At 50.8% G+C, this 141,036-nt stretch overlaps 2 protein-coding genes and 1 long non-coding RNA gene across 50 annotated transcripts; 2 read left to right on the top strand and 1 right to left on the bottom strand.

The window, feature by feature from the left end:
• Positions 1-14,547: 14,547 nt before the first annotated feature.
• LOC102164258 (uncharacterized) lies at positions 14,548-27,397 on the bottom strand. Its single transcript, XM_085000861.1, has 5 exons — positions 27,374-27,397; positions 25,213-27,321; positions 20,235-20,443; positions 15,939-16,064; positions 14,548-14,926 (listed from the first exon to the last, which is right to left on the bottom strand). The coding sequence occupies exons 1-2, from the start codon at positions 27,395-27,397 to the stop codon at positions 26,443-26,445; spliced, it is 903 nt and encodes a 300-aa protein (XP_084856987.1). The 3' UTR covers positions 14,548-14,926; positions 15,939-16,064; positions 20,235-20,443; positions 25,213-26,442.
• On the top strand, positions 25,886-76,389 carry BIN1 (bridging integrator 1). Of its 47 annotated transcripts, none has more exons than XR_014828654.1 (20): positions 25,917-26,123; positions 50,301-50,381; positions 55,818-55,872; positions 56,053-56,147; positions 56,593-56,688; positions 57,647-57,754; positions 58,520-58,612; positions 62,476-62,561; positions 62,710-62,785; positions 64,291-64,373; positions 65,510-65,554; positions 67,142-67,289; positions 68,430-68,558; positions 71,097-71,204; positions 71,706-71,729; positions 72,585-72,692; positions 73,277-73,496; positions 73,709-73,819; positions 74,044-74,145; positions 75,752-76,389. XR_014828654.1 is itself a non-coding variant. In XM_021074455.2 (20 exons), the coding sequence occupies exons 1-20, from the start codon at positions 26,040-26,042 to the stop codon at positions 75,857-75,859; spliced, it is 1,812 nt and encodes a 603-aa protein (XP_020930114.1). In that variant the 5' UTR covers positions 25,917-26,039; the 3' UTR covers positions 75,860-76,389.
• Positions 76,390-76,441: 52 nt separating this feature from the next.
• LOC146395799 (uncharacterized) lies at positions 76,442-80,406 on the top strand. Of its 2 annotated transcripts, XR_014829319.1 has the most exons (3): positions 76,442-76,534; positions 78,555-78,698; positions 80,007-80,406. It is a non-coding gene; the product is annotated as an uncharacterized LOC146395799 (long non-coding RNA). The 2 variants fall into 2 exon arrangements; XR_014829318.1 differs by lacking the exon at positions 76,442-76,534 and having other exon boundaries at positions 78,459-78,698.
• The last annotated feature ends 60,630 nt before the right edge of the window (positions 80,407-141,036 follow it).

The following is a 141,036-nucleotide window of genomic DNA, read 5'->3' on the forward strand; positions in this document are numbered from 1 at the left end:
GTGGAGTTGGAAGAAAGAAACCACTGGCCAAAATGTGTGTAGGAGAGATTTGCCAAAGAAGGTGAGACATAGCTTTGAAGGTTCTTCAAGCTTGAAGACCGTGGATGGAGATGGTGGTATCTGGTAGGGTAATGGCTTAAGATGTTGCTGTAGGAACAACCAAGACAATCACCTACCTACTTCTCCCAGCCCACCTTCCTGCTTAGTCAAATAGCAGCAGCAGCAGAAATATCTGCCTCCATCATGTAAATGAGGGCACTTAAGCCAGAGAGGCAAGGCAGCACCCAGGAAGAATGGGCACTGGATTGGCACCCCTTTTCCATCAGATTTTTTCTTACCCACTGTCTTACCTCTCACATAGTGACTGGAGACATTATCTGTAGGTTAGGTTAAAAAATAATCTCACATCCAAGGGTCATAAAACACTGAGGAAGAACACTACCATGAAAGAGGCACAGAGCACAATGAATGAGAACAGAGCAGGCAGAGTAAACATTTAGAATAAGCATAAACATCCTCAAAAAGTTATGAGAAGAAACAGTCTGAGATCTCAGAAATAAAAATGAAGTCTCAAAAGCAGAGTTCCTATTGTGGCTCCTTGGTTTAAGAACCTGACGTTGTCTCTGTGAGGATGCAGTTTCGATCCCTGGCCTTGCACAGCAGGTTAAGGATCTGGCATTGCCACAAGTGGTTGCTTAGTCTGCAGATGCGGCTCAGATCCCATGTTGCTGCAGCTGTGGTGTAGGCCTGCAGCTGTAGCTCTGATTTGACCCCTAGCCTGGGAACTTTCATATGCTGCAGGTGCAGCCATAAAAAGGAAAACAAAACAAAACAAAAACAACCCCCCCAAAAACTAAGATTCAGAGCATACTCAATAGATGATTTATGAACATCTATATGCCATGTGAATAATGATGTATAAGTGAGCTGGAAAATCAAGTTGAGAACTTCTAGAATGCAGTGGGAAAAGAGAGAGAGGTACAAGTTAGGATTAGGATATATGAAGAATAGATTTAGAAATTTCAATATCCATTCCATAGAAGTTTCAGGAAGAAGGAATAAAGAGAGTGGACATGAAGAATACTGTAATAAAATACATGAGGAAATTTCTCATGTCAGGGAAAGACACAAGTCCTCATAGTGAAAGGGCCCATCACAGACCATGCAGAACAGAAAATAAGATGATGAATAGACATGTTTTGATGAAATTTAGAACATGAAGGATAAAGAAAAGCAAATGAGATCACTCATAAAGGAAAGCAGATTCACATCAGATTCAACTGCAGCATTGCATGCTAGACTGTCTTCAGAAAGCCCAGGGAAAATTATTTGAACCAGGCCAACTATCATTCAAGCATGAGGGTAAAATATATAAAGACAATTCCAGGCATCCAATGATGATAAAATAAATCACTTTGAGTCTCACCTGCGAGAGGATGTTCTCTAACTCACTGAAAATAAATCCAAGAGAAAGCTACTGAATTTAATACAAAAATTAACTCAAAATGAATTAAAACAGAGTTCCTATTGTGACTCAGTAGGTTAAGAACCTCAGTATCTGAGGATGTGGTTTCAATCCCTGGCCCAACTCAGTGGGTTAAGGATCTGGCATTGCCATGAGCTGCAGTGTAGGTCTCAGACAAGGCTCGGATTTCCCCATTGCTGTGGCCGTAGCATAGGCTGGCAGCTACAGCTCTGATTTGACACTAGCCTGGGAACTGCCATATGCCACAGGAATGGCCCTAAAAAGAGGGGGGGAGTTCCTGTCGTGGTGCAGTGGAAACGAATCTGACTAGGAACCATGAGGTTGCAGGTTTAATTCCTGGCTTCACTTAGTGGGTTAAGGATCTGGCATTGCTGTGAGCTGTGGTGTAGGTTGCAGACGTGGGTCAGATCTGATGTTGCTATAACTGTGGTGTAAGCCAGCAGCTGGACCCCTAGCATGGGAACCTCCATATGCTGTGGGTGCAGCCCTGAAAAGCAAAAAAAAAAAAAAAAAAAAAAAAAAAAAAGCATTAAAATCCCAAGTGTTAGAGCTAATACAATAAAACTTTTAGAAGAAAACATAGAGAAAAAGCCTCTTGACGTGGATTTGGCAATGATTTCTTGCACTCCAAAAGCACAAGCAACAAAAATAAAAATAGATAAGTTGGATTACATCAGACTTAAAAACATTTTTGAATCAAAGGGCACAATCATCAGAGTGACTATTCAATCTACAGAATAGGGGAAAATATTTGAAAATTATTCATCTGAAAATAGGCTAATATCTAGAAGATATAACACCTGCAATTAAACAACAACAAAACAAACAACCTGATTAAAAAATGTGCGAAGGGCTTGAATAGACATTCAACAAAGAAGACATGGCCAGTAAGCACCAAAAATGTGTTCAACATCAGTAATCACTAGAGGAAGGCAAATCAAAGTGACAGTGAGATGCCATTTCACACCTATTAGATGGCTACTGTTAGAATAAACAACAAAGAGAATAACAAAGAGTGATGAGGAAGGAGAGGAATTTGAACCTTTGTACACTGTTGTCGGGAATGCAAAATTGTGCATTCACTATGGAAAATAGCACGGTGGTTTGCAAAAAATTTGAAAAACAGAAATACCATTTTATCCAGCAATGCCATGTCTGAATATATACTGCAAAGAATTGAAAGCAGGGTCTCAAAGAGATATCTGGACACCCATGTTCATAGCAGCATTATTCACAATAGCCAAAAGTTGGAAGCAACCTCAGTGCCTATCAGCTAATGAACAGAGAACCAAAATATGGTACATATGCACAATGGAATACTGCTCAGCGTTAAAAAGAATGGAAATCCTGACACCTACTACAACATGGATAAATCTTGAGGGCTTTATGCTAAGTGAAATAAGCCAACTACAAAAAGACAAATACCGTATGATTTCAATTTCATGATGTCAAGTTCACAGAACAGAAAGTAAAGGGGGTTGGCAGGGGCTGGGAAAGAAGGGGATGGGGTGTAGTTTAACAGGTACAGAGTTTCAGTTTTGCAAGATGATGAGTTCTGGAGAGGGGTTGCACAACAGTAGAAATGAACTTAGTGCTACTGAACTTAAATTCTTAAAAACAGTTAAGATGGCAAATTGTATGTCATGTGTATTTTATCACAACTAAAAACAAAATAAAGAATAAAGAACTTTTTCACCTACCATGTTGATAAGAATAAAAAAAATCCAACAACACACTGGTTTGGACACAACATGGGGAAATATTAACTCGAATTGCTGTTGGGGATATACCCTGGGGCAGCCTTGGGGTGCATCTACCGAACAATTCCCCTCCAGATACACTTGCAGGCCTGTGGTTGAGGGTCTGCATAGTCCTACTGTTGTGACAGCAGAGTCTGGAAATCAGCCGGGTTCATAGCAGCGACTGATTCAACAAAGTAAGGTACCTTCTTGTAAGAGACTACTGTGCAGCTGTAAAAAAGAATAAGGAAGCCTTCTATCAACTTTATACAAACGTATGTACAAAAGCTTGCCAAGATATAATACATAAAAAACAAGACAATGTACATAATAATGTGGTAATATTGGAGTTCCTGTCATGGCTTAGCGGAAATGAACCTGACTAGCATCCATGTGGGTATGGGTTCAATCCCTGGCCCTGCTCAGTGGGTTAAGTATCCAGCGTTAGCATCCTGTGGTGTAGGTTGCAGACACGGCTCAGATCTGGCTTGCTGTGGCTGTGGTGTAGGCTGGCAGCTACAGTTTCAATTTGACCCCTAGCCTGGGAACCTCCATATGCTGCAGGTTCGGCCCTAACAAACAAGGAAAATAAAAGGTGGTAATATTATTCCTCTGGTAGTTTGAACATATAGCCACACATTCTTTGACACTCCTCGCATGGCGGGGGTGTGTGCGCCCCACTCCTTGAGACCTGGCAGAGCTTTGTGATCATCTTGACAGCAGTGATTTTATGTGATTTCTGAAGGCAGGTCATAAGTGTTCGTGCACATCTGCCTTCCTCAGCATCAGTTCTTGAAGACCGGACCTCGACAATGTGAGGAAATCCAAGCCACCCCGAGGGACCACATGCAGGATATCTGTTCAACAGGCTGGGCGGAGCACGGGAGCTGGACAGGTGAAAGAAGAAGCCCCCAGTTGACTCCAACACCCAGCTGTTTGAGTCTTTCCTGTTGAGATCCCCACATGGTTGGAGCAGAGGTAAACAACCCCCAGAATTCTGAAAAACTCCTCACCCAGAATCTGTAGCATTAGCAATGGCTGTCATTTATGCAGCTAATTCAAAGTGTTTTGTTAGCCAGGGAGACTGCTTCCTGGGGAGAACACAGAGGTGTTTGTAGACCCACAGACTCTGTGGAAGTGTTCCCTGGTCATAGGGACTCCTCCCAGGGAAGAGCCCCCGGGGATTGGGAGGGGGAGGAGAGACACTACCTTTCCACTTTGGTGTCTCTTACAATGGACATTCCTTTGACCAAAAAAGGAAATAAAAAGCATACATTCTGGAAAGGAAAAAACGAAACCCTTCTTGTTGGCAGATAGTATAACCTTCTACCTAGGTAACCCAAGAGAGTCATTTGGCAAATGGTTAAAATGAATTAGAGAATTCAGCATGTGCTAATATCATGAAGCGAACAAGGCCTTTCCTGTGTCCCAGGAATAAGCAAGTTGAAAATGTACCAGCACCACTGCAACAAGCCATCATTAGTGACTTTTATTTTCTTCACCATGCAGTCCTTTAACAAGCAAACTGGCGCAGTGGAAACCAATCTGATAAGTATTTGTGAGGTTGTGGGTTTGATCTCTGGCCTCGCTCAGTGGGTTAAGGATCCGGTGTTGCCGTGAGCTGTGGAGTAGGTCACAGATGTGGCTCGGACCCTGTGTGGCTGTGGCTATGCTGTAGGCCAGCAGCTGTAGCTCCAATTTGACTCCTAGCCTGAGAACTTCCATATGCCACAGGTGTGGCCCTAAAAAGCAAAATAAAATAAAATAAACAAATAAAATAAAATAAACAAATAAAAAGCAAACCCTCCAGAAAAAAAAAGCAAACTTAACCTCTTAGGTCAATTGTCTTTTCTCCAGAGTGAAGGGGCAGATGGGAAGATGGGTGCAGACAGCAAAGGTAGTTTAAACCTCCTCTTCAGCCTGGAAGAGCTGCTATTCCAGGAGGACCAGAGCTGGCAGCACCAAGGGGAACTGGGACAGCAGTGAGAGGGCTGGGAGGCCAGAGACAGAGAGGAAGTTAAATAATGACCGTGGGCCTGCAGCCAAGGGCCGGTTCTTCCTGGTGGGGAGCCCCTCTCCTCTTGACCTCACCTTCCAGACCTCAGGCTCTCCAGAAGCCACAGTCCAGCGTTGGGCAAAGTCCGAGGAGCAGAAGGGTTAATGCCTAAGCTGGTGGCTCTCAACCTTTGATATCCCCAGAGCCACCACAGGCAGATGCCAGGACATCCTGCTCTCACAAGCCCACCTCAGGAACTCTGGCGGGGTCCAGCGCACAGCTGAGTAGGGAAACCCTGCCCTGAACTCATGCACTGGCAGGTGTGGGCCTTCAGCAGAGGACTGGAAGCTGCCCTGCCCACAGCAGGTCCAGCCCGAGTTGGGACGAGGAAATGAGGGATGTGGTCTCCCCACTCCTTGGGGCCCCATCATCCCACTCCCTCTGCTCATCTCCCAACTTCTTTGTTTTATCATCATCCTCTTATCATTTCCAACTTTAATGAGGGTAACAACAATTTAAAAAAATCCAAATGCTCAGGCCATTACCCTAGACTAATTAAATCAACATCTCCCTGGCAGGGCAGGGGCTCATGTCTTCTGGAAGCTCCTGGATGGTCTGACGTGCAGCATAGGCAGCCAGTCCCAAGGGCGACCTCAGCGGCCTGGCTGCTAATTGGTTCAGGGATGGGCACATGACCTAGTCCTCCCCAATGAGATGGAGGAGAAGTTGGGGTGAAGCTTTTGAAATTCTGTCAGTTCTGGAAAATTATTCAGTCACAGCAAGGGTGGAATACTGATCCAAGCTGCCATGTGGATGCACCTCAGAAACATGGTGCAGAGTTTAAAAAGACAGTTAAAAAGACGACCCATTGTATTATTCTACTCACATGAAGTGTCCAGAATTGGCAAATCTATAGAAACAAAGCAGATGCGCGGGTGAGGCTGGGAGAGGAAGAGGAGGAGGGTGATGCTTGGTGACTCTGGGTCTCCTCCTGGGCTGATGAAATTTTCTGGGGCCGGACACAGTGGTGGCTGCACAACACTGTGAGTGTGCCTGGTTTTGTTGTGTCTTCTACCACGCACACACGCACCAGGTATAGCTGTTCTGCAGGAGAGTGGGCGGGAGAGCTGGGTGCTGGAGGAGAAACCCCAGGTCCCCAAGCAGCCTGTGGTGGAAGCCAACACTGGGGAAGCATCACAGAGCCTGGGGTACACCTGGGTCACAAGTGTTGTGGCTAAGCCTTGAATCCGTGCCCTGGGGTCTATCCTGCTCCAGGCGCGCTGTGATGTTGACAATACCTGCCTTCTGGTTTAAGTCTGTTGGATCAGGGTTTAGGATCAAACATTTTAGGTTTTCTCCTCATTTGTAGTTATTGCTGCCTCCTGCCTGAGCCAGGGTGCCCACAGGTGGGCAGCACGGTGGGACCTGGCTGGAGAAATCGTGCGTCGTCAGAGAGGTGGTCAGAAAAGGGGAATCAGCCCAAAAGACTCCTGTTCTGGCCTTGCTGGGGGAGAGTGGGGGTGGAATGGGGAGGGTACAGAGCTTGGTCCACAAGTCTGCCGTCCTGGTCCTCATGACAGAGCCACACTTAAGATGGGCATCAAGGTGACATAGTTCCAGGATGGGGCCTTGAGCTGGGCCAAGCATTTCCCTTTGCACTGAGCCAGCCTCACCCAGAGCTTCTGAGAAGAACTTGGGCTTCCAGTGGCATGCCCCCCCCCCCCACCCAGTAAGAGGACGTGCCAGGCTGGGGAGGGGTGGGGGGACCTAGGCCCTTGGCAGTGAATTTTCACTGTTGGTTCAAGCCTTGTGCCTGTGATGAGACCACTGGCCTGTCCCCAGTGTGACTGAAAGAAACCTACAACACAAAAGTTGTGAGTTTGAGTTGTCTTTGGGGAACTTACTGAGGGCTACGGTCTGGGAGGCAACCTCTCAGTACCTCTGAGGAGCTGCCCTGAAAAGGTGGGAGAGGGGCCAGAAGAAAGGAGCTTTTTTGCTGGAAAAACATGTCGTCGAGCAACAAAAGATGACTGCTAATCATGGAAAGCAGGCAGCTCAAGTTGGTAAGTTTAGTGCTTTTCTGTGGGGAAGATGCAAGACCTGGGGTCATCTGAAATTCTTCCCGAGGTCTGCATCTTAACTATCTAAGGGTCAATATAACTAAGTCAGGAATGTTCTTTTTTTCCTCCATCCTGAGTCCCCCTCAGGGCATGCTATCTAGGGGCAACTGAGGTGGCTGGAGGCCTGATCCCTGTAGAACTGGAAAGATAGGCAGCATTTTTTTCTTTCTACCTGGGACTGGGTGACACCAGGTGGCCTGTAGGCCTGCCAGGCTGAGCCCACCTCCATGTGGAGTGTCCACCAGCCCCCAGGGCCTCTCTCCTGAGCCAGGGCTCTGTCCAGAGGGGCTCTGCCAGAGGAGACCCTTGAGTGGAAGGGCAGGGGCCTCCTAAAGATGCCTCGTGTTTTTCTGGAAGGGGAGCAGCTTCTATCTGATTCTGCACATTCAGCAGCAAGAGATTATTAGTATGTCAGGAACTCCCAAGCTTGCCGGGAAAATCACCACTAGCCTCATGGGCAGCTTCCTCTCAGCCTGGGCCTTGTGAGGGAACCGCGTGTGGGAGGATGCAAGTGGTGGGGGGAGGACTTCCAGGCACTGCCTACAGCTCTCAGACTAGGAGGCATCCAGGCTTATCCTGGGGCAGCCACGCCCGCCCCTGCCTCCTCCTCCCCACCCACACTGAGTAAGCAGTGTCCAAACCCTGTGGGGCTCCTGTTTCCCTCCCCAGCGTGTAATATGCACCCCTCATCAGAGCTCCTATTCTGTTGCTGAAAGGTGCCTGCATCATTAATATTGGGGTCAACCTCCGTCCCTCATTCACACCGTGGATGGACACAGACACTCGTGCACAAGCTTCCCCTGAGCCCCTGGCTCATCTCCCATACCCCATTCCCTGTGGAGGGGGGCTGCTCCTGACCCCCAGAGCACCCTCATTTATCCCCTCACCCGCCTCCTCCACTTCTCCTCCTTTCCCAAGGCCCCACCCTCTCTCAGTCAACCAGCTCCGAGGCCTTCTTTGTTCACTGATGCCTCAGTCTCTCCATTTAAATCTGGGCCAGTGATGGGGCCAGCGGACATCTACTCACATGCCCAGCTCCCCCCTCACCAGTCCCTGGCTTCCCACCTGCGGTGCCCAACTTGCACTGGGCACTGGGCGGGGCTAGGCACTTGCCTGCCTCACCTCATCTCAGCCTCACAACAGACTCAGGAGTAGGTGTAGTCTGTGTGATAGCACAGCTGGATGAATGAATGAATATCTGCCTTCCTGCACATGTGGGCTTCTCTAGGGCATCTGCCTGTGCTCTGACACATGGCCAGGGATGGCTGAATTCAGGGTGAACCATTATGTGGTACTGGGGACTCTCAGTGCCTGGATCTCAGGCACGAGGAATGAGAAGCCAGGCTGACTTGTCAGGACAGACATCCTGGACTGGGGGAGGTGGCTGACAGGATGCTGGTCTATTGTCCTTAGATACTTCCTGGACAGGCAGCTGAGATGGCTTCCTTTCTATCCATCTGTCCATCCATCTGTCCATTTATTTGTCCATCCATCCGTCTATCTATTTGTCCATCCATCCATCCATCAGCCATCTGTCCATCCACATGGCTTGGAGTGGCCATCCATGGAATGTGTGGGTCAATAGACAGATGAGGAGGAGGACCAGTGGACTGTGATGAGGACCATGAGAAAACAGGGAACAGGGTCTGACTCAAAGGGGTCAGCTCAGCCAATTACTGCCAAGAAAAAATGTGAGCCCAGTGGGGTCTGCTACCTTGATTTTTCTAGAGAATCCAGTAATGTGAGTTTTTACGTAAACTCTCCTAATTGCTGTATTTGACAACTAGTCACATTGTGTGGGTCGAGCAATGTGTACAGGCTGGAATCACCAGGGCTTTCTGTGTGCGGTGTCTGGTGTGGGGTCCAAAACTCAGGCTTTGGAGTCAGAGGTGGAGCCTGCTCTTCTCGCTAACTGAGAGATGTGCAAAAGGCACTCAACCACTCTGAAACTCAGTCTCCTCCTCTGTGTACTGGGGTGAGATCTACCCACCTCACAGGGCTGAAACGAGGGTTAAACAAATAAGGCAGGACAAGCATCAGCCCAGCGCCTCCTTGGAGCCCTGCTGGAGATGCTGGCTGTTACTTTTCCAGCACAGCGATGAGCAGCTGCTCTGGCCCTGGCCCCGAGGTGGACTCCCAGCCAGCACGGAGACTCCCTCTCTCCTTCCACCTTCCTCTTGCACCCTTCCCCAGTCCTCTTCCCTTACTTCTCTCGAAAGTGAAAAGGGGAAAAGGGAATTTTTAAAAAGCAGAACAGAGGTTTGGTTTATATATATATTTTTTCTTATTTGGCCATCCTGTGGCATATGGAGTTCCTGGGCCAGGGATTGAATCAAAATCCTAGCCAGAGCTGCTGCAACAACAGATCCTTAACCCCCTTTGCTGGCCGGGATCGTACCTGTGTTCCTGCCGCTGTAGAGACACTGTAGATCCCAGTGCACCACAGGGGGAACTCATGGGTCCTATTTTTGTCTGTTTGCTTTTTAAGGCTATTTGAAGTCTCAGTTTCCAGAAGAGCCAGCATTCAGTGGGGGTCACGGGGTAAGTGCTGGAGTGTGCATGGTCTGTGCTGTGGTCAGGGCCTGGGGTACTAGGGACGAGGAACCCTACTCTCAGGAGCTCTCCTCCTGGGGGTCTGTGCTCGGTGAGTGTCCTGGGGGAAGGGGCTGCAGTGTGGGGTAGAGTGGTGTGGGGAGGTGGGCACAGGGACAGGAGGGCCCTTGATTTACAGCTGCATGTGTCACAGATTCTGCTAGTTGCCCTCAGTTAGTGTCTGTCATTTAAATACCAGGTGAAGCTGCTTTGGTTTCAGGGAGCAGTGCCTGGCCCACATTCTTACAGGCTGAGGATGGGTTTGCTCTGGTCCACGGTGTCTCTGCTCCTGGTCTGGGCCCGAAAGGCCCCCTCTTGCTTCTTATGATGTCATTACAGCTTCTGTCTTTCCTGGGACTGCTGTCAGTCCAGCCAGCTGCCCCTCACTTTGGCCTGGCGCGGCTCTGCTCTTGCATTCCGTGTGCACTGTGCTTCCCTCCCCTCCCCCGCTTTCCACTCAATCTTTCTCTAAGTGTCTCAGTATCTTAGTCTCTCTGCTTAGTCTCTCCACGTGTGTTATCTCACTCCTGAGTGTTTCCACCTCAGGCCTCTCATGTTAGCATCCGTTGCTGACCAGAGTTTCCCAGAACCCTAGGGAAGGGGCCAGTGAAGGCTTCTGGTCCCTTGGGTTCACCATCATTGTCCATCAGGTCTTTGGTTGCTGGTCTGCACGCTCATGGATTGACTGCCCTGTATGGGTCAGGTGTGAGTTCCAAGTACTGTGTGGCCTTGAGCAAATTCCTTCAGCCTCTCTGATCCTTTGCTTAACCCACCTGCTGCTTGAGGACATTAATATTTATCTTACAGAATCTATAACGTTTTATATTTGATATATTATTATATAGAATCTGTAACATTTATTTTATAGAATTATTTTATAAAATGCAAAGAACAAAAATACAATCTCAGTGCTGTGAATTCCCTGAGGTCAGGAACAATGTCTTACTCATATTTAGATCCTTAGATTTGGATTCATGATTGTGCTCAGTAAATACCTTTTTTTTTTTTTGTCTTTTTGCCTTTTCTAGGGTCGCTCCCTCGGCATATGGAGGTTCCCAGGCCAGGGGTCTAATCAGAGCTGTAGCCACTGGCCTACGCCAGAGCCACAGCAACTAGGGATCCGAGCCGAGTCTGTGACCTACACCATGGTTCACGGAAACGCCAGATCCTTAACCCACTGAGCAAGGCCAGGGATCAAACCTGCAACCTCATGGTTCCCAGTCAAATTCGTTAACCACTGCACCACGATGGGAACTCCAGTAAATGCCTATTAAATTAAGTTGTTTGTAAGTGGTTTGTGTATGTATGAATTAAGAATGCTTTTTTGGAGTTCCCGTCGCAGCTCAGCTGTAAAGAACCTGAATAGTATCCATAAGGATGCCGGTTTGATCCCTGGCTTTGCTCAATGGTTTAAGGATCCAGCATTGTCATGAGCTTCGGTGTAGGTTACAGATGCAGCTAGGACCTGGTGTTGCTGTGGCTGTGGTGTAAGCTGGCAGTTGCAGCTCTGATTCGATTCCTAGCCTGGGAACTTCCATATGCCCAAGGTACAGCCCTAAAAAGACAAAAAGAGCCAAAAAATAAAAAAAGCTTTCTGCTATAAAGAACAGAAAAATCCTCTTTATAGAGGCCTAGAGCAAATTCCTCACGTTAGGTAACTGCTTGCATTGGTTCAGCAACTCATGATATCAGTGCAAGCTTATCTGCAAGTCTCTTGCTTATTGTCTTATGATCACGAAATAGCTGCTGTGGCACCAGACATTTTATTGGCATTCAAGGCAGCATGAAGAAGGAAAAGCTGCACATTTCCCTTTAATCAAGAAAAGTAGAAACCTTCCCAATCCCAGATAATTTTCACTTAAGTCCCAATTCTGTGCCAAATGTCTACTTGGTTCTGGGGGAGACTGGTGAAGTAAGTATTTAAGAGCCTCTCCCAGGCTCTTAAAGGGAAGCAGCAGGGAACAAGGGAGAGAAATCCTGTTGGTTTAGCCAACTGCTGTCAGCCCCAGCCCTGTTCCTCCTGCTCTCCCTTCTGGTGGGATTGTGGAATAGAGCATTTGTAAGGATACAGAAAGTAAAAGTTCAGTTCAGGATTCAGGCCTGGGGGCAGGAGGTTTGTGTGACTAGAAGTGTGGCCACCAGCTAGTCCACTTCCGTCTCTGGACTGGGGCTTCCAGGATCCTTAGTGAGAATCCTGGACAGGATGTTATCTGAGGGCTTTCCAGCTCTCATGGTCTAACTTCGTGACATCACCATGTAAAGCCAGGAAGGAAGAGAAGGGTGGGAAGCAAAGACTTAGAAACAAGTGTGTATAGACATGTGCATAGCTGTGGATGCGTTTTAGGTACCAGGAACTGAGATGCTGGGTTGAAGCATCCTTTGCAAGGGGCCAACCAAGACAAAAGTGAGAAAGCTGTGAGTGATTGAGTACAACTTGGGCAGGCAGGAACCTCAGGAGGGCAGGACCCTAAGCTATACTGAGCTCCCAGGGTGGGCATGTTCAGCATGCCTATACATGTAAGGACAAAGGAACTGAAAACAATTCCTTTTCTTTTGCTTTTTAGGGCTGCACCTGCATGTAGAGGTTCCCAGGCCAGGGGTCGAACTGGAGCTACAGCTGCTGGCCTATACCACAGCCACAGCAACATTAGATACGAGCCTCATCTATGACCTACACCACAGCTCACAGCAACGCCAGATCCTTAACCCACTGAGCAAGGCCAGGGATTGAACCTGTGTCCTCATGGGTGCTAGTCAGATTTGTTTCCACTGAGCCACTATGAGAACTCCAGAAAATAATTCTTAAACTCTCTTTAATAGTTTAGTCCAATATATAGGGAGTTTCTGTTGTGGCTCAGTGGTAATGAACCCTAGAATCCGCAGGCTCCCTGACGCCCCACGCTATGCGAAGGCGCCTGGCCTCGGCCATCCTACTGGTGGTGACACTCAGTTTGATTGCTTGGCTGAGGAGTGACAACCTACTCTTCCCACTGTGAAGGAACGTTTTATCTCACAATTAGCATGTGAGAGAGGACAGCGGTTTGGCCCCATTGAAGATCCCTGCTCCCTAGCACGCTCTCAGCTGGAGGAGGTTTAGCATCAATTGAGGACCCACAGCCAGAGCCATTCTTTCACTGGTGACTGCAAAATCATTGCTTTCTACCATTCTTGCTATTTTTCCTGCTAAAAAGATAGTACAAATGCTTAATACTTTCTCTTCATGTCCAGAATAAGGAGGTGGTATAATAGCCACAAATGGTAGTAAGTGAAGTGGGTTTTTCCTTTTTCCTCTCTTCTTTTTTAAACGTTGCTATGGACTCATGAGAAAAAATGTAGTTCTTATTTTTTTGACGCTCAAATTGTCCCAAATTTGGGGCCCTTTAGCTGGCTCCTCATCCCTCTGATATTTCCCTATTAGGTTATGGATTGAACTCCCATGTGCCCTGAGTGAGGTCCTAAAAAGACCAAAAAAGAAGAAGAGGAAGAGGGAGAGGGAGATGGAGAGGGAGGGGGAGGGGGAGAGGGAGGAGAAGAAGGAGAAGAAGGAGAAGAAGGAGAAGAAGGAGAAGAAGGAGAAGAAGAAAAGACAGGATGGTCCCCGAGACAACTGAGCTGGTTTCTTCAAAAGGCAACATCACACCCCCCCCAAAAGGTGGAGCCTTGTAGGGTACTGCTGGTCCCCTTCCAGGCTGAGGGTTCCTGTGGGCAGGGACCTGCCTGATTCTCCTGTGTGTGTGTCCTTGTGTCCAAAGCTCTATGCTGGCTGAATGCTGGCCCAAGATCTCCCTGCCTGGGAGGCTGAACTTAACTCTCCCCAGCCTTTGTCTGCACTTGGAGGCAGGCTGTGCTAGGGCCTTAGTCCACTGTAAAACACCCAAAACTCTGTGTGTGTGTATACTTGGAATGCTAATCACTGCTTCTCCCCTTAGCGATTTCTGCTACTCCCTACCCTCCTTGGTTCAAACAGGAGTCTCTGCTTCCATGGTCTCCAGGAATGAATTTTTATCTCTTAAGAGCCTGGGACTGTTTAGAAGCCAGTAGGCTGGAGATGCTACCTGGCCAGTCTCAAGCAGGTGTTCTTCTTGACAGGTCAGAAAGCTGTTCTGATGGTGGGATCATGGAGAATCAGAGAAGACAATGTGGATGCTTCCCCAGGCTGCCTCCAGGACCAGTCCCTGGGGACAAGGAGAGAGACAGCAATCCAGGCATGGGAGGGTCTGCGATCAGTCACCCTGTCCAGAGCCCCCAGCCATGACACGTAAGGCATGCTGGGCAGTGGGCCGGGGAGCTTCAAAAGGGACCTGTGGCTCCAACAGGAGGGAGAAGCAAAGTGATGCCTTATGCCTGTCCAGAGGGGATGCCGTCACAAGAGGAAGCTGTGTGGGTGACACGGGGACCCCAGACTGGAGAGAAGGGGGAGCATGAAGTGAGGTACATGAGTTTCTAGGAGCCCACACATGAGGATGAGGGCTTTTGAGCCTGGAGGGCTGGGAACTGGGTTGGGGGGAGTTGAGGTGGGAAAAAGATTGAAAGAGGAAGAGGGGAAGGCAGTTCCTTCTTGCATGGCCAGGACCGCAGATTGAGATCTGTCCTCATTACCTTTGAATGCACATCTTTTCAGCCATTTTTTATTTAAGGAAGCATTGTTGTATTTTAGGGGCGGAACCCACTGAATTGGACATTGTCAGATGTTTACTTAGAATGAACAAAAACTATTATTATGTTCCATGTCCTACTCTGTAAGATATAAAATGTGAGAAACATGATTTCATCGCAAGGGTGATGCTGGCCACCTGCACCCTGTGAATGCATTACTGTCTGCTCACCACACCACTTCACCCAGTATCTGTCCCCCATACCCCTTCACCCAGGGTATGCCTGCCACACCCCTTACCCAGGGTCCACCAGTTAGAGCTTGGCTGAGTCCTCAGGGCCTCTGGCAGCTCCTGGGGGCTGGGAACGAGGTTGGTCTGGTAGAAGCTGGCATTAGAAGCTGTACAGGTCAGGAGGAAGTAAGTGTGTTATGCATGGTCAGTGACATAACCATAAGCAAATGCAGAATAATTACTACAGCAAATATCACTAAGACAGAGAAGGTGACAAGGGTGGGACATAGGGGCATATGTGAAAAGACAAAAAAGCATGTGACTTTGTTTTTAACGACTGCACCAGTGACATATAGAAGTTCCCAGGCCAGGGTTTGAATCCGAGCCTCCCCTGCAACTCTGGATCCTTTAACCCACAGCGCTGGATCAGGGATCAAACCACTGCAGTCAGATTCTTAACCACAGTGCCACAGCGGGAACTCCTAAGCAGGTGACTCTGAATGAATGCAGCCTATTCACCCATGAGCCATCTGTTTCAGGTAGGTCCCTGCCCTTGGGTGTTGAGCACCTTCCGTGAACTTGGGGGCTTGTCCAGGGCCAGGGGGAGTGGTAATGTCTTGGGTATATCTGCTGAGTGACTGCTCTGTGCTTAGGTGGAGGGTGTCAGGGGTCAGGACTAATCAGACCCAGTCGCTGCCCCCCAGGAGCCTCAGGTGGAAGCCGTGGTTCTTAAACTGCATGTCATGTCCCCTCAAAAGTGACCACAATTCCATGCAGGGGTTGTCACTGATCAACTCGGAGTCTGAGCAAGAAATGATTCTTCCCCCTAAAGGGACATAGCCTCCTCTCCCAGCTCTTGTTGTTGCCATGCCAGGAGGGGTGTAGAGGGTGAAGTGCTGGGTCCCAGAGTGCCTGCCCCTCATGATGGCAGAATGGCTGTTGGGGGGTTGCTAGGTGTGTGCAAAAGGCCAGCCAGCATTCTGGGAGCACAGAGGAGGGTCACCTAACCTGCCCAAGCTCCATGAATGGAAGGGGCTCCCTGGAGGAGGTGGCCCATGAGCTGGGTCTGAAGGGTAAGGAGGGGTTGCAGGAGTCCAGGTGAGGAGATGAAGGCAGGAATGTTGGGTATGTGTGCATATGTCCTCAGGAAGGACATATTCAAAACCCCAGGGCCCTTACCTGTATGGGCACAGGTGGGATGAGCTGGGCAGCACTGCTCCATCCAGGTGTGTGTCTGCAGCCACAGGACCTTCAGGGTGAAACGCAGCTGGGCCCACAGTTAGCTTTCAGGCATGTAAAATGAACCTGGGTAGAAGAAGAGGCACAGGTGGGTGGGGCGGGTAGAAAGAAAAGGAAATACTGGTCACGAGGAAAGGAGGAGGAATCTGATACAATGGAAGAAAGAGGTGGTTCTGGGCAGAGTTCCAGTTGCTCCACATCTTCATCAACATTTTGTGTTATCAGTCTTTTAAATTTTAGCCATTTTTGGGAGTGTGTAGTGTTAGTTGTGGTTTTAATTTGCATTTCCCTAAAGATTTTTTTTTTTTTTGTCTTTTTGCTATTTCTTGGGCCGCTCCCGCAGCATATGGGGGTTCCCAGGCTAGGGGTCCAATCGGAGCTGTAGCCACTGGCCTACGCCAGAGCCACGGCAACGCGAGATCCGAGCCGCGTCTGCAACCTACACCACAGTTCACGGCAACGCCGGATCATTAACCCACTGAGCAAGCGCAGGGACCGAACCCGCAACCTCATGGTTCCCAGTCAGATTCGTTAACCACTGTGCCACGACGGGAACTCCCCCTAAAGATTATTAATGTTTAGGATCTTCTCATGTGCTCACTGCCACCATCTTTGGCCAAGGGTTTCTTTAAATCATTTGCCTTTTTTTTTAAATGGATTGTTTGCCTTCTTGTTATTGAGTTACAACAATTGTTTATATATTCTGGATCTAAGTCTTTTGTTAGACATCTACATCATGATTAGTTTTTATCTGAGGGGATTACTCCATCATTTTCATAATGGTATCTTTAGCATAAATTTTTAAATTTTGAAGAAGTCCTATTTATCATGTTTTTTAAAATTAAAAAATTTTTATTATAGTTGATTTACATTGTTCTGTCAATTTCTGCTGTACTATTTATCAATTTTTAATGGGAGCTTAATATTCAAAACATACCAAAATTTAGAAATTAACTTACCTATCCCATGCTTGGACATTTAAACTGTTTTCAACTTTCCTTTTTTTTTTTTTTTTTTGGCTTTTTCAGGGCCATACCCACAGCATATGGAGGTTCCCAGGTTAGGGCTTAATTGGAGCTATAGCCACTGGCCTACATCACAGCCATAGCAACGCCAAGTCCAAGCTTAATCTGCAGCTCACACCACATCTTATGGCAACGCTTGATCTTTGACTGAGTGAGGCCAGGGATCGAACTTGTGCCCTCATGGATACTAATCAGATTTGCTTCTGCTGATCCATGACGGAAACTCCTATTTCCAACTTTTCACTATTTTTCCTGTAAGGAATGTCATTGTACTTACAATTGTTTCAAGGATATTCTTGTTGTTGTTGTTGTTGTTGCTATTTCTTGGGCCGCTCCCGCGGCATATGGAGGTTCCCAGGCTAGGGGTTGAATCGGAGCTGTAGCCATCGGCCTACGCCAGAGGCACAGCAACGCAGGATCCGAGCCGCGTCTGCAACCTACACCACAGCTCACGGCAACGCCGGATCGTTAACCCACTGAGCAAGGGCAGGGACCGAACCCGCAACCTCATGGTTCCTAGTCGGATTCGTTAACCACTGCGCCACGACGGGAACTCCTGTTTCAAGGATATTCTTCAGTGAATCTTGGGATGTCAGTGTTTGTAAGGCTTTTGTTACACACTTGAAAATGCTTTCCTAAAGGGTCCCTTATATACTGTAAATGAAGCCCAGTTTCAAAGAACTGGTCAACCCCCTTAGTGTCCCTTCCCATAACTTACTTACTAGTTTTTGTAGATAAATGAAACTTTAGAAGTGCTTGAAAATGTGCATGTGCAATCTTCTCAAGACATTTTATTTAGTAAACCACTTTTTCCCTAGATAATACAAAGACAGTTATAATAAATCTTCAGCGAGCATTTCCAAAGGCAGGACTCTTATTCCTAAAGGAACTAAGGGAGTTCCCACTGTGGTGCAGTGTGTTAAGAATCAAATTACAGTAGTTTGGGTCAATGTGGAGGGATGAGTTTGATTCCTGGTCCAGGAACTTACATATGCTTCAGGTTTAGCCCTAGGAAAAGAAAAATAAAAGAACTCAGCCATGATTTATGGAAGAAGGGCTGGGCAAAGTGCTGTTTGCTTTCCTGCACCTCTGCTTACCCATCTGTAAACCTGGCAAAGGTCAGCCTACTCGGTTTTACCAGCAAGGAGGGCCACAAACCAGATGAACGAAGAGACACTAATCCTGACTTCAGGACAGCAACTACCCTTTGCCGAGGCCACCAAGCTGTGGGCAGGGACAGCAGGTTACCCTCCATCCTCAGCAACGGCCTTTTCATGGTGTGATTATTGCCTCTTTTGAAAGGGGCAGGCACTGACTGGCCCAAGGTCAAGGACTAAGAAGGACAAAGCTGGCTCTGGAGCCTATGTATTGTTACCCTCTGTTACCTCTCAGCCACGCCACAGACCACACGCAGGTCAACAAAGGATTAAAGACACAGGGGAGGAGCAAGGAAGTTGATTACCTTACACACTTGTTTTGCCCTTGAAGACTCCATTTGCTGGTGGCCCAAAGGAGTAGCTGGTTTTGGCTGGAGGCCTTGAAGATGTCCTGGGGCTGGTTGGTGGCCTGGTGACTGGCCTGCACCCCAGGCCCTCCACGGGCCCCCATTAAACTGGTGAGCATCTGAGTGGGCAAGACTAGAAACCAGGAGGCGAAGCTTGGGGCCAGCTGTCCTTTCAAAAGTTGCCCTGGAGGCCACCCTCCCGTCTCTGCAAGGGTGCCCTCCAGGAAGCTGCCAGGCCTGCACGAACAGATGTATCATCGCCAAGGACCAACTTGAGTACAGGCTGTGAATGGCACGTCCTGAACCTCTTTCCACCTGTACTCTGATCACCCACCCGTTAACGAGGTACTTAGACGTCCCAATTTGCCCAGACAGTCCTAGTTTGGGCCTAATATGCCAGTGTAATTATTTTTTCCCCACTTTTCCTAAAAACTATCCAAGTTTGGACATTTCTTCTCACTTCAGATGGACTGGGTAAAGGTGCTCAAGAAACTCTAACTTGAAGATGCTTGTAGCATTAGGGGCTCAGCAGTGTTGTGTCTCAAAAAGACATTATTTTGGCAATATCATCTTAATCATGACAATTCAAGGTGACCTCAACTTGGCTTTAGCAAGAGAAAATTATGGATGGGTTTGGTTGGCTTGTGCGAGGTGGGAGTGGGCAGGGTTCAGGCGTGACTGGAACCAGGTTCTCAAACAATATTGTCAGGTCTGTCTCTCCGCCCCCCACCTTGCCAGCTCTCAGTTCTTGTTGGCTGCCTTTTTCAGGCAGGATCTTTCACATGTGACCAAGCTGGCTTCACACCCTCCATCTTACCAGCCCCAGTGGGAAGAGGGACTGCCGTGTCCTAAGCATACGTTCCTGCAAGCCCCAGAAAGACTGGCTCTGCTGGGGTGTTGCGCACATCCCTGAGCCTGCTGTCAGAGCCTGGGTGAATGGTTCACTGGGGCCTGAGCACGTTGTGGTCCAGGGACAGGGCGGCAGCAAAGCACAGGCAGCAAAGCACAGCAAGCAAGGAAGCAGGGGTTCCTCAAGGCAGCAGGATGGCTGGCCGGGCAGACTAAGCTTATAGCATCTGCTGCTCACTGTAGAGTCACCATTTACAGTCACTTCTAGTATGCCAGGGGCTTTATATATATCACGCTCTGTTTCCACAAAGATAATAGTCTAAAGTCTGTAACATATCCCACTATAGCAGATGACACTTGGGCAGTTTAAATAATGTTCCCAATAATGTGGACAAGTAGTAAACTGAGGCAGTGACAGCTGACTCCAGATCTGCTGGCCCTCCCACAATATCATAGTGACATTGTACATGTGAGAGGGAGTGAGAGCCCTTCCGGGATCCCATAACACACGTATACTGTCCTGACATAGTGCTTCTAGAAAGATACATCCTCTCTGGTTCTGCCCGCAGTTCCTTCTGCATCCTCCCTGTCTCAGAGTGAAGCCCACGGTCCCAGGAGGAAGTTCCGAAGATGTTCTAGTCCTAACCCTGGACATGGCCAGGCGCCAGGCCATCCCAGCACAGGATGCAGCAGCCAGGTGCCTTAGGGGACACCTGTTCTCCAGGTCTCCATTGGTAAGAGAATGGCAGCAAGTCCCACTGCTGTCAAACACAGGGTCACCCGACAGTTAGAGGAGGATGACAACACATCTTGCTTTGTGTGAGAATGAGGATGGTGATGGCAGCTCCAAGCCCCTACCTTAGTTCTTGGACAGAAGGAAAGCATCGTGTGGTGCTCTTTTCTCTTCAAGGGGCAGGAGGACTGCCCTTGGCTTGTCTGAGTTCTTCATGGTTTAAAAGAATCACTTCCCCTGAACTTGCAGTGAGATACAGGCCAGCAGGCATGGCACATGATCCACCACACTGTGGGTCCCAACCAGCATACCTGGAACAGTTTCCTCATTTCAACTTGTCAGTATGAAATTTTGCAAAATCAAAAAGGAAGAAGAGAAAAAAAAGATCAAACCCATGTAGAACTGCTCCACCCAGAGCTATTAACCACGCTGCAATATCAGTTGGCACTTTACTGTTGTGCAGTTTAATGTCCTGCATTATTCTATTAACACATCATAACATTTTCCCATCACATTATTGTTTTCATGTTTGGCTATATTATTGCTTAATCACAGCTGGTAATAGACCTTTGTGCAGAGGCCTGGGGGTGGGCTGGACAGGCAGGCTGGAGGTCTCCACTGTGGAGAGCTGGGGGGCCAGGAGGACTGGCACTGAGGGGATGGAGGAAACGTAGACCAAGAGTCTGTCAGATATTTGCCTGTCTGCTCACTTATTCCTGCCTCGCTATTGAGGGCTCTGTTAGGCACCAGGCTCCCCTCCCAGTTCTCCTGTCGACACCTGCTGCAGGTGGTCACCATCACTCCCTCAAAACCTTCCAGCACTCCAGACCCCATCCAGTGCACCCCACATCAACTCCAGAGGAAGGGGCTCCATTGCACCCCAACTGGTAGAGCCAAGCCCAAGACTGGTACTGGTAGGAGCTTGGAAGTGTTTGAAGATTGAGGGAGTGAGTGAACACAAATAGTAACAAGAACAATTAGCAAACATCCTGTCCTCAGTTTTGTACAATTAGAATGTGATGAACATCTATGTATTAGAGCTTTGCTACAATTTTAAGTTATTTCCTGTACTTGGGATTCTATGGCTGAAGAATGTGAGCATTTTGATGATTCTTTTTTAAAAAAATTTTTTTTTTTTTGGTCTTTTTGCCTTTTCTAGGGCCGCTCCCGCGGCATATGGAGATTCCCAGGCTAGGGGTTGAATCGGAGCTGTAGCCACCGGCCTACACCACAGCCATAGCAACACAGGGCCTGAGCTGCGTCTGCAACCTACACCACAGCTCACAGCAATGCTGGATCCTTAACCCACTGAGCAAGGGCAGGGATCGAACCTGCAACCTCATGGTTCCTAGTCAGATTCGTCAACCACTGCGCCACGACAGGAAGTCCTTTTTTAAAAAAAATTTTTTTTTGACACACCCACAGCATGTGGAAGTTCGCAGGCTGGGGACTGAACCCATACCACAGCAGCAACCCAAGTCATGGCAGTGACCACACCAGATCCTTAACCTGCTGAGCTACCAGGTAACTCCGTCGATGATTCTTAATGTATATTAGATAACTGCTTTCCAGAAATTCTGTATCTGTTATATTCTTAGACGAAGTCTGTGAGAACATCTGTTGGTTTGTTTTTTTGTTTGTTTGTTTGTTTTATCCTCTTTTTACTGCAGTACCTGTGGCACACAGAAGTTCCTGGGCTAGGGGTTGAATTGGAGCTGCCAGCCTACACCACAGTCACAACAACGTGGTCCTTAACCCACTGAGTGAGGCCAGGGATCAAACCTGCATCCTCATGGATACTAATCAGCTTCTTAACCCACTGAGCACAATGGGAGCTCCCTGGTCTGGTTTTAAGTAACATCATTTAAAACACAGTTTTCTGATTGACAAAAGTGAGGGCGGGGAATAGTATTTCATCGATTTAACAAATGCTTTTTTTTTCCTTCTGGGAAGAAACATTTCATATCTATGTATTGATCATTTGAATCTCCAATTTTGTGAGTTGTCCATTTGTGCCATTTGCCCATTTATTTTTGGGAATCTTAGTGTTTTTCTTATAAATTGTGAAAGTTCAATTTTATTTTCAAAAAGGTTTCCCGGAGTTCCCATCATGGCTCAGTGGTTAACGAATCCGACTGGGAACCATGAGGTTGCCAGTTCGATCCCTGGCCTTGCTCAGTGAGTTAGGGGTACGGCGTTGCCGTGAGCTGTGGTGTAGGTTGCAGATGCGGCTCGGGTCCTGCGCGTTGCTGTGGCTCTGGCTTAGGCCGGTGGCTACAGCTCCGATTGGACGCCTAGCCTGGGAACCTCCACATGCCGCGGGAGCAGCCCAAGAAATGGCAAGAAGACAAAAAAAAAAAAAAAAAAAAAAGATTTCCCTAGTTTCTTACACTTTAATTTGCTATTTCAACTTGCTTTTCAAAATGGAAATTAGTTTATTTTTTTCCTGAGAGTAAGAAAAATGGATTATTCTTGGAATCAAACACCGTAGAAGACCATAAAGAAGTAAAAATCTCCTACATTCCTACCCTTTGGAATGTAGGAGATTCTTTTCACACTTTTATCCTATGTATAGATGGTATTTCTTGAGGTTTAAAAAAAATTTGAATTTTTGGAGTTCCCTTTGTGGTGCAGTGGGTTAAGAATCCAACTGCGGTGGCCTGCATTGCTGTGGAGGCAAGGGTTCAATCCCTGGCCTGGAATAATGGGTTAAGGATCAGGTGTTGCTGCAGCTGTGGCTTGGATTCAGTTCCCTGGCCTGGAACCTTCCATATGCCTCAGGTGCAGCCATTAAAAAAAAAAAAAAACAAACTGAATTTTTATGTACCTCAAACTAGCATTTTGTTGTTGTTGTTATTGTTTTTTTAGCACCACACCCTAAAAAGCATATGGAAGTTCCCATGCGAGGGGTCTAATTGGAACTAGAGCTGCCAGCCTACACCACAGCTATAGCAACACAGGATCCAAGCCATGCCTGCTACCTACATCACAGCTCATGGCAATGCCAGATCCTTAACCTACTGAAAAAGGCCAGGGATCAAAATTGCATCCTCATGGATCCTAGTTGGGTTTGATAACCACTGAGTCAAAAAGGGAGCTCCCAAATTAGCATTTTTTTGTTTCAGTAATTCCTCCAATGGAGTTCCCTTGTGGCGCATTGGAAACAAATCCGACTAGGAACCATGAGGTTGTGGGTTTGATCCCTGGCCTCAGTCAGTGGGTTAAGGATCTGGCATTGCTGTGAGCTGTGGGGTAGGTTGCAGATGTGGCTTGGATCCTGCATTGCTATGGCTGTGGTGTAGGCTGGCAGCTGTAGCTCCGATTCAACCACTAGCCTGGGAACCTCCATATACCTCCTAAAAAGCAAAAAAAAAAAAAAAAAAAAAAAAAAAAAAAAAATCCTCCAATGAATGGTTTCATGCTTTAAAAAGCCTTTCCAATCTAGAGGTCAGATAAATAATTACCTTCTTTAAAGATAAGAGATACATTTTTTTTTTTTTTGGTCTTTTTAGGACGGCACCTGCAGCATATGGAGGTTCCCAGGCTAGGGGTCGAATCAGAGCTGTAGCCTCTGACCTCACCAGAGCCACAGCAATGCAGGATTCAAGCTGCATCTTCAATCTTCACCAAAGCTCATGGCAACGCCGGATCCTTAACCCACTGAGTGAAGCCAGGGATTGAACCTGCAACCTCATGGTTCCTAGTTGGATTTGTTAACTACTGCGCCTATGAAGGCAACATAGCATATTAGAGAATATTTAGGAAATTAAAGGGGAAAAACAGCCATAATACCTTGACCTTAACACAACTATTTCCTTGTGTGTGGTTCTTTCGAATCTTTGATCATGAGTATTTACGTTTATTTTTATGTGGTTTCAATGGTAGTGCACACAAAATTTCTCATCTTTTTTTCACTCATAATTATACCTAAGCCTTATTTTCATTTTGCTACACTATTTCTCTAATTGTTTAAAATGATCCCCTAATGGCCTTTCCGGTTGCTGCTCTGTCTAGCTCCTCCATTTAAGTTGCTTCCAATTTTTCTGTCAAGGGATATTTTGAAACACCAAAGTCCAGCGAAGCAGAATCTGCCACTGTTCCTTTGGGGCTGACGGTAATACAATTTGACTCCTGCTCATTTCCTGCTTTCCTCAGAGGAGGGCTGGAAGAAATTGCTCTCAGAGAATGGTTAGAAAAATGTCAAACATAAAATTAGGAGGAGAGGGACCATGAGGAGAAAGCTTGATGCACTTTCAGGAGTAATCTGCTTTAGAAACTGCACTGTTTAGGTTTTGTTTTTGTAACTCAGGAATCGGGCATGAATTTAAACTAATAATTTTGATAAAATGCTTTCCGTGAATGCAGTGCTTTGGAACTTTTCCTGGGAAGTGGTTCCATCTGTCAGCTGAGGGCTTTAATGTGGGAGGGCCCGAGTCTGAATCTCCACTTATCTTTGACTTTCAGCAGCTGTAGAGCCTCAGTCTGTCTTTCTGCAAAATAGGCATAATAATAACCCCAGAGAGTGCTGAGCCTTCTAGGGAAAAACTGGGGTAGTGGCCAGAGAGAGGGCAGAGGAGCCCTGCCAGGGAACCCAGGCCGATCTTTTTATTCCTGGGCCTCAGTTTCTCCACATGTTGGGGGCTTGGCATATGGTCTGCTAGAGCCTCCCAGGGACCCCTGCCCTGGCTCCTGCCAGGTGCTGCTTGAGTCTGGACCTCCTCTGCAGGGCCCTAGAGCTCTCCACTCACCTCAGTCCACACCCTGGGGACCTGCCCTGACCTCCAGGGTAGCAAAGTGCTTGGCACCCTTCAAGACCCCGACCTGATTTGGGGGAGGGGCGTAGGTGGGGTCAGTGGACCCAATATATATTTATTCATTTTGACGACATGTCATTGGTGTGTTGGCAAAGTTGTCATTGGTTGGCTACCAATAACTATCTTCCCTTTGAATACTGACCATTAATCACTTTTCTTCCAGCATGGTGTAGAAGACAACCCAGGCTACGCTGTGGGGTAGTTGAAAGCCTGAGGCGGGGAGTCAGAGGTCCAGTTCCAGGCCTCTGCCTTGCCTCACTTGTAAAATGGGAGAAATAATAGTACCTACCTTAGGGGCTGCGTGGAGACTGACCGAGACAATGCCTGTCGGGGGACACCCAGCAGAGTGCCAGGCTCACAATAAGCGCTCCCTGCTGTCAGGCTGTTTTTATTACAATTACAGTGATCTGCAAATTAGAAGACCGAGAGCCTGGTTGGCAAGGGACTAGGCACGGGGGACAGAGAACGCTGGAGCCCGAGAATCCGGGTCGAGAAGGTGGCTCCTAGAGGCCAGGAGGAGGACGAGCGTCCGGAGCGGGGCCAGAGGTCAGCCCCGGACCAAGAGGCTGCTCCGGCCGCGCGCTCCAACTTCAGACTCCGGGGGCGAGCAGCCACCGCCGCACTTGAGCTTTGGTTTCTGAAAGCGCCTTTGGCCTCCTTCTGGCCTGCTTTCCTGGGCTGCGGGAGGTGACTTCTGGGTGAAAGCCGGGCCCGCAGCGGCGCCGGACTCAGGGCGGCCGTATTAGTCCCCGCCCCGGGGCGGTGTCAGCGGAGGGTCCCTGGAGTCTCGCTCACCACCGCCGCCGCCACGGCGGTGTGCGCCTCTCCCTCCTCGCCAGCCGAGCGGGTCGGGCGCCCGGGGTGGCCCTTTAAAAGGCAGTGTCTCGTCCAGAGGGGGTGGGCGGGGGGCACTGACCGCCATCCGAGGCCAGGCCCCTCCCCCTCCCTCCCTTCGTCCGTCCCTCCCTCGGTCCCCGCGTCGCTCGCTCGCTCGCCGGGCGGACGCTCCGCCTCCGCCAGTCGGCTCGGCGCTCTGCTGCGCGGCGTGGAGCAGAGCCGGGGCCCGGGGCTGGGGGCTGGGAGGTCGCCGCCCGCCACGGGCAAGCTTGAGCCGCAATGGCTGAGATGGGTAGCAAGGGGGTGACCGCGGGGAAGATCGCCAGCAATGTGCAGAAGAAGCTCACTCGCGCGCAGGAGAAGGTGAGCGAGCCCCAGCCGCAGCCTCCGCGCGGTCCGAACACCTGTCCTCCGCCCCGCTCCAGAGGCCGGTCCTCACCCGGGGCCGGGAGCTGTCACCTCCCAGCGAGCGCTGCCCAGGGCCTTCGGGATACACAGGCTGCGCCCCCCGGCGCTCTGGGTGCCCTCTCCCGTCCTCGTCCTCTGTCTTCTCGCCCGGGCGGGGGCAGGGGAGGGCGCAGCTGTCCCCTCACCCCCACCCCCACCCCGGTCGCTCTGTATCTTGGTCGCGCGTCTGCAGAGGAGCGGCGGCCCACGCTCTAATCCCCGAGCGAGGTCCAGGCTAACCCTGCCCTGGGCGCCGAGGCCCGGAGGCTGGGAGGCGAGGTGGCGCCCCTAGCCCTCTGGAACCACGCGGGCCCTGCAGGTGGGGCCAGCACTGGGGAAGGGGCTGCTCCTTATTCCAGGGGTCGCTGAGTTCCGGGAATCCCGAGGCTGCCCCTCCGCTCGCGGGTGCCGGCGCTCTTGCTCCAGGCCTCCGGACGCTTCCTGCGCCCGCCGTTCCCTCCTCTTCACCCCCCTCTCCACCTTCTGTCCCCGCGGGCCATAGGAGGGTCAGGTTTCCTTTCCCGAGAGGTGCCGCGGCCTGGAAGCTCCGGCCGGATCCCCGGGGAGCAGAGCTCTGTGCACTCTTTCGAAGGGGCCCTGGCCAAAGCAGGGGCTTCGCGTTTCCGGGGGCGAGGGAGAGGGAGGCGGCTCTGGCTTTGGGAGCCCGGGTGGCGAGCTGGGCCGGAGGAGGGGCGGCAGACTGCGGGGGACGTGGAGGGCACCGCAGGAAACCTGACTCCTCAGCCGCCGGCCTTAGGCGGGGGGGGGCAGGGAGCCGGGGCTTCCCATGGCACCCTGACTGTGCAGGAAATGCAGGATTGGGAGGCGGGGGTCCGCGCCCGCCCGGCTTTCTATCCCTAGCCACCTCTGGTTTATTGAATTGGATCACGCCAGCTGCTGACGCCACTTCCCCTGCCGACTCCGACTCTGAAATCTGAGATTGCAGAATATGTGCTTCTGCCCGGGTGGCCCCTCTGTGCCCCCTGGCCGGGTCTGTCCCCTCTGCCGCCTGACTCACAGCCGGGCGGGAACCCAGAGACAGGCCGGCCTTCCCCCCGCTAGGCTTGTGGCTGTTTATAAACAATGACTTTTGCAGCTGAGACCTGCGGGCTCCCTAAGGATGCAGCCACGTGATGGGAGGGAGGGGGCTAGAGCTTCCCCCGCACCTCCCTCTGAGTCCTGCTGCTCATCCTTGTGGTCCTGGCTAAGAAGGTGGGTGGGTATGTGTGGAGGGAAGGGCCCTCAGCCAAACTCCAGAGCCGGCCCGCCCCAGTTGTCCTCCTCCCCAGGGTGGAGAGAGGGATTAGAGCCCCACAGATAGCTGGCTGGGGGCTGGGAAGGCCTCAGTCGCAGAGGGAGGGGGGTAAGATGCTGCTTCTCTTGCTTCCCCCCCTCCCTTTCCCATGACTGGGTAATCCATTTAGGTGCCTGGAGCAGGCAGCTCTGGGTCAAAGCCTGCTTCCTGCCCCTGCATGGCCTAGGAAGATGAATGGAAGCAGAGGGAAGCTGAGACAGTCTCCCTGCCCTCACACCAGTGAGGTTTTAACTCTCCCTGGCTCCCCTTTGCCCCACATGCCTTGTTTCTGCAGCAGCATCTTTCTGTAATTTTGGGGGCAGTAGGCATGGGCTATATTCCCTCCCTGTCATTGCTGACCCCACTGAGCTGCCACCTTCACTCTTTAGCCCCTGTTCTGTGGCCACGGGACAGTTGGCTGACAGCTGGTCAGCTATGGATGCTGGCCTTGGCCAAGGGCTGGTCCTGCCTGAGCCCGGGCCTCAGGGGGCTAGAGATGCTTAGTGCTGTTGCTGTTCTCCACTCTGTGGGCTCCAGTTGAGACCTCCCCCCAACCCTGAATTAGAAGCCAGAGCAGCCCCAAAGGAACCCTGGCTAAGCTGAGTCCCTTGGCTCAGCTGTGGTACTGTCTCCCAGGAAACCTGATGCCCTGGCCCACACAAGTCTCTGCCCTCTGCCCTCCCGAGGTTCAGAGTCTGTGTCACCCTGGGTGCCGGTGACCGGCTGTCACTTCAGCATCTTCCGTTGGTGATCAGGGCCAGGTCTAACCAAGCAGTGGTATTGTCAGTGGTCTTATGGCAGCCGCCCCCTAGCCTTGGTCACATCTCTGAGCAGTGGAGCAGTTGCATCTGTCTTGCTACCCTAGCAGGATTATTTCCTGACCAGGGACAGGCAGCACTTTGGTGGAGGGCCTGAGCAGCATCCGCTTAGGAAGCAGGAAGCAGGTCCCAATCTCTCTTTTCCGCTCCCTCAGTTTCCGTACATCTCTCAGCTCAGGTGTCACCAGGATTCAGAGAGTGATAGTGGTGGAGGGAAGTGTGCCTGCTGGTATCTGCAGCTATCTGTCCTATCCCCAGCTCAGTAAGTCCTCCGTGGGCCAGGCTTGGCACTGCCCATCCAGCTGCCAGCCACCCCATGAGTCTGGGTGCCCTCTGGGGGCTGGGCAGATCAGCGCATGCACCCAGCTTTCACCTGGTCCAGGTGGACCAGAGTGACTGTTGATGAACAAATGAGGGTGTTTGGGGGCTGGGCTTGGGAGGCCCGACGTGGGCCACGGTGGGCTGCTTTGTCCCTGTGCCTCTCTGCCTTCCCTCGTTCAGCAGACCCCGTGGGGGCAGGGTGGTTGTGGCCAGTGTGGAGCTTATCATTGCGAGGTCCTATGGCTTCTGGCCCAGGTGTGACGGGGGCTTAGAACACAAGGGAGGGTTCCCTGGGTCCCCCAGCACACCACTGGCATGGCTTACTTCTCAGCTCAGCTGCCCTGGGTACTGGGGGCAGAGGGTGTGCCTGGAGTTCAGACCTGGGCACCGCAAGGCCATCTTCCCTTCGTGTTTGGCTTGTTGGACCCTCTATAAATGACTCTGTCCATTTTTGGGCCTCAGTAGGTGACTGGGCAGAGCCAAGCTGGGGTGGAGCCTGGGTCAGATGACAGAGGATTAGAGAGATTGGCGGGCTGGGTCCTCTGGGGGATGGGATGGTTGGGAAGGAGGGACAGCTGGGGTGGGGGTAGAATCTGGTCTGCTGGCCCCTGAGCTCGGCTGCCCAGAAGTGTTCCTGGGGCCTGTGAGGAAGGCCAGCCTGTGCTGGCAGAGCCGGACCCCTGAGGGGCGCAGGGAAGGCCGTCTGCCTCCTGCCCCGGTCCCCCGCCCCGCTGGCTCTGAGCCTGCCGGGAGTGGGGAGGCCTGGCTCCGGGGGAGCAGGGCCCAGGGCTCTCCATGGACAGGACAGCACTGGCATGTCAGAGCAGATGTCATTGGAGGGCAGGTGCAGTGGCAGTTATTTATAGGACCCTGACCCGTGGCCATGATGGCGCCACACTCATCTGTGTGGTCAAGGTCTCCCACGCTGTAGTCATGGAGGTTGCTCAGTAGGAGCCAGGCTTTTGAGCCTAGACCTTATGCTGGCAGCAGCCTTGAGAGTAGCCATGCCACATGGAAGGGCAGGGAGTGGGGAGCCCACCAGCTCTTCGGGGGCTCTGAGACCAGATTCTGCCCTGCTCTTCCCACTGGGGGACCCTCATCCACCCATGTTGGCTTGACCCCATCTCTCTGTACCTCCCTGACCTATGTCTGTTTCCTCTGATCCTGCATAAGGTTTTCTGCAGGCTCCCATCAGCTTCTCCCTGAACTGAGTTATTTGTGTAGACGGCCCGTCTTGCCAGCACTGGAGAGAAGGCTCTCCAGCCAGGCGTCATCTCTGGGTGGGGTGCTGGTGGGGGCTCAGTGGACATCTGGCTAAGGCCTGTGGGTGTGGGGAGCTTGCAAAGCTGTCTCCAGACATCCCTGGGCCCCAGTGGGCGGGGTGGGCTGCGGGCTGGGTGTAAGCTGTTGGCTGGAGGCAAGGCCCAAGGCAGGCAGAGGCTGTTTAGCCCAGGGGCCCGTGGAGGAAGGTGGGCTCACAGGGCTGCCTGGGGCCTGGAGAGGGTGACCCAGGGGACAGGTGTGGGCCGGGGTATGGGTGGGAGTGGGGAGTGAGCTGCTGTCACCAAGGTGTTGGGATCAGTGAGGGGCGGCTGGGTGGTGGGTTTGGGCTTGGTTTGGTCAATCGTGATTGCCATGAGAGCTGTGGATCCAACAGGCAGAGAAGCTAAGGCCTGAACTCTTCCTTCCTTCCTCAAGCGTGATCCCGCGGGTCCCCTCCTCACCATCTCTCTCTGGCATCACCCAGGCTCTTGCCCCGACTCGCCCCTCACAAGTGGTGTGAATTGGACAATGGAGGAGACTAGTCCGACCTTGCCTGGTGCTTTTTTCCATGAGGATCTAGATCCCTGGGTCCTATTTGGGTGTTCCACCTTCTATTTTGTTTTGGGGAAGAGGCTGAAGGGTGTGTCAGAGACTGAGCACTATGTGGGCTTGATGCTCAGGCGGGTGTCCTGGGTTTCCCTGACCAGCCCAGACCTTGGGCAAACTGCTGGACTGTCCTGAGCCCAGCTTCTTTACATGCAAAAATAGGGATAATGGTGATTTTCCTTCATATGCCCTTTGGGGAGAATCAAGCCTCAGAAAAGAGCTCTGTGTGCAGAGCAAATTTCATGACCTGGAGGCCTCCCTCTGGCCAGCCCCTCTCCCTGGGAGTGTCCATGACCGGCCTCTACAGACAGCTAATCCCCACTGAGCCGTCGGATCAGGAAGCATGTTGTCCTAGTCCAGGTGGTGTGGTGCACGTGTGTGCATGTGTGTGTGTGTGTGTGCATGTGTGTGTGTGTGTGCGCATGCGTGCAAGTGTGCCGGGTGTGTGCAGAGGGGCAGCGTGTGCGGGGAGGGAAGTGCACAGTTCCGGGGGAATCTGGCGTCACCTGCACAGAAGTCCTCCAGCCCTGGCTGGTTCCACCCTCTCTGGGCTTCAAGCTTGCCATTGGTACAGTGATCACAGGGTTTATTCATTCTTTTACTCACAGAGTAAATATTGAGCGTGCACTGTGTGCTGGGACAGGGGTACAAGGGCTGAACAAAATCAAGTCCCCACCCACTTGGAACTGACATCTAGTTGATGTCTAGGACACTGGCAAGAAATGGAAAGTATGGTTGCAGGTGGTTATGAGAGCAGGAAGCTTTCCCTCAGTGGAAACTGACTGTTCAGATCAGCCTTTCCTGAGCAGCCTAGGGCCGGGCTGAGGTATCAGGTGTGGATATGAGTCTGGGCACTCACTCCTGGTCTACAGGTGGGCGGGCACCTGGGTAGGAGGGCTTTCTCTCAGATGCCACCCTGTTATGTGTTTTTCTAAAGGACCATTTTTGTCAAGTCTACTTCTGGGATTGAAAATGCAAAGAGAAGGACACCAATGCTGAAAGGCCTCAGCAGGGCACTGAGAGTGCAGCCAGGCAGCTTGTGGTTGGGGCTTTGGGGGGACAATAAAACAGGAGAGGGGAGGTCCCAGGAAAGCCCCAGACTAGGGAGAATCACTAACAATTGATTTTCATTTCACATCAAGCAGCAACTTGGGCCATGGAAACCACTCAGTCTCCAGGGAGCTGGCTTTGAACCCCCCACATTTATGCCCTTGGGCACCTCACCTGGACTTCTCTGAGCCTTAGTTTCCTCGCCTGAAGTTGATGGTCATGCCTCAGAGGATGTGGTGCAGACTAGATGGATGCAAGCAAAGGGCAGGGCTGTGGTCTTGAGCTGTGTACGAGGCACATTTCGTGGGAACTGGATGGCACCTGGGGTCCTGGGGCCTCCCCAAAGGGCTTGCCACCTCCGAATGAAGTCATGTGATTCTGGATGGCGGAGCTGGCCTAGTGCCCAGGGCTGGCAGGGGTCAGGACTGAGGATGCAAAAGAGAAAGCAGGCTCTTCCTGCCCCAAGGGGAGCCTTTGTCAAATATTAACTTAAAAACAGCCTCCTTTGTTGCATACCTGTTGAGTGCCAGGTGCTGGTGAAGATTTCAGTCTCGTGGCAACCAGGGGAGATCACTATGATACCCATCCAGTGGGTGAAGAAACTGAAGTGCTGACCTGTGTGAGACTTGCCCTGAGCTGTCCTGGGTCAGCTGGCGGGGTGCCCCTCCTTTGCTGAACAGGCCTCAGGCCAGGGGGTCCTGTCTGGGGGGTGTCATTTGGCAGATTTAGGTCTCAGGATCTCCCTCACTGAGTAAGATCCGGGCTGCTTGCCTCCCCTCCTGGACACCCACTTGGGGTCTAAGCATGGACTTTGGGGTGTGGCCTTTCTGTTTTGGGCGTGTTTGGTAGGCTCCAGGGTGAGAGGGCAGCTTGGGGTTTCCTGATGCTGGTCCAGGCTTGGGAGTTCCTGCCTATGGGTGAGGATGAAAGAGACAGTGTATGAGCATCTTCCCAAATACGAAAGCTGTCCTGCTTACTCAGTATAAAGGAATACCTTTTATTCTGCAGTTACATCTACTTTTGTTTATATTGTTGCAACAGTGTTTCTTTTATGAAATGATGGTAATACTGGTTGTTTCTTAATGTTCTTGAGGAAATAGTCATGCCACTGGTCCCGCCCCTCAGCCCCCACCCCACGGGAAGGTTTTCCTGGTGTGGGATCTGAAAGCTGGGGCCCAGGGCTCTGGGAGCTTGCTGCCTACTCCGTGGGGCTAGGAGGGACAGAGGACTTGGCTCAGGCCTCCAGAGAGCACAGGAGGCATCAGAACCCAAGGTCCCAAGAGCTCCGCAACCAAATGAGATCTGCACTGCTTGTCTTGTGAGGTCAGGTGGAGGGGGCTCCCCGTCCCTGCATAGGCTGTTCTGAGGGACCCAGGCTTCACTGCATAGGACCTCTTCTCCAGGAAGGTGATTCAGGACTGTGGTGGTCTTACCTGAACCAGGGCTGCGGTGCCTGACCCAGAAGCTGCAGTTCTCAGGAGTGGGCTGGGGCCGGGCCCCGCTTGGCTTTAGGCCAGATGCCCAAATAGCCTGGGCCATCTGCAGGAGTCCCCTTCTGACCTGAGAAAGCTTGAGATGACAGGTTACTGGGGATCACTGGCCTGGGGGGCCCTGTGATTTGCTGCACCCAACACTCACTGCCTCCCTCAGGCCCATTCGGCTTGGCCGGGCCTCTTTCCTCTGGCTCCTTGCCTTCACCCTTGGGCTCGGTCCCTGACCTATGTCCCCCTGACCCAGTACCACAGCAGAGGGGCTGGGATGGGGGCAGAGAGTGGGGTTGGGGCCTGGGGGTGGCATTGGCCTTAGGTGCTGAGAACTGTCCATGGTGCCCCTGGTGCTGTGCCTGAGCCTGGGTGATCGCGGGTCTGGTGCTGCATCTGTGCTGTGGCAGGGCCACCGGGTTGCAGATGCCTCTGCCTCTGCAGTGTGAGGGCTGCAGCTGGTGGGGGCAGAGCCCCGCCGCCTGCCTGCTGGGCTGGGGAGTGAGTGGGTGGCAGCAGGCAGCAGCCACCACAGGCTAGGGGGAGGGACTTGTCACTTTTGTCACTACTGGGGCTGGGCTGGGGCTCTCAGGCCCGAGTCCCTGCCAGCCTCCCCCTCCTCAGCCCCCAGCGCCCCTTTGTAGGGGTATCTACATGAGCTCCTTGCTGCAGAGGCCTCACCTTCTCATGCTGGGTTAACTCCTGGAGGCTGTGATGACCTGTGTCTTCCCTTGTTACTCTCTGCTTGTGACCTACCCATCGTGGACCGGGATGCTGAGGTCTGAGGGTGAGGGAGCAGAACTGGCCCCTGCCCTCAGGGAGCTCCCACCCCACACAGTGCCTGTCACAGCCCTGGGAGGCTAGGGGGAGGGGGCTGGGCCCCTGAGGAGCCTCTCACCAGCCCAGGCATTCAGGGAGGACTCCTTGGAGGAAGTGGGGTGACCTCAGCCAGGTTGGATTCCAGCTGTGCTCAGGAAGGCACATGGGGGTCTGGGCAGGTCTGCTGTCCTGGAGTCCTCTCCATCAGGTCTGGGGTCACAGGCTGGTGAATATCCTGTACCTCTTCCCATGGCGCGCACACCTGCTTCTCTATGTCTGTTTCAAGGCCACAGCTGAGGAGGGCATGACTGTGCTAAGCCTGTGGAGCTGGACAGCCAGTGGGCGGGGCCAAGGGACTGTCCATGGGTCACCTCACCCCTGTTCAAGGCACCTCAGTGTGCCCTGCCCTTTGAGCAGACCACATGGCTCCTGGATCAGAATGGGGCAGGGTCCTCAGAGGACGAGGGGTTATGCCGGCTGGTGGGGACCTGGGCTCTAGTGCAGATGGTGGGGAGGAGTGGGCAACAGCAGAGTCAGGCTGTGTGGATGAGGCTCAGGATGGCTGGTGAGGGGTTGGGTGTCCACTCAGGCCTGTGTTGGGGGAGCTGTGCAGAGGCTGCTGGGCCGGGATGGCCTTGCCAGCCCTTTTTCCGACAGCTGCTGCTGCTTTCTTTGGACCCTTTGCTCAACTTGGCCTTTCCCCGGGACTACCGCCAACAGGCCTGAGCCCTGGACAGGCTCAGGCCTGGCACTGGGCACTGAGGACAGACTGGGCCCAAGGATACCACCCCCCAGGACCCCTGCTGCCCCCAACCCAGCCTGGTGCGGCCCCCACTTCTCTCCTCTGAGATGGCCTCACTTCTCTCAAGATGTGTCCTCCAGCTCATTAATAAGGGTCTTAGGGCAGATATGGGTGATGGGGTGGCTGAGGGTACCTGCCTGGGGCTGGACCCCTGGCACGTGTGCAGGAGTTGAGGAGAAATTGGATGGGGGAAAAAGGGGAGGAAGAGGGTTAGGGGGTGTAGGGGGGAAGACAGGTCTGGACGAAGGGAGAGGAGAGTGACCCCATGACCAAGCAGCTGCTCTGGGCTCCTGGGAAAGTCATACCCTCTCTGAGCCCCCATTTCTGCCTCTGCAAATGGGGATGAGGGTCCCCATCTGTGGGCTCATGGAGAGGATCCAGGAGCAAGTGAGAGTGGTCAGTGCCAGGTCCCTGGTGGGTGGGTAGGGGACATGAGGTGGTTGGTGCCCGGTGGGGGCAGACACACAAGTTCTCTTCCAGAAAGGATCTGGGGGACCCCCAGGAACCCACAGGTAGAGACAAGTCTGGCTTTTTTGTTTTGAGCTCTTTATCTTTGGTAATGACAGGATTCTTGAAATTGAACTTCAGTGCCTTTTTGTTTCCTTTTTTTTTCCTGTAGAGGTTGGAAATGCTAAACTGGGAGGGGTGGTGCTGCCTCCCCCAGGAGGGAAGCCAGAGTCCCCCTGAGCCAGGGCTTGATTGAATGGAGTGGGGAAGGGCAAATGGGTCCTGGTGGGCTGGATTGAGGGACTTAATGAGGAGGGGGACCTGGGGACAGAGGTGAGGGGTCGCCCATCATTCATTCATTCATTCATTCGAGGAGCTGTGTAGCAGAAAGAGCCTTGGCCGGAGAAGCCTGGGTTTAACCCTGCCTCGGCCACCCTGGGAACAGGAGGCATGAGGTTCCCCTCTCAGTGGAACTCCTGAGAACTGAGTTCTGCTGAGTCCTGCTGGCTCTGGATAATTCTGGAGACAGGACAGTGTAAGCATTGCCATGCATTTTGTGATTGACTGAGAACCCTCCCACCTGCCATTTCTCATTTGTTATCTCAGTGACCCAAGATGGGGAGGGCTGGATTGTGGTTCCACTTGGCAGTGAGAACACTGGAGCTCACTGGAAACTGGGGTTTCCTCCTCCCTTCATTGGCTCTCCCCAGCTGCCACCCCCATCCCTGAATCTGGTTGGGGGATGCTTAGAAGAAACAATTGTAGTGCAAGTGTGAAAGCTTAGTGTCTTCAAATGAAAATGGTGTGTGGGTGTGTGGGGGCTGCTGGTATGGGGCAAACCCCTGGGGAGGGGTGTGTATGTGTGTGTGCGCGTGCGTGCGTGCGTGCGTGCGTGCGTGTGTGTGTGTATGGGTGGGGAGTCTGCCACTCTAGAGGAGAAGGTGACTCTACAGAGCCACATTGGGCTTTCCACAAGGCCTTAGGATCTCCCACAAGCCACCTGGGAGATGGGGGAACCTGTCTTCCTGCAGGAGTTATAAGACCCCAGAGGGTGGGTTTGAATGTGAGGGGGGCTGGCCTGACCCCGCACTCCACAGGGAGCCTCAGGTAGAGAAAGACTTGGGCATGGACACCTTAGCTCCCACCCCACGTGAAAACAGCATTGGGAGGGTTGGGATCCCAGGGCAGGGAAGGGGAGACTTGAGGAGGAAGTGATGGCCAGGAATACAAGCTGAGTCTTGATCTAAGAATCCACAATTAATTGGGCATATTTGCTGAACCTGGGACGGGGTGAAAGTGTTGTTTTCCTGAAATATAAACTAAGCTGGGAGCATGTGTGTGTGTGTGTGTGTGTGTGTGTGTGTGTGTGTGTGTGTGTCTGTGTGTGTCTGTGTGTGTGTGTGTGTGTCTGTGTGTATCCTCTCCAGGGTCTTAGGAGTGCAGTCTCTTCTGAAAGTGGGCCTGGCTGAGCTGGACTGTCACCACCTTCCCCACGTTGATCCACCCGGGCCTCTGGGTTGGGTGGACTATAGGCCTGGAGGGGTCTTGACTGAGGGGGGTCCTGGGCCCTTCCTGTGGACATAAGGGGTGGTGCTGCCCTGGATCTGGGGGATAGGTGGGAACATCATGGTGCTGTGTGGGGAAAGCTGCTCTGAGGCGGGGGTGCAGGGCTGCAGGCTGAGTGCTGAGTCAGCACTGAGGGAAAACCACCAGTCAGCAGTAGGACAGAACCTGGGGCCTGTGTCTTGACTTTGAGTCACTGTACTTGGGTCACCCTGACCCGCAGTGCACAGCGAGCTGTGAGAGATCGGGAGGATGCTCCCATGGCCTGCAAGTGAACAGCACAGTGGGAGGCTGGCCAGTGCTGTCTGGCTCACCCCCTCCATCTGGGACCCAGGCTGGTACTAGATCCCATCCCATTCGCTCCTCCATGAAATGGGGTGACCATCCTTCCTGCTCAACCCCAGGCTTGGGCGGAGGCTGGTCCCCCCTGTGTGGCTGTGATCCTGGCACCTGCGCAGAGCAGGCACTGCCGCCACGTGAGCTGGGAGTGAGGCTCCCCAGCAGGAGGGACAGAAGGGCTATGAGAAGCCTCTCATCCATTGCGGCGAGGGGGCCCCTTGTTCACTTCCCAGCTCTGGGGGAGGGAGGGGGCCTGGCGGGGGTCGGGGGACACCATGGGCCACTTCCCACCACTTCCAGACCTCCCAGCCTGACCCCTCTCCCTGTAACAGCAGGAATCCCTGCCAGCTGTTTTTATTTATTCATGTTTTTATTTATTTATTTATTTATTGGCCATGCCTGCATCATGCAGAAGTTCCAGGGCCCAGGATTGGCCACAGCAGTGACAACACTGGATCCTTTAATGGCTAGGCCACCAGAGAACTCCCCCTGCCACCTTTTAGATGCTCCAGAAGTGTCCAGGTCTGTGGCATGGGGCTGGCCAGGGGCCGGCCTCCTGGGAATCTGGGGCTGGGCGCCCACCCCAGGCCATGCCTTGTGCTGCCTTTTCCTGCTTTTCTCCTTTGGCAAGTCCCTGTGATTTTATCTTTTAAAAAAAGAGAAATCGGTGACCCCGTCTGGCTCTCAGCTTCCCCTGGCTGTTGAACTCTGGGAAAGACGCCCTGGAGGGATGGGGGGGTGCATGGGGGAGGCAGCACGAGGCACCCCCCCACACACACACAGCGTAAGGGGTGAGCTGTTTGTTGTGATTCTTGCGGGCAAGTGCCCTCTTCTGTGGGAGGTGTGTGTGTGTGTGTGGGGGAGCTCTGGCACCCCTCCCCCTCCCGTCCCCATCCCCTCCCCTTCTACACTGCCTCCTTGGCTTTTCTCAGGCAGGCTATGCCAGACCCTGGGAACCTCCTCAGACAGCGAGACATACTCCAGGGCTGGTGTTCACCTGGACCTCCTCCCTCACTGCCCCCCACCCTGTCTTTGATTGTAGAGAAGGGACGTTGGGTGGTGACCTGCCCAGGCCTCTGCACTGTGGCCCTTGCATCACCCCTGTGGTCTCCCGGCTGGGAGTTTGGGGCCCCGGTCCTGTCCACCCTCTGCTGATGTCCTACATCTGCTGGGGTGGGAGGACATGGCCTTCCATCAGGCCCCTCCCTGCCCTCCCATGTTCCCCAGCACAGGCCTAGATATCAGGATTAGCAGGAGGGAGCCTGGAAGAGCCTCTCTGTCCCCTGAACATCACTGTCACTGCATCTGCAGGGGTGGGGGCCATCTAACTCCCTGATTGTTCTCAGCACCCCACCCCGATTCCCCCCCCTCCTCTGCTCTACCTGTGATTCCTCTTCCTCAGCCCCCTCCCAGCCTACCCACCTCTGCTCTGGTGGAAATCTCTGGAACTAACCCTGGACTGGGAACAGGACCTGCTGCCCATTCTGCTCTGGGTCCTGAGCCAGTGAGTCCTCACCATTCAATTCTGCACCTGCAAAGTGGGGTGTCCTCACTGGTACCAGGAGCTTGGAGTCAGTCTGGGGCTTAAGTCGGGAAGGCCTGGGCGGGAGGGCCTGATAGTGACTGTGAGGCTGGGGTGGCCTCCCCACTGCTGTGCCCTGTGCCACATGAACCTCGCCAGGTTGCCCTGGGTGGAGCTATTTCAAGCTGACTCCGGGCATCAGCTCTTTTGAATAACACAAATAACCACAAGAGCCACAATAATAGCAACAACGTGTTGGGAAAAAACCGCTATGTCTTGTGCCCTTTAGGTGCTGTTGAATAGTCCATGTTCACAGATGTCGATACACAGGATTCAAGTATAAAACAGAGGAATAGCCTGGTTGCACATTTAGGTTGAACAGACATAGGACAGAAGGCATCCAGAGGGACCAGAGAGCCCTTGTTGGGTCAGGGAAGGCTGCCCAGAGGAAGTGTGTGAAGGGGCTGCTTGGTCTGGTTTCCTGATGAAGACTGGAGGGTGTCTGTGTTCTCTGGGGGTTCAGACCTTTGCTTGGCCCCAGGTGGGGATGGGGGTGGGCCCTTCACTTCCTTGCCCCCGCTCTGTACTCTGCTGAGCTGTGGGCCAGGTGCCTGCTCTGTGGCTCCTCCACACAGGCTGTTCCCCCCTGAGCCCAGGGAGCAGCTGAGGAAGCGCTGGTGGGAGGTGGCCAGGCTGGAGGGCAGGTCCCTCCCCTCTGTTGATGCCGAAGTCCTGGAGCCTGGGCTGAGAATAGCACCCACACTTGCATGGAGGGGACAGGTGGATGGGCAGTGGCTCTGGGGGTGATGGTGCTGACATCTTGGAGCAGGTGGCCTGGGTGGGGCTGTCCTGTCCTCCGCAGGCCCCGCCGAACACCAATACTACAGCCAGCGGGTGGCCTGGGGCCACTCACGTTTGGGGCACCCTGCCAGGAAGACCTCCCTGACCTGTCTGTAGGGGGCTGCCTCTGGGCCAGGCGGTGGGGCTGCTCATGGTGGCTGGTCTCCAGAGGCCAGTGCTTTCAGCTGCTGTTTGGGCTGCAGGGGTCTTTATTGTATGATTCCTTTGTTGAAGGGCAGGGTGAAGGTGGTGGGCTGTCAGGGTCTGTGCACAGCCAGAGGGAGGAGGCTGCCAAGGGCAGGTGGGTGGGGGTGGGAGGCGGGCAGCCGCTGTTTGCTGCCCAGTGCCCTGTTAAGCCCGAGTGAGTCATGGGGAGCAGGTGCAAGGGTGGCGGGCACCAGGCACAGGAGAGGCATGCGGGGCTGGGTGGGTGTGGGGTGGGGAAGAGGCTTCCTGGCTTGGGTGGGAGGAATCTCAGGTTAAGGCAGGAGTAAAGGGGAAGGAGGGACCCCACCCTCTGTGCAGGACCCTTCTATCCTCACACCCCCCACCTCCATCCTCATGGCCCCTGGAGGGAGACGCCTTGGTTCTGTTTACTTGGCTTAGGGCTCAGAAAGGTGAAGTTTCTGCCCAGAGTTGCACAGCCTGGGCCTCTTGCCCCAAGGCCTCCCCATTTAAAGGCGCTGGACGTGCCCTCCCCCTCTTCCCTACTTTTCGTAGCTGCACAGTGCACAGCGCAGACCCTAGCAGGCTACCACCCTGCCCTGGGAGCCACTGAGGGGCAGGTGGGTGGGGAGTGGGAGCAGTACCAGGTCTCTGCTCTCATGTCCCCACCTTCCTTCCCGACCTCTCTGGGTGCTCCCAGCTCTCCGTGGCCCCCCAGTGTGCATCTCCAGTCTGCAGCCTCCTTCCCTCCTGCAGCTCAAACCTGGAGTCCCACTTGCTTCTCCCCTGTCACCCATTCTGCACCACTTGTCATATCTCCCGTCCTTGTCCTCAACCATCATTGCCTCTCACCTAGGTCACTGCAGAGCCTTACCTGCCCCAACCTGCTCTATGGTCTGTCCCCCACAGCAGCCTGGGGGTTTACACAGTCGGTCCAGTTACCACTCTCCAGAGCTTCCTACTCTGCCAGGGCTTCAAAGCCAGAGCCTCTGAGAGAGGCTGCCCAGGTGGTCTGTGCCAAGGTTAGAGCACGTAGCCTCTGGAGCCAGGCCTGGAGCTGGATCCTAGCCACCCTGCAGCTGGCAGTGTGCCCCCAGAGTTTTTGGGGGAGTGCTTTGGTTTCCACATCTGCACAGTGGGGATGATGATAACATTTCCTGGGAGAGGTTCTAGAGGTTTGATTGATGAACCCAGGGAAGGAGGACTCAACGCCTGTGACTCAGAGCATTTTCCTCCTGCACCCTCCCTCTGGCTTCTTTTAACTCTGGCCTTGCTCTTCCCACCCCAGGGCCTTTGCACTTGCTGAGACCTTCCTCAGGTCTCAGTTAGTTCCCTGAGCCCCACCCTCTTGGTGCCCTGCTGTGTTTTTGCTCAGAGACTTCCATGGCCTCCCCCTTGGACTACTGGCCCATCGGGGCAGGATCCTTGTTCTGCTTTCTGTAGGGTAGAGCCAGGCTGGCTGGGGGAGGGAGGGCGTCTAAGCCAGCCAAGCCCAGGTCTTAGCTGCAGGGGCCACGTCCCAGAGTTCAGGGCTTGGGACTGTGCACTGTGGAGGGAAGATGCCTCTGGGCTGTGGGGCCCCGGAGGAAGGAGCAAGCCCACCCTGAGAAGTGGTGAGAAATCTCTTTCTTCCATTGGAGTGTGGGCTGGATGGGGTGAGGGCTAGAGGGGCTGGGAGTGGGTGGGGCTTGATTGTGGAAGAGGGTGGCCAGCTTCTGTCGGGTGGTCCTGGCCCTTCCAGAAGCCCTCCCACCCACAGGGAGGCCTGCTTCTGGTGGTTCTGTGGATGTCTAGGAGTGGGCTCAATCTGGAGGGTGGTCCCTCAGGGGAGGGGAGCAGGTCTTGAACAACCCTGGGCCCCCTTCTGCACCCCCTTGAGCCTCCAGGGCACCTCATCTGGCCCCCCACACTGCCCGCGTGGAAGGGGCTCCTTCAGAGAACTTGGGTTCAGATGCTTCTTGCGTACTGAGCCCTGAAAGCTGGGTGCTGAGCCTTGGTTTCCTTACCTGTGCGCCCCCCCTCCCCCATGGGGTAGATAGAGCACTTGTAAAGCTTTGGGACACTTTTGGGTTGACCGCCTCTGCTCTGTGGCTACTTCCCCAGCAACCCCCCCCAGCCCCCCAACCCCTTCCCCATCCTGACTCTGGCCCCTGTGCTCTATTCTGGGCTGTCCAGCCTCCCTGACCCACCCCAGCCCACCCTAGTTTCCTCCTGGTCTGGGTGGCCTGCTCTGGCTGCTGGCCACTGGCTTATCTGCTGAACCGACTGGAATTTCAGGCTTCCTGGGGGAGGGGGAAGGGGGGAGAAGAGAAGGGAGGGGGAGGGCTTTCTGGCTGGAATTATCTGGAAACTCCTTACCTGGGGTCAGAGCCCTTCCCTCCACCTGGCAGTGGGGGTGGGTGTGCAGGAGGGGAGATCTGCAGCCCTGACCCTTCCCAGTGGCCAGGAAAGGGGTTGGCAGGGAGGGCTGGGTACTTTCACCAGCCAGTCGTTATGTCAAGGCGCTGCTGTGGGGCTGACACATGTGGATGCCAAGTTTTTAGGTACAAGTTAAGGATATAAAAAAGAAAACCAAACATCACTTCTCACTCTCGCCAGTATCTCAAAAAGAAAGGGAAAATCTCTAAAAAAGAGGAAGGAGGTAATTTTAGAGCCAGAGTCTTCTGAGAAAGGCCAGTTGGTTTCTTCGGTCAGGCAGCCTTCTGGCCAGGGCCCTCAGGAAATAATGAGTCTCTGTGGACAGCCCGGAGGCGGGTGGGGGGCGGGCAGCAGCTTCCAGAACATGAGGACATGTGAATAAAATACATCACCAAGGGGGTGAGGCCCTGGAGCTACAGGGCAGAAAGGGGCGATGGGCCTGGAAATGGTTTTTTGTTTTGTATTTCATTGGAAAAATCACGTCAATCTGTACATTCCTTATGTCACAAAAGTGTTTTTTTTTTTTTAATTTTTAAAAAATTGAAGCATAGCTCATTTACAATATTGTGTTAGTGTCAGGTTTACAGCAGAGTTATTCAAGTATCCATATATGTAAATCTATTCTTTTCAGATTCCTTTCCCTTATAGGTTATTACAGAGTATTGAGTAGTTTCTTGTGCTGATAAAAGTGGCTTTTTTACCAGTGACATCTTCGGAAGGCAGCAAGGTGCAGCAGGAAGCTTTTGCAGGGAACAGACATGTTGCCTGTTACCCCCAGGCATCTACGCAGCTCCGTTTCAGAACCACAAGTTGGATTTGGGCTTTGAAGTCCATTGGGTTTGGGGTCCTGGCACTGCAGCTCATGAGCTGAGGGACCTGAGCCTGCTCCTGGATCTATAAAATGAGACGAGTGTCACACCTTGGGGTCCTGCAGATATGAGCCCACCTGTAAGGGGTGTCCAGTGTGGTGGGCCCCTCCTGGGGTCATGCCTTGAACTGTGATCTGTGAGGCTCTTTGAAGGAGAGGTGGGTGCATGCCGACTGCTGGGGGTGCGGGGAGCCCAGCCAGATGGGCCGGTGTGGCTGAGATGATGGGTGGTGAGGGGTCCTGTCTGGAGTGTGGGGTCCTATGGCACTTCCCCAGAGAGGGACGCAGGGTGCAGCTTCTCCTGTCACCACTCTCAAGCCACCTGGGGAAACGGGGTTGCGAGCAAGGACTAGGTGCAGCGTGCGGGGTGCTGTCTCTTGGGGGCATCCCTGTGGGTTGGGGTACTGAGGAGAGGCCCTCTCTCCTCTCTGAGGCCTGCCTGCCCCCTGGGAGACTCGCTTGCCCTTTTCTAGTTTCCTCTCCCCACCCTTCTGCATTCTGGGTTCTTCTCCCATTTCTTGCCTTCGTGCTGCTTCTTGTCTGGCTCTGGGTCCTCCCTGTGGATCCTTGCCTCCCCCTTCTGAGCCAGGAGGTGACTGAGAATTGTGGGCAGGACCTGTCGGGGAGTGTAGCTGTGTGTGTGTGTGCGTGCAGACACACAGGCAAGCCCAGCACGTGCACATGCGGTGGGGACCCTGCATTGGGGGGTTGGTTTCTGGGCTCCTGGGCTTATAGTGCTCCTACCCAAGGCTGGTGTTTTAACATTTCTTTTTCTTCAGGCTGAGCCTGAGCGGTGGCCAGCCTGGCACGGCAGGAGGGCTGAGGGGCCTCTCGCCTTTGCTCTGGGCCTTCTCTTGGCCTGGCTCCGCTTCTCCCCACCACTGGCCACAGGGGCCCAGGCCCCACCCCCAGCGTGGTCCCCTCCCAGCACCAGGGCCTGGGGCAGGGTGTGCTGGGCCTGGCGCCTTCCTCACAGTGTCAGGAAGCAAGGGAGTGCTCAGGGGCCCCCACTGGCTGATGTCAGGACAGTTTGAGCATCGATGATGGTAATGGATGTAACCGAATGCAAGATGGGCGCCAGAGTCTGCAAGGCACGACCAGGGCAGGGCTCCTGTCCAAAAGGCCAGGTCATGGAGAGGAGGTGACAAGGCCCTAGACAGCGGGTGCTTCAGGCAAAGATGGAGGGCCGAGCTCCTCAGGCATCAATGTGCGGCGTGTGCGGCATGTGCGGCATGTGGACCACCAGGGGGCATGTTAAAATGGAGTCAAACCCAGCAGGTATCGGGTGAAGACTGAAATTCTGTGTTTCTTTCTTTTTTATTTTTATTCATTTATTTATTTTTTAGGAGCCACACCTGTGACATATGGAAGTTCCCAGGATAGGGGTCAAATTGGAGCTGCAGCTGCTGGCCTGTGCTACAGCCATAGGAATGCAGGATCCAAGCCACATCTGTGACCTGCACCGCAGCTTGTGGCAACATTGGATCCTTAACCCACTGATCGAGGCAAGGGATTGAATCCACAACCTCATGGGTACTAGTCAGGTTCATTACCACTGAGCCACAATGGGAACTCCTAAAATTTTGTGTTTCTACCAGCATCCTAGGTGGCTCGGAGCTGCTGGTCCCTGGACCCCACTCTGAGTAGTAAAGTGTTATGTGGGTGTAAAGGCGTCGGGGTGGAACGTTATTGGCTGTGGACGTTACACAGTGACAAGGCATCACCCCTCATGATGTGTTAGTTATTGGCAGAAAAGTCACCTTTACAGCGGAGGTCTGGCAAATGACCCCAAACAAGTGGTCAGGCTCGTCACGTGGAGCAGGGGCCACCCCAGCAGATGCTGTTGAAGGGCCAAGGTCACACCACCTTGCAGTGCGCTTGCCAAAGCTGCGTTTAACCTGTGCTCAGTGACGAGACAAGGAGCAGACTAGAGTTCAGGGCACTCTCAAGGGAAAAAATATCAGCATTGGGAGAGAAATAAGTGCAGTGATAGATGTGTGTGGGAATATTCTGGATTAAAGGGCACAGGAGACACAGCAATCAAGGCAATGTGTGGACCATGTTCGGATCCCAGATCAAAATCAAACAACCCAGGGAGTTCCCGATGTAGCTTAGCGGTAATGAATCTGACTGCTACCCATGAGGACTCAGGTTCAACCCCTGGCCTTGCTCAACGTGTCGGGGATCTGGCATTGCTGTGGCTGTGGTGTAGGCTGGCAGCTGCAGCTCCGATTCAACCCCTAGCCTGGGAACTTCTATATACTGCAGGAGCAGCCATAGAAAGCAAAAACCAAACCAAACCAAGGAAGACTTGGAGGACAAGGAAGGACACTTGAGTGTGGATGGACACCGGGTCATAGTAGTAAGGAAAGCATAAGCTATCAGAGATTTAGGAGAACATTCTTGCTCTTAGGAGGTGTGTGGAAGTAGTTGGGGTGAGGGGCTGGGGTGAAGGGTCATGATGTCTGCAGCCTGCTTTCCAGTTGTTGGGCTGACACACAAACAGACCAACCAAACTGTTTAAATAGAAAGAAAGGTTGCCTTGGGGTCACAGTTGGTGAGCTGGGGAAGGGCAGGTGGCAGTCAGCAGGACTGTTCTCTCAACTTGCTCTGTAGAGTGATTTCCAAGCAGAAGAGGGGAAGGGGCGCATGCAAAGAGTCCACGGGCTGGGGCTTGCCTCCCCACCCCCTGCCCTGTGGAAGCCCTGCCCAAGGGGCTCCCAGGTTCCCAGGGGGTCAGGAGGAGTGTGGGGATGGGCTCAGGCCCCTGTGACATCCATCACAGGGGGCCAAGGGCTGGAGGACCATGACCGCCATGACCGGCTGTGTGGGGGAGGGAGGATGAAGCAGGTGGCAGAGATGGGGACACCTCAGGGGGTTGGGGGGTGAGCCAGAAACCCCGAGGCCCTGGGTTTGGGCAGGATATCCTACCCTGGCATGTCTGCCTGGGGAAGGGCAGCTCCAGCCACCAGGTGGTCTTTGGCCCAATTCTGGTGTCTCCCTCTTTACTTCTGCCTCTTGGGGTGCCTCCATTAGGACAGGTCTTGGCTGTGGGTGCTGAAAGACCTGTGGGAAAGCCTGGCCTCCACTGCCCTTGTATCTTGTGCCCGCCTGCCAGGAGCCTCTTTGAGGCTGCGAGGACATGCATCCTGTTGCTGTGGTCCCCTGACCGCAGGCCCTGCTGAAGGAGGAAGTGCGATGGTAACGCCCAGCACCAGTCGAAGTTAGTTCTGTGACCAACCTGACTGAGGCTGTGGCCCTGGAGACGACAGAGGGATGATGAGAAAGGTGCAGGCCTGCGGGGGTCTCAGCAGCTGGGTGGTGGGTGCCAGGGGCTGGACAAGGCCCCAGTGTGTGAGTGTGGGCTCTGGGGGTTGCGGCACTCTGGGGTGGGGGGTGGTCTCTGTCTCTGCTGGTGGTTAGGAGAGCTTCTGCCTGGCTCAGGGCTGGGGGCTGGGGGACCAGTGTTCCCCTGAGCCTTGGCTTCTCGAAGTGTTTATTCCTGCCTGGGGCCAGGCTGTTCTGATGGGTGGGTGTCCCTACAAAGCAGGGGCCCAGCCACTCTCTGGGCAGAGGGCTGAGATGAGGGCCTGTGTTTGGCCAGGCTGGGGGTTTTGGGGGAGCAGGTCTGCTGGGTATCCCTCCTTCACTTTGGAGCTTGGGAGCAGCCCTGTGCTGTGTCCTGATTTACCTGCCATCTGTCGCATGGAGGTGAAGACACTTAACCTTGGAGGAGGGGGGAGGGGACCGTGTGCTCTGCTCTGGGTTTGGTGGCCGAGCCTACAGCGGGGCTGTGCGGAGGCATGTGTGCACCGTGGGCTGGACTGTCCCCCAGGCTGATGGCCGGCCAGGCGGAGAGGAGAGGGCTTGGCAAGATGGCCAGGATGGTGGGTGGGGGCTGGTGCCGGCTTCTGGAGGCTCTGGGTTGTGAGAGGCTGGGGAAGGCCCCCTCCCCCACAGCCCCCCGGCACAGGAAGCTGTCGCTAAGGCCCTGGCGATGTGAGGCACTGGGCTGTGTCCTGGGGAACCTCCTGCCCTGCCCAGGGAGGGGTCACAGCCCAGCCCCAGAGGCTGACCTGGGGATGTTGTCAGGAGGTTCGTTCTGCACCACCCCCCACTGGATTGGTCCTCCCAGACACTTCAGCCTCTTTCCTATCTGGCCAAGCTGAGGATGTGGTGAGAGCAGACACAGTGGCACTGATAAGGCTGGGCTTGGGCTCTGAACTGCGAATTTGTTGTGGTGGGCTGTGGCCTGTCCTCTGTCACATCATCTGAAAGGCTCCCCTGTGTTTACAACAAGTGTGGATAAGTGTGACACGGCATGTCTGGGGCTCCCTGGACAGGGAGGGAATGCTACCTGCCATTGCTGCTGTTCATTCTTCCAAAGCCAGTTAGTGGCCTGCGTCCCCTAAGCCCCTGAGGGCCAGGCCCCTCTTGATACGCTGGGTCCCTGGCTGCTCCCTGCAGCTGTCTGAGCTCCACACTGGGTGCCCTGCTAACCATGTGTTGGATGGATAGAGAGTCTGGGTCCCCAAGGCCCAAGGCCAGGCTTCCCTCTCGGTGAGCGGGGGGAGCTCTGAGCATGTGTCCCAGGTGAGGGCTCTGGCGGAGTCTGGATAGAGCAGCCTTAAGGCATCCGTGGGCCTGGGGACAGATGGCACAAGGCCGAGAAGCTCTCAGGTGGCAGGTGGGATGGGGTGTGGTCTGGGCAGTGGTGGGGATGGGGGCGCAGCTGAAGCCCAGGTGTGGAGGGTGGGAGATGGAAGTTGGTAGCCTTGATGCTGTGGGGTTTACTGCACTGAATTTTGTTCCTATCCATGTGCCTGGTCAGGCACCTAGCTTGCCTTTTCACTGTGGCCACACCCAGAGCTCCCTGGGGACAGGGGTCCTTCCCTGGTCTGTATCGTGGGGTGAGTAGAGTAGGTCCTCACGGGCTGCCCTGAGCCTCAGTGCCATGGCTTCAGTAATGGCTCCTTGCTGCCTGGGCACTGAGGTGTGGCCACTTTTGGAGCTGAGCAGTCAGCTCGAGGTCACCCCCCCGCCCCCGCTACAATGGCCCTTGCAGGGCTGGGCCCCACTGGGAGGCAACACGGGTCCCCCACAATCAGACCTCAGATTAGTATGAATCCTGACAGCACCTTTCATGGCGAGCTTTCAGCACAGGCTGTGTACTTTCCATAACCAACCCTCCCATTTTAAGTAATGGGAGTCGGAGGCTGAGAGATGGGCTGTTTTGTTCAAGGGCATGACAGCCTTCAAAGTTCACAGCTCAGATGAGAATATGTTGCATGTCTGCCCTGTGCCCAGTGCTGTTAGGGAGCTGGGGTCACAGAGAGGCCTGGACCTTGTCCTCGACCTCAGGCTGTTCAGGCTTGGGCAGGCCCAAGGCAGACACTCCGCCAGTGAAGAGACTTGGTCCCGGGCCCTATGTGGTACAGAGTACTGTGGAGGAGGGAGGGGGCAGAGGCAGCTTCATAGAGGAGGTGTTGCCTGAGCAAGGTTTTGAAGGATGAATAGGAGTTTGCTGTGTGCACATGCATGCCCATACAATCAAGGATGGAGTCTGTGCCTGTGACTTCTGTCTGGCATCTTGGGAGGCCATCAGTGTGGACTGGGAGGGTGGGTTCATGTCAGGCCCAGCCCCTGGCTGTGTGAAGCCTTTCAGAGAACCCTCAGTACTTCAGTACCTGTTACGGGCCAGGTACAGACCTGAGCCTTAATGTTCTCTATTTCCAACGAGGCTGCTTTCTTGAGGCTTCAGGACCTCCCTGGTGGCTTCAGCTGCTGGATGAATCACACAGCTGTGTTTGATGACTGGGGCCACATATGCGTGTCTATGTGCACATCTGGGGCCTCGGTGCCCTCAGGAGTTGCTGATGGTGGGGCAAGGGCTGGCAGTGCTGCTGACTGAGTGCACCTCCTTGGGGAGAAGGAAAAATGAGGGGGCGGACAGAGTTACCTGCCCAGGGCTCCTGCCTGAGCAGGTGACCCTGCCACCTGCCAGGAACTTCTGCTCTAGCCCTGGTGGCCCCTGCTGACTTCCAGAAGTTCTTTCCCGGCTGATGGTCCTTTCCCCTGGTTGTGGGGTGGGGGAATGTGGCTGGGGCAGGATGGATGGGGTCGGTCACCTACCCATACTCCGTGTCCAGTGGGCCAGGCTCCTCTGCAGCTTGCAGGCACGGCTGCCAGGGGAGTAGGGAGCCTGTGGGTTGGGGGAAATGCCCATTTTCTTGCGTGTGTGGTTTGGTTTTGCTTTTTTGTCAGCTCTGTGTCAGTACTTGACGTACAGCTGCACTTGCCTGACGCACAGCGTCTGAGTGTTGTAGCACCGAGTTGTTGGCGGGCTGCTCTCAGGGTCCACCCCTGCCTATCCCCTCAGCCCTCACTTTTCCTCTTCTTCCTCTGTGACCTATGGTCACCTTCAGTAACTTGAAATTCCCTGGTAATGGACCTCATTCTTGTTGGTTTGGCTGTTGTCCCTGATGGCCATCTCATGTCCTTTCTGCTTCCTGTGGGGACGCCAGCCCAGGCTGTGGAGGGGAGTCCCTGCCTCCGTCTCCCCACAAAGTCCACTTCCTCTGGGGCCAGTGTCCTTTCTGCACCTGCTCTCTTGTTCCCCTGCTCTCCCTGCTGCCCGCCCTTCCCCTCCCATGTCTTTACTTTCTGCCTGACCACAGAGAAGGGATGGGGGGGATTGTATGGGAGCTGAGGGGGGACCTGGGAGGCGCTGGCGGGTCTGGTCAGGGTTTCTTCCCAGGCTCCTGGTCCAACTCCCTCTTCTAGATCTTCCCCTCACTCCTGGTCTTGAGTTCTCCGTCTCTGCCTTTACCTACCCCTGCCCATCTGTGCCCTCTGTGTCCTTTCCCTGATATGGCAGAGATGGGCAGCTATGACTCACTGAGGGGTGGGAGGGTCTGAAGTTCTGGGAGAGAGGAAGTGGCCATGCCCTGTGTGCCCTTGGGTGCCTGTGTGCGTGCTGGGGTGGGGCTCTAGAAATGGGACAGTCTGCTGACTCCAGCCAGCCTTCTGGCCTCCTGGTCCCCTGCTCAGAGGCCAGCACCTCCCTGCCTCTCACCTAGGGCATGCACAGGCCTTGGGGGGGGTGCAGCCGCCCCTACTGGCCCCTCATGCCCACTTTCAACCACCAGGGTGGGGTGGGGGTGGAGCACCTCGGGGTGCAGTGTGAGACCAGCTAGGAGGGGCGCCTGCCCTCTCCTATGGCTTTGAAGCCCTCCTCCTGGTTTCTCCAAACTCCTCCTCTGGACTGATGGTGAGGTGAGGGGTCCCAAGACCTGGTGTCCTGGGGGTCCCAGCATCTGCAGGACATCAGACAGCTCCAGGGCCCTGGGTTGGGTGATACTGGCTGTGGGCCTCCCGGCCCCTGACTGTGGGGGAGGGTCTGCGATGTTGGTGACTCTTGGTGCAGCCACTTCCCTTCTCTTCTCTAATGCTCTTTCTGTCCCCTCTGCTTTGGCAGGTCCTCCAGAAACTGGGGAAGGCAGATGAGACCAAGGATGAACAGTTTGAACAGTGTGTCCAGAATTTCAACAAGCAGCTGGTGAGTGTGGGTGGCCCTTGGCCTTAGGGAGCTCATGAAAATGAACTGTGCCTGCCAGGTTGGAAATGTCAGCAGCTGAATTTGTGAGTAGGGGGCTTGAGAAGGGGGATCAACAAGGGTGGGCGAGGTCATGGAAGACTTCTTGGAGGAGAGAGCACTGGTACTGGGTGTGGACTGTGGGAATGAGAAGGATATGCTTTAGGTCCTTGATAAGGCTGAAGGGGTGGGCATGGGAGTTGGCAATAGACTGTGGCCAGACTCTGGAAAACCTTGGACTTCAAAGCAAGTGAGAACCCTGTAGAAGCTTCTCACATGGAGAGTGGTATCTGCAGGGTTTAATACAGGAGCAGAGCAGACTGGATTTGGGCACTGGCTGAGTGGCAGGCTCCAGCCATGTATAGGTGGCTTTTGGATGCCTCCTGACAGCCCTGTATGGCGGCTTGTGTCACTGTTCCCCTTTTGTAGATGAAGTGGTTGAGGCTCAGAGAAGTTGGGTACTTTGTCCAGGGTCATCCAGCTTTGGGAGTGGACCAGACCTAGATTTATCTGGCTGCAAAGACTGTTAGGGGCTTAAAGGGCATCCTTAGCAATTCCTCCTTGGGGTGCAGTGGGAGGTCAGGGGCTGGTGACAGAAAGGCCTTAATTCTGATGGTAGTCTGGTGGCAGTGGCTAGATACAGGGTGGGACATCCTGATCAAAGGGCTCTAAACACCCTGACTGGGTTGTACCTGAACCTTCCCCTGCAGCTCTGCCACATCTAGAAGAAGCCGGTTTGGTGGCTGTGTCAGAGGGCAGTAGAAGAGGGAAGGGAGATGACCCTGGTGATTCCGCTTCCTGGGGAGGGCCACAGAAGCAGGGAGAGCAAGCTGGGCCATGGCTCTGTGGCTTCTGCAGACCAGCCCCAGGGAGTGACAGGTGGGGATGGAGGTCGGAAGAGGCCACAGGAATGCGCAAGGGTATGGGGGTGGGGCAGGGTCCAAGCTGTGCTAGGAAAGGGGCCCAGACTCGGGGCTGGGAGGGTCCTGGCATCTTCACACTCCTTGTCCACATCAGAGGCCTCAGAAAGCACTGAAAGTGTCCACCAACACTTCTGCAGCTGGAATGGACCCCCCCACCTGCCCCTGGCAGAAGAGTCTTCCTTTGGAGAACTCTGACAGCCCACTGCCCAGGGGCTGGGAACAGCTGGGAGGGGGCAGGGGCCCAGGGCCCAGTCCACTCTCCCTGCAGAGAAGCTCTCTGAGGGTCCCCAGAGCAGACTGGGAGCCCCATGGCTACCTGTTCCCCAGCCAGTGACTGGAGGTGTTTCAAGGCCCATAACTGAGACATCCATTTCTTATGTGGCTCCTGTGAGCCCTTGACCCTGAGGTCTCAGTTTTCTCACCTGTAAATGGAGGCTTGAACAGGAACTTCTGATTCTGTCTCCTGGAAGCCCCAGGCCGCGTCTTGTGTTCATCTGCTCTCCCCGGGTTGTTGGCTGCTCTGAGAACCTTTTAGAGAGGTGCTGTTTCTTGTTTCTTGGGGACCTACTACAGATGAGGCAGTGCTCTGTTTTACACAGATGTGAACCTTGCAGCCTGGAGGTGGATGCTCATATAACTTTGTTACAGATGGGGGACCCGAGGCTTAGAGAGGTTAAGCAAGTCTTCCAAGGCCACATAGCTGCTGTGGGGTGTGGGGGTTAAATCCAGATCTGTTCCCTGTCAGGTTCCCTCTCTGGTCTTGAGGAAGTGTTAGGGCAGCTCCTGAGCTGCAGCCCTGGTATGTGCGGTGGCCTCGGTGAGGACAGCACAGGTCTGCCGCCTGGCTCCAGAGCTGTGACTGGAACATTGCTCCCTCCTCTGGCCTTTCAGAGTCACCCTCCTGGTCCCTGGCTCTAGACGAGGCATCACTCACTGATCCTTGCACAGAGGGGCTGGGGAGTGAGGCCAGGGCTAAAGAGAGCCAGTGCTAGGGGCTTCCCATGGCTCCCTGGTTGTAGGTAGGGTGGTCATTCGATCTGATGCCCTGTCTGCCCTTGCATTGGGTATGGTGGTTGGCTTCTTAGGGGCCCAGGGTGGAGGCAGGGTGGGGGTGTTTGAGGTCTTGTTGGAGGTGTGGGGTAAGCCTCCTGGAGGAGTTAGGGCAGCTGGGCAGTTGTAGGTTTGACTGGTGTGTGGGAGTGACTGGGGGTGGGGGTCAGGGTTTAGGGAAGTGTGAGGTCACTGTTCTCAGGGAGCTGTTGGGCTTGGGGGGCCCTAGGAAAGGCCAGGTGCAGCTTGAGCTTGGGGAGCCTGCTCTTCATCAGGGACTACCCGATGTGGTGGGCCAGTGCTGGGCGGGGCTGAGGACCGCAGGGAATATGAGCTTCAGGGAAGTGCGTGTCCTACCCTCCTTGTGGAGGTGGCCCTGGGAGAGGGTGTAGGGCCCCTCTACACTGAACCAGTGCAAGCTGCCACACCCCTGCCCTCTATTCCTGCACTGAAACCCTTCAGGGCCACTAGCACCTCCACTCACCTGAGTGCTCCACCAGCATGGCCTCCTGGAAGCATCTTGGGTCCTCCAGGCACTTCCTCCTTGGGGCCACTGGACCTTGCACCCCAGGGTTCATCATTGCTGTTTGTGTCGCCAAGGTGGGCAGGTTTGATTCCTTCTTGTGCCCCAGGGCCCTCCCAGGACTTTGCTGTAAGTGGACTTCCTCGAATCGTGTATAGACCCTCTGGTGCTGACTGCAGGGTCAGAGTCACCTGGAGCTGGTGGTCCATGCAGGAGTGCACTTCCCTGTCCCCTAGCTTCACTGGAAGGGTGGGGGCTGATGTTAGGGGAGTGGGCATAGCCTCTGGAGGGAGGTCTGGGGGGAAGTGGGTGCCTGCCAGGCATGCTGTGGAGCCACATCTGATGTTGGTCCTGGGCTGTGGTGCCCCTTCCAGACCCTGAGTCTGGAGCCAGGAGAGGGGCAGTGGCTCCAGAACATCCTCAGTTGCTCTGTGAATGTGTGTTGGAGCCCAGGAACCTCCAGTAGGCTGTTTCTCAGAGCCATTGTGGAGGGCAGCCAGGCTGGGTTCTGTTCAGCGGGAGGAGCTGGCTGGGGACTGGGGGGGGTGCTGATGCTTGGGGACCAGCTGCAGTTGGCACAGGGGAGGCAGGGCTCCGGGTGCCCTGTGCATCTGTGCCCAGCCTGCCTGTTCACAGCGTGGCCTTGTTTGGAAAGCACAAGGGGCCCTGGTACGGCCTGAAGCCCAGGCCAGCGTGGCAACCCGCCCTGTGGCGACCCTTTCCTCGGGGTGCAATGTAGACAAGATGGGGCTGGTGGGGAGGGGCGAGATGATGGAGGCTTGGTGGGAAGAGAAGGTGGGCCTGAAAGTTTCTGTGACATTGGAAGAATCCAGTAGCATCACCTCGCAGACACTTTAATCCTCATCTCTACCAGCCCAGCATTTAATAGTGAAGGTGAGGGAGGCTGTGATGAGAGTGGGTGGACCTTTGCCTTGCTCCTGAGTCCACGGGGTCCACTTGTGATTCCATTCCACATTCTGGATGGAATTCTGGAGAGGTTTGAATGTTTATGGAGTGGCCTTTGGTTTTGTCCTTTAATCTTTAATCAGCACGCCTCAAACCTGGGTGTTCTTAAGAATTATGTGTGGCCAGGAGTTCCTGTCGTGGCTCAGCAGAAACGAATCCCACTAGGAACCATGAGGTTGCGGGTTCGATCCCTGGCCTTGCTCAGGAGGTTAAGGATCCGGTGTTGCTGTGAGCTGTGGCGTAGGTCACAGACGTGGCTTGGAACTGGCATTGCTGTGGCTCTGGCGTAGGCCGGCAGCTATAGCTTTGATTAGACCCCTAGCCTGGGAACCTCCATATGCCGCGAGGCATAAAAAGACAAAAGACCAAAAAAAAAAAAAAAAAAAAAAGGGATTATGTGTGGCCAGGGTCCTGTGCTCTATGAGGACTGAAGGAATATTTGGAGAGGTTTCCTTTTTTTTTTTTTTTTCATGTGGAAGTTTCCAGGCCAGGAATCAAACTCGAACCACAGCAGTAACCTGAGCCGCTGACCAGAGCTGCTACAGTGACAACCCCAGGTCCTTTACCTGCTGAGCTACATGGGAACTCCAAGATTCCCTTTTTTAATGCAGTGATCTGAAACCCTCCCTGCACCCACCATCCTGTGGAAGCAGCATCATAACAAATAGGCAGCTGTGTGACTTCTCCGCCCTTGTGACCCATTCAGCGAACTGTGGCCAAGTGCCCAGGCCTTGGAGGGTCTCGCTGGCTGTGTAGCCTTGGGCAAGTCAGGTGGGTCAGTAGGTGTCAGCGTGTGGAAAGTGCTGGCCCCAGTCTGCCGCTGCTGCCCAGAGTTCTGAGGACACCAGAACAGGAGGAGCAGGCGGTGGCCATGAGGAGGGCGTCCTGTTCATGGGTACACAGGAGGGCTTTGGGGGTTCTGGGGGTGAGCCTGTGCAGGGTGGCTGCATCCTGCCTGCCCTTGGCTGGATCACTGACCTGCAGAAGTTCCAGGCTGGCCCAACTGGAGCTCTGCAAGGGTGCCGGTCTCCCAGGACTGTGGCTAGCTGCTGTGATCTAGCCCTCTGCCAGGGAGAAGGGCTTGAAAACAAGGCGGGGGGGGTCACTGAGACAGGGGCTGGCCTGCGGGCAGGGAGAGCCTGGGAGGTCAGCCTCAGGTTCACGCGCTGCAGGGCACCCTCTCCTGTACCCTTCCGCCCCCATCATTGTCCTCCGTGGCACTGCCCTGCCCCCTATGGAACTGATGGCCAGAGGGCGCTGAGGCTTCACTGTGCATCCTGCTCTTGGGAACCCTGGGGGCTGCCCTCCCGGCTTGGGGGCCCCGCTCCCTGGCCCACTCCCCCTTCAGCCTTGCCTCCTTCATCTTCCCTCTCAACTGGGCCAGTGTCCCAAAAGGCCTGGACGTGACCCCTCTCTTCTCTGCGCCCCTTCCAGACCTCTCCTCTCTCCGCGGGCTGGCCTTTGTCCACAGGGCCTCCTTCCGTGTGGGATGCAGGGGCGCCCACTGGCCTCAGGCACTGCCTGAGCCTTCAGAGCAAGGTGCTCCCTGGTCCCTTGGGCCCTGGTCCTCCTCCTGCTCCTAGTGCTCCTGGGCTGCCTGGATCACAGGTGCCCGAGGGCAGGCCTGCAGTGTGGGCCATATCATACATGCAGGTCATGTGTGTGTCTTGTCCAGGGTGTGGGGGGGTCTCTGCCTGCCGTGCGGGTTGAGAAGAGTGCCTGGGAGGGAAGATGATGACAGATGCAGGATGAATGTCCCTTTGGGCACAGGGCTCCCAAGGGGTTGCATAGCCTGGGTGTTTGCACATCTGCTGTCCGGGAGCTCAGCTGCCTTAATTCGGATGGCTAATGGGTGGGGTAGTCCACAGGGGTGTAGGAGGCCGAGGGCAGATGTGGGCTGTGCCCCTGGCCCTCACCCTCTTGTCTTTGTCTGCGTAGAGTGAGGGCACCCGGCTGCAGAAGGATCTCCGAACCTACCTGGCCTCAGTCAAAGGTGAGGGCCGACCTGGCCTGGGTGGATGGGTTCCCTGGGAGGCAGAGGGGTGCCTTCCCCAGGGCAGCTGATGGGCGAGGAGTGGGAGATGGGTAAGGAGCAGTGTTTGGAGGAGGCAGGGGCTGTTTGGGGGTGGGGGTGGGGCTGCCCCCTGGCTGCAGCTGGCTCTTCTGCCCGCAGCCATGCATGAGGCCTCCAAGAAGCTGAATGAGTGTCTGCAGGAGGTGTACGAGCCTGACTGGCCGGGCAGGGACGAAGCCAACAAGATCGCAGAGGTGAGTATGGCCGGGGTCTTGGCTGGTCCCTGAGAGCCCTCCTGACCTCCGTGGGCAGCCTCTCACCTGCCGGGCCTTCTGGAACCAGCTCTTCTAGTTCTCAGGGCAGGCCCCCTCCCCCTCTGGGGGTCCTTTTCTCCTCTGATATGGCTGCAGGCAGAGGCGGGTTTCCCATGATATCCCAAGGCATCTCTGCCTCTACCTCATGTCTCCTGACTCTGGAAGCCTCCCTCCCAGCCCCACCAGCCTGGGCTTATCAGCCCCACAGTCACTTTGTGCTCAGGCAGGAGTCCCACTCCGCATTTTGTAGACGAGGGAGTGGAGGCTCTGAGGAGCTGCAAGTGGTGCAGTGATTGGGAGTGCTGACCCTGGTCCCTGGGGAATGAGGGTGGGGTGGCCCAGGGCCAGGCACTGTGTCCACCCCCTGCTTGCTCTTGCCCTGCAGAACAATGACCTGCTCTGGATGGATTACCACCAGAAACTGGTGGACCAGGCGCTGCTGACCATGGACACGTACCTGGGCCAGTTCCCGGACATCAAGGTGAGAGGCGCTCTGTGGATCTGCCCTGCTCCAGGCCCTGCTCCAGGCTGGAGAGCGAGAGAGGCCTGGGGGTGGGGTGGGGGGCTGAAAGCGGGCATCCCCCTTGCCGGGCATTTCGTCCCTCTAGGGATGCTCCCCCTGAGGCTGCCCTCTTGCCCCCTCACCCAGGCCACTGAGCCAGAAGCCCTGTAACTTTAGGTCTCTGGCTGTGGAGAGAGACCTCATAGGGCTGTGTCTCAGAAAGCGACTGTAGGGTTGTCTAAGCAGAATTAGTGGGGGTAGGAGGCCTGGGTGTGTGTGCTTAGAAGGGATGGTGCACCCAGTGGCGCCGCCTCTTACCTGTGTATTCGTGTGATTGCACTGCTCAAAAGCTGACTGCCTTTGCTGGCCCAGGTGAGGCAGGAGGTACCAGTGTGCCAGAACCTCCCTGAGGCCGGTGGGACCCCAGGTGCCTTGGGCAATGCAAGCAGGGTTGTCTGGGGCTCAAGTGGTGGCCATAGTGCTGACCCAACCCTCTAGGGGCATGGCCCATGCTGGCCCCCTTGGCCACCAGATCAGACGCCTCAGGCTCCTGAAGGTGCCCTGTGGGGAGTAGACGGAGGCTGGTGGCAGTGGCTCAGGGGGATTCAGGCCTGAGGCCCATGAGGGTCTTTCAGCAGCTGAAGGTCTGGGAGGAGGCTCACGGGCATGGCTGGCAGGACCTGACAAAACTGGGTACTGTCACAAGGGTCTGCGTATAAGAAAGGGCAGCAGAGGGCATGGGCTGCCCTGCAGGTGACGGTGATGGTGCCTCAGGCATGTGTCAGAGTGCCTGGTGCAGCCTGGGGTCTGCGGCCCTGAACCCCTGGTTCATCCAGATCCCCACGCCAACCACCCATTTTCCCTAGGGCAGCAGCTCAACATGGGGGTGAGGGGTGGGGTCCAGGCCCTGTTCAGCCCCTTCCTTCTCTGTCCCCAGTCACGCATTGCCAAGCGTGGGCGGAAGCTGGTGGACTATGACAGTGCCCGGCACCATTATGAGTCCCTCCAGACTGCCAAAAAGAAGGATGAAGCCAAAATAGCTAAGGTAAGGCTGGGGATACTGGGGGTGGGGTTTGGGGGGCTTCAGGGCATCCCAGCAGCAGGGGCTGAGGGTGCCCAAGCCCCAGGGCCTTCCCCCTGCACTGTGTACCCCGGCCGGCTGGCAGGATGCTCAACCCCCTTCATGGAAGGGCTTACAGCTGGTGACTAGTTCCTGGTCCTAGAGCTGGGTAGGGGGTGGTGCTGGGCCCTGGGGCCCCAGCCCAGCCCGTCCTGTGGTGCCGCCTGGCCCCAGGCCCCTCCAAGTCCCTCTGCCTGTTCTCAGGCTGCTGTCCAGAATGAGAACAGGCCTGGCTTGGGTTTCACCAGCCCGGCTACCCCCCTCCTACAGCTGGCGTGCACTGAGTGGAATTCCGTCATGGGATCTGATGTGGCCCATCTCAGCTGGAACAAGCGTGGGTGGCAGGGGTGGGATCTGAGGGCGGGCCCCTAACTGGAGGGGCAGGACCCAGTTTGCTGAGCCCCTCTGCTAACAATTCTCACACTTTGCTTTGCAGTTTGGAGTTCACCCCTTTCCAGCCCTGCTGAGGGCCCCCTAATTCTCACAGCCTGGGGGCCTTTATCTGTTGGGAGCGCCCCCTAATTCTTGCAGCCTGGGGGGAGCCTTTATCTGCTGGGGGGACCTGCGTGGCAGCTGTCACTGCACTGGAGACGTGTGGGCGTGGTGTTTAATGTCTCTGTCTGTTTCTCTCTTCCCATCTCCCTCCTGTTTCTCTACTCTCCTTGGCCTTAACCCCCGCCCCTCCCCCAGCCTGTCTCGCTGCTTGAGAAGGCCGCCCCCCAGTGGTGCCAAGGCAAACTGCAGGCTCATCTGGTAGCTCAAACTAACCTGCTCCGAAATCAGGTGACACTGGCTTCTAACCTTGCATGTGCTGGCGCCTTCTGGTCTGCTGTCCTGTCCTTGGTGCCGGGCACCCATCTACCTGACCACCCGGGTGGGGGAGGACTCGTCCCCTTTCTGAATTGGGAGGCAGGGCTGTTTACAGAAGTCCCCGTGGGGACAGCTCCTGTGAAGAGAGGTGCGGGTCAGTAGAGGTGGTGGGGATGCGAGGGGTTGTTGCTGGCGGGCCTGTGCAGTGTGTAGGGCTCTGTAGTACAGGAGCCTCGGAGCTTCTGTCCTCGGTGAGGGCTCCTGCAGTGAGGGCAGTGGTGTCCTTCATGACTCACGGGAGCTGTGAGGTCATCCTGAGCTTCCTGAGGACACAACTGCCCAGAGAGGCCAGGTCTCCTGCCCAAGGTCCCAGGGGTGCTTCCTGGATGAGCTGAGCTCCCTGACTCAAGCCCCCACTCGTTATCCTAGCTCTCTGACCAGGGCTCCACATGGAAGTCCTGCCACCCTGGCCAGACCTGAGGTGACCCTAGGCCCTCTAGGTCCCATGGTGTCCCTGGTAGGGACACTGGGAAGGCTTCAGTCTGGCTGGGATGCTGAGTCCTGGGGCCTGGAGGACTGGTTCTTGAGGAGTTTCACGGAGGGCAAACAGTCCACATCACAGTGGGCTTCCTGGAGGAGGCTCCTTGCACAGGCTCCTGAGTGATGCTACCACCCTGCCAATACTTTGCTCTTCTCAGCCCCCAGCTCTGGGGATGGATGCATCCTGGGTGAGCACAGTGTGGCCAGGGACTGAGATGCAGTGTCTTGGGAAGAGTGGCCTTGTGGCTCTCAATCCAGCGAAAGCAGCATGACTGTAGCACCCCATCCTGGTCCTGGGTTGGGGGCAGGCACGGAGGCCTTCCTCAGCAGGCTGGTTTCTCTCTGGGCAGCTGTGCCATTTTTTCTGGGCCACCTTCTGATTCTCGCCCACTGGTATTTTATGACTATGATATGCGAGCTCTGGGCTCGTGGCCCAATTTCTTACCTGACCTGCTGCCTGGCTGTTTTTTTTTTTTTTTTTTTTTTGCTATTTTTTTTTTTAGGGCTGCACCCATGGCATATGGAGGTTCCCCGGCTGTGGGCTGAATTGGAGCTCTAGCCACTGGCCTACGTCACAGCCACAGCAACACCAGATCTGAGCCGCGTCTTTGACCTACATCATAGCTCACAGCAGTGCCAGATCCTTAACCCACTGAGCAAGGCCAGGGATTGAACCCATGTCCTCGTGGATCCTAGTTGGGTTTGTTAACCACTGAGCCACGAAGAGAACTCCTGCCTGCTTGCTTTTAGGCCAAAGCTGTGGACTGATGTTGGAGGCCCTGAGCCATGACCAGCCTCACCTGTCCAAGGTCAGGAAGGTGGCCTGGGGAGTCTTAGACCGGCTGTGTCCTCTTCTGCTTCAGGAGGAAGGCCTGTCCTGCTTGTGGAGCTCAGGACTTCTGGCTGGAGGGGGAATGGGCCCCTGACCCAGAGCCAGGATTTCTGCATAGTTTTTCCTCAAGCGGGTTTGGCAAGAGGCCAGATGAACATTTTTTCTGGTGGGAGAAGCCCCTGGGAGATTGTGGGGCCTGGGGTGGTGGCTGTGGCTGCTTTGGGCTCCTGGAATGGGTGTGGCTGGGGAATCCCGCTGGGAGGGCCCCACAGCCCCTCCTGGGGTTGAAGGGGAGGCCAAGGCATAGGGTCTGCTGGCTGGATATTGGACGATAAATGTCCCACACTCAGCCAGACTGACCTTCCCACCTGGAACTGGTTTTTATTGAGCCTGTCCTCCTTCTGCAGGTTAGGCAGCCTTCAGGAAGCTGGCTGGCAGGAAGCTGGGCACTTGGGGTCCTGGGGCTGCCCTGCTGGCCAACGTGACTTTGGGGAGACTGTGCTGCCTCCTGGGGCTATGGGTTCCCGAGTCGGCCGGCCCCAGGTGTCCCCCCAGGCCGCTTCCAATCTGCTCTCCATGGGAGCTGCAATCCCCCTAACCTGCCTCCCTCCACTTCTGCTCCCCCAGGTGTTTCTGAAAGAGCCAGAATAGGAGAAATGTGACTCAGAGGGAATAAAAGACATAGGCCCTGACTTCTAGGAACTTTAAAATGATGCCGTCCTTTGCAGTATCACTGGGATGTGTGAGCAGATCTTGGCACGCAGCTCCGAGCTGCTGTGCCATCCTCATCATCTTGGCCACGTGTGTCCAACTGGGGAGTTAGGGCCAGCCTTGTGAGGTGGCTTCTGCAGGTACAGGAGCCAGGGTGGTCAAGGTGGTCCCCAAGGACCTGGGACTTGAACTGGCTGATCGGCACTTGGGCGGGAGGCACGCATCACACATGGCCATGTGAGGAGCTCTGGGCTGGAAGTGTGAGGGTCACTTTTGTGGTGGGTGGTAGCCCCCCTTCAGGCACTGGGGTTCTCAGAGGACTAAGGCAGGGCTGGTCTGGCCCATGGTCTGGAGGATGCTCTCAATCTGATCTATTCCAGGGGTGGCCCGAGGCATGCATGCCTAGAGACATTTCTTTTATTTCCTATTCTCCTATTTTTAAGAAGATTCTTTTTTTTTTGTCTTTTTTGTCCTTTTAGGGCCACACCCACGGCATATGGATGTTCCCAGCCTAGGGGTCTAATCGGAGCTGTAGCTGCCAGAGCCACAGCAACGCCAGATTCGAGCCTCGTCTGCGACCTACACCATAGCTCATGGCAATGCCAGATCCTTAACCCACTGAGCAAGGCCAGAGATCGAACCCCCAACCTCATGGTTCCTAGTCGGATTCATTAAGCACTGAGCCACGAAGAGAACTCCAAGAAGATTCTTAATATTTAGGCAGGGTGCTTGTGTTCACTCTAGCAACCTGGAGGTAATGTAGTCAGGAGCCACAGTGGCCCCCTCCTCCAGCACCCCCCCCAACTCACCACAGCGGGGATAGAGCCTGAGTAGGGCTGAATCTGGGGCTGAAGCTGGACGGACAGCTGGGTGTGATCTGGCAGTTTGCTGTTCTGGCCAGTTGGCCTGAAAACGTGAGGCTGTGGAGAGAGCTTCTCTCACGGGTGGGGCAGCCACGTTCCTGGGCTGTGACTCAGCCCCTGAATCCAAGTCACCCTGAGTCACTGTTTCCAGCAGCACCCTCCAGAATGAGCTAGCAGAGCTCTTCCTGGGGCCGGGGGCTGTGACTCACCCCCACCCTGGCCTTAGCTCCTGGAGCTCCCTACTTTCTCCAGCTCTGAGGTGGGGCCTTAGCGCCACCTCCTGGTTGCTGTGCCCTGGGGAAGGCACCTGGGCAGGCATGTGGGCAGCACCTGTGCCCTCTTCCCAACTTCTCTCTGCCCATCCTGCATGTGCCAGACCTGCTGCCTCCAGCCTCAGTCTGGTGGGGACAGGTCATAGGGGACAAAGGGTCAGGGAGGGAAGAAGGACCCCCAGGAAGGTGAGGTCAGGCCAGTGGGTGAGGCAGATTAGGAGTGGCCTTGGGAAAGGGGGAGGGAAGTGTCAAGGGGCAGAGAGCGGGGCTGACAGGCCGAGGGGGTCACATTTGGTTGGGTCAAGGGTCTGCCCCTTGTCTCGTGCCTTCTAGTGTCCTGTCCTCCCTCCCGCCTTCCTGGCCCACCTGTACCAGATGGGGCCCCCTTGCCATGGCTTCTCTGCCCCTCTTCCTGGAATGACCCCTGTGGGCCTGGCTGCAGGGACCCAAGGGGCTGTAGGGGCAGGTCCGCCTGGGCATCCACGTCCAGTTCAGCCTCTGTCTTGCCCAAATTCCTGGTCCCAGTGTGCTGGGGGGAGCAGGTCTCAGGGGTCTGGTCTACCTGGGCTGGCTGGGACAGAGGCCTGGCAGAGGGGAATGACCTGTCCTGCCCTCCAGGCCGAGGAAGAGCTCATCAAAGCCCAGAAGGTGTTTGAGGAGATGAATGTGGACCTGCAGGAGGAGCTGCCGTCCCTGTGGAACAGGTGAGTTGCATGCAGGCTGCGCCTGCGTGGTGGGGCTGCACCCTCCTGGGCTGGGTGGGGGGTTGGGGGTCAGAGGTGCTGTGCCCTGCTGGGCTGGTGGCTCCCCTGGGCTGGCCTGCAGCTCACTTGCCCTCCGTCCCTCCCACAGCCGGGTGGGTTTCTATGTCAACACTTTCCAGAGCATCGCGGGCTTGGAGGAGAACTTCCACAAGGAAATGAGTAAGGTAGGCCCCAGGTGCCCCACCTGTGGGGCGGGGTCAGAGGTACGGTGGGCCCAGCATCCTCCCCTGCGGGAGGTGGACACGCTGTGACCATGGCCCCCTCTGGTCCCTCCAGTAGCAGTGTCAGGGCCCCATGGGAGTGTTAGCCACCGGGGTGCAGCCCGGCCCTCTCCCTGCTCCAGTTCTGTTCTCCCACCTGAGCATAGCCAGCTCCCCTCAAACTGTAAACATTTGCAGGCCGCCTTGGCCCAGGGAGCTGGCAGAAAATGGTGGCAGTTTCCCAATTTGTAGGCAGAGAAGATGTAAATTACCAGAATTTTCCCAAGTGAAAAAAAAAATTTTTTTTTTCATGTTTCTTAAGACATTCAAACAGGTCTGCTTTATCTACCAGAATCTGGTGTGAGGAGGATCTGGTTAGCTTAAATTCCTATGCCATGTTGTTTTCTTTCTTTTTTTTAGGACCTCACCCATGGCACATGGAGGTTCCCAGGCTACAGGCTGAATGGGAGCTATTGCCTCTGGCCTATACCACAGCCACAGCAACACCAGATCTGAGCCACGTCTGCAGTCTACACCACAGCTCATGGCAACATCGGGTCCTTGATACTAGATCCTTAAGATGATGGATACTATTCAGATTTGTTTCTGCTGAGCCACGACGGGAACACCTATTATTTTCATTTTGATTTAACTGACAGTTAAACTGCAAAGCTGAGGTGGAGGAACCCACCTATGTGAAGGGAAGATCTGACTCTGAATCCTGGGCCTAGAGGGGAAAAGCCATTGTGCTGGGTCCCAGGCCCAGGGTAGGAGGGGGTGTTTGCCGGCCTGGGGCCTCTCCTGAGTGACCACCCAGAGTAGGGTTTCCTGCCTGGCAGGCCTTCCCTTTCCTTCCTGCTTTTCCTTCTTCCCTTCAAAGATTTAAGACAGCTTGGGAAAACTTAGCAAACAGAGAGGTGTTATGGGAAGAAATCCTTTGTGTAAAGTGGGAGGGGTGTTCAGCCCTGGGCTCCTGAGGGGCTAAAGCAGAGAGATGCATTCTCTCTAAGAACCATGAAGTGCGTGGGTATAAACTCCCGTCTGGCCTGTGCTTTTGGTGAAATCTCTGGCAATGGTAACATGGCCTGAAACCATCTCGGCAAATGACTTTAACAGGATCAACAGCTAACCTGCAAACACAATTGAAAAAAATCAAAAACAATACAAGCTTTCCTGGCATTTGAGGAAAAGCCTATAAATAGAAAGAAGAAAAAGATGGTCCCCAGAAAAAGTAACTGTTAGCAGGGCAGCCCACTTCCTCCTCCTCTTCCTGTGGGTTTTCTGGGGGTGGTTGCTGGTTCCCAGCCCCCACTGCAGGAGAGAGGAGCTCGCTCCTGCCTGGGCCGGGGGTGAGGGGTGGGATCGGGGAGGGCCTGGGTGGGAAGAGAAGCAGGAGTGTTACTAGGGGAGGGGGGCTGTCTGCTGGCCTCAGAGGCCCCCTCCCCATGGGCTTGCTTTTCCTACTACAGCTCAACCAGAATCTCAATGACGTGCTGGTCAGCCTGGAGAAGCAGCACGGGAGCAACACCTTCACGGTCAAGGCCCAGCCCAGGTATGTGATGCTCCCTGGGAGGGCGGTGGGGCATGTGGTCTGGGGCAGGACTCGTTCCTGTGGGCCCTGTTGGCTTGTCCTTTCAGGCTCAGCCTCCCTGTGCTCAGAGGAGCAGAGGGCTTTCAGGGCTGGGAGACATCCTCGGCAGTCTGCAGACCCCTGGCCTTCCTGGCTTCCTGTCTGTGGAGCAGCTTTGCTGGCAGGGCCCATGTCTAAATGATCAGCCGTCTGGAAGGCAGCCTCTTGGCAGAGTGGAGCGTGGCCTTTCCCAGCTCTGCTTCTGGGAAGCCCCTGTCCCTGGATGGTGGCCTCTGCCCAGAACAGAGCCCTGCTTTCTGGGGGAAAGCCTGGCCCTTGGTGGCGAGTCTGAGGCTCCCCTTCCTTTCTGTGCTATGCAGTATGGCATGCAGAGCACCGAGGTGCCTCAACTTCCTCCCCTGTAATGCAGGTGATAACACCTGGTTCTCGGGGTTACTGGGATGTACCTGCGGAGCAAGAAGGCAGTTAGTGTTCAGTGAAGGTCATTGCCCCTCTTCTCCCCTAAAAACCCAATAGTGTGACTGAGAGGGTAGGCCATGGTGCCCCGAGGACAGTAAATGCCAAAAGGCATTTCCCATGTCTCCTGGCTGGCCTGGAGGAAATGGTGGGACCTCCGCGATGGGCCATGCAGGTAGCTGGGGCCAGGCTTCCCCTGGGAAAGGGAAAGGGCTGTTCTGGGGGTGGGCAAGGGCCATGGAGGGTTGTTCGCCTCCCTTACACAAGAGGGCTCCATTACGGCCAGGTTGCCTCCTTGCCCAGGGCCCCACCCTGGCTCGCTGACCCTACTCCTTCCTGGCACTCTGGGTTCCCAGAGCTCCTGTGGCTGGATCAGCGGCTGGGTTATGCCCAGTGCTGTCCCAGCCCGAGCCTCCTGCCATTCGTAGGCCCCACTTCAGGGCACTGGCCTCTTCTGTATGGCTCAGGGCCCTGGCAGAAGGCAGAGGTCTGGGGTGGGGGGACTGGTCAGCAGGGACCATGGGCAGGCTGGGCCCCACCTCTGGGAGCTCGGGGAGCTGCTGATGAGGGAAGGGACCAGGCCAGCCCCACATCCTCATTTCCCCCAAACGAAGGCCTCCATGTCCCATCCATCCCCACAGAAAGAAAACCAAACTGTTCTCCCGGCTGCGCAGAAAGAAGGGCAGGTACCGGCAGTGTGTGCGCTGTGGGGCCTCCGAGGCCGCCAGCCTGTGCATGCGCCAGCCCTGCCCCTGGGTGCCACTAACCCCTAACCTGCCCCTGCGTGTGGTGTGCGTGGGGGGTGGTGGGGCAGACTCAGCACGTTCCCCTTGGCCTCGACCCGACCCTGAGTATAACAGCAGAGGAGGTGGCCAGGGGCTCTCAGGGAGGGCTGCTGCAGCATGGTGGTTTGCAGGAATTCTGTGTGTGTGTGTGTGTGTGTGTGTTTAAGGAGGCAAAGGCATTCCCATAGAACCCGTTAGGAAAGATATTTAGGAACCAGGGTGTCTGTTCATCCTTCCAGACCTGCCCTGTCCCACATGGTGACATGGGGGCAGGGGCGGGTGAGCATTAGGCAGTAGGAGCTGAATTTTTTTTTTTTTTGCTTTTTAGGGACACACCCATGGCATATGGAAGCTCTCAGGCTAGGAGTCAAATCAGAGCTGCAGCTGTTGGCCTATACCACAGCCACAGCAACGTGGGGTCCGAGCCATGTCTGTGACCTACAGCACAGCTCACCGCAATGACAGATTCTTGACCCATTGAGCAAGGTCAGGGATTTAACCTGCGTCCTTATGGATACTAGTCAGATTTGCTTCTGCTGCGCTGCAATGGGAAATTCCTGAATTTTTAATTTCATTTCATTTAAGCATAAATTTAAACAGCCTCCTGTAGCTGGTGGTAGTCTTGGTCAGGACTGTTTTAGAATTTCCTTATGAAGTACAGATTTTTATTTTCCCTACCTCCGTGCCCAGGTGGTGGGCTCTGCACACCAGTTGTCCTTGTTGGTACTGGACATGTCTTGGGAAGGGACCTTGCACCCTCACCTGCTGTGAAGGCCCCCCTTTATTGACTTGTCTGCCTGTGATCTCCAGCTGGTCTCCCAGGTTTCCCAGGGTAGAGTGGGGGGCCGTGGGAGCAAAGGCTCAGAGACAGTGATGGTGTGGAGTGGCCAGGAAGCGTGTTGGCTCCTTGCTGGCTTGAGGTGTGGACAGCAGACAGGCCAGCCAGGAGCCTGTGAGGTCAGGCTGAGGAGCGGGCCTACCTGAGTGTCGGGGCTGCTGTGTGACTTGGGGCTGAGACTTACTGCCTCTGGGATGATTGGCTTTCTCATGCTGTGGAGTCCCGAGGACCAACCTGGTGGAGGCCAGTGGATGCTGGCTGGCCCTGTGGCTCCAGGAATCCGCCCTGCTCCCTGGGGCCAGCAGACCTCAGCTCTGGTTCCACCCCTGCTGTCACTGTCCCCTGCCTATTCCCAGGGCCAAACCTGTCCTCCTCATTTTCTCCTGTTCTCCTGCAACACACATGTAGTTTCATAGGGGGAGGCATGGGGACACACACTCATGCACAGGTGGACATCATGTTTTCATAGTGAGTCTGGGGATACACACGTGCACCATTTCCCAGGATCCACGTGGACACACATGCGCACACACACGGTCACACAGTGTGTGCACACCTTTTCACACACGGGTCCCCAGGCCACTCACATCTGCAGGCCCCTCTCGGATGCCGCCACCTCCCTCCATCTGGCGCCCTTGTCTCCCCCACAGTGACAACGCCCCTGCAAAAGGGAACAAGAGCCCCTCGCCTCCGCCTGATGGCTCTCCTGCTGCCACTCCCGAGATCAGAGTCAACCACGAGCCTGAGCCAGCCGGGGCAGCCACACCTGGGGCAGCCCTCCCCAAGTCCCCGTCCCAGGTAGGTACACAGCTCGCGGCTTGTCCTCTCTTTCCCTCTTGGTCCAGCATCGTTCTCTCCTCCCTGGCCACTCTGTCCCTGCCTGGCCTTCAGGTGTGGAGCCAGAGCTTTTGCCCAGCGAGGGCCATGTCCTCCCTAGGGCCCTGCTAGGCGAGGCTCCTTCCAGGGCATCTGTGACTGTCAGCCCCTCAGGTGTCCCCATACCGCCCCCGCCCCTCAGCTGCAGCATCCCCTTCCTCTCTCCCTGGCTTTTGGGCTGCTTGACTCTCACTGTTTTCCTTTCTCCCACAGGCTCCAGGAGCCCCCCAAGGGGGGGGTGTCTGCCTTCTTTCTTTCTTGGGGCCATGCAGGAGGGACAGCAGAGGAAGGGCTGTGAGGGGGGAGGGGGAACTGGCTCCGACCCCACCGGGGTCTCCAGTGTCCCCTGGAGTCGGGGAGAAAGAAGGGAGGCATGGGGTCCACCATGCAGCCCCGACTGTGCCCCGCTAGGCTTTCCTGCAGCTGTTCAGCTTAGAGGGAGGGCCTGTACTGTCAAGGGCTCACTCTGGGCTGGACGTGGGTCAGCACTTTCTGTGTTTTCATTCATTGTCCTAAGACCCAGCCTGTTAGCACCCCAACTTGATGGATGAGGAGATAGGCTTGGAGGTGGCTGACTTGCCTGAGGCCCCCATGTGGGCAGGTGTGTGACCGTTTTCCCTGGCCGTCCAGGTGGGGCCCTGGCTCCACACTGGCCTGCAGGGGTCCGGAGGCTGGGCTGTAGCTTCTGGCTTTGAGGGGCAGAAGGTCTGGGTGTGCAGAGCAGAGCCGGTGGGAGGCAAGCACGGGCTCTGTCTCAGCTCCTTTTCTCTCCACAGCCTTTCCTGCAGGCATTGAGACCAGCTGCCCTTCCTTCTCTCCTCTTCTGTCCTGCTCTGTCCTCTCTGCTCCATCCCTCACCCCCACCCCTTCTCTCTGCAGCTTTGGGTCTCGGTCTGGTGGTCTTGGTGTCCTGGTAATCAGAGGCTCTTCTCGTTTCCTCCTGCTCAGTTGCCGGGTGGGGACGTGGCCGGGTGTGACTAACTGTGGCTTTGTCTCTGTCTCCCACCCCCACGCTGTGCTGTGCTTCCCCCTGCGGCCCCCTCACTCGCTGCTGACCCACAGCTCCGGAAAGGCCCACCAGTCCCTCCGCCTCCCAAACACACCCCGTCCAAGGAGGTCAAGCAGGAGCAGATCCTCAGCCTGTTTGACGACACGTTTGTCCCTGAGATCAGCGTGACCACCCCCTCCCAGGTCAGCCGCGGCGGCCGCGGCCCTGCCCTCTCCCCCTTCTCTTGTTCTTTTGGGGTGTGCATGACCAACCCCCACCCCACACCCTGGGTCTCTGCCTCAGGAGCCAGGAATCTGAGACTTCCTTGCAAAGCTCCCTCTCCCTCCACCATCCCTCGGCTCTCTCTGAGCATGTTCTGTGGCCAGCTGTGAGGACACAGGTAAAGGGTCCTAGGAGACAAAGTCAGTTCAGCAGTGGCTTCTTAGTTCCACTGACGCTATGGCCAAAAGGGGTGGGGAGCACGGAGGACCTGGGCCAATCAGGGAAGGCTTCATGGAGCAGGTGACTTCGAGCAGAGGCAGCAGCTTGTGTGTAGGTACAGAGGGAGGAGTGAGGAGCTCCCAGGAGTTCAGTGTGTTGGGAGAGGGCTGCTGTGGGAGGCGGGAAGGACAGGAACGCAGTGGGGAAATCCCTGCAAGGCACGAGATGGGCTGTGGCTGGGCTGCAGGCAGGGCCACCTCTGCATCTGCCCAAGGAGGCGTGTAAGGCCATCCCCAGGTGCAGGAAGGGAGGGCAGAGCAGAGACAGTCTCTGGTAGCAGAGCTGGGCCTTGCCTTTGTGCAGGCTGGCTAGCTCCAGGCTGAGGTGCCCTGTGTTGCAGCACTGCAATGGGCTTGCTGTGCTGGGGCCTCTCTGCTGGGCCTCTTGTAGGCTCCTTTGCTGGAGTTCAGATGCCTGGAGGGGAGGGGCAGGGCCTGAGGCTGAGTGTGGAGGGAGAGGCAGTGGAGCTGTTCTCTGCCAGGACAGGCCTTGGAACGGTAGGCTTCAAGCCCCCCTGGGGGCACTTGGGTCAGAATTAGGAACTTTCAGTACAGGCAGGCAGGTGATTCCCCCGCTCGGGACCGGGAGGGAAGCACCTCTGCTGGCCCCGAGGCTCCTGAAGCTGGGGGTAGGCATGACCTCCAGGGCAGCTTGTGGCTGGGATGCTGGCCGCCCCCAGCCTGCCTCCCCTCCAGGTGCACACGAGGGACATGAGGTGACTTGAGGGCTAGTAAACACCCACGGAACAGTGCTGGCTGCTTACCTTCACTGGCTGGTACCTTCACTGGCCCCTGGGAGGGATTGTCCCCTCTGACGGGTGAGGGGTGAGGCTCCGTGCTCCCCACATGCTTCCCCTGCTGTCCCTTTGTCTCTGGTGGGAAGCCAGTCTCTGCTTGGTGGGGTGGGGAGCATGTGCCCCAGGGGCCCTTGCTGGGGCTGGGGGCTGTGGTGGGCTCGTCCCTCCATGATGCTCTGCTGACTGGGCTTCTCTGCTGGGTGGTGGTGAGTAGCCTGTGTCCCTTCCCTGGAGGATGGTTCTGGTCCTGCATGATGGGAGGCTGGCCTGTGGGAGGTGGGGTATATGCCCTTGGAGCATGAGGGGGCAGCTGTCTGGGCTTGGCGGACTTCTGAGAGGGGATGGGTGGGGGGCCCTGTGGGGGAGAGAAGTGCCTGAAGCAGGTGGGAGAAATGCCCACAGTGCCCTGTGCACTTGTCCCTTGGAGATGGCAGTGAACTCCCCACAACCCCCCAGCTCACTGGACAGGGCTTGACTGAAAGGGAAGTCAGTGGGCAGGGGTGCATCCTCTTGGCCTGGCTCTCTGAGCTCCGTGCCTTGTCCCCTGAGCAGTGGGATGGCAGCACCATCCTTCTTAGGACTGGTCTGGGGTCTCTCATGAAAGCCTCTCCGGGGGGCTCCTTCCCACAGTCCCAGGTCTCAGGTGCCCATCTTGGAGTGGGGTGGGGTGCTCAGGAGGCTATCCAACTGGGGCTTTTGGGGTTGTGGCTGTCCCAGCCCTACCTCGGGGGAACCCTGGGCTGAGCCTGGATAGTCATGGTCCTCGCTGCCCGGGGAGCCCTCATGAGATGAGGCTACAGAGAAGCCCCCTCTTGGGCAGGCAGCCTGTCCACTGGGCACTGGTGCTGGGTGGCTTGTCCTCCAGGCCGGCTCTGTGACAGACACTTTTCTTCCATGTCTGGCTCAGCTTACTGTGGGGCCAGCTTTTTACTGTGTGCAAGGGGCCACTGTGTCCTGGTGCCCTGGGCCATACCTGCTGCAGGCAGCTCCCCGGGCTGCAGTCAGGGTTGGTGAGGGGAGGACTTCCATTGTGAACATAGGTTCTCAGGTGTTGGGGACCCCCGCCTTTAGACAGACAGTGTGTGCTGGTTTAGCTCTGAGCTGGCTGGGGGCGGGTATCACTACAGGACCACCCGTCAGCAGGGGGCATCAAGGGAGGCCAGTGCCTGTCTAGGGGTCCTCACTGTGGCTGCTGCTGGCGGGTTGGGAGGCACGGGGTCGGGGGAGCTCTTGGGTGCAGGCGCTGGGGGACCTCTTAGGTCTGCAGAATGGAGACAGAGTTGGGGGCTTGCTACTGGTCTGGCAGGTGGCCCCAGACCCTGGGAGGGTGGAGCTTGTGCCCTGTCTTGATGGTGAGTCTGGGGACAGGGTCTGCCGTGCATGCCCTTGCTGAGTGCTTGTAGCCCCTCACTAACCGCCTTCTTCCTCTACTGCTGCTGCCAAGTTTGAGGCCCCGGGGCCTTTTTCGGAGCAGGCCAGTCTGCTGGATCTGGACTTTGACCCCCTCCCACCTGTAGCAAGCCCTGTGAAGGCGCCCACGCCCTCTGGTCAGGTTGGTGTGAGCCCACCACTGCCCATGGGCCCACTGACCTCTGGGCACTGGGGCCCAGGTTCCTGTCTGCCCATCTAGGCCCAGGCCTTTGGGGTCCTGGGGTCACCAGGCTCTCCTCCCACTCACTGCCCTTCCCTGGAGCCCCAGCTCTTGTCACGACCTCTGGTCCTGACACAGTGAAAGGAAGAAGGCAGACACAGGTCAGCTTGAGGATCTCAGGAGGAGGTCAGCTGCACACCCACCTGGAACGTACAGTCCATCTTGGGTCCTGTCCCTCCCTTGGTGGCAGCCCTGAGTCCAGACACTCTCTGGCCTGGGGTCTCAGCCCTTGGAAGGTGCCTGGGACTTGGCCCCTGGAGACTGCAGAGCCTGGCTCTGTTCTGCTCTACAGGCACTGGGCTCGAGGGCCCTGAGGTGGGCGTGGGGTGGGGGCCCTCGAGGTGCTTGCTGCCCTGTCTCTAACCTCTGTGCTAACTCTCCTTCTCCCTCTGCTGCACTCAGTCAATTCCATGGGACCTCTGGGAGGTAAGCTGTGCTTGCTTGTGCCCACCCCTGCCGGCCGCCCTTGTTTGTATGCTGGGCCCACCCACCTTTTCCTGCACCTGGGCGGCTCACAGGTGCATGCATACAAACCCACGGCCGTGCACATGCACAGGGAGCTGGCTGCAGCTGTTCTGCTGCCCCTGTCCCCACCCCGGGAGACACTGTGCCTTCAGCCAGGCCCTGTGGGAAAGGGCTTCTCAATTTAGCCTTTCAAGAGTCCTGTGGTGCGGCTCAGTTGTCAGAGCTGTGAGTGGCCCCCAGACAACCAGCGGGTCTCCCAGGATGGATGGGGTGTCCCCAAGGGGGGCCAAGGCCTGTGGGGCAGTGGCACCAGGAAATTCTGGGGCAGAGCAGGGAGGAAGAGGTGATTCGAGAAGTAGGACAGGCAGAGACAGGCCAGGTACCTGTCGGACAGGTGCCATCCTGGCCTGGTGCTCAGATATGGAGGCCCACGAGGGGCAGGTGTGACAGTGCCAGCGACCTAGGCTCTGGGGCCTGCAAAGCTTCATAGTATTTCCCTGAAGGAGGCCAGAGCTGGCACAGGTAGAGCCATTCAGGCTAGGTCTTGGTAGGTGACGGGCTGAGCCACACATTTGCTTCCTATCCCGTGGGCAGGTGGGAGTAGGTGTCCCTCCTGGGGGGCTTCGTCTGTCCTCTCCAGGTCTCCTTCTGTCCAGTGCAGGGGACTCCTTCTGTCCCCCGAGGGGCTCCAGCCAGGCTCCTGGCCACAGGGCCCATCCACTCCCCTCAGCCCTCACAACCATTTCTCTTGTCTCCGGCCCCTGCCCCCTGCCCCCTGCCCCTCCTGCCCTGTCCTCCCTGGTGGCCTGTCACTAGCCCACAGAGAGTCCAGCTGGCAGCCTGCCTTCCGGGGAGCCCAGCGCTGCCGAGGGCACCTTTGCTGTGGCCTGGCCCAGCCAGACGGCCGAGCCAGGGCCTGCCCAAGTAAGTGTCCCCCCAGCCCTCCCTGCCCCCTGCCCCTGGGGGGGGGTGGTAGCATGGAGGAAGAGCCTGGAGGAGGGGGCCCAGGATGGACAAGGCCACCGAGGGACCGAGGGTGAGGTGAGGCCCTGAGCCTCTGGGACAGGGCCTATCACTAAGCCAGGGAGGCTCCCATCAGGCCAATCTCTTACTTGCTGGCCAACCCTGCCCCTGTCTCCAGCCCAAACCCCTCAGTGGGAAGGAGGAGCATTTAGAGCACTTGATTTATGGAGGGCGCTATCCAGAATTCTTCAAGCTTCAGCCTATCCCAGACAATTCCTCCTTTTACAGCTGAGGAAAGGGGCTGGGGTCGAGTGACTGCTCCTAGAGCTCGGAAATGGCTGTGTTTCAGTGCTGGCCTGGGTCAGCTGGACTGCAGCTGGCCAGAGGCGGCTGGGCCTGGCCTGGGCCCTGATCACGGGGTGCCTGTGACAGGCCAGCTGCCCCGCGGGTGGGGAAGCCCAGGCTTGGCTAGGCCTTGGGCTTAGAGGGCAGGGCCTGTGAGGGAGGCTTCCTGTGGCCTCAGGGGCCTGTCCCTGGCTTCTCAGCAGTGGCCCCTCGCCGTGCCTGCGCCTGCCCTCACGCCTTCAGCTGCACCCTGTGCGGGCAGAGGCGCTGGTTCTCCGCAGCCTCTCTTGCCCCGATCGCACGTCTGTCCTGTGTCTGACCCCGTCCGTGGCCGCGTTTATGTTGCAGCCAGCAGAGGCGTCGGAGGTGGCGGGTGGAGCCCAGGAGCCTGGGGAGCCGGCAGCAAGTGAAGCAGCCTCCGTAAGACAACGGGACGGAGCTCCGTCTCCTTTCCGCGCCGCGGCTCCCGAGCCCTGAGTCTTGCTCTGTGCTGGTCCAGGTCGTGGTTCCTGGCGAGGAACCTGGAGGCAGGCTGGTCCGGCATTGGGCACAGACACCCCCTCCTCTGCCCGCGCGGCCCCTGCCCCTTGGGGACCCCTCCCAGCCCTCTTTCTCGCTCCCCTCCCCCCCAGAGTTCTCTCCCGGCGGTGGTGGTGGAGACCTTCTCAGCAACTGTGAACGGCACCGTGGAGAGCGGCAGCGCGGCAGGGCGCCTGGACCTGCCTCCAGGGTTCATGTTCAAGGTGAGCCAGGGCTCCTGCCTGCCTGCGTGGGGCGGACCACCCCCCTTTCACGGAGGGTGACGCTGGGTCTGGCTGGCGCTCCATCGGCCCAAAGTCATCCTACCCGACTCCACGAGCTCCCCACTCGGCGAGGTGCCGTCGGGCTCCGGTCCTGCTGCTTTCCGGGGGCTGCAGGCGGACAAAGAGCTGAGTCGAAGGGCTGAGGTCTTCCCCACCCTCTGCAGGTGCAGGCCCAGCACGACTACACGGCCACTGACACAGACGAGCTGCAACTCAAGGCTGGAGACGTGGTGCTGGTGATCCCCTTCCAGAACCCGGAGGAGCAGGTGAGCCGGGGCTGCGGCGAGGCGCGGCCAACAGGGGGCAGCAGAGCCCCACCGTCGGGCCGCGGCCTCGCCCCTCCCTCCATCCGGTCTCTTCCCCCTCTCCCCCCACCCAGCCGCCAGGCCCGCCTTCCGTGCAGCGCTTTGCCGCTCTCCCTGTCTCGCCTTCCATCTCGCACTTCCTTTTCCCGGCCTCCTCCTTTCCTCGGGCTCTGCCTACAAGTTGCTTGGTCCTCTTCTCCCTTCCTGCCCTGCTGTCTCCTTCCTCCCCGGTAGGATCCCTGGCTGCCCCTCTCACTGCCCAACCCCCAGTCTGCTCTGCAACCTCCCGGTCGGCCCCATGTGCCACCCCCCCGACCCCCCCCGCACCTCCCCCCCCCGCCCCCGCCGAGGCTGGCCTTTCAGGGACTTTGTGCTTCCCTGCCCACCGTAAGGGACCCCTGAATCCCCAGCCCTGTCCCCAGCTGGTCCTCACCCCGTGCCTCCTGGACCCTCTGCCTGCAGCCTCTCCTTGTTAGTGGATGCCATCAGAGTGGGCCCCGCTGAGCTGGCCTGGTGCAGAGTGAGCTTGGACAGGACTGCCCTTAGGTCTAGACTGGCTGCTTTGCTTCCCCCTCAGCAGGAGCCTTTGCTTGTTTGGGGGTGCCCCCATGGGGAACAGGGGACCTGGTGGCACTCCCATCTGCTTGTCATCAGCAGCCCCTGTGACTTGTCAGGGGGAAAGGGGGACTGGGTGTGGAATGAGGCCAACCTGCGTCCCTGGGCTGGGACTTGAGGACTCTGGAGGGCTGCTGAGTAACAAGGAGGTTTGAGTAACAAGGCTTCTGGGACCTGGCACTGAATCAGGAAAGCCTCAGGTCTCCACTGCTCTTCCCAAGGGCCCACCTGGCTGCTTTCAAAAGCAGAATCCTGGCCCCCAGCACAGTGGGAGTCACCTGGGGAGGGTGTAAGAGGCCTGTGACAAGGAAAATGATCGTGCAAAATGAGACCAAGAGCCAGGTGGGTCCCAGGCCTGGCCTGGCTGCAGGGGCAGCAGTGGCCTTGGCCATGGGCAGGGTGTACAGTCACTGTAGGCCCAGGGTCCAGGTCTGGGGCCAGGGAGGTTGTCAGGGCTGCAGTAGGTGGTCCCTGTGAGGGATCAGTATTCAAGCAAAGGTCAAGTGGAGTTGGAGGCCTTGGTAGCATGGCCTAAGGTCATTCTGGAACCTTTTAAGTGGTCCGTGCTCAGCAGAACTTTCTGGCAGTGTTTGTGGAAGGCCAGAGAACAGCTGATGTCCTTCTAAGTGATGTGTGAGCACTGGCTGGTGGGACATGCCGAGATGGGGGACAGAGGGGGATGTTTAGAGGTGGTCAGGCAGGTTGCCTTGCCGCAGGGAAGAGGGCTCAGCAAACACAGAGTTAGATGCACCTGCACCTACTACAGGAGATGGCTCCTGGGGTGAGCTGGTTGACAGGTCGCAGGAGAATATCAGGAATGCTGCCTGGAGGAGGTGACCTGTAGGGCAGGTGTAACAGTCTGGAGGGGATGAACAGGCAGGAGGAGGCTCATCATCCCGTGCGGGAAGGTCAGCGCCCTCTTCCTGACCCTGTGACACCCGCTTCCCCTCAGGACGAAGGCTGGCTCATGGGCGTGAAGGAGAGTGACTGGAACCAGCACAAGGAGCTGGAGAAGTGCCGGGGTGTCTTCCCTGAGAACTTCACAGAGCGTGTGCAGTGAGGGTGTGGCTGGCGCAGCACCTGGGAGCGTGAAGAACACCACCTTTTCCCGAAAAATGTGTGTTTCTTTCTTTCTTTCTTTTTTTTTTTTCCTCCTGTTTTCGTTTGTAAACTTTTGAAAAGCAAAGGGAAATTGAAGGGAGAGAGCCAAGCCAAGACGTGTTCTCCCAGAGACAAGGTTGTTTCCAGAGAACCTGGTTTCAGCAAGTCCTGTGGAGTCACCGTGTTCCTGAAGCTGCTGTGTCCCCTAGTTGAGCTCCTGCCGCACCCGCCCACGCACCGCCCTCGCCGGGTGTCGCAGCCTGTGTGCCGCTGTGGGGCGGGCCTGGGGCCTGAGCCCCCATGCTTGCCTGGGCAAGGGCCCTCTTTTCCTGGCAGCTGCCGTGGGTGGGGTCTGGTGTTTCCAGAGACCTTGGGCCCAGACCATCCGGGCCTGGCCCTGCCCTGCAGACCGTCTGTGTGCTGTTTGAAAATAAATCTTAGTGTTCAAAACAAAACGAAACAAACAAAAAAAAAAACCTGACAAAAGCACTCGGGAATTGTGTGTTTATTTCTTCTCCCTCAATTGCCACGTGCTGTGCAGTGGAGCCCTGATGTCTGCGCTTTTGTCCTGAGAAAGTCCACCACTGCCCTCTGCTCCATGCTGCTGGGTGGATTCTCCAAAGCCCCACTGCTGGTGCGTGACCACTGCTTCCTTGAGTTCATTTGGGCGCAGACCTGCCAGGGCTTCAGCCCTGTCTGCTAGAGTTGAGATGCAGGCAATGGGGCCAGGTGATGGGAGGGGCAGACAGGGGGCTTGAAGAGCCAGCTCTGTGCCCACAGCCTCTGGGTGCCACCCTCAGTGACTTTATCTAGCACATGTGAGAACTCTTTAGACTGCATTTCATAGATGGGGAGTCTGAGGCTGAGGGACTTGGTGGCTTGCCGGTGAGTGGTGGGCAGGCTGGGTAGAAACTGGGTAGTTGGTCCCAGGGACTGGAAGGCCCGAGCCTGGCATGCCGCCCCCTCCCCGCCTTTCCAGCATCAAGGCTCCTGCTGCCTGCAGCCCCGCCTGGTCTCCAGCTCCGTCAGCAGATGGTGCTGCTCTGAGTGGGCTGTGGCACGGGTGGCATGTGCAGCCGTGGCCTGGAGCTGCTAGAGCTCTGGCCTTGGGCCCAGGGACCGGCCTGGACTTCTAGCTCAGGCCCTCTAAGTTGCTCTTGGCCCCCATCCCCAGGCGTCAGCTTCATCATTGGGTGGTTCCTCAATGCTGTCAGGGTGATGTCTGCGCCCTGCACCTGAGTGGTGGGGACCTCCTTCCCAGAAGCCACGGGGGAAATCTTTGTCCGGTTGGCTTGAATTGGGTCAGGTCTCCAGTGCTGAGCCTGTCCTGTGGCCAGAGCTGGAACCTCTGGATTGGCCCCAAACTTACCGTGCCTAGAGATGGAGGTGGGAAGAGTGGATACCCGAACAAAAACCTGGATACAGTTTCTGAGAAGACAAGGGATGGATTCTAGGTGCTTAAGCCAGTGATGCACCCCATAGGGGCCTCCAGAGAGGGCCCAGGGAATCACAGAACCTGCCTAGAAGTTTGTGTGTGTGTGTGTGTGTGTATGTGTGTGTGTGTGTGTGTAAGAATGTTGACATCAGGGAGACCTTGGTTTTATTCACCCCATCCAGTCTATCCAGGGCTGACCTCCAGGTCTGCGTCTGATGGTGAACACAACCCATGCAAGTCTGCTCTTTATTGTTCTAGGGGTAGGGGCCACTGTGGGCCTGTGGGGAGCTTGGGCAGGTGGTTGGCCTGGCTCTGGTTGTGCAGACAGTGATCACTGAGGAAGGCTCTGTAAAATTAAAAGGATCATTACTGGTGAGCAGGGTTTACAGAGGAGGATTCCCCACTGCTGGAGGGGAAGGGGAGAAGAGCCACTGCCCCTTCCCAGCCTGCCAAGGTCACGGCACTTTGGGCAAAGATGGACATCCAGTCTTGGAGTCCCAGGGTAGGCGGAGGCTCTGTCGCTCAACTTCACCCTGTCATGTCCCCACAGTGTGCACTGTCAGGCTGCCCACGAAGGAAGCCCAGCTCCTCCCTCGAGGCCTTGAGCCCAGGGTGGTGGAGGTTCACAAGAGGGACTGTCCCAGATCTAGGGTGGGGTTCCAGCTTTGGAAGCCTGATGCAACCCCTATTCTCATCTTAGTAGGTCTGTGGGGCAGAGCCATGGAAGGGGCTGGGAAACTTATGGAAGGTCATCCTTCATTATAAGCTGGCAACCCTGAGTTTATGGCTTCAGGCCAGGGTCTTCACCCAAGCTTCGGCCTGCCCATCTCCCCCGACGGCCTCGGCATCTCCAAGTGGGTCTTCTCAACCCTGGGGTATCCTCCCCCGCCATGTTGCTGGTGGCCCCCATGCTCATTGGCTTCTCCTCCCTGACCAAACTCTGATTTTGTTCAGGTACCAAGAACTTCACTGAGGCCACTCAGCTTTCTTGCAGTGTGGTGGCTTTGTGATATAGAGATGAGGGACAAAGAGGTGGCCTTTTGGCACAAAGATGAGGGACGGCATCCTTTCTCCCAAAAGTCAAAGCCGCCTTTTTATTTGTTTGTTTTGTCTGCACCTGCAGCATATGGAAGCTCCTAGGACAGGGATCGAATCCAAGCCACAGCTGCGACCTATACCACAGCAGCGGCAATTCAGGATTCTTAACCCACTGTTCCAGGGATCATCGAACAAGCATCTCCACAGCTCTGCAGAGACAATGCTGGATCCTTAACCTGCTGCACCACAGCAGGAACTCTCCAAAACCTTCTTAAGAGAAAGGCCTTTGCCTCCCTCCTTGCCTGGAATGAGACAAGCCTGTCAGGTTTGTGGGGTTTCTGTTACCGGAACGGTCCTGCTTGCTCTGTGCTCCTGTGTCTGTCATCAAGGCCTCTGTCCAGCCTCCTAAAGAACCCTGAATCCTTTTCTTCGTCCCACCCCCTCCCAGTTCAGCCTGTCACCCCTCCTGCAGGAAGGTGACAGTCAGGGTCCTGGCTGGTCCTGCTGCCACTGTGGGCATCTCCCTCTAAGCCATTCCAGGAGTTGACCAGGGCTGCCAGGGCGATTTTTATCAGAAACTCATGTTTAAACGCCCCAGCAGTCTCTGTTCCTCCCACAAGCCAGCATTCCTTACCCAGATCCTTAGAATCTGGCCCCTGACCACAGTCTCCTGGAACACAGACCTGCCTGGCCTCTCTAGCTGCAGGGGCACAGAAGCCCTGCCCCCTCTCCGCTGACCCCGCCCCCTTTCGGTCCACGTGCCTGGGCGTAGGCGGCCTCCTCAGAGTTCACCCCTGCTTGTCTAGCTGTTTGTCGTGTTGTTTGTCAGGGGCGTAGGAGGATTGAACTGCCAGCTGGTCCGCCCTCCGCCCAGGCTCCAGCTCACGGTGCTGGCTGCCAGCTCAGAACGCTGGGCTCCCCACGCGCTGCCAGGTCCCTGCGGAGGCTGCTACTTCTGCCTCATGCTGACTAAAACTTGCGTGAATGAGTCATACTCCCGGCACCCAGCGCGCGTAATCGGTTTCGTGTTTGCCTGTTCTGGACTGTGGTTTTTGCTTTTTATTAAAAAAAAAAATTATTATGGTTGATTTACAATGTTCTGTTACATATATATACATTCTTTTTCTCATATTGTCCTCTATCATGTTCTATTACAAGTGACTGGATATAGTTCCATGTGCTGTAGAGCAGGACCTCTTTGCTTATCTGGACTGTGGTTTTTAAAGCTCCAGGGCAGACTGGTGACTCCCTGGCCAGGTTTTCCCAATGGCTGTTACTTGTCAGCCAGCGGCCCTGGGCTCTGAGCTTGCAACAGCGACTTCCGTCAGTGTTAGCCAGTGTCAGCCAGTGTCCTACGTGGACATCGCCAGGCACTCAGGGCATGTCCTGATCTGCTGGGAGCCCTCTGGGCACTTTCCCCAGACCGCTTAGAAGCCTGGAACCCAGCCCTGCCATATTTAAGCAGGAGGCTGATGGCATAGTTGGTTGCGATAAAGACCCCAAAACCCTGACCCCTGCGGAGACCCGAGGACTCCGAGAGGACCACGCTCCTCAGATGGTCTCTTCTGGTTTTCCCCCTTTGACCCCCCCCCACCTCCTGCCATCTGCCAATCTCTCTCTATTTTGTTCACAGGGATTTCGTGAGGGCCCATGAGCTCCTAAGGCAAGGGTTGCGTTTAAAAACGTGCATCCATCATTTTTTAAGCCAACAGTTCACCAAACCAAACATTTATCTTCCAACATGGTGTGCCTGGCGGGTACCTCCTTATTCCATCAGAAGACTAGGCTGCTCCAGGCGCGCCGGGATTTCCCCTCTGGGAGCAGCTTCAGGCCTTGGTGCTGCAAGTGCAGAAGCTTCTGCACTGGAGGGTTGCCCTCTTCTATGTGAAGTCCATCCTTGTCTAAGGAAGAGAGCAGTTTCTATTGGAGACGTTTGTCTATGGTTTGAAGCTGGAACGGATTAAACTAGGAGGAAGCAAAAATTCCTCTAAATGAATAAAAAGGTCATTTGTTGAGAAAAAGAATCTCAAAAATTATGTTTGGTTCATTTGGCTCTAACCCTGATTTCTCCCCCTATTCTGCGGATGGGAGGAGACAAAGAGTGGAATTGTTCTGCAGGGAAGTGCTTTCCTGTGTCTGGGGGTGGGGCTGGGGGGGAGGAGGACCCTGGGTGGGGAGGGTGGAGGCAGAGGGGCTTGAGGATGGAGGGAGACCAGGCCCAGGAACCCAGCCTCCAGAACATCCCTGGCAGTGAACACTTGAGTCTGTGGGACACTGAAGACTAACATTCAATTTGTTCCTAATTCTATGCTGGGCTGAAAATCCCACCTTTGACCCTGAGACTTGTGTGTGTCAAACCTGCTTTGAGGAAAACAAGGAGCGGGAGGCTGGAGAGAGCAGACCGTGGAGAAAACGGCCACCTCTCCTCAGCCCTTGGCCCCGCAGAGGCCCTAGGAGACAATGGGGCAGGGTCTGAAATCTTCAAAACTCATAGGAAGGGCAGAGGGCCATTTCTCTCCAGAGCAAAGGGAAGGGTGTTTCTAGAAGGGGGCGAGTTCCAGGGCAATGGCAGGGCAGACATTTGGGTTGCATTCAGGGCCCTGGAAGCTGGTGTTCTCATGGCTCCTCAGGTTGGGGAGGCACAGGCCTTTTGCAGGCACCTTCCTCGTTGCCCATGTGGCTGGGACCGGCACATTCTCCTGTGATGCCCGTGGCATTGTTTCTGCCTGTAACGTGGCTTGTCACATCCGAGTAAATGAGAATCTTCTCCAGTAGAGCCTCCTAATGCACAGTCCAATTACACTCCAGGAAAAAGGAGGACAATTTTTCACTGAGACTATGACAATAACTACATTTCTATGGAAAGTTCAGGGAACTCTGGGGGTGGGGTGGGGGGGTGTCTGTGAGAATTAGATGAAAATATTTCTTTTCATCCCCAGCTATGAAGCATCTAGCAGCTAAAAATAATGCCATTTCCGGGAGATCCTATTGTGGTGTAGGGGAAATGAATCTGACTATTATCACTAAGGATGCGGGTTTGATCCCTGGCCTTGCTCAGTGGGTTAACAATTTGGCATTGCTGTGAGCTGTGGTATATTAGGTTGCAGATGCAGCTTGGCTCTGGCATTGCTGTGACTGTGGCATAGGCTGGCAGCTGTAGCTCTGATTCAACCCCTAGCCTGGGAACTTCAATATACTGCAAGTGCAGCCCTAAAAAAAACAAAACAACAATAATAATAATGCCATTTCCATCTGAGGTTGTTCGCTCAACACATAGGTCATCAGCTCTGTACAACATGAGGGGCATATGACGGTTTCCAGGCTAGGGGTCTAATTGGTGCTGTAGCCGCTGGCCTATGCCACAGCAACGCTGGATGCTTGACCCTCTGAGCGAGCCAGGGAGCAAACCCGCAAGCTCATGGTTCCTAGTCGGATTCATTTCTGCTGCGCCATGATGGGAACTCCTCACTCCCTGGATCCCTGGCCAACTGTCTGCTTTCAAGGAGGGTCTGCTCTGAACGTCGAGTTCTACAAGTCCAGACAATCTGGGTTTGATGGTTGTGCAGAAAGGTCTGCTCACCAGTTTGTCCCCAAGAAGTGATTCAGTGAGTCTTCAGCAGTCAGAGCAGCAGGTGCCAACTTTCACATGGCCATCAGCCTGCACTTTCCTGCTGCAGACACAGCGTCCGGCCTGTAGCTGACAGCAGAGCTTCCAGGCAAACAGCAGAGCAAACTAAAGACCCTGTGTCGACAACAAAAACTGTGGTTCCTTTCTGACAGTAACCAGCCATGCAAACATGGAAGAGAGTAAAAATCTTATTGGAAAATATCTGTTTCATAAGAGTTTGGATCTGTGTTTCCCTGAGGGTAAAATAGATTATGAACAGCAAGGGCATGGACGAAGGTGCCTGTGGTATCTGAAATACTTTCACGGATGACACTGACACCAACTCAACCTCAGGAAGGCGAGGGGTCCCCTCTGATGTGACAGCTCTGATGAACTGAAGGTGGAGCCTATTAAACATACAAGTCCTTCCAGCATGTCTCCCTCATTTCATAAGGTCAAAGAACAAATCTTTGTGAGTTTCCCTGGCCCTTTTGAGAAGATTCAAAGGCTGTTTGAATTAAAGATATCTGAAAGTTTGCTTTATTTGACTGCTTCTGTATTTAGGATCTGATGTGGGGGGCAGGGGAGAAATCAGAAGAGTTGTCAGAGAAGATAGTGGGTGTGTGATGAAAAGGTATAATGGAGCAGGACCCTGTAAGGCTTTCCCAGAGTGGATCCCAACTCATGTCTTCCACCTGCCTTTTAATCTATAGAAAAATGTTAGTCAAAGAACCAGTTTAATCAGAGAATTGGAAAAAAAAATGCAGAGAAAAAAGAGTAATAATAATTCAGCCATTCAACAAAGTCAAGGACTTTCAGTTCTTCAAGGACTGCGGGTAATATCCTGATCTTTGCCCTTGGAGCTGTTTCGTAGGTGCTAAAGCCTCCACTGGGTGGTAGAAGTCAAGTGTGTGCTGCCCACAAGCATGTAGACCCCAGACCAGTTGGAACCAGAAGGCGGATGACAATGACTCCCAATGACCTCACCATCCACCAATCAGGATAATGTCCGTGAGCTGACCACGCTCCACGCTCCACGATACTCTAAGACTCCTCACTACTCTCTCTGGGGGTGGAGGGCACTAGCCTGCTGTGTCCCCTCTTTGCCTGGCAATTAAAGCTACTTTTTCCGTTTCCTCCAACTCTGTCTCCGCATTTCTCTTTGGGATGGGTATGAAGAGGTGGCTGAGGTTTCAGCATCAGGGAGTTTTCATGGGGGCTGAGAAACATTTACTCTCCTACTATGGAGTAAGAAAACGTAAAGCCAGCACAGAAGGTGAAGTGATTCTGAAGAGCCGCATCTCTTTCCTAAGTAAGGCCTTGTATGTGTTTCGTTTCTCATAATCAGGGACAAATGAAGGTGACCTGAAGCACAGCCGTCTTTAAGGTAAGACACAGACTCTTATTTGGGCGGGTTACCCGCAGGGTAAAGAGGCATCTTTTGCAACATGGACAGAGGCGCTGGTCTGTAAGACAAGGCAGCAAGCCTGTCAACACTGAGTGAACTCAGCCAGTTCTTTAACCTGTTCCATGATTTCTTTTCAGACTCAGGTATTCTGAACCAGGGCAAATATAGTTGACTTTTCCAGTTTTGCCAGTTTCCTGTTCTGGAACAAAATGTCTCCTCACTGTGTAACAAAACAAAGGCATTAGGCAGTTGAATTTCTTTGTTGCTCTTGCATTGCAAAGCAGTGCATTAATGGTAACAGTTATTCAAAGTAACCAAGTTTGGTTTTATAGAAAAAACCAGGAGGTGGGTGGAAATCTGAGAACAAGCCTGTGAGCTCGCTAGCAGTGCACGCAAATCCCCTCCTCCTGCTTCCAGTGGAAAATGGGAATATATTTATTTTTTTGTAATTTTTATTTTAAAATTATTATTATTTTTTTGGCAGCACCTGAGGCATGAAGAAATTCCTGGGCCAGGGACTGAATTTTAGAAGAGTGTTTCACATGTGCAGGTAGCTGATATTGTCCTTATTTTATTTTATTTTATTTTTTATTTCATTTCATTTCATTTCTTATTTTATCTTATTTTTGGCTGTGCGCACAGCATGTGAAAGTTTCTGGGCCAGGAATGGAATCTGCCCCACAGCAGTGGCAATGCCGGATCCTTAACCTGCTGTACCACCAGGGAACTACAGGAATATATTTATTAACATGATCCAATACAGAGCCTTTCTGTAGCATACAGAACTAAGAAGTAAAATAACATAAATTTAAAATTAGGCTTAATAATTTTTTTTTCAGTATTCTTACACAGAAATTACCTAATTAGCCAATGATTATCCATTCATTGGCTCTGTTCAATATCAGATTAAGATTTTAAGTTATCTGAAGCTTTTGGAACTTTATTTAATCTGTTACACTGCAAAACATGTAAGTTTGTCTGAATAATAACTCAATCTTGAGTAACACTAATAATTGAAATATTGTCTACAAGTAATGTTAGTCTTTTGATCAGTAAGTTAAGTTCAATTTCTTTTTTTTGCTTTTTAGGGCTGCACCTATAGCATATGGAAGTTCCCAGGCTAGGGGTCAAATTGGAGATATAGGTGGTGGCCTATGCCACAGCCATAGCAATCTGGATCCTGGACCAACTGAGCGAGGCCAGGGATTGAACCTGAATCCTCGTGGATACTAGTCAAATTGTTTCCACTGTACTGCATTGGGAACTCCCTCAATTTACTATTCTCTTTATGAGAAATAAAACCAAATACAATGTGCCCTTGCATTATATTTAACCCTGATAAATCAAGGAGAAGATGCATCTGTTTTTTAAAAAGCAAAATCATTAAGCTAATATGATTTACTTTATTTATATGAACTTTGATTTATGAAATGTTTCTAAAACTAGCAATTATTTTATGAAGGATATTTTTATTCAAATACATTGAAAGTATTACAAATTAGGAATATTAGATTTATATACATGCTTCATTTTTATTTTACACAAACAAATCAGAACAGAGCCCCTTTAACAGTCACAATCTATTAACATATTCCATGCTCACACATCAAGAAGTCAAAGCCTTTCTCCACAAGGGACCCACAGACATAGGGATACACAGATGTACAGAGAGATTTGGCTTCAGAGCTATGACTTAAGTCATAGGCCAAAAGCAAAGACAAAATTTGACCAATCCCAGATCTCAAAGAGCTCTTCTTCCCAGTGGGCACCAAATTCTTAGCTGACTGGAGCTCAAAACAGACAAACAAACAAGAAAAGACTAACAGTGTGTTGAAGATAATGCACCCCAATGTTCATAGCAGCACTATTCACAATAGCCAAGACTTGGAAACAATTTAAATGTCCATCAATAGATGAATGGATAAAGAAAAAGTGGTACATATATACAATGGAATACTACTCAACCATAAAAAGAACGAAATAATATCATTTGCAGCAACACGGATGAACCTAGAGAGTATTGTACTGAGTGAAGTAAGTCAAACAGAGAAAAAAAAATCATATGATATCACTTATATGTGGAATTTTAAAAATACAATAAACTAGTGAATAAAATAAAAGAGAAGCAGACTCACAGATATAGAGAACAAACTAGTGGGTGCCAGTGAGAGGGAAGTGGGGAGGAGCAAGAAAGGGGTGTGGGATTAAGAAAAGGGATATTATGGGACTATATGAAATCATGTATGTGAAATTTTTGAAAATTGTAAAGCACTACAGAATTCGAAGAATCAATTTTTTAAAAGTTTGGTTTTTTATTTATTTTATTTATTTTTTTTAAAGGACTAACAAGGTGGATTTTCTGTTGTCTCTCAACAGAAGGGACTAGATCTCTATAATCCATCTACAGAGACCACCAAATGCTCAGACCATAAAACAAAATTCACAACCACTGGTGCTAAGAATGGAGAATGAATTATGTCAGGCATGAACCAGAAACAAAAACACAAACGCAAATCAATAAAGATTAAAAAAAATTGAAAGAGAGAGTTAATCAAGTCAAAATTCTACTGCTGCCTGGGACCCACCCTGGGGCCAGCATAGCCCAGGAAGTGCCCCTCCCCAGCACGCAGTTTTCCTGGCTCTGGTCACCGGACACCTCAGTGGGATCTCTGGAACTGCTGAAGGATAATTTTCAAAATCATGACTCTCACACAAATATAAAATGAATACACATCAAAAATTGTATTTAGGTACAAATTAACAGAAGGGTCAGTTCAAGTGATGATTGGATTTACATACCCCACTGGATGAAACCCATCTGCATGGCTGTGAACATCTTTGCATCACTAGCACAGAAAACATCTGCATCACCCTCAACACCCTGCAAGTTAATTTCCTCCTCTTCAGAGTTGCCAAATAGACGACCCTCCAAAAAAGGCAGCCCAAGGCATGTACCCCTCAAAATCAGACAGTTCCCAGAGGGTCTACTACCCATCAGCCAGAATTCCATTGAAAGGATACCCTGGAATTTTTTCCCATTCCAAAGTCCTTTTCCTGGCAGAAGGAACCACTGGTCAGTCCAGTGGTTCAGGAGTCACTAAGTGATATTTTTTAAGCAGGAAGTTGCATGCTATGGCCCCAGAATTCTGTACATCCTTGGGTTGGAGCTCCCCTGAGTTGGGTTCTTTCTTCCTGGGGAAGGAGATGTAAAGTGCTGCTAAAGGTGGGGTCCAGGAGGGTGTGAAAGTGGAGGCAGTGGAATTAAACAAACCTCAGCTAAAACTGAAGTCTGGACAGGTCCATAGGAGGAGCTCTCACACTGCACCTCAGCAATGCCCAGGCAGGAGAGATCTATGCCTTCTGTCTTTGGCTGAACAGGTATTGGCTTCTTCCCAGCCAGCAGGAAGAAGAAAACCCTCCACCCTACAACAGCCCAGCCAATCAGAGACTGTAGCCGCCCAACCAATGAGAAGCCTTCATCCTTTGGACTCCACTGGACTTGTTACCGAACCAAAGTGGGAGTCCTTCACGCTCACAGTAAAGCCAATCTCTTGACCCTGGTTTGTGGTAAAAGAAAGTGCAGCATTTATTGCAGGCACCAAGCAAGGAGAACAGGCAGCTCATCCTCAAAAGACCCGAACTCCCTGCTGGCTTTTAGGGAAGGAGTTTTAAAGACAGGGTGAAGGAGAGGGGATCTGTGGATCTGTGATCAGCTCGTGTATGTTCTTCTGATTGGTTGGTGGTGAATAACTGGGAGTCAGCATCATCACTTCTGGTTCCAAACCCATCTTATCTACATGCTTCCAGGCATCAATTATATAGTTAACTTCTACTGGGTGGGGGTTTCAGCTTCTGCAAAAAAAGCTCAAAGGACATGGCTCGGAATATTATCTATAGCCCTTGAAAAGGAACTAAAAATCCTTGACTTTGTTAAATGGCTAAACCATTATTATTTTGTCTTGCATGACTGTTTTCTTTCAGCATTTCCTCATTAAATGTATTCTTTGGAACTCAGAGAAGGCCTAGGAAGCTAAAGTGCTTTTTACACACAAGAGGCGGGCAGAGGACATGGGAGGGGGGTTCTGTCCTGTGAAGGTCCCACAGGGTCCTGTTCAGTTACAAACTCTTTAGTTATTACGACCCCTTCCAACTCCCCCTCTTCCCTGTAAAAGCAAGTTCCCCTTCCTTGTTCTCTGTATTTGCCTCCGGTCCATCATGTTGGCATGTCCTTACCTGAAATTCATGTGGCTATTCCAGAATAAACTGGTGACATGACTGGCTATTATATTATTAAAGTTGACAAGAGGGACATCAGCAAGCTTGCTAGGTTCCCTCAGATGTGCATTTATCACCTCTCTTCCCCCTGTTTTTCTGGAAATGTGCACAGAATGTTAAATTTTTATTTTAAATGTGTTGGAGGATTTTGCACAGAACTGCATGTTGTAAAATTAAACATGAGTATACTACTTTTTTTATTGAGAAGTAAGTTGAAAAGCTTTTAACAACCCAAATGGCAAAAACAGTAACAATTAAGCTCCTGTGCTAACCAATGAGAATGGATGTGATAGGGATGGAGTAGGCACATGTAGTTACAGAAGTCCCAATAAGGGACCATAGATAGAGAGAGAAACCTAGGGTACTTTGAGGAATCATTGTAAGTTAATAATTTCTTAAGAAAGCCATCAGAACAAGGCAGGTTTGCTTGACTAGTGCAAGCAGGAGATTTCCCTCAGGTTGTTGGGTGCAGGATGGGGTGAGTCCTGCATTCAGGTTCAGACCAAGGGCAGGAGTTTGAGGACTGCCCTTCTGCTGATTTGAATACACATCTTACCAGATGCTAGGGAGGGGCTACTAACTGAAGAAAGAGGAAGAGGCAGTCTTTTCTGACCCCCACTCCTCTCAGATGATAAAACCTTAATCCCACCAGATCTTGGGGGCAAATCCTCCTTGCCTGCCTGCTTGCATCTCTCACAAGCGTCCTATCTTAATAAATCTATTTCTTGCCTATCCCTTTGTCTATCACTGAATTTATTCTGCATGGAGGTGTGAAGAACCTGAACCTCAGTGGGTCCAGATACCAGGTGAGTAATTCTAATTTAAAACTGTGGATTTGGAGTTCCCGTCATGGCTCCAAATTGGAACCATGAGGTTAACGAATCTGACCAGGAACCATGAGGTTGCGGATTCAATCCCTGGCCTTGCTCAGTGGGTTAAGGTTTCAGTGTTGCCGTGAGTTGTGGTGTAGGTCGAAGACGAGGCTCAGATCTGGCGTTGCTGTGGCTATGGCGTAGGCTGGTGGCTACAGTTCCGATTAGACCCCTAGCTTGGAAACCTCCATATGCTGCAGGAGCGGCCCTAGAAAAGGCAAAATGACAAAACAAACAAACAAACAAACAAAAAAACACAACCCCCCAAAAAACCCTATGGATTCGAGTCCCAGTTTGGGTTCTGGCTAGGTTCAGACCATTAGGGCTGTCAGTTTCAGATGGAGCTACAAAAGCAATCGTTCCCTTTGATCAGACCAGTTGCTTCATGCTTATGACAGAAAAGTCAGAAAGGGACCCAAAGAAACCCAGCCTCAGTTAACACTTTGTGTACATACTTTGAAGTCTATTTGTCTATATTTTACTACATTTATACTTTCAAATATGGCTTAACACTATCTGTTATTTTGCAATTAAAATTAAGGATGGGAGTTCCCTGGTGATGCAGTGGGTTAAGGATCCAGCATTGTCACTTCTGTGGCTCAGATCACTGATGTGGTGTGGAGTCTACCCCTGGCCTGGGAACTTTCACATGCTGTGGTTGAAGCTGAAAATAAAATAGCATGCACTAGACTAGACTAGACTAGACTAGATGACTAAAATAAAATAAAATAAAGGGGGGGGACAATATCAGCTACCTGCACATGTGACACACCCGACTTATGTCTGATGATGGTCTGTAGCTTGTGTGGATCCATCACTCCCTAATGTCTTCTGTTGTTAGGTGTTAACTTCCCATCTGTAATTATTCTTTCTTTATATCCTTATTTATTTCCTCAGAATACATTTCTGCTCCCCCCAGCATCCCCCTTCTCCTGCTCCTGGTGCCGTTCCTCATCCTGACCTGGGGATGCTGGCAGCTCTGAGATACTTAGCATCCTGCATTTTTACTCTTGTTCTGTTCTCTGTGTGAGAGACTCTGCCCACAGGGCTGGGGTTTAAATCCTGCCGCCCATGCTGTGCCACCCAGGCCTGCCCAGCTGGTGTCGACCCTCTCTCTCCCCTTTCCTCACCCTACACCCCTCCTCCCCTGGTCCCTGCTCATTAATCTTTCCGTTCTGGCAGCTGCTGCAGAGCCCTGTGTGGCTATGTGACAGCATGACCCCATCAGACTTCGATAGCTCCCTTGCTTCCTGGCACAAGATGGCTCAATCACACTTTGTCATGTTGAGCCCTAGACCTGGGACTAGCAGTGTAAGTGAGCTCATTGTTAGTGGATGGGCATTTCTCCCAGAACTTTTCAGTGGACAGAGCTAGGAAACATTTTTTTTCTTACTCAGTGAATTTATTACGTTTATAGTTGTACAATGATCATCACAACCCAATATTATAGGATTTCCATCCCATACCAACAGTGCATCCTCCCACCCCCCAAACTGTCTCCTTTGGAAACCATAAATTTTTTCAAAGTCCATGAATCAGGATCTCTTCTGCAAAGAAGTTCATTGTGTCCCTTTTTCAGATTCCACATGTCAGTGATAGCATTTGAAGTTAGTGTCTCATTGTCTGACTGACTTCACTTAGCATGATAATTTCTAGGTCCATCCATGTTGCTAAAAAAGCCCTTATTTCATTCCTTTTAATGGCTGAGTAATATTCCATTGTGTATATGTACCACATCTTCTGGACCCACTCCTCTGTCGATGGACATTTAGGTTGTTTCCATGTCTTGGCTATTAAAAATAGTGCTGCAATGAACATTGGAGTACATGGATCTTTTTGAGTCATGGTTTTCTCAGGATAGATGCCCAGAAGTGGGATCATTGGATCAAATGGTGATTCTATTTTTAGTTTTCTGCAGAATCTCCATACTGTTTTCCACAGTGGTTGCACCAATATACAATCCCACCAACAGTGTAATAGGGTTCTTTTTCTCCATACCTTCTCCAGAACTTATTTTTTGTAGACTTTTTGATGATGGACATTCTGGCTAGTGTAAGGTGGTACCTCATAATGCTTTTGATTTGCATTTCTCTAATAATGAGTGATGTTGAACATCTTTTCATGTGTTTTGTGGCTATCCATATGTCTTCTTTGGAGAATTGTCTGTTTAGATCTTCTGCCCATTTTTTGATGGGTTGTTTGTTTTTTCGGTATTGAGTGGTAGGAGGTGTTTATATTTTGGAGATGAATCCCATGTCAGTCGATTGATTTGCAAAGATTCACTCCCATTCTGTGGGTTGTCTTTTCATTTCGTTTAGGGTTTCCTTTGCTGTGCAGAAACTTTTCAGTTTAATTAAGTCCCATTTCCTTATTTTTGTTTTTACTCTCATTACTCTAAGAGATGGATATGAGAAGATGTTACTGTAGTTTATGTTGGAGAGTGTTTGGCCTATTTTTGTTGTTGTTGTTGTTGTTGTTTTTTTTCTCTTTTTGCCTTTGCTAGGGCCACTCCCGCAGCATATGGAGGTTCCCAGGTTAGGGGTCTAATTGCAGCTGTAGCCACTGGCCTACGTCAGAGCCACAGCAACGTGGGATCTGAGCTGCATCTGCAAACTACACCACAGCTCACAGCAATGCCGAATCCTTAACCCACTGAGCAAGGTCAGGGATCAAATGCACAACCTCATGGTTCCTCATTGGATTCGTTAACCACTGAGCCACGACGGGAACTCCTGGCCTATGTTTTCCTCTAAGAGTTTTATAGTATTTGGTCTTATATCTAGGTCTTTAATCCATTTGAGTGTATTTTTGTGTATGGTGTTAGAGAGTGTTCTAATTTCATTCTTTTACATGTGGCTGTCCAGTTTTCCCAGCACCACTTCTTGAGCTGGCTGTCTTTTCTCCATTGTATATTCTTACCTCCTTTGTCATAGATTAGTTGGCTGTAGGTGCGTGGGTTTAATTGTGGGCTTTCTGTCCTGTTCCACTGATCTATATGTCTGTCTTTGTGCCAGTACCATACAGTTTTGATGATTGTTGCTTTGTAGTATAGTCTGAAGTCAGGGAGCCTGATTCCTCCAGCTCCATTTTTCTTTTTCAGCAGGTCTTTGGCTATTCTGGGTCTTTTGTGCTTCCAAACAAATTTTAAAATATTTTGTTCAAGTTCTGTGAAAAATGTCCTTGGTAATTTGATAGGATTGCTCTGAATCTATAGATTTCCTTTGGTAGTATAGTCATTTTGATAATATTGACTCTTCCAGTCCAAGAGCATGGTATGTCTTTCCATCTATTTGTATCATCTTTGTTTTCTTTCATTAGCATCTTATAGTTTTCAGACTGTAGGTCTTTTGTCTTGTTAGGTAGGTTTACTCCTAGGTATTTTATTCTTTTGGATGTGATGGTAAACGGGATTGCTTCCCTAATTTCTCTTTCTGATCTTTCATTGTTAGTATATAGAAATGCAGTTGATTTCTGTGTGTTAATTTTGTATCCTGTGACTTTGCTCTATTCATGGATGAGCTCTAACAGTTTTCTGGTAGAGTCTTTAGGATTCTCTAGGAATAGTAGCATGTCATCTGCAAATAGTGATAGTTTTACTTCTTCCTTTCCAATTTGGATTCCTTTGATCTCTTTTTCTTCTCTGATTGTTGTGGCTAGGACTTCCAGAACTATGTTGAAGAGTAGTGGCGAGAGCAGACATCCTTGTCTTGTTCCTGATCTCAGCGGGAATTCTTTCAGCTTTTCACCATTGAGAATGATGTTTGCTGTGGGTTTGTCATAGATGGCCTTTATCATGTTGAGGGAGGTTCCCGTCATGCCCACTTTCTGAAGGGTTTTTATCAGAAATGGGTGTTGGATTTTGTCAAAGGCTTTTTCCGCGTCTATTGAGAGGATCATATGGTTTTTATTCTTCAGTTGGTTAATGTGGTGTATCCCACTGATGAATTTGCGGATATTGAAGAACCCTTCCATCCCTGGGATAAGTCCCACTTGAACATGATGTACAATCCTTTTAATGTATTGTTGGATATGATTTGCTAGTATTTTGTTGAGGATTTTTGCATTCATGTTCATCAGTGAAATTGGCCTGTAGTTTTCTTTTGTTGTGATATCTTTGTCTGGTTTTGGTATCAGGGTGATGGAGGTCTCATAGAATGAATTTGGGAGTGTCTCTTCCTCTGTAATTTTTTGGAATAGTTTCAGAAGGATAGGTGTTAACTCTTCTCTAAATGTTTGATAGAATTTTCCTGTGAAGCTCTCTGGTCCTGGACTTTTGTTTGTTGGAAGTTTTTAAATCACAGTTTCAATTTCAGTTCTTGTGATTGCTCAATTCATCTTTTCTATTTCATCTTGGTTTAGTCTTGAAAGCTTGTACTTTTCTAAGAATTTGTCCATTTCTTCTAGGTTTTCCATTTTATTGACATATAGTTGCATATAGTGGTTTCTTATGATTCTTTGTATTTCTGTGATGTCCGTTGTTACGTCTCCTTTTTCATTTCTAATTTTATTGATTTGAGTCCTCTCTCTTTTTTGCTTGATAAGTCTGGCTAAGGGTTTATTATTTTTGCTGATCTTTTCAAAGAACTAGCTTTTCATTTCATTGATCTCTTCTATGGTTTTCTTTGTTTCTATTTCATTGATTTCTGCTCTCATATTTATGATTTCTTTCCTTCTACTAACTTCCGGTCTTGTCTGTTCTCTCTTGAGCTGCTTTAGCTGTAAAGTTAAGTTGTTTATTTGAGCTTTTTCTTGTTGCCTGAGGTGGGCTTGTATTGCTATAAACTTTCCTCTTAGAACAATTTTTGCTGCATTCTGTAGGTTTTGGTGTCATATCTTTGTTGTCATTTGCTTCTAGTTGTTTTTTAATTTCCTCTTTGATTTCTTCAGTGATCCATTTGTTGTTTAGTATCATGTTGTTGAGTATCCATGTGTTTGTGTTTTTTGCAGTTTTTTTCTTGTTGTTGATTTCTAGTCGTATAGCGTTGTGGTCGGAAAAAATGCTTGATATGATTTCAATTTTCTTAAAGTTACTGAGGCTTGATTTGTAGCCCAGAATGTGGTCAATCTTAGAGAATGTTCCATGTGCACTTGAGAAGAATGTGTATTCTGCTGCTTTTGGATCAAATGTCTTATAAATATCTATTAAGTCCATCTGGTCTAATGCTTCATTGAGGCCTGTGTTTCCTGATTGATTTTATGTCTGAATGATCTGTCCATTGCTGTAAGTGGGATGTTAAAGTCCCTACGATTATTGCCTTATTGTTGATTTGTCCTCTTAAGGTTGTCTGCAGTTGCCTTATATATTGTGGTGATCCTATGTTGGGTGTATAGATATTTAAAATTGTTATATCTTTCTCTTGGATAGACCCTTTGATTATTATGTAGTGACCGTCCTTCTCTCTTCAAATATTCTTCATTTTAAAGTCTATTTTGTTTGTTATAAGTATTGCTACTCCAGCTTTCTTTTGATTCCCATTTGTATGGAATATTTTCTTCCATCCTCTCACTTTCAATTTGTATGTATCCCTAGAAGTGAAGTGGGTCTTTTGAAGACAGCATATATATGGATCTTGTTTTTGTATCCATTCAGCCAGTCTATGTCTTCTGGTTGGAGTGTTTAGTTCATTAACATTTAAGGCAATTATTGATATGTATGTTCTTATTGCCATTTTATTAATTGACTTGGATTTGTTTTTGTTGCTCTTTTTTCTTCTTCTTTTGTTCTCTCCTCTTGTGCTTTGATGACTACTGTTGTATTTGAGTTGATTTTTCTTATTTGTTTGTGTATCAATTGTTGATTTTTGGTTTACTGTTATTCTGAAGTTTTTATATAAAAGTCTGTATATATACGAGATTTTTTAAAGTTGTTGATCTCTTAGTGGCAACTGCATCACGTGTCCTGCATTTGTACCCACCTCTTCTCATGATTTCTGATTTTGGTGGCATAATTGTGTGTGGATGATTTTGTATCTTCACTGTATGTGTGTGTGTGTGTGTGTGTGTGTGTGTGTGTATATATATATTTATTTATTTATTTATTTACTAGTGAGCCTTGTCATTTGCGGTATTTTTGTTTCCTGTTGAGGCCTTTTCTTTCCTGCCTAGAGAGGTTCCTTTAGTATTTGTTATAAAGCTGGTTTAGTGTTGCTGAATTCTCTTAGCTTTTTCTTATCTCTGAAAGTTTTGATTTCGCCTTCAAATCTGAATGAGAGCCTTGCTGGGTAAAGTAATCTTGGTTGGAGGTTTTTTCCTTTTATCACTTAATTATATCATGCCACTCCCTTCTGGCCTGCAGAGTTTTTGCTGAAAAAATGTGCTGATAACCTTATTGGGGTTCCCTTGTATGTCATTTGTTTCTTTTCCCTAGCTGCTTTCAAGATTTTCTCTTTGTCTTTAATTTTGGTCAGTGTGATTAATATGTGTCTCAGGGAGTTCCTCCTCGGGCTCATTTTACATGGTGCTCGTTGTACTTCCTGGATTTGAGTGAGTGGTTGCTTTCCCATGTTAGAGAAGTTTTTGGCTATTATGTCTTCAAATATTTTTTCTGTTCCTTTCTCTCTCTCTTCGCCTTCTGGCACCCCTATAATACAAATGTTGGTGCATTTAACATTGTCCCAGAGTTCTCTGAGACTCTCTTCATTTGTTTTCAATCTTTTTTCTCTTTTCTCTTCTGCATTCATAATTTCTTCTAATCTATCCTCCACCTCACTGATTCGTTCTTCTGCCTCCTGTATTCTCCTGTTGGCTGCTTCTAATGAATTTATTATTATTATTATTATTTTTGTCTTTTCTAGGCCACTTCCTGCACCATATGGAGGTTCCCAGGCTAGGAGTCTAATTGGAGCTGTAGCCACCGGCCTGTGCCACAGCCACAGCAACATGGGATCCAAGCCGCATCTGCAACCTACACCACAGCTCATGGCAATGCCAGATCCTTAACCCACTCAGCAAGGCCAGGGACCGAACCCGCAACCTCATGGTTCCTAGTCAGATTTGTTAACCCCTGTGCACGACGGGAACTCCTGCTTCTAATGAATTTTTTATTTCAGTTATTGTACTTTGCATCTCTTCTTGTTTAAGTTTTATATCTTGTATTTCTTTACTCAGTGTTTCCTGTAAATTATCCATCTTTGCCTCCAGTTTATTTCCAATGTCTTGCATCATCTTCAGCATCAAAAGTCTATAGTCTTTTTCCTGGAGGCTGAGAATCTCCTGATCACTTAGCTGTTTTTCTGTTTTTTTTTTCCTTTCTCTCTTATCTGAGTTATAGTTCTCTCTCTTTTCATTTTTATAGGTTTTTGGCATGGTGACCTTTTTAAGATATTAGGGTTGTAGCCTCTCTTACTTCTGGTGTCTGCCCCCCTTGTGGCTGAAATTGGTATAGGGGCTTGCTATAGGCTTCCTGATGGGAGGGACTGGTGGCTGCCCACCGGTAGGTGGAGGTGGAGCTGATTCCTATCCCTCTGGTGGGTGGGGCTTTACTTCTGGGTGAGATTAGAGGCAGCTGTGTGCCTGGGGGGTCTTTAGGCAGCCTGTTTACTGATGGGTGGGGCTGTGATCCTACCTGGGTTGTTTTTTGGCCTGGGGCTTCTCAGTGCTGATGGGTAGGGACAGATTTCCCCAAAATAGCCACCTCCAGAGAAAGGCATGGTGATGAATATTCCCAAGAGCTTTTCTTCCAATGTCCTTCCCCCACAACAAGCCACATTCACCCCTGCTTTCCCAGGAGGTCCTCCAAGAACTGCAGCCAGGTCTGACCCAGATTCCCATGGAGATTCTGCTTTGCCCTGGCACCCAGTGCACTTGAAAGTCTGTGTGCACCTGCCAAGAATGGGGTCTCCACTTCCCACAGTCCTGTGGAGCTTCTGCGAACAAGCCCCACTGGCCTTCGATGCCAGATGCTCAGGGGGCTCTTTTTCCCAGTTCCAGATCCCCATGCATGGGGGTTTGATATGGGGCTCAGAACTCTCATTCCTGTAGGTGAGTCTCTGTGATACACTTACTTTCCAGTCTGTGGGGCTTCTCACTGGACAGGTCTGGGGTTGCTTATATCGTGTAATCGCCCCTCCTACCTCTTGATGTGGTCTCCTCTTTGTCTTCTGGAGTAAGATATCTTTTTGAAAGTTTCTAGTCCACTTGGTTGAAGTTTGCTCAGCATTTGGTTGTAAATTTTATTGCTTTTAGGAGAGAAGTTGAGTCCCAGTCCTTCTATTCTGCCATCTTAATCCCATCTCAGGAAACATTTTTAAAGAGAACAATACTCCATGAATGCATACTGCTATTTCTAATTCATTTTTAAGATGGTGGGATTTTTGCCTAACTCCCTTGATTTTTTACTGTATCATTTTTATGCTGAAAATTATGGCTGCTAATGATGGTAACATAACCATTTAATAAAGATCAATACTAATAATATGACTACTGATTGCAGTCTCTGATTTCTTTCTTTTCTTTCTTTCTTTTTTTCTTTTCCCCAGGGCTGCACCTGTGGCATATGGAAGTTCCCAGTCTAGGAGTTGAATTGGAGTTGCAGCTGCTGGCCTACACTGCAATCACAGCCACAGCAACACCAGATCTGAGCTGTGTCTGTGACCTACACTGCAGCTTGTGGCAATGCATCCTCATGGATACTAGATGGGTTCTTAATCTGCTGACCCACGATGAAAACTCCCTGCAGTCTCTGATTCTATTTTTTTTCTTTATCTTTTTTGCTTTTTAGGGCCACACCCACAGCATAGTAAGGTTCTCAGGCCAGGGGGTGAATTGGAGCAGCAGCCACCAGCCTACTACAGCCACAGCAACACAGGATCCAAGCCTCATTTGCAACCTACACCACAAGTCACAGCAACGGCAGATCCTTAACCCACTGAGCGAGGTCAGGGATCGAACCTGCATCCTCATGGATCCTAGTCGGGTGTATTAACTGCTGAGCCACAAAGGGGAACTCTGTCTTTTCTTCTTTTTTATCTGTAGAATATCTCTTATTTGGGATGTATAGTGAAAGCACTGCTTTAAAGTCACTTCAAGTAATTGTTTTCTTTATGTGGGTAAGCTACACTTTACATGTAGTCATGCTCATTCATTTTGGTTTAATTTAAAATTTTAAGAGTTTTTTTCTTTTGTGACTGAATTTTCAAAAAATTATATAAGATTCTTAAAGTCCAAAATATAAACAATTGGAATTCCCATTGTGGCTTAGAGGTAACAAACACTCCTAGTATCCATGAGGACTCAGGTTTGATCCCTGGCCTTGCTCAGTGGGTTAAGAATTCGGCATTGCCCTGAGCTGCAGTGTAGGTCACAGACAAGGCTCGGATTTGGTGTTGCTGTTGCTGTGGCTGTGGTGTAGGCCGTCAGCTGCAGCTCTGATTCAACCCCTAACCTGGGAACTTCCATATGCTGCAGGTGTGGCCCTAAAAAGACAAACAAACAAAACAAACAAATCAAAATATAAACTATTTAACAAGTTAAATCCATATAAGCCTTGCTTCCATAGCTGGATCCTTGACTTTGTTTCTTTTTTATCCTAGTAAATATCCATTAAAACAAAAAGTTTTCATTTATTCTTTCATTGTTTCTTACGTTACTATAAGCAAATTATCTATCTATCTATCTATCTATCATCTATCACCTGTCAATTTCTATTATCTCTCTTTCCCTTCCTTAGATAAAACATTCCATATTATAAATATTCAATTGCTTGCTCCGTTCACTGATTTCCTTGCCATATCATGCAATAAAACTATTCTAATTACAGCTGCTCAGTACTTCCTTGTGTGGTTGTAACTTAGTTTATTCCATCAGTCCCCTTTATAGTGACTTTTCTCTTATGATTTCTATCTTTTGAGTTAATTTAATAATTTTTTATTAAAATTATTAGAGTGAATATTGCAAATAAATAATAAAAAATCCCCTCCCATGGTTTATCTTAAAATTTTGTTTATCTTAGTTTCTTAGTTCCTTAAATTTTTGTTTATTTTAGTTCCTTAAATGAGATATTAAAAAAAATTCTGAGATCCTGCCCTTATGAATACGCACAAGGCAGCTGAAGCTTTCCACATGAGAATGGTCACTGCTGGGCTTATTATGCATGACCCTTGTCCCCACCCAGGCACCTCTCACAGCTGTGGACCCTGTCTCCTGGCAGCCAGCCAAGATACAGCACAAATATACTGCTGAGCCAAATTAAAATCTTATATAAGGTGTAAAATTTTACAGAACAGTTAAATGTGACTTTGCAAAAATCTTATGTGCAAGAGAGGAGAACAATTTGAATATTAAAACTATGGGGCTAGGATAGTGTGTGATTGTACTGGACCAGTTCAGTATGAAGGTTAGAACATCTAATCACGTCACAATACTGTCAGCACACACTTTGTAAGAAAAATCACGCCCAACCCTCAAGCAACAATTGATGCTTTCCCTGCTGATTCTAAGAATTAAATTGAATCAAGCTTTTAGCTCTAACTTTGAGTTTATAGGCAAAAGTCAAGATTATATATAGTCAATATTATATATGAAAAGATGAGAGAGTGAACAAGGGGAAGGTTCTGGATCAGCAGTGCCCAGTAGGATTTTCTGGAATGATGGAAATGTCCTACCAAGCAGATGTGACTGTTAAGTATTGAGAGTGTGGCTGGTGACACTGAAGAGCTATATTTTTAATATTACCTCATGTTTATTATTTATGTATTTTCAATGAAATCAGATGACCTCATGTGGTCAGTGATCATTTCAGACAGTAGATAACTGGATAGCATTGCAGCTTCATGCAGTGAGCGGTTCTTGATTGGATCTTTGTAAGACATTTTGGCGAGAATTTTCTTTTTTCTTTCTTTTTTTTTTTTGCTTTTTAGCACCGCACCCATGGCGTATGGAAATTTCCAGACTAGGAGTCAATCGGAGCTATAGCTGCCAGCCTATGCCACAGCTACAGCAACCCCAGATCCAAGCCGTATCTGTGATCTACACCACACAGCTCATGGCAATGCCAGATCCTTAACCCCCTGAGAGAGGCCAGGGATTGAACACACATCCTTGTGGACACTAGTCTTATTTGTTTCCGCTGAGCCATAATGGGAAGTCCCATGGAGAATTTAAATATGTTCTGAGTATAAGTTGATTTTAGAAAATTTTTGTTGATCTTCTTAGGTGTGACAGTGGCTTTGTGTCTATGTAGGTGATGTCATTTTTTAAAGATTTACATTGAAATATCACAATAGCTGTAATTTATTTTGCTGAAAAATGTAAGTATAAAAAAAGTTAACAGGAGTTCCTATTGTGGCTCAGTGCATTAACAATCTGACTAGTTAGTATCCATGAGGATGTGGGTTCCATCCCTGGCCTTGCTCAGTGGGTTAAAGGATCCAGCATTGCCATGAGCTGTGGTTGTAGGTTGCAGACATGGCTTGGATATGGTATTGCTGTGGCTGTGGGGTAGGCCAGCAGCTGCAGCACCAATTCAACCCCTAGCCTGGGAACTTCCACATGACACAGGTACAGCCCTAAAAAGCCAACAAAAAACAAAACAAAAAAGCAATAATGATTGATCTCAGTAATGGACATACAGAGATTTGTTATACCATTCTCTACTGTTCTGCTTGAAGTTTTTCATAAAAAAGTAACAAATATCCACGGAATGGGTCATTAAAATTATAAACCAGGTTTTACTTAAGATAAGATGAAATGGTTATTTAAAAATAAATTTTAGCTTTATTTTTCAAAATGAATCTAAATAAAAGCTCTTCTGGCTAATATTTCCTCTAAATTTTAGTTTCTGCTTTAAGCAAATTCACTTTTAGGGGACTTTTTTTTTTTTTTTTTTCGGTGCCCATATTTTTGAGTAACAGGCTGAGTGCCCACAGCTTCACACGTTAGAATTCTAAAAAATTCCCTTGGAAAACAAAAGTGAAAAAATTTCTCTTGAAAGCGAAGCCAAAGCAAAGATATAAATTCGTGTTCTTGGTCACAGCCAGGAGGCCATGCTGGACAGTTTTCTTCACAATTGGCTTTCCTCTCCCTGGTGCAGGATCCAGTGTGAGCGCAGCTCCCACCTGCTGTGTTCTGGGCAGGTGCCAAGCCAGGCATCGGGCAACAGGAGGATGCCCACAGGCCCTGCATGATACAGCACTCTTTTTTTTTTTTTTTTTTTTTTTTGTTGTTGTTGTTATTGTTGTTGTTATTTCTTGGGCCGCTCCCGCGGCATATGGAGGTTCCCAGGCTAGGGGTTGAATCGGAGCTGTAGCGACCAGCCTACGCCAGAGCCACAGCAACGCGGGATCCGAGCCGCGTCTGCAACCTACACCACAGCTCAAGGCAACGCCGGATCGTTAACCCACTGAGCAAGGGCAGGGATCGAACCCGCAACCTCATGGTTCCTAGTCGGATTCGTTAACCACTGCGCCACGACGGGAACTCCATGATACAGCACTCTTAATGAGACTTGTGGCCCCCAGCTCCCCAGCTACTTCCAGCCCCTAGTTAGCTGGGAGCCCTCTGAGTACAATCCTGCTGAAGGAATTTCCAAAGGAAACTGACCAGGGCTGGAAGGGTCCGGACAGTGGGAGAAGGGCCGGAGGTGGCAACGCTATAGCCCAGAAAGACGAAGTGCTGGGAGCAAAGAAAGCATATGAAAAAGTTTGGTGGGTAAATGCATCTTTCCCTTCCAAACACTATCACAATTCTTCGGGCAGCTGTGCTGTGGTTGAAAGAATGAGCCAAACTCCAGCCTTACTCCAGCCCTACTGGAGGCCTCGAGGGAACTTGGAGGGGCTGTGAGGTGCAAGGACCACACATGAGCCATTTCTTTTCATCTCTAGCCCACACTTCTCCTCTGTGCTTTGAGCATAAGCATCCGCTGCTGTTCTGGATTTCTCAAAGGCTCCTCAGATCTGGCCCCATGCAGGAGACAAGATCATGGCCCAAGGCCCCCAAACCTGCTCCTCCTTCATCAAGAGGCATCAGTTCCACTGGCCATGGGGAGGCACTTTGACCTTCCTCCTCCTCCCCCCAGAGCCCATCCTAACCAGGTCTGATAGGTTTCTACACCACGGCTGGCTGCCTCCACTTGTGCCCCATTTCCCTCCCCTGCAATCTTCCAAAACCATGGATCTCTGCATATATTCCTCAGTGGCTGGCCACTGCCCTTGCCTTTAAAAACCACAGCCACCAACAGGGCCTTGGAGGCCGCGTGTGTTCTGACCCTCCCTCACAGAGCCTGCCCTCTCTCCTCCCAGGCTCTGCACTGGCTCTAGTGCCCCTGAGGAAAACAGGCTTAACCAAGAAGGGAGGTAATTTGTGCCAGCCTTGTGGAACATAGGCCCTGGGAGAGGACATTTTTTTTTTTTTTTTTTGCTTTGTAAGTTCCCAGGTTTGGGGTAGAATCAGAGCTACAGCTGCCAGCCTACACCACAGCTCACTGCAACATCAGATCCTTAACCCACTGAGCAAGGCCAGGGATCAAACCCACATCCTCATGGATACTAGCCTGATTCTTTTCCAATGCACCACAATGGGAACTCCGAGGAGAGTTATTCTCATTGAATGTCACAAACCTACCACTTCAGCCCAGGAGCCACATGCTTGTGGTGCTTGAGGGTGTATTTGTGTGCTGACATCTGTGACAACTCTGACCTGGTTTTGAAGTCTGTCAGCTTTAAGTTGTTATGTGAACCTGGATAGCAGTCACATGCCCTGTTGGATCAACCTTCAAATACCAGCTCTGCAGTTTAACAGCTCTATGACCTTGAGTAGGACCATAACCTCCCTGACCCTCAGTTTCTTCATCCATGAAACAGAGGGGATTCTACCTGTCCTGCTTGCCTCAAAAGGTTGCTTTGAGTCTTAAAGAACCCATGTGGCCATAGTGCATGGATAAGTGACCGCACAGGCTACTGGTCCAGGCTGGACCAGATTAGAGAGTGATGGGGTGTAATTACAGAGGGACAGTAGGTGTGAATGGAACAACACCAAGTGCACTGGGACATCTGGTTGCCCTGAGTGTGGAAGGCACCTTTTCCCTGTACTTTGGCCTTTGTTCTTCCAGGAGATCAGCAACTGGGAAGGTGAACAAATCTTCCACAGTGGTGGAAGGAGTTTGTAAATCAATTCATGCTTTAGGCCCTCGCAGAGGTGATGTCCACCCCTTGGGGAACCAGGGACAACAGTGGACTTGTTTCTGGAAGCTACTAAGTCTCTCACCATAGTCCTGCTGTAGTGCCTGGAGGAATACAAACCTTAGGCAGGATGAGGCTGTCTCTGCAGCAAGGACTCATTCACACAGGCCCCTGCATCCTGGCTCGGATGGGTCCTGGCTCGCCTCTTCAAACTTTGCGTCTTCTCCACTCCCATCTCTCTGCTTTGGTCTCTGTGGGACTTTGAGACTTCTTCAAGGAGATAGAACTCAAAGCCTCTGGCCAAGATAAGAATTACCAGACCCTTATCATCACCCCACCCATCTCATTGTAATGCCCCTCCCTGACCTTGAGCAACCTGACCTACTCCTTCCTACCCCTACTAGGAAATGCATGTGGCCTACTCCTCACCCTGCCCCTATAGGGGGCATATATGCCCCCTAGCCAACCAGAAAGTATATTGTAAGACCCTGCTTTCCCCAAGAAATCAGCAGCCCAGCAGGTGTATCATAAGACCTCTTCACTCCCTGGGCTATAAAAACAGACACAACTACGTGCTTGGGTCAGTTCTCCTTGACTATCAGGAAGCTGTCCCACTACTCTGGCAGCATCTCTTATCTCAATAAACTCTTTTTCCTCTTTACCTTGCTATGCTGGAAAATTCTTTTTCTGTCCCACGTGCAGGGACCATGACAGTCTATGTCTCTCCTCTCTCTGCTCTCCCATCCTCCCTGTATTAATTGCTTGTGGATCAGGTTGATTTGTCATCCCTGTACACAGAGCATGACAGGGACCTGCTTGGTCTAGGGACCCCTCAGTTAGAAGGTCCAGTAAAGTTTTGCAGGGACAGGGCTGGCACCATGGTGAGGGAATGAGGGAGTTTCCTTGGGTGCAAAATTTAAAAGTTCGCCTCAAAACTCATTAATCAAGATATGTATTATTTCAATGCAATATTAAAAAAAACTAAAATTATGGTCAAATTTCCAAGATGAACCAAAAAATAGCAAAAATTTAAAATAAAGACAGGATCAGTGCCACATCATATTGGAATCTGAGGCAAAAAGAAAAATCAATAATATTTATCCTGTCTTTAATGAAAAATTTGATATTTTGTGTGTTGTGGATTTTGTTGTTGTTTTGCATTAACTCTATGATGGGGAGTGGGCTCTGGAGCTGAAACTCCACAGGGACACCCACCCCATTACTATTGGGGTGTCTTCCTGGAAGGGCTGGGACCAGGAATGGACCACCCATTTCCAGCTATGAAGTGCAGGGGGAGAGCAAGGCCAAGATAGAGTTCCCATGGGGGTGGAGCAGCAAGGCCTGTGCTTAATGAGGACAGTGGGAGGAGACAGGGGAACAGGGTTTGTGTGTTGGCGGGGGGTGGGGGGCTGCTCCATCAGGGCTGCATAAAGAAGACAGCCTGCCAGACATTGTGAGAACTTGGGTTTCACTCCAAGGCAGTGGAGAGTGAAGGCCTTGAGGTGCTGGGTTGCCCCTGCTTAGAAGCACCTGGAGGCTGCACTCAGAGCACAGGACATGCTGGCTGTCTGGAGCCCTCAGGCCAGCTGGGAGGCAGGGTCTGGGGAGACATCTGCTCCATAGGTAGAGAGATGCCCTGTCACGTACTCACTCCCAGCACACACTCACAGCACTGAAATCCGTGCTGGAACCGAAGTGGGAGACAGATGGGTCCCAGGCTGAGCTGATGGAGTCTGGCCCCTGAGGGCAGACACTTCAAGATAAAGATAAGGCAGGAGCAAGGAGGAGCTGCGTCCTACTGGGATAAAAGATGGAGAGACCACATATTTCTCATTCTTGGGGTCAAGAAGACCTTCCAAACCACACATGGACACAAAGTTCCTCAAAGGTCTAAGAAGGGAGGGGTGCCAGACCATAGGACATCCTGTCAACTTCACAGAGATCCTCATGCCAGAATCCTTCTTGGCTAAAAAAATGCACGTGCACACAGGGGAGACCTTGAGTCGGGCCAGATGTGGGCTCAAGGCCAGACAAGCAAGATGATTGCCAGAGGAAGCCTGGAGGGACTGCCCCATACAGTGATTTGAATCACCCCCAAGTGCATGGCTCTCTGTGTGTCTGTGTGTCTGTTTGTGTCTCTGAACCCACCCCTTGCTGTCTCCTTACATATCTTCTCTCCTAATAAACACTTTACTTGCCTCACTACTCTCAGTCTCTTTGCCAAATTTTTTCTCCAAAGAGACAGGGACTGAGGACCTACATGAAGCCTGCTGGCCCTGGTGGTCAAGTGTTAGATGCCTGAACCAGGAGCCTGCGTTCCAGCAGGGATGTGGACCACACCTGCAGTGAGTCAGTCCATCGGGTGGGTGTTGGATGTGATGAGTGAGGAGAGGCAGGCAGGGGGCAGGATTCAACAGGGCCATCAGCACAGGCCTCACTGGGAAGTTTCTGGAGGAAGAGAGGTCCAAATGGAAAGCAGCTGCTGCAGAGATGTGAGGGTGAGGGTGTACCTGGGTGGCCCAGGAGCAGCTAGGGGGCCAGCATGGCTGCAGTGGAAGGTGGACAGGGGAGGCAGGGAGAGATGCTGGTGGGGATGATGGGGCGAGGGGTGGCCATTTTCAGGACTCTGAGTGAGAAGGGGGTCATGGCAGGGTGTACAGAGCAGTGCCACAGTATAATTTGCTCTGAGAAAGGCTCTCCTTGGCTGCTGTGGCAACAGGGGAACCAATTGTCTAGGCTTGGACCAGGGTGAAAGCAATGGAGGTGGTGGGCGTGGGCAGGTTCTAGACACATTTTGAAGTCAAGGCCAGTAAAATGTCCTGAGGGCTCAGAGGTGGGGTGTGGGAGGAAGGGAGTAGTGGAGCTGACTCTGAGCTTTTGGTCTGACCAACGGAGGGGGCATCTGTTGTACCCATTAGGGATGGTGTGCCCATGAGGCATCCGGCAGAGACATGGAAGCAGCAGGTGTCCAGGTGGACTTGGAGTGGGAGGCAGATGTCTCCGGTGGAGATCTATATTCAAGAGCTGTGAGAATGTGGGTGGTCTTGGTGCCAGGGCAAGAATGAGGCTAAGGGGTGGGCGTGGAAAGAGAAGATGGTCCTGGACTCTGGGTCTTCACCAGGAAGAGTCAGGGGGCAGATGACTCAGCAGAGGAGCCTGGTAGGGGCATAGGGTCTGAGCAGCGCTGGGGAAGGATAGCCAGGAGAGCTGGATGCTGTGATGTTGTGTTTATAATAAGAAATGTACATGTGGTCTTTGTCCCCTTTTCTGGCACAGCGCTTCTAAAACCTTTGGGACTATGGCTTTATTATGTTAACGAGGTGAGTTTTGGAAAGCACCTAAAGATGGGGGCTGGTGGCCTGGGAAACCAACCACATGGTGAGGGAATTGGAACTGTAAATCCTACCCCTTATCCCTCCAGGAAGGGGGAGGGTGGCTAGAGGTTGAATCCATCAATGCAGACAGTAATTTAATTACCTACCCTGTATAATGAAGCAGCTATTCAGAATCCAAAAGGATAAGGTCTAGAGAGCATCCAGGTTTGTAAACACGTGATTTGGGGAGAATGGCTCTCAGAGCACAGAATCTCCTCCCCCTCCCGAAATGCCTTCCCTACAGAGATACGTATGCCTCTTCCATCTGGCTGTCCCCAATTCATATCTTTTATGATAAACCATTGATCTAGGAAGTAAAGTGTTCCTCTAAGTTCTGGGAGTGGCTCTATAAATCCATCAAACCTGAGGAGGAGGCCCTAGGACCCTCCAATCTCCAACTGACTGGCCAGAAGCCAGGTAAACCCCTGGACCTATGACTGGCCTCTGACGTGGGGGAGGGGGGAGCCTTGTAGGAATGAGCTCTTCGGCGTGACGGATCCATCCTTTCTCCATGGACAGTGTCACGTGGAGAGACCTGAGCGACACTATAGCATACCCCACTGTGGCCGAGGGTGGCTGCTGTGGGGAAAAACCCCAGATCCTGAATTGGTTTACTGGAGTCTTAGATGTTTGGAAGCTAGTGAAGAGCAGGCTTGGAGCAAGGGGTTTCCGGCTGTGTCCAGCGCCACCTAGTGGACAGGGAGGAGGAGGAGGACTGCGGTGAGATTTAGCCACTTCCGGTCCCCTTAGCCTCGCAGGTGGAGTGAGTGGTTTGGGGCAGAAATCCCATGAGTTTAACAGGGAGGGGGAGGGGAGGCTTTGGGGGCCGCCCTGAACTTTGCTTCAGGGGGAGCAGAGAAGTGGGAGGACCTGGTAGAGGGGATACCCAATCAGGTCTGGCTGTTCGCCAGCTCAAAAACTCAATGCTCAGAGAGAGACCAACACTGGTAGACAGGAAAGCTGCTTTTTAATCAGAATGCCGGCAATCCGGGGAGACATCGAACTGGTGAACTCAGTGTCCCCCAAAACCATCTCTGAAGATTCTGCTCAGCTTTGAAAGTTTTTGAAGGGAAAAGGGAAGTGATTTCACTTAATCTCTGAGATGGAGGGTCAGGGTCGTGACCATCCCCCACTGTGTGAGGCCTGTCCATTCCTTGCGATCTTTCTTTAGGCGCTGTCTTGTTCACACGGTTTGTTCCGCGACTGAAGGGGGAACTGGGGAAGAGAGCTGGTCACCTGTTAATGAATTTATTCATTTCTACTTCTTTCATTTACAGAAAGAACTGACAAGTTAGGCAATGTTTTTGTGTGGTTAAAAGATTTGTGTTATTTTTATTTTTTATTTTTTATTTTTTTTTAGGGCTGCACCTGCAGCATATGGAAGTTCCCAGCATATGGGTTGGATCAGAGCTGCAGCTGCTGGTCTACACCACAGCCACAGCAACACGGGATTCTTAACCCACTGAGCGAGGCCAGGGATCGAACCATGGTCCTCATGGATACTAGTTGGTTTTGTAACCCACTGATCCACAGGGGAACTTCTTTGTGATCAAAAGATTTGACAGATGTGCTTGGGCTGGAGATGAGCAGAACAGGGGGGGTGCCTGGTTTAGACGTTAGTTACAATCTAGCTTTGCTTAAGTGACAGGAAAAGGGGCTTCCTGCTGAGGGCGGTTTCTGGCAAAGAGACACTTGCATTTCTATTTAGGAAAAATGGGAAAGAACTACAGTTCTCTCATAAAAATACAGTAGCAAGCACTTTATTTTGGAATATTTTTTAATCAGAGCATAAAGGGAAAGGTTGGTATATTTGACTATGTTAAAATTAAGAACTTCTTTCATCAAAAGCTATAATAAATAGAACAGGAGAAGGTATTCATGAATGTTCACTTCATAACAATTCATTAGGCTCTGTATTTATATCTTTTATGTACTTCTCTGTATGTTTTTTTTTGTATCCGCAAAAGCAAATAAAAAGGTTAAGGTCGACACTGGGTTATAGAGTACAGTGGCTTTGTCTCAGCTGCTAGGGGCTCTAAAAAGGATTTTCTTGTGCTTATTAAATGGCTCACTCAGCGGCAGGGAGGGGTGGCATTGTTGCTGGTGGAAGTGCTAAAAACAAACTCACAATAAAGCTAACAAGCAATCTTCTCCAAAGTGCTCTGGAAGAAGAGCCTGAGGCTGGGAAAAGGTGGGGGCCCTCCTGCCTGAGGTGCCCCGCCTGGAAAATGGGAAACATCATGAAGCCAATTAATTTCCCCTGATTGGCATGAAAATTAATTTGCCTAGAATTATTCATGCTGGAGGGTTCTAATTATTCACCTCCATTGGGATGCAAATTGAGTTTTGCACAAAGAGAATAAGAAGTGGGGCCTGCGGGAAATGGTGGGGCGCGGTGGGCAGGCCTGGATTGAGGGAGAGGCTGAGACCCAAAAGTTCAGGAATTCCAAGCCACCTCTTGGTTGGGGGGCCACAAGGCCAGCTGTTGTCTACCTGAAGTCCTTCTCTGGGAAGAGACACTGAGGTACAAGAGGCCCACCATGCTTCTGATGCTGGAAACAGTGGGAAGGTACCTGGTGCTGGGAGAAACTCACCTGAGGACCCACTGTGCTCCTGATGCTGGAAACAGCTGGGAGGTGCCTGGTGCTGGGAGATCCCAGAGATGCTCTTGGCTGGTGCCAGTGCTGAGGAGAGGGGTGTGCTCTGTGTGAATCCTTGCCTGTGATGGGTGTTCAATAAATGTTTAATGACTCACTATGCATTATTAATCTTTTGACAGACCCTCTGTATAAATAATACAGTTCATTAAATTATGTAAGAAGTAGTTCCCGTTGTGGCTCAGCAGGTTAAGAATCTGACACAGTGTCTGTGAGGATGTGGGTTCGATCCCTGGCCTCAGTCAGCGGGTTAAGGATCTGGTGTTGCTGCAAGCTATGGTGGAGATCATAGATGTGGCTTGGATCCAGCATTGTTTTGGCTGTGGTGTAGGCTGGAAGCTCAACTCCCATTCAACCCCTAGACTGGGAACTTTCATATGCCAAAGGTGTGGCCCTAAAAAGAAAAAAAATTATGCAAGAAATGTTTGTTACACAGCTACTCGGGGCCAAGCCTGTGTTAGGTGCAAGGGATGAGGGGGAAGTCAGCATTTATGCCCTCAGGGAGCCCCCTGTCTGGCAAGGAGAAAACCATAGAGCATTAGAGTGGCTGGGATGTCCTTAGGGAGAAAGATAGAGAGATCTCTATCACTGAAAAACAAAGCATCACTGGGGAAAATGAAGAAGACCTAAATATATGGAGATGCAAAGACCCCAGATTAAAGTGGATTGACGTACTCTAATGGCTATTAAAACATTGTAAAAAGATAGTAGAGTAGTCAGGTTCTCCAGACAGAGCCAACAGGATGTGTATATGTAGAGAGAGATTTACTCCAAGGAATTGGCTTATACAGTTAAAGGAGGTTTGGTAAGTCCAAAATCTGCTGAGCAGGCAAGCAGACTGGAGACCCAGGGGACAGCTGCAGTTCAAATCCAAAGACAGCCTACCAGCAGAATTCCTTCTTGCACAGGGCAGTCCTGTCTTTGTTCTGGGAAAGGCTTTGACTGATTGGATGCGGCCCACCCTGTGGTGGAAGGCAATGTGCTTTACTCAAAGTTCACATCTTCACCAAAATATCCAGAATAATATTTGACCAAATATCTGGACACTGCTGATACATACATATGGCCAAGTTGACACATAAAATTAACCAACACAGACAGAAAAGAAGAAAGCATGGTATAGGGAGTTCCTGTGCATGGTGTAGGTGCAGCAGAAATGAATCCAACTAGTATCCATGAGGATGCAGGTTTGATCCCTGGCCTCTCTCAGTGGGTTGGGAATCTGGCATTGTCATGAGCTGTGGTGTAGTCATGGCTCAGAGTCCACGTTGCTAAGGCCAGCAGCTATAGCTCTAATTAGACCCTTATCCTGGGACCTTCCATATGTTGTGGGTGAAGCCCAAGAGCAAAATAAGAAAAAAAAAGAAAGCATGGTATAGGCACAGGGGGGATAGACAAATAGGCTAATGGAAAGTATTAAAAAAAACAAATTCATAAATACATAAACATGTGATTTATGATAAATGTGATACTGCCAGGTGCTGGAGCAAGGCCAGCTTTGTTTCAAATGGCACTAGGACAACTGGATATCATATGAAAAAAAATAACTTGGATCTTTACCTCATCCCATTCCCCAAAATTGATACTGGCAGATCATAAACCTTAAAGTGAAAAGCAAAACAACAAATATTTGGGAAGACAACCCAGGAGAATGTCTTCCATGACTTCAAGGTGGAGAAAGATCCCTCAAACAGGATGCAGAAGGCACTAGACTTTGAAAAAGGAATAGTACATTTAGCTACATTGAAATTAAGAAATTTTGTTTACAAAAGACACTACAAAAAGTGTGAAAAGCAAACTCTTAAGTGGAAGAAGATGATAAATGACAAGAAGCCTGTTACCAGAATATGTAAAGAGTTACCCCAAATCAGTAAGAAAAAGGCAAAGAACCAAGTAGAAAAATGGGCAGGACACCTAAACAAGAACCAAGGAAAAGTAATACCCAGTGGTTGATAATATATGAACATGGACTCATCCTCATTGGTAATCAGGGAAATACAAGTTAAGACCTGACTGAGTCATATTACACATATACCTGATTGGCAGAAATTCTATATTCTGACAATACCAAGTGTCAGTTACAAGCAACAAGGCCTTGTCCATGTGTAAAATGATGCAGCCATTCTGAGAAAAATATTGCCAACATCTAATAAATCTGACAATTTTACCCCTAGATATATGCCCTATAGAAATACCTGCTTGTGTGCATTTTGGAAAATGCCAAGATAGCCAAATTGGCAACAACTCAAATGTCCATCTGTGGTAGAAATGACAAGCAACAGGTATAGTCATGCAAAGGAATACCATACAGCAGTGAAAATGCAGGAAACACAGATAGACATACAACTTAGATTCATCTTCAAAAAATTGCCTCAAGCAAAGAGAAATCAGACACAACAGAATACCACTGTGTAATTCCATTTTATAAAATTGAAAAAATAGTAATATAAATTTTATGTTTAGGGATATGTAACAAACACATAAAAACAATAAAAAGATTACCCTAGCAGTGAGATTGTGGTTACTTCTAAAGTGAGGGAAAGGTGGTTGGGAGGCTCATGTGGCTGCTAGACCATGTGCCACTCTCATTTCCTCACCTGGTCAATTATACAAGTGTTTGCCCCAATGTAGTGAACTAATATATTTGTGTTTTACATATATGTCTGTATGTTTACTATAATTAACAATAAAAAGTAAACATTTAAACTTTTATATTGTGCCATGAAAAACAAAACACTCAATGAGTGGATTAAACAGCATGTGATATACAAATAGGAAATTGTGATGAAATAAAATGGATTTTTTTTTTTTTTTTTTAGGGCTGCACCCCCAGCATATGGAGGTTCCCAGGCTAGGCGTCCATTCGGAGCTGTAACTACCAGCCTACACCACAGCCACAGCAACATGGGACCTGAGCCACATCTTCGACCTACACCACAGCTCATGGCAATGCCAGATCCTTAACCCACTGAGCAAGACCAGGGATCAAACCTTTGTCTTCATGTATGCTGGTCAGATTCGTTTCCACTGAGCCATGATGGGAACACCTAAAATGAATTTTTAAAGGCAGGACAAGACAGTTTAAACATAAAATTCTCTCTCTGTCTCTTTGGGCCTCCTGCCTCCCTTCTTCCTTTCCTAATGAACAGTGTACATCTGTAGCACATTAACCAGAGCCCCTCAAACATGGGAGGGCTGGCCCAGCGTAAACATCTTCTGACACTAGAAATGTACCTTCTTAAAAGAATAGCCTACAGGGGGTCATGGTAACGTGCTACTTGCTTCGTGTGTGCTTACTTGGACTGTCTAACTTGGTGATTTTTATGCAAAATATCAGGATGTCATTTTGATGTACGATCCTTTCTCAAAAATGTATACTATGATGCCTTTGACCTCTAACAGGGGGAACATTTCTCAGGGCTTCTGAGAGCCTGTCTCCCATGTTATGATCCTCAGTTTAGTTTGAATGAAACTCTCTTTTTTTTCTTTGTAACTTTATTATTAATTGACTTTCCATTGACAGTTGGTAAACTGGAAAAGATATTGAAGCACAGCCTGAAGAAACAAAGAGATGAGAAAATATGAAAGAGAGGTTGAGTTTAGAGTAAAAAGGACTACTTTACATCTAATCAGGTTTTCAGAGTGAGATATTAGAGTTTGAGTTTAAGAAAAGATATTTGGGAGTACCCATCATGGTGCAGCAGAAATGAATCCGACTAGGACGATCCAGGGCCTTGCTCAGTAGGTTACGGATCTGGCGTTGCCGTGAGCTGTGGTGTAGGTTGCAGACACAGCTCAGATCCGATGTTGCTGTGGCTGTGGTGTAGGCCAGCAGCTGTAGCTCCAATTAGATCCCTAGTCTGGGAAACTCCATATGCTGCGAGTGCATCCCTAAAAAAAAAAAAAAAAAAAAAAAAAGGATTATGTATATATATATGATATTTGGAAAGGTAATGGCCTAGAAATTTCCAGAATTGACACACATCCTCAGATGCAGAAATCCAACATGTCCCAAATAGAATAAACAAAAAGAAACCCAAATCCAGGCATTTCTTAGTGAAAGTACAAGTAGCTAGGGACAAAGACATCTTAAAAACCAGTTGAGGAGGAAAGAGAAATTGGTTACAGACAGCAGTTGAAGCAATAGTTAACTTCTCAAGAAGAACAAAGGAATTTCCTCTGTGATGCAGTCAGTTAAGAATCTGACTACAACAGCTCAGGTCACTGCAGGGGTGCAGGTTCTATCCCTAGCTTGGTGCAGTGGGTTCAAGTGGTGTAGGTCACAGCTGCAGCTCAGATTTAATCCCTGGCCCAGGAACTTCCATATACCGGGGGGTGCAACCATTAGAGAAGAAGAAGAGGAAGATGAAGAAGAAGAATAAAGAAAATCAGAAAGACTATGGAGTAACCTCCTCATTATGTTAAGAATAAAATAGCTGTCAACACAGAATCATGTAATCAGTGTATTTGTTTCCTAGGATTGCTATAACACACGAACAGAAACTGAATGGCTTGAAATAAGAGAAATACAGTCTTTCACAGTTCAGGAGGTCCAAAGCCAAAGCGTAGACAGGGCGCTGCTCCCTCTGAAGGCTCCAGAAATGAATCCTTCCTTGCCTCTTTGTGGCTTCTGGGGGTGGCAGCATTCCTTGGTGCTCCTGGGCTTGCAGCTGCATCAGTCCGATCTCTGTCTCCATCCTCATCTGGCCCTCTGTCCTGCGTCTCTCTGACACATTTCCCTCTTCTTAGAGGGCTACGTTCATTGGGTTAGGAACTGTCCTAATCTTGGGGGGGGGGGGCGCGGGAAGGGGGCAAAATTCAACACATAGCACCCAATAAAACTATCGTTCAAGACAGAGAAATTCAGAAATTTTCAGACCCAAAATGGAGAAAGTTTGCCTTCACAGAGAGAATCTAAAGAATATACTTAATACAGGAGTGAAATGATGATAGCTCTAAGCTGGGAGATGCAAGAAGCACTGAATAAAAATGTGGGTAAATTCAAGCAATTAACTTACAAAGCAATAACAATGTCTTATTTGTTCCAAGAGAAAAGAAAATATATGTTCACAAAAAAAAACTTGAACAAACATTTTCATAGCGGTATGATTTGTAACAGCCAAAACAAGCAAACAACTCAAATTTGCATCAACTGATGAGTGGATAAATGAAATGTGGTCTACTCATACAATTGAATATTATTTGGCAAAAAAAGGAATGAAGTAGCGATACAGACTACAACATAGATCAACTGTGGAAACATGTTCAGTGAAAGAAGGCAGTCACAAAAGACCATACATTATATGATTCCACTTATAAAATGTCCACAATAGTCAAATCTCCAGAGACAGTAGATGCAAGGTTTCCAGGGACTCGGAGAAGGAAAGAGTGAGGGGTGACAGCTGGTGGGTTTGGATTTCTTTGGTGAAGTCTATCAAATCTTAACACCAACAATTTCAGAAATAGAGGAAAAGGAAACATTTGCAACTCATTTATAAAGTCAGCAGAACACACCAACCTCTTTTAAGGACCATGAGCAAGTGAAGTTTATCCCAAGAATATAAATTTGGATTGATATTAAAAAATAAATTACTGCATTCACACATAATCATATCGATTGATGCAGAAAAAAGCATTTGACAAAATGCAATATCTATTCATGAATTTTTAAAAATTAGGAATAGCAACCTCATAAAGGGGATCTACGAAAATCTACAGTCGAATATCACACTTAATGGTACAGAAGTGACTGCTTTCCCCCTAAGATGAAGAGCAAGGCAAGGATGCCATTTCACTGCAGCATAATTATGGAGGTCCTATCCGAGATGCAGTGGGCAGAAAAATAAATAAAACTATGAAGATTAGAAAGGTGTAAAACTCTCTTTTCCACAGAAGACATAATTGCATTTGTATAAAGTCTTAAAAGAATCTACAAAAGCTGTGAGAACTAATAAGTAAACTTAGCAAAGCTGTAAATACAAGATCAGTTGAGAAAACTTTTCTTTACTTGCCCCAGTGGATTCATTCTCTTGAAAATTTTCTTCAAGCTTTCCTAAGGTATACTTGATATATAATAAACTGCACATATTTAAGTTATATGACTTGTTAAGTTTTGACCTAGGGATATGCCTGTACACCAAAACAAAATCAGGATAATAAGTACATCACCACCCCTAAAAGTGTCTTCACAGTCCCTGTAAACTCTCTCTCCATTTTGCACTTCCTCAGCTTCAGGCAACCATTGGCCTGAATTCTGTCAGACAGACATTTGCATTTATTAAAATTTTCTCTAAATGGACTAGCCTGTATGGCATACCCTTTTTTATCTGCCTTCTTTCACATAGCGTGACTATTTTGAGATACTTCCTGTTGTAGCATGCATTAACGGTCTGTTCCTTTTATTTGCTGAAGATTATTCTGTTGTATGGATGTACACAGTTTATCTGTTCACCCATGGGTGGACTCTTTTTTTTTTTTTTTTGGCCTCTTTAGAGCTGTATCCTTGGCACATGGAGGTTCCCAGGCTAGGGGTTGAATTGGAGCTGTGGCTGCTAGCCTACACCACAGCCACAGCAACCAGGGCTCTGAGCTGCATCTGCAACCTACACCACAGCTCATGGCAATGCCAGATCTTTAACCTACTGATCAAGGCCAGAGATCAAACTTGGATCCTCATGGTTACTAGTCAGTTTGGTTACCTGTGAGCCATGATTGGAGCTCTCTTGTTGGACTTTTGAGTAGCTTCCAGTTCGAGGCTCTTATGAATAAAACTGCTGTGAATATTGGGTACAAGTCTTTAAATCAACATATTCAATTTTAGTTCTATAAGTAAGCAGCAAGACCATTGGAAAAGGACTTAAATAATATAATTTATAGCTTCCACAAAGCACATTTTATTTCTATTTGAAAAATAGTTTTAAATTTTCATAAAAGTCTTTCTTAAAAGTGTAAAGAACTAAGCCCTTTAATTAACTGGAAGGCTCAGTTGCCTCTAGCTCTCTAGTCTAGAGCATTTCAGGTACATTATTTTTTTTAAGGCCAAACCCACTGCATATGGAAATTCCCAGGCCGGTACTGAGTCCAAGCATGGCTAAGGCAATGCTAGATCCTTTAACCCACAGTGTGAGGCTGAGGATTGAACCTGCACCTCCACAGCAATCAGAGACACTGCAGTGGGAATTTTTTTTTTTTTTTTTTGGTCTTTTTAAGACTTCACCTACAGCATATGGAAGTTCCCAGGCTAGTGGTCAAATTGGAGCTGCAGGGCTTACACCACAGCCACAAAAAAGTGGGATCTGAGCTGCATCTGCGAACTACATTGCAGCTCATAGCAACACAGGATCGTTTAACCCACCCACTGAGCAAGGCCAGGGATCGAACCTGCATCCTCATGGATACTAGCCGGGTTCATTACCTCTGAGTCACAACAGGAACTCCTGCAGTGGAATTCTTAACTCCCTGCTTATTTCTTTTTTCTTTTTTTTTTTTTTTGTCTTTTTTTTTTTTTTGTTATTGTTGTTGTTGTTGTTGTTATTGTTGCTATTTCTTGGGCTGCTCCCGAGGCATATGGAGGTTCCCAGGCTAGGGGTCCAATCGGAGCTGTAGCCACCGGCCTATGCCAGAGCCACAGCAACGCGGGATCCGAGCCGTGTCTGCAACCTACACCACAGCTCACGGCAACGCCGGATCGTTAACCCACTGAGCAAGGGCAGGGACCGAACCCGCAACCTCATGGTTCCTAGTCGGATTCGTTAACCACTGCGCCACGACGGGAACTCCCCCTGCTTATTTCTTAACTCCCTGCTTAGTGTGTCTCTTACTCCCCGACCCCTATCTTTCTCCTCCCCTCCCCTCCCCTTCCTGGTGACCACTACTTTGTTCTCTTTTACAGCATCACTTGGTGTGGCCACAGCTGTCAAGCAATGCTTATCATGGTCTCATTATAGGTTCTGTGTCTATGTCTATAATTTTCAAACCCCAAATCATGATATATTCACTGAAAATAATTATTTTCTGACTCAGTGTTGTATTATATAAAGTTCCAGATTAATTATACTTAGTTTCACACTTTCAAGAAAGGAGGGAGGAGAAGAAGGAAAAGAGATAGGGGGAAGAAATGATCTAATACTGGATATTATCTGTTATTGAAAGCCGAGAAGCAAGGACCTGCAATTACAGAAAGCCTAAGACACCTCCTTAAACAGCGAAAATCACCAATCACGGGTGATCATTCTGATGGTTATAAGTTCATTTGTTTCTCTTTTTTAAAAGTCTGGTTAAATACACATACAATTTACCATCTTTTTGGCTGTGCTCGTAGCATCACTAGTTCATGGGCCAGGGATCGAACCTGCACCACAGCAGTGACCTGAGCCACTGCAGTATAAGACCTTAACATGCTGAGCCACCAGGGAGTGCCTCAATTCACCTTTTTTTTTGGTCTTTTTTTGTCTTTTTTAGGCCACACCTGAAGCATAGGGAGGTTCTCAGGCTAGGGGTCGAATGGGAGCTACAGCTGCTGGCCTATACCACAGGTCATGGCAATGTCGGATCTGTAACCCACTGAGCGAGGCCAGGGATGGAACCCACAACCTCACAGTTCCTAGTCGAACTCATTTACACTGTGCCACGATGGGAACTCCCATCTTCACCATTTTTAAGTAGACAGTTCTGGGACATGAATTATATTCTTAACTGCTGTGCAACTATCACTGCCATCCTTTCCGAGAATTCTTTACATCTTTACATCCTGCAAAACTGTGACCCTATATGCATTAAACAGTAACCCCTCCCCTGCCCCCAGTCACTGTCAATCACCATCCTACTTTCTGTCTCTCTGGTTTTGATGGCTCTAGGTCCTCGTGGAAGTAGAACCATACAGCCTTTGTCTTTCTGTGACTAGCTTATTTCACTTAGCATAGTGTTCTCAAGGTTCATCCATGTTGTATCTATGTCAGAATTTCCTTCCTTCGGTAGGCTGTGGAATACTCCATTATGTATAAGCACCGTTTTGTTTATCCTTTCATCTCAGTGGACACTTGCGTTGCCACCATCTTTTGGCTATTGTCAATAATGCTGCTATGAACGTGGGTGTACAAATCTCAAACCCTGCTTTCAATTCTTTTAGGTATATAGGTAGAATTTCTGAATCATAGGGTATTTCTCTTTTAAATTTTTTTGAGGAACTGCCGTACTGTTTTCCATGGCACCTGCACCATTTTATTATTATTTTTTATTTTTTTATATATATATAATTTTTTTTTAATTTTCCCACTGTACAGCAAGGGGGTCAGGTTCTCCTTACATGTATACATTACAATTACATTTTCCCCCCACCCTTTCTTCTGTTGCAACATGAGTATCTAGACAAAGTTCTCAATGCTATTCAGCAGGATCTCCTTGTAAATCTATTCTAAGTTGTGTCTGATAAGCCCAAGCTCCCGATCCCTCCCACTCCCTCCCCCTCCCATCAGGCAGCCACAAGTCTCTTCTCCAAGTCCATGATTTTCTTTTCTGAGGAGATGTTCATTTGTGCTGGATATTAGATTCCAGTTATAAGTGATATCATATGGTATTTGTCTTTGTCTTTCTGGCTCATTTCACTCAGTATGAGATTCTCTAGTTCCATCCATGTTGCTGCAAATGGCATTATGGCATTCTTTTTTATGGCTGAGTAGTATTCCATTGTGTATATATACCACATCTTCCGAATCCAATCATCTGTTGACGGACATTTGGGTTGTTTCCATGTCCTGGCTATTGTGAATAGTGCTGCAATGAACATGCGGGTGCACGTGCCTCTTTTAAGTAGAGTTTTGTCCAGATAGATGCCCAAGAGTGGGATTGTGGGGTCATATGGAAGTTCTATGTATAGATTTCTAAGGTATCTCCAAACTGTTCTCCATAGTGGCTGTACCAGTTTACATTCCCACCAACAGCCTGCACCATTTTATATTCCCACCAACAATGCATCAGGGTTCCAATTTCTCCACATCCTGTCCAACACTGGGTCTTTTATGTGGTTTTTCTTTTTGTTATAAGTAGCCATCCTTAAAAAAAAAAAATCTGCTGATGAATTCAACTAGGAAACATGAGGTTTCTATTTTGCTCAGTGGGTTAAGGATCTGGCCTTGCCGTGAGCTGTGGTGTGGGTGGCAGACTCGGCTCAGATTTGGCATTGCTGTGGCTGTGGTGTAGGCTGGCAGCTGTAGCTCTAATTAGACCCCTAGCTTTGGAACCTCCATATGCCGCGGTCCTAAAAAGCAAAAAAGCAAAAAAAAAAAAAAGCAAAAAAAAAAGTAGCCATCCTAATGGCTGTAGGATTGCCTCTTACAGTGGCTTTGTTTGATTCGCACATCCCTAATGATTGGCAATGCTGAGCATCTATTCATGGTTTATTGACCATTTGTATCTCTACCTTGAAAAAAACTCTATTCTAGTCCTCTGCCCATTTTATAGTTGGGTCATTTACCTTTTTGTTGTTGAGTTGTACGGGTTCTCTACATATACCCACTTCTTGTTAGGTATATGATTTAAAGTACTTTCTGCCATTCTGTGGGCTGCCTTTCTACTCTGTTCATGGTGTCCTTTGATGCACAAAAGTTTTTAATTTTGATGAAATCCAATTTGTGTATTTTTTGTTTTGTTGCCTGTGCCTTTGGTGTCACATCCAAGAAATAATTGCCAAATTCAATGACACTTTTTCCCTATGTTTTCTTCTCTGAGTTTTATAATTTTAACTCTTACCTTCAAATCTTTGATATATTTTAGGTTAATTTTTTGAATATGTTCTTAGGTAAGGGTCCAACTTCATTCTTTTGCATCTGAACATACAGTTTTTCCCACATCATTTGTTGAGAAAACTGTCCTTTCCCCACTGCACTCTTGTCAAAAACTATTTGATCGTATATGTGAAGGTTTTTATCTAGACTCTTTATTCCACTGGTTTATGCCTCTCTCTCTCTCATTTTTTTTTTTTTTTTTTGTCTTTTCTAGGACCGCACCTGCGGCATATGGAAATTCCCAGGATAGGGGTCTAATTGGAGTTGTAGCCACTGGCCTACGCCAGAGCTACAGCAACTCGGGATCCAAGCTGCATCTGCGACCCACACCATAGCTCATGGCAATGCCAGATCCTTAACCCCCTGATCGAGGCCAGGGATCGAACCCACAACCTCAAGGATCCTAGTCAGATTCATTTCCGCTGCATCATGATGGGAGCTCCTGTGTCTCTCTTTTATATCAGTGCCACAGTCTTGATTATAACAAATTTGTAGTAAGTTTTGAAATCAGGAAGTGTGAGAACTCCAAATTTGTTCCTCTTTTTCAAGATTGTTTTGGCTATTTATGTTCCCTTGAGATTCTATATGAATTTTAAGATGGATTTTTCCATTTCTACAAAGACATCATTTGGATTTTGATAGGAATTGCATCAAGTCTTTAGACTGCTTTGGATATTATGAACATCTTAATATTAAGTCTTCAAATCTATGACCATGGAATGCTTTTCATTTATTTGTATCTTCTTTAGTTTCTTTCAGCAATGTTTTGTAGCTTTCATTGTACAAGCCTTTTGCCTCCTTGGTTAAGTTCACCCCCACCCCCCAAGTGTTTTATTCTTTTTGGTGCTCTTGTAAATGGAATCTTTTTCTTAATTTCCTTTTGAAATTGTTCATTTTTCATGTGTAGAAATGCAACTGATTTTTGGCATGTTGATTTTGTATCCTGCTATTTTTCTGAATTTGTTTATGAATTCTTTTTTTTTTTTTTTTGTCTTTGTGTCTTTTTAGGGCTGCACCTGCAGCACAAGGAAGTTCCCAGGCTAGGGATCTAATCAGAGCTACAGCTGCCAGCCTATGCCCCAGCCACAGCAATGCCAGATTTGAGCCGAGTCTGCCACCTACACCACAGCTCATAGCAACGCCGGATCCTTAACCCACTGAGCGAGGCCAGGGATCGAACCTGAAACCCCATGCTTCTTAGTTGGATTCATTTCCACTGTGCTACATGGGAACTCCTGTGTCTTAATTCTAATAGTTTTCTGTAGAATCTTTAGAATTTGCCATAATAAGATCATATTACCTGGGAACAGAAGTAATTTTACTTCTTCCTTTCTATTTGGATGCCTTTTACATTTTTTTCTTACCTAGGTGTTTTTGTTAGGACCTCTAGTACCATACTGAATAGAAAAGTGGGCATCCTTGCCTTGTTGCTGATCTTAGAGGAAAAGCTTTCACAGTTTTACCACTGAATACTGTGGGCTTTTCATATGTGGCTTTTATTATGTTCAGATGGTTTCTTTCGGTTCCTAGTTTGTTGAGTGTGGTTTTTTTTTTTTTTTCAATCATGAATGTATGTTTGATCTTGTCAAATGCTTTCTCTGCATGAATTGAGAAAGCATGTGTTTTTCTTTCCTTCATTCTGTTAATGTGGTTATTATGTCAATTTTGCCATATGTTGAAACATCCTTGAATTCCTAGCATAAATCTCATTCGAGTATGGTATGTAATCCTTTTAATGTGTTGCAGAGTTCAGTTTGTTAGTGTTTTGTAGAGGATCTTTGCATAGGTTTTCAGAGTGATGTTAGCTTGCAGTTTTCTTTTCTCACTGTGACTCTGGCAGCTCTGCTAGCAGAGTGATGCTGTCCTCAGTGGGTTAGAAAGTATTTTCTCCTTCTTATTTTTATTTTATTTTATTTTGGGCCACACCTGCAGCACAGCATATGGAAGTTCGCAGGCCAGGGGTGGAATTGGAGCTGCAGCTACCGGCCTACACCACAGCCACAGCAACTCAGGAACTGAGCCGGGTCTGTGACCTACACTACAGCTCATGGCAACCCTGGATCCTTAACCTACGAGTGAAGCCAGGGATCAAACCCTCTTCCTCATGGATACTAATTGGATTTGTTATTGCTGAGCTGCAAAGGGAACTCTTGTTCCTCCTTTTCTGTCTGTGGGCAAAGTTTGAGAGGGATTGGCACTGGTTCTTTAAATGTGTGATAGAATTCACCAGGAAACCTGTCAGATCCAGGCTTTTCTTTTTTGGGGGGTTTTGGATTATTGATTCAATCTCCCTACTAATTATGGATCTATTCAGATCTGTTACAGATCTTCATGATTCTACCTTGGTACATTCTGTGTTTTTAGAAGTTTGTTCCTTTATCTAGGTTATCCAATCTTTTGCCAGACCATTGTTTATAGTACTCTAGTAATCTTTTTTGTGTCTTTGGAACTGATAGTAAATAAGCAATTCCACTTCTGATTTTGGTGATTTTAGCCTTATCTCTTTTTTTCTTGTCAGTCTTAGTTTTTTTTTTTTTTTTTTTTTTTTTTTCTGTCTTTTTGCCTTTTCTAGGGCCACACCCATGGCATATGGAGGTTCCCAGGCTAGGGGGCTAATCGGAACTACAGCTGCTGGCCTACACCACAGCCACAGCAACTTGGGATCCAAGTCGCGTCTGCGACCTACACCATAGCTCATGGCAATGCCGGATCCTTAACCCACTGAGCAAGGCCAGGGATCAAACCCTCAACCTCATGGTTCCTAGTCGGATTCATTAACCACTGAGCCACTACGGGAGCTCCCAGTCTTAGCTTATTTTTAAAATGTGAGTTTGCTAAAACTAGCTCCATCAGTGGGGTAAATGAGTAAGTGGGTGACAGCAGAAATGCACCATATAACTCCTTTCTTAATGTGTCAAATGCGCCTGCTCACCATGCATGGATGTTAAAAAAAGGATCAAGGCTCAGAAAAGAATAAAACCCTAAATATCACTTTTGTGTACATTCAGTGTCTCACATCATCCTCGAGGACTGGTCTGTTCTCACCTATTCCTTTTCTTTAGACCTCTTTGAAAAGCTGTCAAGAGTTCTGAGTCAGGTTTTTCCTGGCAGAAGAAAAGAAAACCCTTCCTGCGCAGCACAGACTGGACTGCTACTTGGCAAGGAAGCTTTTTGCCTCTGCACCTCTACCTCTCTGCACGGGACTTGCTCCTGCTTCAGGTGGCCTGGATCCTCGTCTTTTACTCTCAAGCAGGGAACACTTCTCTTCCAGGGAGAGACACTGCTTGGGGCTGGCCTAGTGCAATGAAGTCATCCAGGCTAACGCCCTAATGAGGCATACAGCTTAATGGACTCTGCCTTTCATAAAACACTTGAATTTTAATTTAGCCTGAGTGCATTAAGCCAAAGGAGGAAATAATTGAGATTCATGCATAGTGGCAGGTCAGTGGAAAAAGAGATTTGGGGGTGTGGGAAAGGCCCCCATTTGGGGTGACAGCTGAGAAACTGGATGCCTTAGAGCATCCAGGGCCAGCAGTGGCCAGCAACAGTCGGGCTGGAGAGTGGGAGGGGAGGGGGGAATGAAGCAGAAGCTCGGAGCAGCTGAGGACATGTCACAAAATAGTTTCATAACTGTCTCATCCATCAATCCTCCTTCCAAGGATTTCAAAAAAGCACGCATTATGCTGGTCGCCTGGGCGTTCCTGAAATCAGTTCAGACTCTAAGTCTTATCCCAGCATTCTTTGATGTGATATTACAAAGAATGTTCTTAGACCAGGGACTGAATCTGGCCACAGTGGTGAAAGCTCCCTCTAGACTGCCAGGAAACTTGCCAAGACATTCTCTCTCTCTCTCTCTCTTTTTTTTTTTTTAGGGCCATGGCATATGGAAGTTCCCAGGCTAGGGGTCTAATCAGAGCTACAGCTGCTGGCCTACACCACAGCCACAGCAACAACAGATCCGAGCTTCGTCTGCAACCTACACCATAGCTCATGGCAACACCAGATCCTTAACCCGCTGAGCGAGGCCAGGGATCGAATCTGCTACCACGTGGTCTCTAGTCAGATTCGTTTCCACTGTGTCACAATGGGAACTCTGGGCATTCTTAATTTTAGCATTGAAAGTCTTATTTCCTAAGAAACTGCTCAGTTTCAGGTAGACCGGGATGGTTGGCCACCCGAGATCTGAGACACCTTTGGGATGCCCACTTAACCCACTCCCATCTCTCTAGAGGCCCCATCTCCCCCTCCTCTCCTGTCCTCATGGGTTGTGCCCAGTGCAGGCTTCTGTACAGCCGCCTGGACAAATCACTCCAAACCCGCCTGACTAGCGGGCCAGTCGGAGTCAGATGCCAACACTGACTCTGGAATTCAGGGACAGCAACAACGGTCCAGAGACAGGACTTGCAGCCTCATTACCTTAACACTTCTGCAGGTAAGTTCCTTAATCCTTACACTAAACCCCATGATGGAAGTGTTACTGTGCTCAGGATTTCGTTGGAGAAGTGAGGGCACCTGCCTCGGTTGTACAGCCATCAATGCTAGACCTGGGGTTGAAATCCAAGCCACATGTTTCCAGAATTTTCTCACCCTGAAACATTTGGGGTTGGGCTCACCAGTCACCCCATCTGGCTGTGAGAACTGTGAACTTGAGATGGGCACTTGCCACCTGCCTCTACACAGGCTGACTCCTGAGCCACCGCAGCTGCTGACCCTCAGCACCCCTGAAAGAGCTCAGGGTGGAGATCAGGAGTGAGACACTCTGTGATCTGGGAAAACTGGCAGAGCTTCAGATGGTGAGGTATTTTCAAGAGAAGATTTTATGCACCCAATTCTTGCATCTCCTCTTATCTGGAAAAAATGCTGAAATCCTTCATGGTGATGTCTGCTCCAGGGCTGTGCTTCTCAAAGTGTGTCCCCAGCATAAGCCACAGTTAGAAATGTATTAAGAATGCAAATTCTCAGGTTCACCCAGAACTGTGTGGGAAACCTGGGGGGGGAAAGACCCAATATTCTGTGTTTTAATTTTGCCTGTGACAAGAGCCAGACAAGCGCTCTGAGTCTGAGAACAGCCCTAAGGAGATGGTGAGAGGCCCCCACCTGGCTCACCATGGCCTGTGACCACCCCTGCTGCACACAAGAGACAAGCCTGCAGGAAGTGGGCGGCCCTGCAGGCAGAGGTTCCCCCCACACACACCTGGACTGGGGCCACAGAGACTGGGGTTGAGGGGGGGGCTCTGAGGAGGCTGATCAATGGGCTGGCTCTAGAAGGAGCTCTAAGCATCCCCCCAGGCCTGTGTGTGTTGAGGACCTGGGATCACCATGAGCCCCCCCCGCCCCCCGCCCCAACTCCAGGTCTTCTACAGCAGGTAGGGTTTTCTCTCACCTGCTCTCCTGCTCCCAGTTCCCACTGCACTGCGCACATCATGTGCTCAAGGCTGACTAGCAGGTCTCTCAGTACAGGCTCCACCTAAAGGCCATCCACCTGCACCTGATGAATCCAGACACAGAGGTTGTGGAGCAGGTGCCGAGGGGGTGATGTCCCAGCATTATCTCCTTTAGGGGAGTGGCTGTGTGTGTGAGGGTTTCTGGAGGCTCAGGGACAGGGGGTGTGGTAGCCAGGGATGGACCTTCGTGGACAAGGACTGCTGCCTCCTCTGTATCCATTTTGCCCTTCTGTCCCCCCTCCAACCCCCGTCATGCTTCAAGGGAACTTGGCCTGCTCCCAGAACTGGCTCCAGAAGATGATTCTGAACAAACACAGCCTCCACTGCACGAGGAACAACTCCCAGAGAGGCTCAGTCAGAGCTCCTAGGCTTGTATTCTTACACTTAAGAAAGAACCACTGGGGGAGTTCCCACTGTGAGGCAATGGGATCAGGAGCCTCTTGGGAGCACTGGGTTGCAAGTTCGATCCCTGTCCCAGCATAGCGGGTTAAGGATCTGGTGTTGCTGCAGCTGTGGCTTAGGTTGCAGCTGTGGCTTAGGTTGCAGCTATGGCAAAGATCTGATCCCTGGCCTGGGAACTCCATATGCTGTGGGGTGGCCAAAAAGAAAAAAACATTGGAATTTCTCTCTCTTGTATCACAATTTCCCCCTCTTTGGATAAATCCTATCCCCAAAGAAACTGTTATTCATCTCATCTTAAAAAAAAGACTTTTCAGTCATACAATGAGACACCAACATCAAATGCTTTCACTGACATGTGGAATCTGAAAAAAGGACAGAATGAACTTCTTTGCAGAACAGATACTGACTCACAGACTTTGAAAAACTTATGGTTTCCAAAGGACACAGTTTAGGGGGTTGGGGGGATACGCTGGGGTTGTGGGATGGAAATCCTATAAAATTGGATTGTGATGATCATTGTATAACTATAAATGTAATAAATTCATTGAGTTAAAAAAAAAAAAAAGACTCTTGATCCCTTTCCTCTGTAAACAGCTTTTGGCAGGAAAGCTCTCTGCAGAAGCTCCCTCTATCTTGTCACTAACCTTAAACTAGGCACCCAGGCTCTACTCACCTCTGACCCAAGCACACTTTTCGAATCTTTATTGTTTTGTCTTTTTATGGCCACATCTGTGGCATTTGGAAGCTCCTGGGCTAGGAGTAGAATCAGAACTATGGCTGCTGGCTTACACCACAGCCACAGCAACACCAGATCCTTAACCCACTGAGCAAGGCTTGGAATCTAACCCACATCCTCATGGAGACAACGTAGGGTTCTTAACCCATGGAACCACAGTGAGAACTCCCATTTTCAAATCTGTTGATCACCCAATACTTTGCCTAACTTGTCAGTTCTTTCTGTAGATGAAAGAAGTAGAGATGAAAATAAGCCATAACAGATAACCGGCTTTCTTCCCCAGCCTCCCATTCAGTGATCTCAGGAACAAGCTGTGTGAACCACACAACACCTAAAGGAAGATCACAAGCAGTTGACAAGCCTGCACACAGTGGGGGATGGTGATGACTCTGACTCCCCCATCTCAATGATTATCTGAAATCACTTCCCTTTTCCCTCCAAGAACTTTCAGGGCTGAGCAGAATCTTCAGAGATGTTTGGGGGGCACTGAGTCCCCTACCTCCCCTGAGTGCCACTGTTCTGATTAAAACAACTTCCCTTTTCACCAACAATTGCCTCTCAGGTGTTGATTTTTCAAATGGTGAGCAGCCAGACCTGGTTCACTAAGAAAAGGTGTGTCATTTGGGTTCTAGAAACAAGAGGTACAGTTTCAGGTTTGAGAGGAACAGGTGGGGGTCATGCAAAGAGTTTTAGTGACCAGGCCTGTGGAGGAGCTGGTGGCTGGCATTGTGTTGCCTCACTCCTATGGTGAGGAGCTGTGACATGCAAAAGTCCATGAGAGCAAGGAAGGCCAGGATATCTGAGTGGGAACCCAGTCGAAGCCTGTCAGGGACAGGGGAAAGAAATGAGAATACTGGAGGTGAAACCGACAACACTTATGACTTGAACACAGCCAGAACCCAGATTGGGACTTGCATCCACATGCTGGGACTTGAACCCAGCCAGAGGCTACACTGGGACTTGAACCACTTTTTTTTTTTAAGTTAGCATCACTCACTGGAATTACTGAAGTTCATGATCTTTGTTTCTCAGCACAGAAGAAATTCAGTGAGAGGCAAAGAGATAGGCAAGCAATAGATTTATTAAGATAGGATGCTTGTGAGGCATACAGCAAGCAGGCAAAGAAGCTCTGCCCTGAGGATTAGGTGGGCTACATTTTTATAATCCAAGGAAAGTGGGGAGAGAGAAAAGACCACCTTCTTCCTTTGTCTAGCAGATTGTTGGTGAAAAGGAAATTGTTGGTGAAAAGGAAAGTTGTTTTAATCTGGGGCGGTGGGGGGCTCAGTGCCCCCCAAACATCTCTGAAGATTCTGCTCAGCCCTGAAAGTTCTTGGAGGGAAAAGGGAAGTGATTTCAGATAATCATTGAGATGGGGGGGTCAGAGTCATCACCATCCCCCACTGTGTGCAGGCTTGTTTGTCTAGCAGATGTCACGCTTACATCACTAACTCCTCCTTCATATTGGGTAATGATAGGTTCCCAGGAGGATGGAGACAGACCCCCACCTCCCATATGTGACTGTTCACCTTGGAGACCTACTGTGGACATGGGTACAGCCCAGCACAAGATCTACACCATCTCCCGGAATGTGGAACATAGATTAACCACGTATAAGGATTCACTGCCCTCTGTCATGGGACTCAACCACCTGTGAGATTTAACACATGTCTTTTCTATCAAAGAACGCCTTGGTTACTCTACTTTGTTCCTGCTTTATCAGAGACACCCTCCTCCACCTCCCTCTTTCCCTCTTCTCCCAGTAACAATTTGTTTCAAATTAGCCAACCGAGAAGAATGTGCACCCTCACCTGACCAATGGGAAGGGGACAGGTATACCACCTGCATTAGGGATAAATAGGAAGGGTCTTCTTCTGGGTGCTTTTTGAGTACCCATGCCCTTTTGCAGAAGTAAAGAGCCTTGTTGAGATCTCCCCGTGTTCATGTGTCTCACTCTCCAAGCCAGAGTCATTTTAATTCTCCAACACACCTACCCCTCCCCAGCTACCCATCCCTTGACCTTGCCTCCTCCTTCTTCATCATTCTTGCCACAAGTTCCCGCCATGAACTCCAGCCACAGATTCCCACCACAGATCCTTTATAAGCTTAGCACCTCCTCACAGTTGGGGCTGGCACCACCTTGAGCTCAGCCCAGGCCCCTCTGATGCCTTAATACATCTCTTTTGCTTTACCAACTAGGCCTTGTGCACGTTCCTTCCTCAGCAAACCTAACAGGTAAGAGAGTATTTGACCCTATGAGGTCAAACTAGGACTGTCCTCCTGCTTTTTCGGATCAGCAGCAGGGTGAGAATATAAGCTAAACTATGTTGAATCATCTCAGGTTTCTGCATAATGAGGGTCTCCTACTTTGGAATCTCATCTTTCCCTTAAATTCCTCTCCTTGATCCTAAGGATCATTATCTTGCTGAACCCGAATGCAGGCCTTGTCTTATCTTTCACTCAAAGACAGGAGGCATATCTCATGCTTTTATTTACGGTTTTTATAGTTTAGCAGACCTGCTTCATTCCATGACATTCTGATGACTTTCTTGAGCAATTATTAACTTACAGTGATCTACCAGATTCCCCTAGGTTTTCCTCTCTATCTGCAGTCCCCTACTGGGACTTCTGCAACTACATGTGTAACTATCCTAGTCCATCCCTATCAGAGGGACAGAGGGGAGGGTGAAGGGACACTGTGAACTCCACCCTGAGATGGCTGGAGGATTGTCCCATAACAAGGAGCCCAGCTCACTCAGTCTCACTCTGAAGCATAAAACCAGGATGGAGGGCAGCTCTTTGGGGAGGAGATATCTGCAAACAGGAAGAAAATCCTCCCAGTTGGGATGGGCTGACAGCAAGGCTGCTGCTCCTGGAAGAATACCAGCACCCCTGCCGCCCCCAGACTAGAATGCAGCAGAAGCTAAGGGGCCATCATGTCAGCACGTGGCAGAAAGGGGCCAGCTGGACTCTGAGGTCCTTCCCACCTGTGAAACACTGGTCTGTCAATACTTCTCAGTTCAGATCTACTGGGACTTAACTAAAAACTTACTCCCTGGAAGCCTGAAGAAACTCAGGTGTAACACTGAGAAATATGAAAGCTCTTTCTAAATGCTCCTGGGATTTCTCTTTGAAATGCTGAAGTAGGATGTAAGCATCTGGGTTTTGGAACTCAGAGCTATTCAATTTCTTCCTCTGGTGATAAAAAGCATCAGGCCTGGAGCGAAGATGTGTGAAAATAGATTAGGCAGTGTGTGAAAACACTTCCCATCAGCCATTTGACTTTTTTTTTTTTTTTTTGAAATGCTAATGCCAGTCCTACAAAGCTGCTACCTTAGAATTCACACCTATTCAGTCTTATGTCCAGGTAAATAAACATCCCCTGTGATTGAGGAAGTGTGAAGCCAAACTGCAGCAAACTGCATAAATCCTGGACCTAATCTATCCTAAGGAGGAAGGAAAATAAAATGGTTTTCCTTCTTTATCCAGGATAATTTATCTGTGAAATATTTGAGCTTGAAGGGCTATAGGGGAGATAACTAACTATTATCAATTGAACACCTACAAGCCAGGGACCTGTCAGTGTATTTATATTTAAGTATCCCTAGCCCTCTGTTTTCAGTTGTGTTAGGCCTGCAAAAACTTAAACAGAAACCTCAATTAACCAGAGTTGGAGATCAAAGGGGAGCTTTTACACCATGTGACAATAGCAGAGCCTGACAGAAGGGAGAAAGTGTCCCCTTCTTTCCTGGTGAGGATGCAGCCCATGAGAAGCCAAGGCCTCCTTGCTTGCTACAGCCTCCTGACTTAGTTTTCCTCTGTAAAATCATCCTCCTTTCCAAGTTGTGGGGATTTGCATGTGGCTCCCTGTGGCTGCAGACCCTGAATTGTAATTCTCTGCTGTTCCTGAATAAACACATTGTTGATTTGTTGTTGTTGTTGTTGTTGTTTAGGGTCACACCCGAAGCATATGGAGGTTCCCGGGATAGGGGGAGAATCAGAACTACAGCTGCCAGCCTACACCACAGCCACAGCAACTTGGGATCCAAGCCACATCTGTGACCTACACCACAGTTCATGGCAATGCCAGATCCTTTACCCACTGAGTGAGGCCAGGGATCCAACCTGCATCCTCATGGATCCTAGTCGGGATCATTAACCGTTGAGCCATGAAGGAAACTCCTTCATTGTTGATTTGTAAAAATGCACATGGTGAAAGTTGTGAGTTAAGGTTTTTGGCGGGGCAAAATGAGGACTATATCCTGGGAGGTAGCATTTGGTAGTGTTGAGAATTAAAATGACTCTGGGTTGGATCGTCAGTGTCGGAAAGTGAGACATATGAACACGGGGAGATCTCAACAAGGCTCTTTACTTCTGCAAAAGGGCATGGGTACTCAAAAAGCACCCAGAAGAAGACCCTCCCTATTTATCCCTAATGCAGGTGGTATACCTGTCCCCTTCCCATTGGTCAGGTGAGGGTGCACATTCTTCTTGATTGGCTAATTTGAAACAAATTGTTACTGGGAGAAGAGGGAAAGAGGGAGGTGGAGGAGGGTGTCTCAGGCGAAGCAGGAAGGAAATGGAGTAACCAAGATGTTCTTTGATAGAAAAGACATATGTTATTCCTCACAGTAGCATCAGTTGCTCTGAGAAACTGATACAAAAGGCAGGGGAAGGTGAGTATATATGGGATTTTCATGAAGGGGGTGGTCCATGCAACCAAGCATACATTTTATAGAAGGTCGATGTGAGGCTCCTGAAGGTTACTGCTAGTCACAAGGAGCAGAGGTCGCCATGAAGGATGTTAATGCTTTTCTAGATACGAGAAGATGCAAGAATTGGGCTCATAAAATCTTCCCCCTTGGGAACTTCCATATGGAGTTCCCGTCGTGGCGCAGTGGTTAACGAATCCAACTAGGAACCATGAGGTTGTGGGTTTGATCCCTGCCCTTGCTCAGTGGGTTAAGGATCTGGCGTTGCTGTGAGCTGTGGTGTAGGTCGCAGACGTGGCTCTGATCCCGCGTTGCTGTGGCTCTGGCGTAGGCCAGCGGCTACAGCAACTATTGGACTCCTAGCCTGGGAAGCTCCACATGCTGTGGGAGCAGCCCAAGAAATGGCAAAAAGACCAAAAAAAAAAAAAAAAATCTTCCCCTGAAAATATTTAACTGTCTGAAGACCTGTTCTGCCAGTTTTCCCCAGAGCGCGGAGTGCCTCACTCCTGAGCTCCACCCTGAGCTCCTTTCAGGGGGTGTTGAGGCTGATAATTCAATCCATGTAGAGGCAGATGGCAAGTGCCAACCTCCAGTTCACACCATCTTTGCTGGAGAAATATCTGTCCATCTATTTGTTTAAGGCTAACAGACCCATTTTGTTACGTGTTAGGTCACAGTTGACATAGGTTAAATAACTTTCTTCAAAGGAGGAGAGCTTATGAGTAGGATGAGGATAACTTAAATCAGGGATATGGACATAAAAAGCTGAACATGGAGTTCCCATTGTGGCGCAGTGGAAACACATCTGGCTAGGAACCATGAGGTTTCAGGTTTGATCCCTGGCCTCGCTCAGTGTGTTAAGGATCCAGCATTGCCGTGAGCTGTGGTGCAGGTCACAGACATGGCTTGGATCCTGTGTTGCTATGGCTCTGGCATAGGCCAGCACCTGTAGCTCCGATTAGACCCCTAGCCTGAGAACCTCCGTATGCCGTGGGTGAGGCCCTAAAAAGACAAAAAAGTCAAAAAAACCCCACAAAAAACCAAAAAACTGAACATTAGTTGCTTCAAGTCTCAGAGACCTTCCATATTGATTAGGGAGGTAATGGCAGTTGTTTTAACAGAAAGCCCCACATCTCAGTGGCTTAAGACATAAAATAGAATTAACTGCTCAACTCTGATGTGGTTGTTGAATGGCTAGTGAATAATCTGCTCCATAGTCTTTCAAGGGCTCTTTTCCTTCTAGCTCATGCTGCTATCGTCTTCAAAATATGGCCTTCAGTGTTACTATAGAGGGAAAGAGAACGGAGTGGAGATTTATATGAGCCGGGCTGGGGTGGCACACACCTCCAACTCACTCCCTTCACCTCAGCAGTCACATGGCTTCAGACACCTCTTGGGGCTTAGGGATGTAGTGAAGTTGTGTGCCCCCGAGGAAGATAAAAGGATTCTGGGAACACATATATGGTGAATTTTTTCATTTTTTCTTTTTCTTTTTTATGGCCATACTTGTGGTACATGGAAGTTCCCAGGCTAGGGTTTGAATAGGAGCTGTAGCTGCAGACCTAAACCTCAGTCATAGCAACTTGGGAGCTGAGCCATGTCTGTGACCTTCACTATATCTCACAGCAATGCTGGGTCCTTAACCCACTGAGTGAAGCCAGGGATCGAACCTGCATCCTCGCAGACACTATGTCAGGTTCTTAACCTGCTAAGCCACAATGGGAACTTTAATTTTTTCATTTTGTATGGTCAATAAGACTGCGTTGCATATATAGCAGGCACTTTAATATGTATTTTTCAGACAATATATGAATGAAAGAATGTATGAATGAATGCTGGCTCAACCCTACAGTAACAACAATTGGTTTGTTAAAAAACCAGAAAATCAAAGCTGAGTTCGTTGGAGCTGTTAAAGCCCATGTTGGTTTACTTCAATCAGAGTGAACATGTGAGTTAACGAGTGTGAAACGTTTGGAGCAGTAGCTGGCGTGTAGTAACTTACCTGTGTTTGCTGCTATAAGGACTAGCTCATGGGTTTCCCCTGCTGCTTTTCCGTCAGACACTGCCAATCTCCACTGGCTCTGATCTGTTCTCACCATCCCTCCTCAACCAAAGTGTGGAGTTTTTAGTAATAATTGGTGCTTAGTGGAGAAACATGGACATCTGGGGAATTCTGAATCAGTCATGGTATTCTTAGTCATTCAGAAATAGCCTTTGGCTTTTTAACTGACACAGGAAATTTGCAAGGGCAGAAGTAGAGACCCATTGACATGTTTATAAACACATTATTAATGTTTATTGACATGTTGTTAATGTGAGGCCATTAAAATTAATAAATTTTTCCAAGAGTGGGGCAGCTTACTGAGTGCTGAATTCTTTTCCTGTAGAATTCTTGATGGTTTATGGGGGAAGCAATTTTATCTTCTAAAACACTTGCTCTTCCCACGCTAGTGGGGTGTCTTGCTCAGCAGATCCTCCTTCTCTCTGGCTGTGGACTTGATGCTGTCCAGCCAGGACAAAGGGATATGAGTTTAGAGATCTTGGGAAAAGGGATGAAACACAATCAGCTTCCTTTGCAGAATGATGATGAACGTGAGAAGCAGGGTTTGAGATGCAGAAACCGAGAGAGAGTCTGAGAGGATGAAGTTTCACGGTGGTGGTGGGGGATCACCTTTGCAATAGGAATGATGTTCCTGTCAGAGGGACTTTGCTGCAAAGGGCACAGCATACCCAGCAGTGAGATCTGGGTTGGGAGCAACAGGAGATAACTCTGGTCAGAGAGCTCATCTGACAGGCTTGTCCAGGAGCCTGGACTTGGTCTGTGGACAGTGGGAGCCATGGAAGGTTTTTAAGCAGTGGAGTGAATGATCAGAGCTATGTAGAGTTCCCATTGTGACTCAGCAGTTAATGAACCCGACTAATATCCATGAGGACTCCAGTTCGATCTCTGGCATCGCTCAGTGGGTTAAGGATCCATCCTGGCTGAAAGCTGCAGTGTAGGTCACAGATGTAGCTTGGATCCTGCATAGCTGTAGCTATGGTATAGCCTGGCAGCTGCAGTTCCAACTCAAACCCTAGCCTGGGAACTTTCGTATGCTGCAGGTACCGTCCTAAAAAAAAAAAAAAGAAAAAAAAATCAGAGCTATGCCCTGAAAAGCACAATCTAGCAGTTGAGGAACCTGAATTTGAGGAAAACAGTGTTGAGCCTGTGGCAATGGTCCAGTGAGATGACAGGCACTTACATTAGTTGACACGGTAGGTAGGCATGAGGCCAAGAAGCTAATGCCAGAGCCACCCCCAGAGACTCTTAATGCAGGGCAGCGGTTCTCATAATGAGAGCATACCTGAATCAGCTGGAGGGCTGTTGGACTCAGATTTCTGGGTCTTACCCCAGAGTTTCTGATTCAGAAGACCTGAAGTGGGGTCTAAGAACTTATTAATTCTGAGCTAATGCTGATGTTGTTGGTTTGGGGGCACATTTTTTTTTCTTTTTACGGCAGCATATGGAAGTTCCTGGGCTAGGAGTTGAATTGGAGCTGCAGCTGCTGGTCTTTACCACAGCCAGAGCAAAGTGGGATCCGAGCCACATCTACAACCTACTCTAAAGCTTGTGGCAATGCTGGATACCTAACCCACTGAGCAAGGCCAGGGATCAAACCCAAATCCTCATGGATATTAGTCGGGTTCTTTTTTTTTTTTTTTTTTTGTCTTTTAGGGCCACATCTGCAGCATATGGAGGTTCCCAGGCTAGGGGCTGAATAGGAGCTGCAGCGCCGGCCTATACCAGAGCCACAGCACCACGAGATCTGAGCTGCGTCTGTGACCTACACCACAGCTCACGGCAACACCAGATCCCTAACTCACTGAACGAGGCCAGGGGTTGAACCTGCATCCTCATGGATGTTAGTCAGGTTATTAACCACTGAGCCACAATGGGAACTCCCCTAGTCGGTTTCTTAACCCACTGAGCCACAACAGAAACTCCTGGGAGCACATTTTGAGAACCACTGGGAAGCAGATTAGTTTTGCTGAGACCCTGAAGACTGCACACTGCTTTCAGTCTCACCGAGATGTGGCACCAAGTCCAGTTTCTTGCACATAAGCACATTCTTCTCCTCAGGTGTGGCCACATGGCAAAGGGGCCTGAACAGAAAAGTTTTCTGGGGTTGAAGTTCCTTAATGGTTTCCTAGGCTTTTCAATTCAGAGTCCCCACAGAAATGCACCTGACCTGCCTTTGGGTTGGCTGAGAACCAGCAGGTAGCAGAGCCTCTGGGAAAGGGACAAGCTGGAATAGAAGAGAGAGGTTGTTAATGGGGAAGAATGGTGGTATTGACGGCTTGTGGGATTCTTAGCCCTCTGTGCCACGGCGGGAACTCTTTTTTTTTTTTTAAATTTTATTAGGGTGTAGTCGATTTACAGTGTTGTATTAGCTTCAGGTTCACAGCAAAGTGAATCACTTATACACACACACATATCTGTTCTTTTCCCACCTAGGTTATTACAGAACATTGAGTAGCCTTCCCTCTGTTTTCCCCTGAGGTCCCATCCTCTACCGAGATGGACATGAAGGAGCACTGCCCACAGCTTCCTTCAGGGAGGATCTGCTGCCCAACCTGCATGCTGTTGGCATAAAGCCATCTCCAGGGACTCCCTCAGATGCAGGTCATCTTGCTGGGGTAGCACGCAGCCAGTGATGGGTGGAGGGAGACATGTTAGGGTATTTTGCCCTGTGCAGGGCACCTGTGCCCCACAATGTTGGCCCCTCTCACTTCTGCCTCTTTCTCTCCTGCACAGGTATGGGTTTCCAAGGCAGTGCCCTGGTGAACACCCTCCCCTGTGACCCCACCTCAGAGAGGGGGTCCTGAGGATCCACCTGCCATGTCCATCCCTGGACCTCCCCCTCCTCTGTCTCAGACCTGCTGAGTTTAGAGACTGAATACAAGTGCAGCTTTGTTTTCCTGCCATTTGTCTTCCATTCTCTAAGGACACTTGCTTACCTTACACTTCATTTTTTTTTTTTTTTCTGCTTTTAGGAGAAAGCCCTGTCGAGTCCCTTGGGCTGTTTCTGAGAGCGGGTGACACAGCCAGCCCTTTCCTCCTGGCATGCTACCTCACAGATTCTCATCTCTGGGTGAGGTGACATGGGCATGGCTGTGATCACAATGTAGGTGGCAAGAGCAAAGCAAGGGGTGCAAGCTGAAAGTTCACCAGACTTGACTGTTGACATAAATATATTCACATGTGTTCAAAACACACCCCTGAAAAGAATGAGGATGCTCTTTTAAGCACTGATTTGAAATGATCTCCAATATACATTACTATATAAAAAAGTCAAGGTGCAGGGAGTTCCCTGGTGGGCTAGTGGTTAGGACTCGGCACTTTTAACCTTGTGAACAGGGTTCAACCCCCGGTTTAGGAAATGAGATCCCACACCAAGGTGCCACACGCTGGGACAAAAAAAAAAAAAAAAAAAATCAAGGTGCAGATCAGAGAGTGCAGTCCACTGCCAATTGTGTGGGAATATGTGTTAAGTATATACTCACATAGCCAGAAAAGGCAGCTGGAGCTGCAAACTTGCTGCCTGGGGGTGGGGTAGAGGCTGGGAACCTGTAGGACAGCGGAGGAAGGAAGATGTTTTCATGGCTTTCTTTCTATCGTTGCAGAATTTTGAATTGTGTGGGTTTTGTACTATGTGCTCTCTTAGCTTATTCAAGAAATAAATCTACAGCAGTTCCCATTGTGGCGGAGTGGAAACGGATCTGACTAGGAACCATGAGGTTGCAGGTACGATCCCTGACCTCGCTCAGTGGGTTAAGGATCTGGTGTTGCTGTGGCTGTGGTGCAGGCTGGCAGCTGTAGCTCTGATTCAACCCCTAGCCTGGGAACCTCCATATGATGCAGGTGCGGCCCTAAAAAAAATAAAAGAAAGATCTAGGAGTTCCCTGGTGGCTCAGTGGGTTGAGGACCTGGCATTGTTGCTGTTGTGGCTAGGGTCACTGTTGTGACGTGGGTTCAGTCCCTGGCCTGGGAACTTCTGCATGCCACAGACATGACCACAAGAAAGGAAGGGAAGGAAGGAAGGAAGGAAGAAGGGAGGGAGGTGGGGAGGGATCTAACCCATCCATGACAAGCTGTAGTGGAGATTACACTTCTTTGGAGAATGGCAGGGAATGAGTGCCTTTGGTGGCCTGGGGGTGCTGGGTGGGGGCTGGCATGCACTTCATGGGTGGTAGCTCTGAGTGGGCTCTGGAGGTAGTGGCTGGCAGAGCAGGCAAGGGGTCTAGGTCAGAGTCTGCTGGGACTGAGCCTGGCATGGAAGCAGGGGACCGAGGGTTCCCTCCCCTCTCTAGACACCCCGCTTTGCCCCACTGCTCAGAACGGAACCTAGCTAGGGCACCCTGGGCAGACCAGTCCTTTCTGTAGCAGCTCCAGTCCCAGGGCTCTGGTTGCACTGCCAGGAAGTGGACCAGCTTCCTTTTGGTCTGACTGAGTCTCTGGGGGTCTTGAATGATTGAGGACACAGGGCGAAGGTGGCCCAAGGTTGTGGAACTGGATGTCTCGCTGACCCGGCCGGCTACTAGTGGTTTGGAACACGAACACACTCCACACTGATGGCTGCCAGAGCTGTCTGCACCTGGAGCCCCGAGTCTGAGCTTCATATCGTGTCACTTGAGTCTGAGCTTCATATTGTGTCACTTGTGTCTGGGATGCCTTTGTGTGGCTGTCTCACAGCAGCGACAACGTCTGTGTGTCCTGAACTAAACCTCGCCAACATCACCCCCTCCATTTTCTCCCCTCAGGTCTCTCTTGGTTAGGGCCAGAAGCCCTGCATTGTTCCCAACCTCCCCCATCTCGCCTTCATTTTTTACAACTGCAAGTCACACCTTTGCCCTGAGAGGAGCTGTGCTAGCTGGGGGACAAATGCCAAGCCCCTGAGCCTTTCTTGCAGGTCCCTGTGACATGATGGGCCCTCTATCTTCTCTCTCACCCAGCTCCTCACCTCCCCTCGGTCCCCGCAGCCCTCAGCCCTCAGCCCTCAGCCCTCAGCCTTCAACCTGAGTTCTCACCCCCTTCCCACCTAGGGGCTCCTCCTTGCCTTTACATCTCCAGCAGAGCGGCGGCTCCATGGGTCCTTCTTGATCTCCAGTCTGGGGTTGGGGCCCCTCCACCTGCTCCCTGGTCCCCCACCCCGCTACAAGCTTCTGCACAGCAGGGGTCACTCTGAAGGGTGCATTCAGTCTCCTGGCCTTCTGGGAGCCCCCCAGGGCAAGATGCAGTCGGAGCCCAGCGCTGTGCTGGATGACAGGTGGGTCTCAACAGCGCTAAGTGGGTGCAGCCAATGATCCGCACCCCTCCTGCTGGGGGAAAGAAGCTGGGAGGGGCCTGAACTCCACCACCCGCCCCTCAACCCAGCCCAGCGCTCACTGAAGGCGGCTCTGCTGTGGACTCTCGGACAAGGAGGTGGAAATGCCCGGTAAAAGCACTCTTTCAGGTTTCTAAGGTCCCCCCCGCTTTTTTTTTTAAAACCCTTTCAAGGGGCTTTCCCTGAATTTCCCAAGCTTCTAACCGCTGTGAAATTAAGGAAGAAAGTGAATTGGCACTTACTGGGGTCCTGACCTTGAGACAATTTCCTCTCTAGACTCGACATTAAAAATAACAAACCTCTGGGTGGGGACCTAGAATCCCATTTCCTGGCCAAATACATCCTGTCCTATTTCTGGGACTGATCGCAGCACTAATTAAGGTGGTAGTACAGCTGCCCTGCTCTCACACACCTGTCTCCTGCTGATAGGACTGGCTACAGAAGGGAGACGAACTGTCTAAAAATAAGCGGGTTGGAATTCCCCTCATCGAGCAGTGGAAATGAATCCTAGAGTACCCATGACGATGAGGTTTGATCCCTGACTTTGCTCAGTGGGCCAGCGATCTGGCGTTGCCAGAGCCAGAGCTGTGGTGTAGGTCGTAGAAGGGTCAGATCCCCGGCTGCTGTGGCTGTGACCTGTAGCTGGGTAGCTGTAGCTCCGATTGGACCCCTAGCATGGGAACTTCCAAATGCTGAGGGTTCCGCCCTAAAAAAAGAAACAAAAACAAAAAACAAAAAAACAGCGAGTCTACAAGCCCGTCCTCAAGGAAGTTGCAGGTTTCCTCTGGGCTTGAGTGGGATGGATACGATGTGGATATCGGGGAGGAGGGGTGGTGGGGTGGGGATTGGGAGGCAGAGGGGCAGAGTTCCCAAGGCCAGTGGCAGGGGTGGGGATGGGGATGAGGGGTGGGGGAGGCAGAATTCCAGGGCTGGCCTGTCCTCCGCCACAGCCAGACTCCTCTGCTTGGCTCCAAGTTCCTGTCTCTGGGGTAAGAGGGCCTGGCACAAACAGAGGAAACATTTTGAGGACCTACCGCCTTTCCTGGCCCCTCTGCCTCCTCAGCCGAGGCTGCATCTCTGCATGGGTGGGGAGGGTCTAAGGGGAGAGTCACTGATGCCAGGAGAGAGGTTCTGCCTATACCCTGGCTAGTTTAGACACAGAGACTCATTTCTCTCTGCGCTGAGCAGCTGAGCTCAGGTTCTGATGCAGGCCCCTGTCCTTGCTGTGGAGAATCACCTTCTTACCATGCCCTCCCCTGGCAAAGAGAAGGGGAGAGGGTCTCAGGTAAGGGCACTAAACCCTCCTAAGGCCCCTCCCTGATGTGAAATAAAAGTCACATTTTTATGGTAAAACAAGAAAAATGTAAACATAGGAGTTCCCTTCATGGCTCAGTGGTTAACAAATCTGACCAGCATCCATGAGGACGCAGGTTCCATCCCTGGCCTTGTTCAATGGGTTAAGGATCTGGCTTTGCCATGAGCTGTGGTGTATACCAGCAGCTGTAGCTCCAGTTTGACCCCTAGCCTGGGAAGCTCCATATGCAGCAGGTGCGGCCCTAAAAAAAAAAAAAAGATCAAAGTGTAAATATAAAAATCCTTCTCTGCCCTTTGGCCTCCTCTCTCCCCTACTGTGCATATGTATCTGCATTTTGCATCAGCCCCAGGAATGGGCAGGAACACCTGATTCACCATCAAGAACAATATTCTCCCAGCAGCAACAAGTCAGCTCCTTAAAGACCACATTCCTTCTTGATCCTAGAAGGGGTCACATGACCCACCATGATGACCCCTAGGTCTGGATTATGTGAACTGTTAATAATATGTCATTTAATGTGCAGTCCTCTGTCTCAGAAGCTTATATAAGCTGTGTTTTGACTCCTAACCCATGGAGCAGTACTCACAGCTTTCTGAGGTGCTCTTCCTGGGTTAAAAATTTTCCATTTTTTTTCAAGATGGACTGATTAGTATTGTCGACACTGATGACCTCATCTAACTTAACCCCTCTGTAAAGCCCTATCTCCAAACATAGGCATGGAGGTGGGGGCAGTTAGGGCTTCAAGTCATAAATTTTGAGATGACTCAGTTCAGTCCATAACCGGCCCCTTCTGGGTGTGAGGTACAGATTGGGAAGTGCACCAGGAGAATACTGGGGTGCTAGAAATGTCTACATCTTGCTGGGGGTGGGGGTGCTGTCAGGGATGCCTACTAGGTGAAAAGCTTTGTGCTTCTCCTTGTATGTAAATCACACCTTGACTGAAATGAAACCAGGTGAGAAAAAGGCCTTGAGTTACAATCTAAACGCAAATAATCACTACTGGCATTGTAACCGAGCAGGGCTCAGTGGGGCTCCTGGGCACAAAAGTCTTTCTGTGTCTCCCATTTTTTGTTCTTAGGAAATGGGCCTCATTCAGCCTCTATGGCCTTCCCTGAGTTCCAAGGGGCAGGTTCAGACAGTTGCTGATCAGGGAAGGAAGAAACAGTCAAACAACAATAGTATAGCCTTGGGACAGGATTCTGGTTCCCTCTCAAGGAATATATAGGCCTCTTATACATCTAAGAGAAAAGTTATATTCCTTATGCTTCTTTTAGAAATGAATACTTTAAAATCAAAGTTTAGAGTCTTTCCTTGTCCTTCTCCCTGGTTTAATTGTACCTAAACACAATCACTCATAAGCTGAAAATTAGGCATCTTGAGCAAAGTTGCCTGTGGGTTAAAGATTATTAGCACATGATGTTTTTTGGGAACTTTCCTAGTTTGTTCTAATCTCTGGTCAATATGCCCTTTTCATAAGCACTGTTATTCTAGGCAATAACCCAGAAGACCACCGAGATCTTCTGATGCCAGCTTTGATGACTAAGAGTCTCTCAAAGAAAGGAGAATGCATGTCTGCCACAATCCTGATTCCTATCTGAAAATATG

This window comes from Sus scrofa, chromosome 15 (genome assembly GCF_054392235.1).
Source record: "Sus scrofa isolate SSC_HxYL_T2T_F1_AM1 chromosome 15, Sscrofa_HxYL_maternal_Yorkshire_Landrace_v2.0, whole genome shotgun sequence".
NCBI lineage: Eukaryota > Metazoa > Chordata > Mammalia > Artiodactyla > Suidae > Sus > Sus scrofa.

What these genes read in the sequence shown, in the direction of transcription:
- BIN1 (XM_021074455.2), top strand. Translation starts at nt 26,040, where the DNA reads ATGGCTGAGATGGGTAGCAAGGGGGTGACCGCGGGGAAGATCGCCAGC. An exon ending in ATGAAGCCAAAATAGCTAAG is followed by an intron (nt 57,755 to 58,519) that starts GTAAGGCTGGGG and finishes CCCCTCCCCCAG; the next exon opens with CCTGTCTCGCTGCTTGAGAA. An exon ending in CAGCAAGTGAAGCAGCCTCC is followed by an intron (nt 73,497 to 73,708) that starts GTAAGACAACGG and finishes CCTCCCCCCCAG; the next exon opens with AGTTCTCTCCCGGCGGTGGT.
- LOC102164258 (XM_085000861.1), bottom strand. Translation starts at nt 27,397, where the DNA reads ATGAGCAGCAGGACTCAGAGGGAG. An exon ending in GCAGCAGGACTCAGAGGGAG is followed by an intron (nt 27,322 to 27,373) that starts GTGCGGGGGAAG and finishes CTGCATCCTTAG; the next exon opens with GGAGCCCGCAGGTCTCAGCT.